The sequence below is a fragment of the Chiloscyllium punctatum genome, chromosome 12, assembly GCF_047496795.1.
Source record: "Chiloscyllium punctatum isolate Juve2018m chromosome 12, sChiPun1.3, whole genome shotgun sequence".
NCBI lineage: Eukaryota > Metazoa > Chordata > Chondrichthyes > Orectolobiformes > Hemiscylliidae > Chiloscyllium > Chiloscyllium punctatum.
In genome coordinates, this window is record NC_092750.1 from 5,656,182 (window position 1) to 5,800,360 (window position 144,179).

The window sequence follows — 144,179 nt, forward strand, 5'->3', positions numbered from 1 at the left end:
CCTTACCCCTCTCACTCTAACAGGCACTGTGCTCCGTACCCACCCCCACCCTAAATGGGACTGTGCTCGGAAACCCCCACCCTAACAGGCACAGTGCTCCATACACCCCCAACCCTTACAGGCACAGTGCTCCATTCCCCCCACCCTAACAGGCACTGTGCTCCGTGCCCCCCGCCCTAACAGGCACTGTGCTCCCTACCCCCCACCCTAATAGACACTGTGCTCCGTACCCCCACCCTAACAGGCACAGTGCTCCATACCCCACCCCCCCAAAATCTAACAGACACTGTGCTCTATACCCCCCCACCCTATCAGGCACTGTGCTCCATATCTCCCACACTAACAGGCACAATGCTCCATACCCACCCACCCTAACAGGCACTGTTCTCCGTATCCGCACCCTAACAGGCACTGTGCTCCATACACCCCACCCTAACAGGCACTGTGCTCCATATCCCCACCCTAACAGGCACTGTGCTCCATATCCCCACCCTAACAGGCACTGTGCTCCATAACCCCCACCCTAACAGGCACTGTGCTCCATATCCCCACCCTAACAGGCACTGTGCTCCATATCCCCACCCTAACAGGCACTGTGCTCCATAACCCCCACCCTAACAGGCACTGTGCTCCATATCCCCACCCTAACAGGCACTGTGCTCCATATCCGCACCCTAACAGGCACTGTTCTCCATATCCGCACCCTAACAGGCACTGTGCTCCATACACCCCACCCTAACTGGCACTGTGCTCCATATCTCCCACACTAACAGACACTGTTCTCCATATCCGCACCCTAACAGGCACTGTGCTCCATAACCCCCACCCTAACACGCACTGTGCTCCATATCCCCACCCTAACAGGCACTGTGCTCCATAACCCCCACCCTAACACGCACTGTGCTCCATATCCCCACCCTAACAGGCACTGTTCTCCATATCCCCACCCTAACAGGCACTGTGCTCCGTAACCACTACCCCAACAGGCAATGTTCTCCGCACTCCCCCACTATCACAGGCACTGTGCTCCATACCCCTCTACCCTAACAGGCACTGTGCTCCGTAGCCCCCCACTCGAACAGGCACTGTGCCTCGTACCCCCCTCACCCTAACAGGCACTGTGCTCCGTACGACTCCACTCTAACAGGCACTGTGCTCCCTACACACCCACCCTAACAGGCACTGTGCTCGATAGCCCCCCCAACAGGCATTGTGCTCAGTATCCCCCCCCACCCTAACATGGACTGTGCTTCATACCCCCCACCCCACCCTAACAGGCACTGTGCTCTGTACCCCCCAACCTAACAGGCAGTGTGCTCCACGCCCCACCCACCCTAACAGGCACTGTGCTCCATATCCCCCCCCACCCTAACAAGCACTGTGCTCTGAAACCCCCGCCCAAACAGGGACTGTGCTCCGTACCCCCCCCCCCATCCTAACAGGCACTGTGCTCCGTACCCCAGCTTCACAGGAACTGTGCTCTGTACCCCCCAACCTAACAGGCACTGTGTTACATACTCCCACACCAAAATAGGCACTGTGCCCCGTAGCCCGCCACCCGAGAAGACACTGTGTTCAATACCCCCCCACTCTAACAGGCACTGTGCTCCGTTCCCCCATCCTAACAGGCACTGTGCTCCATACCCCCCCAACAGGCACTGTGCTTACTACCCCCCCCACCCTAACAGGGACTGTGCTTCATACTCCCCACCCCACCTTAACAGGCACTGTGCTGTGTACCCCCAGCCAAACAGGCACTGTTCTCCATGCCCCCCCCCACCCTAACAGGCACTGTGCTCCATACCCACCACCCTCACAGGGACTGTGCTCTGTACCCCCCACCCTAACAGGCACAGTGCTCTGTACCCCCCACCCTAACAGGCACTGTGCTCCGTACCCCCACCCTCACAGGGACTGTGCTCCGTACCCCCACCCTAACAGGCACAGTGCTCCTTAACTCCCCCCCACCCGAACAGGCGCTGTGGTCCATACACCCCCTCCCTAACAGGCACTGTGCTCCATAACTGCCCCACCCTAACTAGCACTGTGCTCGGAAACCCCCACCCTAACAGGGACTGTGCTCCCAACTCACCCCCGCCCCCCCCACCCCCATAGGCACTGTGCTCCGTACCCCCCATTCTAACAGACACTGTGCTCCGTACCCCCCAACCCTAACAGGCACTGTGCTCCGTACCTCCCCAACCCTAACAGGCACACTGTTCCGTACCCCCACCCTAAATGACCCTGTGCTCCATACACCCCACACCCTAACAGACATTGTGCTCCGCACCCACCCCCACCCTAACAGGCACTGTGCTCAATACCCCCCTCACCCTGACAGGCACAGTGCTCCTTAACTCCCCCCCACCCTAACAGGCACTGTGCTCTGTACCCCCCCCACCCTAACAGGCACTGTGCTACATACTCCCACACCCAAATAAGCACTGTGCCCTGTAGCACCTCACCTGAACAGACACAGTGCTCAATACCCCCCACCGTAACAGGCACTATGCTCCATAGCTCCCCACCCTAACAGGCACTATGCTCCATAGCTCCCCACCCTAACAGGCACTGTGCTCCATATCCCCCACCCTAACAGGGACTGTGCTCCGTACCCCCCACCCTAACAGACATTGTGCTCCGCACCCCCCCACCCTAACAGGCACTGTGCTCTGAAACCCCCACCCTAACACAGACTGTGCTCCGTACCCCCCCAACCCTAACATGCACAGTGCTCCATACACCCCCACCCTAACAGGCACTGTTCTCCATAACCCCCCCCCCACCCCATCCTAACAGGGACTGTGCTCCATACCTCCCACCCTATCAAGCACTGTGCTCCGTAGCCCCCAACCCTAACAGGCACTGTGATCCTTACCCCTCTCACTCTAACAGGCACTGTGCTCCGTACCCACCCCCACCCTAAATGGGACTGTGCTCGGAAACCCCCACCCTAACAGGCACAGTGCTCCATACACCCCCAACCCTTACAGGCACAGTGCTCCATTCCCCCCACCCTAACAGGCACTGTGCTCCGTGCCCCCCGCCCTAACAGGCACTGTGCTCCCTACCCCCCACCCTAATAGACACTGTGCTCCGTACTCCCACACTAACAGGCACTGTGCCCCGTAACACCCTACCCTAAATAGCACTGTGCTCCATACCCCCACCCTAACAGGCACTGTGCTCGGAAACCCCCACCCTAACAGACACTGTGCTCCCTACACCCCCCCCCGACCCTAACAGGCACTGTGCTCCGTAGCCCCTCATGCTAACAGGCACTGTGCTTTGTAGCCCCCACCCCACCCTAACAGACACTGTGCTCCATACCCCCACCCTAACAGGCACTGTGCCCCGTACCCCACCACCACCCTAACAGGCACTGTGCTTAGTAGCCACCCCCCCAACCCTAACAGGCACAGTGCTCCGTTACACCCCCAACCCTAACAGGCACTGTGCTTGGAAACCCCCACCCTAACAGGGACTGTGCTCCATACCCCCCCCAACCCTAACAGGCACTGTGCTCCGTACTCCTCCCCTCTCTAACAGGCACTGTGCTCTGTACCCCCACCACCCTAACAGGCACAGTGCTCCGTAACCCCCACCCTAACAGGCACTGTGCTCCGTACCCCCCCATCCTAACAGGCACCGTGCTCCATACCCCACCCCCCCAAAACCTAACAGACACTGTGCTCCATACCCCCACCCTAACAGGCACAGTGCTCCATACCCCACCCCCCCAAAATCTAACAGACACTGTGCTCTATACCCCCCCACCCTATCAGGCACTGTGCTCCATATCTCCCACACTAACAGGCACAATGCTCCATACCCACCCACCCTAACAGGCACTGTTCTCCGTATCCGCACCCTAACAGGCACTGTGCTCCATACACCCCACCCTAACAGGCACTGTGCTCCATATCCCCACCCTAACAGGCACTGTGCTCCATATCCCCACCCTAACAGGCACTGTGCTCCATAACCCCCACCCTAACAGGCACTGTGCTCCATATCCCCACCCTAACAGGCACTGTGCTCCATATCCCCACCCTAACAGGCACTGTGCTCCATAACCCCCACCCTAACAGGCACTGTGCTCCATATCCCCACCCTAACAGGCACTGTGCTCCATATCTGCACCCTAACAGGCACTGTTCTCCATATCCGCACCCTAACAGGCACTGTGCTCCATACACCCCACCCTAACTGGCACTGTGCTCCATATCTCCCACACTAACAGACACTGTTCTCCATATCCGCACCCTAACAGGCACTGTGCTCCATAACCCCCACCCTAACACGCACTGTGCTCCATATCCCCACCCTAACAGGCACTGTGCTCCATAACCCCCACCCTAACACGCACTGTGCTCCATATCCCCACCCTAACAGGCACTGTTCTCCATATCCCCACCCTAACAGGCACTGTGCTCCGTAACCACTACCCCAACAGGCAATGTTCTCCGCACTCCCCCACTATCACAGGCACTGTGCTCCATACCCCTCTACCCTAACAGGCACTGTGCTACATATTCCCACATCCAAATAGGCACTGTGCTCCGTAGCCCCCCACTCGAACAGGCACTGTGCCTCGTACCCCCCTCACCCTAACAGGCACTGTGCTCCGTACGACTCCACTCTAACAGGCACTGTGCTCCCTACACACCCACCCTAACAGGCACTGTGCTCCGTGCCCCCCAACCTAACAGGCACTGTGCTCGATAGCCCCCCCAACAGGCATTGTGCTCAGTATCCCCCCCCACCCTAACATGGACTGTGCTTCATACCCCCCACCCCACCCTAACAGGCACTGTGCTCTGTACCCCCCAACCTAACAGGCAGTGTGCTCCACGCCCCACCCACCCTAACAGGCACTGTGCTCCATATCCCCCCCCACCCTAACAAGCACTGTGCTCTGAAACCCCCGCCCAAACAGGGACTGTGCTCCGTACCCCCCCCCCCATCCTAACAGGCACTGTGCTCCGTACCCCAGCTTCACAGGAACTGTGCTCTGTACCCCCCAACCTAACAGGCACTGTGTTACATACTCCCACACCAAAATAGGCACTGTGCCCCGTAGCCCGCCACCCGAGAAGACACTGTGTTCAATACCCCCCCACTCTAACAGGCACTGTGCTCCGTTCCCCCATCCTAACAGGCACTGTGCTCCATACCCCCCCAACAGGCACTGTGCTTACTACCCCCCCCACCCTAACAGGGACTGTGCTTCATACTCCCCACCCCACCTTAACAGGCACTGTGCTGTGTACCCCCAGCCAAACAGGCACTGTTCTCCATGCCCCCCCCCACCCTAACAGGCACTGTGCTCCATACCCACCACCCTCACAGGGACTGTGCTCTGTACCCCCCACCCTAACAGGCACAGTGCTCTGTACCCCCCACCCTAACAGGCACTGTGCTCCGTACCCCCACCCTCACAGGGACTGTGCTCCGTACCCCCACCCTAACAGGCACAGTGCTCCTTAACTCCCCCCCACCCGAACAGGCGCTGTGGTCCATACACCCCCTCCCTAACAGGCACTGTGCTCCATAACTGCCCCACCCTAACTAGCACTGTGCTCGGAAACCCCCACCCTAACAGGGACTGTGCTCCGTACCCCCACCCTAACAGGCACAGTGCTCCTTAACTCCCCCCCACCCGAACAGGCGCTGTGGTCCATACACCCCCTCCCTAACAGGCACTGTGCTCCATAACTGCCCCACCCTAACTAGCACTGTGCTCGGAAACCCCCACCCTAACAGGGACTGTGCTCCCAACTCACCCCCGCCCCCCCCACCCCCATAGGCACTGTGCTCCGTACCCCCCATTCTAACAGACACTGTGCTCCGTACCCCCCATTCTAACAGACACTGTGCTCCGTACCCCCCATTCTAACAGACACTGTGCTCCGTACCCCCCATTCTAACAGACACTGTGCTCCGTACCCCCACCCTAACAGGCAGTGTGCTCCGTGCCCCCCTCCCTAACAGGCACTGTGCTCCGTACTCCCCCCTCTCTAACAGGCACTGTGCTCCGTACTCCCCCCTCCCTAACAGGCACAGTGCTCCGTACTCCCCCCAAACTAACAGGCACTGTGCCCCGTAACCGCCCTCCCATCCTAACAGGCACTGTGCTCTGTACCCCCCCCCACCCTAAAAGACACTGTGCTTCATACCCACCAACCCTAAAAGACACTGTGCTACATACTCCCCCACCCTAACAGGCATTGTTCTTCGTACCCCTCCACCCTAACTAGCACTGTGCTCAGTACCCCCACCCTAACAGGCACTGTGCTCCATACCCACCAACCCTAACAGGCACTGTGCTCCGTACCCCCCACCTAACAGGCACTGTGCTCCATACCCACCCACCCTAACAGGCACTGTTCTCCCCCCCCCCCCAACAGGCACAGTGCTCCGTAACCCACACCCTAACAGGCACTGTGCTCCGTACTCCCCATCCTAACAGGCACCGTGCTCCCTACCCCCCACCCTAACAGGCACTGTGCTCCATACCCCCACCCTAAAAGGGACTGTGCTCCATACCCCTCAACCCTAACAGGCACAGTGCTCCGTGGCCCCCCCCACCCTTATAGACACTGTGCTCCTTACCCCCATCCTAACAGGCACTGTGCTCCGTAACCTCCCCCCACCCTAACAGGCACAGTGCTCCATACCCCACCCCCCCAAAATCTAACAGACACTGTGCTCTATACCCCCCCACCCTATCAGGCACTGTGCTCCGTATCCCCACCCTAACAGGGACTGTGCTTCATACCCTCTACCCCACCTTAATAGGCACTGTGCTGTGTACCCCCAGCCAAACAGGCACTGTGCTCCGTAGCCCCCCACTTGAACAGGCACTGTGTCTCGTACCCCCCTCACCCTAACAGGCACTGTGCTCCGTACGACTCCACTCTAACAGGCACTGTGCTCTGTACCCACCTCACCCTAACAGGCACTATGCTCCGTACCCCCCTCACCCTAACAGGCACTGTGCTCCGTACCCCCCTCACCCTAACAGGCACTGTGCTCCGTACCCCCCTCACCCTAACAGGCACTGTGCTCCGTACCCCCCTCACCCTAACAGGCACTGTGCTCCGTAGACCCCCAACGTAACAGGCACTGTGCTCGATACCCCCCCCAACAGGCACTGTGCTCAGTACCCCACCCTAATAGACACTGTGCTCCGTACTCCCACACCAACAGGCACTGTGCCCCGTAACTGCCCCCCCCCACCCTAACAGGCACTGTGCTCCGTGCCCCCCACCCTAACAAGCACTGTGCTCCATACCCCCCTCCTTAACATGCACTGTGCTCCATATACACCCACCCTAACAGGGACTGTGCTCCATACCCCCACCCTAAAAGGGACTGTGCTCCATACCCCTCAACCCTAACTGGCACAGTGCTCCGTGGCCCCCCACACCCTAATAGACACTGTGCTCCGTACCCCCATCCTAACAGGCACTGTGCCCCATAACCCCCCCCCACCCTATCAGGCACTGTGCTACATACTCCCACACCCAAATAGGCACTGTGCCCCATAGCCCCCCACCTGAGCAGACACTGTGCTCAATACACCCTCCCCCACCCGAACAGGCACTGTGCTCCGTACCCCCCTCACCCTAGCAGGCACTTTTCTCTGTGCCCCCCATCCTAACAGGCACTGTGCTACATATTCCCACACCCAAACAGAGACTGTGCTCCGTGCCCCCCTCCCTAACAGGCACTCTGCAACATACTCCCCTACCCAAACAGGTACTGTGCCACGTATCCCCCCACCACCCTAACAGGTGCTGTGCTCAGTAGCCCCCCCAACCCTAACAGGCGCAGTGCTCCATACACCCCCAGCCCTAACAGGCACAGTGCTCCGTACTCCCCCCACCCTAACAGGCACTGAGCTCTGTACCCCCACCCTAACCGGCACTGTGCTCCATACCCCCCTCCTTAACATGCACTGTGCTCCATACCTCCCACACTAACAGGCACAATGCTCCATACCCACCCACCCTAACAGGCACTGTTCTCCGTACCCCCAACCCTAACAGGCACTGTGCTCCGTACCCCCCACCATAACAGACACTGTGAATCCATCATTAAGGATGAGGTTTCTAAATTCTTAGAAGAGCAGAGTCTGATTAGAACAAGTCAACATGGATTTAGTAAGGGGAGGTCATGCCTGACAAACCTGTTGGTATTCTTTAAAGAGGTGACAAGCAGGTTAGACCAGGGAAACCCAGTGGATGTGGTCTATCTAGATTTCCAAAAGGCCTTTGATAAGGTGCCACACGGGAGGCTGCTGAGCAAGGTGAGGCCCCATGGTGTTCGAGGTGAGCTACTGGCATGGATTGAGGATTGGCTGTCTGACAGAAGGCAGAGAGTTGGGAGAAAAGGTTCTTTTTCGGAATGGCAGCCGGTGACGAGCGGTGTCCCGCAGGGTTCAGTGTTGGGGCCGCAGCTGTTCGCATTATATATTAATGATCTGGATGAAGGGACTGGGGGCATTCTAGCGAAGTTTGCAGATGATACGAAGTTAGGTGGACAGGCAGGTAGTACTGAGGAAGTGGGAAGGATCTAGACAGTTTGGGAGAGTGGCCCAGGAAATGGCTGATGGAATTCAACGTGAACAAATGCGAGGTCTTGCACTTTGGAAAAAGGAATAAAAGCATGGACTACTTTCTAAACGGTGAGAAAATTCGAAAAGCCAAAGTACAAAGGGATCTGGGAGTGCTCGTCGAGGATTCTCTGAAGGTCAACATGCAGGTTCAGTCCGTGATTAAGAAAGCGAATGCAATGTTGTCACTTATCTCAAGAGGGTTGGAATATAAAAACACCATTGTGCTACTGAGACTTTATAAAGCTCTGGTTAGGCCCCATTTGGAGTACTGTGTCCAGTTTTGGTCCCCACACCTCAGGAGGAACATACTGGCACTGAAACGTGTCCAGCGGAGATTCACACGAATGATCCCTGGAATGGTGGGCCTAACATATGAGGAACGGCTGAGGATCTTGGGATTATATTCATTGGAGTTTAGAAGATTAAGGGGAGACTTAATAGAGACGTACAAGATAATACATGGCTTGGAAAGGGTGGATGCTAGGAAATTGTTTCCGTTAGGTGAGGAGACTAGGACCCGTGGACACAGCCTTAGAATTAGAGGGGGTCAATTCAGAACAAAAATGCAGAAACATTTCTTCAGCCAGAGAGTGGTGGGCCTGTGGAATTCATTGCCGCAGAGTGCAGTGGAGGCCGGGACGCTAAATGTCTTCAAGGCAGAGATTGATAGAATCTTGTTGTCTCGGGGAATTAAGGGCTACGGGGAGAGTGCGGGTAAGTGGAGTTGAAGTGCCCAGCAGCCATGATTGAATGGTGAAGTGGACTCGATGGGCCGAATGGCCTTACTTCTACTCCTATGTCTTATGGTCTTATGGTCTTAGGCACTGTGCTCTGTACCCCCCACCATAACAGGCACTTTGCTCTGTACCCCCCACCCTAACCGGCCCTGTGCTCCATTCCCCCGTCCTTAACATGCACTGTGTCCCAAGCCCCCCAACAGGCACTGTGCTCCGTACCCCCCATCCTAACAGGCACCGTGCTCCATACCCCTCTACCCTACTCCTCCCCTCCCTAACAGGCAGTGTGCTCCCTGCCCACCACCCTAACAGGCACTGTGATCCATACCCCCACCCTAACAGGCACTATGCCCCGTAATACCCCCCCAGCCCTAACAGACAGAGTGTTCCATACCCCCCACACTAACAGGCACTGTGCCCCGTAACCAGCCCCCCCCCATCCGAACAGGCACTGTGCTCCGTAACCCCCCACCCTAAAGGACACTGTGCTTCATATCCACCAACCCTAACAGGCACTGTGCTACATACTCCCCCACCCTAACAGGCACTGTGCTACATACTCCCCCACCCTAACAGGCACTGTGCTACATACTCCCCCACACTAACAGGCACAATGCTCCATACCCCCACCCTAACAGGCACTGTTCTCCGTACCCCTCAACCCTAACAGGCATTGTTCTCCGTAGCCCCCCCATCCTAATAGACACTGTGCTCCATACCCCCATCCTAACAGGCACTGTGCCCCATAACCCCCCCACCCACCCTAACAGACACTGTGCTCCATACTCCCACACCCAAATAGGCACTGTGCCCCATAGCCCCCCACCTGAGCAGACACTGTGCTCAATACCCCCCCACCCTATCAGGCCCTGTGCTCCATACCTCCCACACTAACAGGCACAATGCTCCATACCCCCCCACCCTAACAGGCACTGTTCTCCGTATCCCCCCCCCCCCTAACAGGCACTGTGCTCCGTACCCCACCCCCACCCTAACCGGCACGGTGCTCCGTACCCACCCCCCCCCACCCCCCCCCACCCTAACAGGCATGGTGCTATGTACCTCCAACTCTAACAGGCACTGTGCTCCGTAAACCCTACCCTAGCAGGCACTGTCCTCTGTACCCTCCACCTGAACAGGCACTGTACTCCATACACCCCAACTCTAACAGGCACTTTGCACTGCACACGAGCTGTGGGAACCATCAAAACTTCCCTTGATGTCCCAAGCCCTTTTGTCAATCTCCCTGAATCAGTCATTGGAAGCAATGTCTCTACTTAATCCATCTACATCCAAAACCATACTGGGAAGCTAGGGAGGAAATAGCAGAGCCTTTGGCATTGATATTTGAGTCATCATTGTCTACAGGTTTAGTACCAGAGGACTGGAGGATTGCAAATGTTGTGCCCTTGTTCAAGAAGGGCAGTAGCAATGACCCAGGTAATTATAGACCAGTGAGCCTATTCTGGATTAGTGGTGCTGGAAGAGCACAAGTAGCTTTGAAATCGACGTTTCAGGCAAAAGCCCTTCATCAGGAATAAAGGCAGTGAGCCTGAAGCGTGGAGAGATAAGCTAGAGGAGGGTGGGGGTGGGGAGAAAGTAGCATAGAGTACAATGGGTGAGTGGGGGAGGGGATGCAGGTGATAGTCAAGGAGGAGAGGGTGGAGTGGATAGGTGGAAAAGAAGATAGGCAGGTAGGACAAGTCCGGACAAGTTATGGGGACAGTGCTGAGCTGGAAGTTTAGAACTAGGATGAGGTGGGGGAAGGGGAAATGAGGAAGCTGTTGAAGTCCACATTGATGCCCTGGGGTTGAAGTGTTCCGAGGCGGAAGATGAGGCGTTCTTCCTCCAGGCATCTGGTGGTGAGGGAGCGGCGGTGAAGGAGGCCCACGACCTCCATGTCCTTGGCAGAGTGGGAGGGGGAGTTGAAATGTTGGGCCATGGGGCGGTTTGGTTGATTGGTGCGGGTGTCCCGGAGATGTTCCCTAAAGCGCTCTGCTAGGAGGCGCCCTGTCTCCCCAATGTAGAGGAGACCGCATCTGGAGCAACGGATACAATAAATGATATTAGTGGATGTGCAAGTAAAACTTTGATGGATGTGGAAGGCTCCTTTAGGGCCTTGGATAGAGGTGAGGGAGGAGGTGTGGGCACAGGTTTTACAGTTCCTGCGGTGGCAGGGGAAAGTGCCAGGATTGGAGGGTGGGTCATAGGGGGGTGTGGACCTGACCAGGTAGTCGCGGAGGGAACGGTCTTTGCGGAAGGCGGAAAGGGGTGGGGAGGGAAATATATCCCTGGTGGTGGGGTCTGTTTGGAGGTGGCGGAAATGTCGGCGGATGATTTGGTTGATGCGAAGGTTTGTAGGGTGGAAGGTGAGCACCAGGGGCGTTCTGTCCTTGTTACGGTTGAAGGGGTGGGGTCTGAGGGCGGAGGTGCGGGATGTGGATGAGATGCGTTGGAGGGCATCTTTAACCACGTGGGAAGGGAAATTGCGGTCTCTAAAGAAGGAGGCCATCTGGTGTGTTCTGTGGTGGAACTGGTCCTCCTGGGAGCAGATACGGCGGAGGCGGAGGAATTGGGAATACGGGATGGCATTTTTGCAAGAGATAGGGTGGGAAGAGGTGTAATCCAGGTAGCTGTGGGAGTCGGTGGGTTTGTAAAAAATGTCAGTGTCAAGTCGGTCATCATTAATGGAGATGGAGAGGTCCAGGAAGGGGAGGGAGGTGTCAGAGATGGTCCAGGTAAATTTAAGGTCAGGGTGGAATGTGTTGGTGAAGTTGATGAATTGCTCAACCTCCTCGCGGGAGCACAAGGTGCCGCCAATGCAGTCATCAATGTAGCGGAGGAAGAGGTGGGGAGTGGTGCCAGTGTAATTACGGAAGATCAACTGTTCTACATAGCCAACAAAGAGACAGGCATAGCTGGGGCCCATACGTGTGCCCATGGCTACCCCTTTGGTTTGGAGGAAGTGGGAGGATCCCATGGCTACCCCTTTTACCTCAGTGAGCCCTATGTCTGTTGTAGGAAATGTTTTGGAAAGGATTATAAGAGATAGGATTTATAATCATCTAGCAGACAGCAATTTGATTTCAGATAGTCAACAAGGATTCATCATGTCTCTCAAACCTCATTGAGTTTTTTGAGAAGGTGACCAAGCATGTAGATGAGGGTAGGGCAGTTGATGTGGTATACATGGACTTCAGTAAAGCCTTTGATAAGGTTCCACATGGTAGGCTGTTGGAGGAAATGCAGAGGAATGGGATTGAGGGTGATTGAGCAGTTTGGATTAGAAACTGGATTTCTGAAAGTGGTGGTTGATGGATAATATTCAGCCTGGAGCCCGGTTACTAGTGGTATGCCACAAGGATCTGTTTTGGGACCACTGCTGTTTGTCATTTTTATAAATGACTTAGACGCAGGTATAGGTGGATGGATTAGTAAATTTGCAGATGACACTAAAGTCGGTGGAGTAGTGGACAATTTGGAAGAATGTTACAGGTTGCAGGGGGACTTGGATAAACTGCAGAGGTGGCAAATGGAGTTCAATGCAGCTAAATGTGAGGTGATGCACTTTGGGAAGAATAACAGGAAGGCAGAGTACTGGGTCAATGGAAAGATTTTTGGTAATGTGGATGTGCAGAGGGATCTTGGACTCCATGTACATAGATCCCTGAAAGTTGCCCCAGGTGGATAGTGCTGTTAAGAATGCATACGGTGTATTAGGTTTCATTGGGAGAGGGATTGATTTCCGGAGCCGCAATATCATGCTGCAACTATACAAAACGCTGGTGCGGCCACACTTGCAATATTGTGTACAGTTCTGGTCACCCCATTACAGGAAGGATGTGGAAGCATTGCAAAAGGTGCAGAGGAGATTTACCAGGGTGTTGCCTGGTCTGGAGGGAAGGTCTTATGAGGAAAGGCTGAGAGACTTGGGTCTGTTCTCCTTGGAGAGAAGAAGGCTAAGGGGGGATTTTGACAGAGACATACAAGGTGATCAGATGATTAGATAGGGTAGACAGTGAAAGACTTTTTCCTAGGATGATGACAACAGCTTGTACGAGGGGGCATAACTACAAATTGAGGGGTGATGGATTTAAGACAGATGTCAGAGGCAGGTTCTTTAACTCAGAGAGTGGTAAGGGTGTGGAATGCCCTACCTGCTAATGCAGTTAACTTAACCACATTAGGGAGATTTAACAATCCTTAGATAAGCACATGGATGATTTTGGGATAGTGTAGGGGGAACGAGCTGAGAATAGCTCACAGGTTGGCGCAACTTCGAGGGCTGTAGGGCCTGTTCTGTGATGCATTGTTCTATGTTCTATGTTCTAAATTGGAGTAGGCATAGACTACTCAGTCCATTGAGCATGCTGGCCTTTTGGAGTGGATCAGATTACTCCTTACACCTGTCTGACCCTCAATACCTGACCCCCAATAATCTTTCGCCTCCTCGCTGATTAAGAGTCGACCTTCCTTTGCCTTAAAAAATATTCAAAGACTCCGTTTCCAACACCTTTTAAGGATGGGAATTCCAAAGGCTCACATAGAAACCTTGAAAATACGGTCAGGAGTAGGCCATTCAGCCCTTCTTGCGTGATCCACCTTCAACATGATCATGGCTGATTATTCAACCCAGTCCACTATTCCCGCTTTCTCCCCCATACCCTTTGATCCCTTTAGCCCTAAGAATGACATGGCCCTCTTGGAGAGAAAAACAATTGCCTGATCTATGTCTTAAATAGACTGATAGAGGTATAAAGCAGAGAAACAGACCTCACAGCACTACTACCTCACAGTGCCAGGAACCTGGGTTCGATTTCACTCTCAGTCTGTGTGCAGTTTGCATGTTCTCCCAATATCTGTGTCGGTTTCCTCTGGGTGCCCTAGTTTCGTCCCACAATTCAAAGATGTGAAGTTTCGGTGGATTGGCCATGGGAAATTGTCTGTAGTGTCCAGGGATGTGCAGACTAGGTGGGTAACATAGAACATAGAACAGTACAGCACAGAACAGGCCCTTCAGCCCACGATGTTGTGCCGATCTTTGATCCTCATGTAAGGTAAACCTAATGTACGAACCCTCAAATTTCTGTGACCATATGCCATGGTAAGCCATGGAAAATGCAGGGTTACAGTGGTAGGGTAGGGAGTGGGTCTGGGTGGGATGCTCTTTGGAAGGTCAGTGTGGACTTGATGGGCTGAATGGCTTGTTTCCACACTGTAAGGATTCTATGATTTCAATTCATTTGTGCTGACTAGACGTCTCAATCTGACCTAGATCCATTTGCCAGCACTTGGCCCATATCCCTCCAAACCCTTCCTATTCATATACCCATCCAGATACCTGTTCAATGTTGTAATTGTACCAGCCTCCACCACTTCCTCTGGCAGCCCATTCCATACACGTACCACCCTCTGTGTGAAAAAGTTGCCTCTCAGGCCCCTTTAAAATCTTTCCCCTCTCACCTTAAACCTATGCCCTCTTGTTTTGACTCCCCCACTCCAGGGAAAAGACTTTGTCTATTTACCTTATCCAAGCACCTCATGATTTTATGAACTTCTACAGGGTCACCCCTCAGCCTCTGACACTCCAGGGAAAACATCTCAATTTAAATAGGCAATACCTGATTTTTAACCGATGATCCTAATTCGAGACTGTCCCAAAGATGGGAAATTCCTCATCGTTTTAAATAGCTTGGTCAAATCTCTGGCACTGTCTGCTGTAAGGAGAGGAGCTGGTTAGCTCTGTTGCTTGGGAGCTGGTTTCGATACAATGGAATGCCACCAGTACAAGTTCACTTCCTGAGGTCAGCACTAGGGGATGTGATGGCCTAGTGATATTATTAGGTAAAAATAAGGACTGCAGATGCTAGAAACCAGAGTCTAGATCAGAGTGGTGCTGGAAAAGCACAGCAGGTCAGGCAGCATCCGAGGAGCAGGAAAATCAACGTTTCGGGCAAAAGCCCTTCATCAGGAATTTCCTGCTCCTCGGATGCTGCCTGACCTGCTGTGCTTTTCCAGCACCACACTAATCTAGACTGGTGATATTATTACTCTGCTCTTTATCCCAAGAGCCAGTGAATGTTCTGGGGACTTGAGTTTGAATCCCACCATGGCAGAATTTGAATTTTATAAAACAAATCTGGGTCTAATGATGATTGCCAATTGTAGGAGAAATCCATCTGGGTCCTTTCGGAAAGGAAACTGCCATCTTTAACTGGTCTGGCCTACACGTGACTCCAGACCCACAGCAAATGAGGTCAACTCTCAACTGCCCTCTGGACATTTGGGGATGGGCAATAAATACTGACCTAGCTGGAAACACCCTCATCCTGTGAATGAATTTTAACAAAAGACCCTGCCTTTTCAATCTCATTCCTCTCCCCTCGGGTTAAACTCCTCTGTCTTATTGAGTTCATGGCCCCCTTGGACTATGATGACTTTCACTTCACTCTGAGGGCAGCAACAATCCTGGCTTCTGTCGGCTCTAATTAAAATCCAATTTCTGCAAAAGATGTAAAGTGGGATACAAGCAAGAGTGGGTCCCTCAGCCTTGGAGTTGAGAAGTGTGACGCTGGAAAAATACAGCAGGTCAGGCAGGAGCAGGGAAGTTGCTGTTTCAGGCATAAGCCGTTCATCAGAAACATCGATTCTCCTGCTCCTCGGATTATGCCTGACCTGCTGTGCTTTTTCGGCCCCACACTTTTCGACTCTGACTCTTCAGCTTCTGTTAGTCCTCACTTTCACTCCCTCAGCCTCGGAGCCTGTTGCACTGTTCAATAAGGTCATGGCTAATCTAATTTACACCTTACCTCTAAATTCCTGCGTATCCCTGAATAATCTTTCATCCCTTTGGTCATCAAGAACCTGTCTCCCTCTGCTTAAAAATATTTAAATATTCTGCACCCTCTGCCTTTTGAGGAAGGGAATTCTAAAAACGTGCAACCCTCTGAGAGAGAAAAATATTTCCTTGTCTCAGATTTTAATGGGTGCCTCCCCCTGATATATCAACTATGACCCCTAGTTCTGGATTCTTCCACAGGCAGGTTAATCCTTCCCAGATCAACCTGGTTAAGACTTCTCAGGATCTTAAACTCCAGAGGATTCAGGCCTAGTTTATACAGTCTTTCTTATTGGATTGATTAGATTAGATTAGATTACTTACAGTGTGGAAACAGGCCCTTCGGCCCAACAAGTCCACACCGCCCTGCCGAAGTGCAACCCACCCATACCCCTACATCTACCCCTTACCTAACACTACGGGCAATTTAGCACGGCCAAGCCACCTGACCTGCACATCTTTGGAGTGTGGGAGGAAACCGGAGCACCCGGAGGAAACCCACGCAGACACGGGGAGAATGTGCAAACTCCACACAGAGAGTCGCCTGAGGCGGGAATTGAACCCGGGTCTCTGGCGCTGTGAAGCAGCAGTGCTAACCACTGTGCCACCGTGCCACCCACATTCGCCTTGGTAAGGAGCCAAGGCGAATGTTTTGGATCGAGATGAGAATAGGGTTTTCAGAAACAGAACGCTTTTAGATTTAAGGTCTCAATCTAACCAGGCCAAACAATGGCGAGAATAGGCTTTCTTAATCTGCGTTGACCTAGATGGTGGTAGAGGCAGTTCCTGTTAACCCATTATGAGCCACAGTTATTTTTCAGTCACCTTTCAGGGGGCAAGGATATCAAACATGATACTGTTTGTTAGCACTTTCCTTGAATAAGGAACTTTGCAGAAAATGAACATATTTTAATTGATATTTCAAAAGCCCTTTCATCTTTCTAAATAAAAAAATGGCTTTATTTGAATGGCCAGAGACAAAATAAACTACAGATGCTGGAATCCAGCAGGAAGCTGGAAGAACACAGCAATCAGGGGGTGGAGAAGTTGACATTTCGGGTGTTACCCATCTTCAGGACGGGGGGGGTGGGTGTAGGGAGTCTGCAGATAAAGGGAGTGGGGTGCAGGGAGAAGAAGTGGGGATAGGTGAAGACAGGTAGAGGGTGCGATCTGGTTGGTCAATGGGAGGAATGAATCCGATTTTAGATTAGATTACTTACAGTGCGGAAACAGGCCCCTCAGCCCAACGAGTCCACACCGACCCTCCGAAGAGCAACCCACCCAGACCCCTTGCCCTACATTTATACTGTCTCCTAACCCTATGGGGCAATTTAGCATGGCCAATTCACTTAACCTGCACATTTTTGGACTGTGGGAGGAAACCGGAGCACCCGGAGGAAACCCACGCAGACACGGGGAGAATGTACAAACTCCACACAGACAGTCGCCCGAGGTGGGAATTGAACCTGGGTCCTTGGCACTGTGAGGCAGCAGTGCTAACCACCGTGCCGTGCACGGTTGGTGGCAGGGATCAGTGGAAGGGAGAGGGAAGGGCTGGGAAAGGAGTCAGGGGATGGGGAGGATGGTTATTTGAAATTGGAGAACTCAATGCTGAGTCCTCTGGGCTGGAGGCTGCCCATGTGGAAGGTGAGGTGTTGTTCCTCCAATTTGCAGCTTGGTTCGTTGTGGCGATGGAGGAGGCCGAGGATGGTCCTGTCGGAGAGGGAGTGGGAAGGGGAATTGAAATGGGCGGTGACTGGGAGGTCCGGTCGGCCCCTGTGGGCCCGGCTGAGATGCTCGGTGAACTGTTCCCTAAGTTTACGTTCGGTCTTCCCGATGTAGAGAAGACCACATGGGGAGCACCTGATGCAGTAAACTCGGTTTATGTGGGAATCTGGCCTATATTGACGTTGTGGTTGTTTATTTGTTATTTTTGAGAGCTGTACAGGGACTGAGAAAGTAAATGCCATCAGGAGTAGAGATTCAGGCACAGCTTTGCAGAAGATTTACACAACATGACAATTGCGTCAATTCAAAGTTCCTCACTTGTGCTGTCCATCAAGAGAGCAGTAGTGGCTCGACAGGTAGCCTCCAGGCTGGAGGGGGTGAGTTCTCAGATTCAGATTTATTTAATATTGTCATCTGGACTGAAGTAGAGTGAAAAATGAATAATGTCGCCACGTTCAGGCTCCATCTCGGATTACACAATAAATTATTGAATATATTGTATTCAATATCGTATTGTATAAATGGTAAAATGCTGAATAAATTAATATTAAATTGATGTTACTAAAACTAAAACAGCTTTAAAAGTTCATCCTTCCCTCTCTGTAGCCTTCACCCTCTCTGCTCTTCCAGTCACCATCATTTGACATTGCTCCTTTCCTGTTACTTCCAAATCCGCTGCATCCAGGCTGGAGACAGTCATGCTGAAACGGTCCCACTGCCTCCTCCAACGCCAGACATCAACTGACAAGCCCTGGCTCTGAGACATCTGTTGGGGTCCTGACTCCGAAATGACCAAAGGGGTCCTGGCTCTGAGATGACCAATGGAGTCCTGGCTCTGAGTCGTCTGTTGGGGTCCTGACTCCGAAATGACCAAAGGGGTCCTGGCTCTGAGATGACCAAAGGAGTCCTGGCTCTGAGTCGTCTGTTGGGGTCCTGACTCCGAAATGACCAAAGGGGTCCTGGCTCTGAGACATCTGTTGGGGTCCTGACTCTGAGATGACCAATGGAGTCCTGGCCCTGAGTCGTCTGTTGGGGTCCTGACTCCGAGTTGACTCATGGGGTCCTGACTCTGAGTTGATCAACAGAGTCCTGAATCTGAGTCGTCTGTTGGGGTCCTGACTCCAAGTTGACCAATAGGTTCCTGACTCCAAGCTGACCAACGGGGTCCTGACTCTGAGTGGTCTGATGGGGTCCTGACTCCGAGCTGACTGACGAGGTCCTGATTCGTCTTCCGATGTCACCATCTGAGAGGGAGTGGGGATGGAGTTACATGGGGTCCTGCCCTCCAGCGGAGGGTGGTCCGAGAGCAACAAAACCAGACAAAAATTATCGAGCTGCAAAGACATCAATGGAGCTGTGTGGAACAGCCGAGCCCTGAGCTCAGGAGGTGAACTTTCTCGATCCCATCGCTGCCGCCTTGCAAGGTAGATGTCTCACTCCGGCTACTGGAGGGTGTAGTGCAGGCTGACTGACATAGTACAGTACTGAGGGAGCACTGCACTGTCAAAGGGTACTGTCCCTCATCGGAATTAGATGCAGGGACCAGCCTGTCCCACCATTCCGCAAGCTCACGGCAGATTTAATCAATCAACAATCCTTCAGCCAACCTTTCACCCCCTTTCTCAACAAGAATCTATCTGCCTCTGACTTTAAAAATATTCAAAGACTCTGCTCCCACTTCCTTTTGAGGTTGACCCTGAATGGAAAGTTTCCTCATCTCGGTTTTAAATGAATAAGGCCTTCCTTTTAAATGATGTTTCCTAGCTCAAGAATAACCTTCAAGAGGAATCATCCTCTCCATATCCACCCAGTTAGGATCCCTCAGGATCGAATATGTTTCAACCCAGTTGTCTCTTAACGCTTGTAAATTCCAGCGGATTCAATCCCAGACTCCAACTATTCCTCATAAATCAACCTGTCCCGTATGTGTCCACTAAAACATTTCTGAATTATTTCCAATATGTTTACATCTTTCCTTAATTAAGGAGACCAATACGGTACTCTGGATGTGCTCTCACTAGCGCCTTATATAACTGAAACATACCCTCCCATTTTCACAATCCCCCCCAAAAAACCTACATTGTCTCTGCCTGATTAACTGGAATTTATTTAAATACCCTGTTATAATATCTTTAATAATGACTTTTAACAGTTTCTGTGGACAGATATTAAAATAATTGGCCCATAGTTTCCTGGTTTCTGTCTCCCTCCTATTTTTTAATAAGTAAATTACATTGGTTAATGTTGAATCTAATGTAAACTTCCCCAAATCTACATAATTTTAGACTAGACTGATTAGATTAGATTCCCTACAGTGTGGAAACAGGCCCTTCGGCCCAACAAGTCCACACCGACCTTCCGAAGAGTAACCCACCCAGACCTTCTGACTGATGCATCTAACACTATGGGCATTTAGCATGGCCAATTCACCTGACCTGGAAATTTAAAAACTGTGCTTCACCAATCTCATGAGTCACACCTTTTCAGAATAAGGGATGTCTCAGGTGTCTGTGGAGGATCCCATACTGTTTTGGAACAGAGCAGGAAGTTCCTCCAGGTGTCCAGTACATTATTTATCCATGAAGCAATGTGTTAATTATCACATTGTTGCTTGCAGGAGTGAATTGGCTGCTACATATCCTACATTAGAACTGCAAGCATATAATTGGCTGTAAAATATGTGACGTTCTGTGATCGGTGCTATAGAAATGCAAGTCTTTCTTTCTCCCCTTTTCTATTCAGTCTATGTCTTCCACTTTAATCCTTATATGAGCACTCTCTCTATGTTTCAGACTGACCTGGAACAGGTGTATTTGAATCAGAAGGAACCATTGAGGAGTCATTCTCTGATTCACTGGTCAGGAATCGGGGTGGGATGTGAATGTTTCGCGATGGGGTTCATTACTCCTCTAACTTCCCATCCAAAGTTAGCACACGTTAAAATGGGCAGATTTAAACAGGTAGCTCATCCTCAGGAGGAAGCAAGGCCTGCAGATGCTGGAGATCAGAATCAAAGAGTGTGGTGCTGGAAAAGCTCAGCAGGTCAGGCAGCATCCGAGGAGCAGGAGAATCGATGTTTCAGGCATAAGCCCTTCATCAAGAATGAGGCTTGTGGCCCAAGGGGGCTGAGAGATAAATGGAAGAGGAGAGGGGGGTGGAGCTGGGGGGGAAGGTTGCTGAGATTGCAATAGGTGGATGAAGGTGGGGGTGCAGGTGATAGGTTGGGGAGGAGGGTGGAGTGGACAGGTGGGAAGGAAGATGAACAGGTAGGGCAGTTCAACAGAGTGGTGCAGAGTTGGAGGGTTGGATCTGGGATAAGGTGGGGGGAGATCAAATGAGGAAACTGGTGAAATCAGAAGGAACCATTGAGGAGTCATTCTCTGATTCACTGGTCAGGAATCGGGGTGGGATGTGAATGTTTCGCGATGGGGTTCATTACTCCTCTAACTTCCCATCCAAAGTTAGCACACGTTAAAATGGGCAGATTTAAACAGGTAGCTCATCCTCAGGAGGAAGCAAGGCCTGCAGATGCTGGAGATCAGAATCAAAGAGTGTGGTGCTGGAAAAGCTCAGCAGGTCAGGCAGCATCCGAGGAGCAGGAGAATCGATGTTTCAGGCATAAGCCCTTCATCAAGAATGAGGCTTGTGGCCCAAGGGGGCTGAGAGATAAATGGAAGAGGAGAGGGGGGTGGAGCTGGGGGGGAAGGTTGCTGAGATTGCAATAGGTGGATGAAGGTGGGGGTGCAGGTGATAGGTTGGAGAGGAGGGTGGAGTGGACAGGTGGGAAGGAAGATGAACAGGTAGGGCAGTTCAACAGAGTGGTGCAGAGTTGGAGGGTTGGATCTGGGATAAGGTGGGGGGAGATCAAATGAGGAAACTGGTGAAATCAGAAGGAACCATTGAGGAGTCATTCTCTGATTCACTGGTCAGGAATCGAGTGGTGGCACGGGAAGGTGCCAGGAGGGGAGGGTGGGCTGGTGAGGTGGGCATGCCATTTCCTCCATGACTCCTTTGGTAGGTCCATGCCCCCAACCAACCCACCCTCCCCTCCCGGCACCTTTCCCTGCCACTGCACGAAGTGCAAAACCTGCGCCCACACCTCCCCCCTCACCTCCATCCAAGGCCCCAAAGGATCCTTCCACATCCGACAGATTTACCTGCACCTCCACACACGTCATCTACTGTACCCGTTGCTCCTGATGCTGTCTCCTCTACATTGGGGAGACAGGGCGCCTTCTCGCAGAGCACTTTGGAGAATATCACTGGGACACCTGCACCAATCAACCCCACCGCCCCGTGGCCGAATGTTTCAACTCCCCCCCAACTCAACCGAGGACATGCAGGTCCTGGGCCTCCTCCACCGCTACTCCCTCACCACCCGACGCCTGGAGGAAGGACGTCACATCTTCCGCCTCGGGACCCTCCAACCCCACGGCATCAATGTGGATTTCACCAGTTTCCTCATCCCCCCCCCCACTTTATCCCAGTTCCAACCTTCCAACTCAGCACTGTCCTCATGAACTGCCCTACCTGTCCATCTTACTTCCCACCTATCCGCTCCCCCCCTCCTCTCCTCCTTCTCCCCCACCTTCATCTACCTATCAGATCCCCAGGTACCTTCCCCTCAGCCCCACCTCCCTCCCACTTATCTCTCAGCCCCCTTGGGCCACAAGCCTCATTCCTGATGAAGGGTTCATGCCCCAAACGTCAATTCTCCTGCTCCTCGGACGCTGCCTGACTGGCTGTGCTTTTCCAGCACCACACTCTTCCCCAGGTTCTGGTTAATGTAATCAATGTGAATGTCTTGTTTTTTTTTGCTTTTGGCTGTTAATTTTGTTTTATTTTTGCAAATAAAAGCCTTATGTTAATGCCCACCTCAAAGTTGCATACTTACTTTGAGGAGGGAGAGACAGGTCGGCACAGAGAGAGAGAGAGAGAGAGAGAGAGAGAGAGAAAGGAAGGACATGCAAAGAGGGAATGAGAGATAGGAGAGGGCAGAGAGAATACAACGAAGCGAGATAGATGGAGAGAGAAAGAGAATGAGTTTGGGAGAGGGAGAAAAGGGAATGAGAGAATTAGAGATATTGAGAGAGACTGTCAGAGGGAGAGAAATAAGAGTGACAGAAAAAAAGATAGAGATTGAAAGTTTCAGAAATAAAAACAATTCTCAGGAAGAAAAGATAAGATCAGTGCAAGAAAGAGAAAGGGATAGGGAAATAAGGGAGAAATTGTTGGTATTCCCTTCCTTTGTGGATTTCAGTGGTTACTGATATTGCTCCTCTGTTGAAGTGAACATAATGTGGGGCTGGTGTGTTCCCAAAAGGTCAACTGGGAATATGCAAATGAAACGTTCAGATTAAAATCTGCCTTCAGCAGATAACAGGCTTATCTTCAGAACACAAGGGAAGCTGCTCTCTGGGTTTATTTTAATGAATTTATCCGATTTAGCCTTTTTTATGAGTTAGCTTCAGAAGCTGAGAGAGAAAGACGCAAAGAAAGGCAACAAGAGGAGGAGAGGAAATTGGAGGTGGAGGAAGGAAAGGGAAGAGGGAAGGACAGCAAGATAGAAGGAAAGGGAGAAAGATGGAGAGAAGGTGGTTTGGGAGAGAAAGTGAGAGAGGGCACGAGGTTGCAAGAAACTTCAAAACAAATAACTCCATGAGAAAGACAAAGGGAGAGACAGAATGGTAAAGTGAAAAAAAGAGAAATAAGTAGTGAGAAAAACAGGGAGAGAGAGAGACAGAATGGTAAAGTGAAAAAAGAGAAATAGGTAGTGAGAAAAACAGAGGGAGAGAGAGAGACAGAATGGTAAAGTGGAAAAAGAGAAATAGGTAGTGAGAAAAACAGGGGGAGAGAGAGAGAGAGACAGAATGGTAAAGTGAAAAAAGAGAAATAGGTAGTGAGGAAAACAGAGGGAGAGAGAGAGAGACAGAATGGTAAAGTGAAAAAAGAGAAATAGGTAGTGAGGAAAACAGAGGGGGAGAGAGAGAGACAGAATGGTAAAGTGGAAAAAGAGAAATAAAAGGACAGAGAGAAAGAAAGAGGGAGGGAGAAATGGACTGGTAAAGTGGAAAAAGGAGAAATAAAAAGATAGAGAGACAAAGACAGAGGGAGGGAGAGACGGAATGTTAAAGTGAAAAAAGAGACAGAGAAAGACAAGGTTGGGGGGAGAGACAGAATGTTAAAGTGAAAAAAAAGAGAGAAATAAAAAGTGAGAGAGAAAGACAGAGAGGGGTGAAGGAGTGAGGGGGAGAAAGAGAGAAATGGGTCGAGGGCTAGGAGGCAGAGGGGAGTAGAAAAGTGAACAGCGAAAGGTCAGATTAATTCTCAGCTGCAGCTGAAGTGAGTGCTGGAGAGGGTCAGAGAAAAACCAAAGGCCAGAGTTGTTACTGGCCCAGCTGCAGTTCACAACAAGCGAGGCATGAGGGGGTGGTGGGGGTTGGTGTTGAGGACGGGGAAAGCTAAAAAAAAAGAGAGATTTAAACAGGAGTCAGCTTCATCCGAGCTGCACGTGCCCACTGATTTCAGCGGATCAGCCTGCTCGCAATGGAAGAATAGAGAAGAATTAGCCTGGAAACAAAGGTGGGTTCAGGCATCAAAAAGCCGTCACCCACACCTACCCTGCCACCCCCTCCTTCCCCAGACCAGAAAGAATGAGCAAACAAGGGGTGACTGCATTTCAAAATGCAATGACAGGTTGCAGATGTTTGATTTTACTGGGAGATTCACTGACCTGCACATACAGCAGGAACAATGTTGAGAACCGAGTGCCCATTCCCCATAACCCTGCTTGCTCCAAAAATAATGTTTTTAAAGAGACAACTGCAAGTTCCTCATAGGAAAACCCCTTTCCTTCTTTGCTTTGGATTTCTGTCAGGATTACAACTCTGTCAGCAGCTTCAGTCTATGAAGACACATTTTTAAAATATCTGTTCCTGGAATGTGACTGTCACTGACTTAGATCAAAATTTGCTGCCCATTTCTAATCATAGAGTCATACAGCACGGAAACAGACCCTTCGGTCCAACCAATCCATGCCGACCATAATCCCAAACTAAAGTAGTCCCACCTGCCTGAGCTTGGCTCATTTCTTATTCATGAACTTATCCAACTGTTTGTCAAATGTAACTTTACCAACATCCACCACTTGCTCTGGAAGTTCATTCCACATGCACCACTCTCCATGGATGGCACGGTGGCTCAGTGTCTAGCACTGCTGCCTCACAGCGCCAGAGACCTGGGTTCAATTCCTGCCTCAGGCAACTATCTGTGTGGAGTTTGCACGTTCTCCCAGTGTCTGCCTGGGTTTGCTCTGGTTTCCTCCCACAATCCAAAAATTTGCAGGTTAGGTGAATTGGCTATGCTAAATTGCCCGTAGAGTTAGGTGTAGGGGAATGGATCTGGGTGGAGGGTTGGTGTGGATTTGTTGGGCCAAAGGGCCTGTTTCCACACTGTAATCTAAAACAATTGCCCCTCATTGTCTTTTTAAAACCTTTCTCCTCTCACCTTAAAAATATGCCCCCTAGCCTTGAAATCCCCCACCCTAGGGAAAACACAACTACCATTCATCTTATCTATATCCCTCATGATTTTATAAACCTCCATAAGGTCACCTCTCAACCTCCTATGCTCCAGAGTAAAAAGTCCTAGTCTATCCAGCTTCTCCTTATAACCCAAGCCTTACATACCTGGCAACATCTTGGTAAATCTTTTCTGAACCCTCTCCAGTTTAATATTATCCTTCCTATAACAGGGAAATCAGAACTGGACACAGTACCCGAGAATAGGCCTCATTAATGTCTTGTACAACCCACATCAAAGGCCTTCTGGAAATAAAGGAGAGGAAGCGAGAAGATAATTTAGAAATTTTCAGGATCAGTTGACCCAGACGCTGGTTTGGAACAATACTTAGTACATTAGATCCAGTCAAGCCCATTTCCAATCAACTAAAATTCAAAGACACCATCTCTCCTGAGAGATCATTATAGGATCCAGGTAACTTTTTCCATCCCTGTACACATTCAGGGTCCCAACTCCTAAACCCAAAGGTCTGAGCAATGAAGTAAAAAGGTAAAAACAATGACTGCAGATGCTGGAAACCAGATTCTGGATTAGTGGTGCTGGAAGAGCACAGCAGTTCAGGCAGCATCCAAGGAGCTTCGAAATCGACGTTTCGGGCAAAAGCCCTTCATCAGGAATAAAGACAAGCGTGCTAAATGCCTTCTTAACCATCCTGTCTATATGCGATGCAAACTTCAAAGAATTATCTACGTGAACCCTAAGGTCTTACTTATAGTTGTATAAGTCCTGCCTTTGTCTGGTTTACGAAAATGCAATATCTCACAATTATCCATATTCAACTCTATCTGCCTGTCTTTGACCCATTGACCCAATTGATTGAGATCTCTTTGTAACCTTCTTCACTGGACACTATACCATCAATCTTGGTGTCGTGTGCAAACTTACTCACCATACCTTTTATTTACTCAATCAAATTGTTTATGTAAATGACAAAAAAAAAGTGGACTCAGCACTGATCCCTGTGGAACACCGCTGGTCACAGGCCTCCAGCCTGAAAAGCCACCCTCTGTCACCGCCCTCCATCTTCTACCATCAAACCAATTTTATAACCAATTGACAAGCTCACCCTGAATGTGTACAGGGATGGAAAAAGTTACCTGGATCCTATAATGATCCTCAGGAGAGATGGTGTCTTTGAGTTTTAGTTGATTGGGCTTGACTGGATCTAATGTACTAAGCATTCTTCCAAACCAACATCTGGGTCAACTGATCCTGAAAATTTCTAAATTATCTTCTCTCTTCCTCTCCTTTATTTCCAGAAGGCCTTTGACAAGGCGCCACACTGGAGGCCACTAAATAACGTAACAGCCCATGGTGTTAGGGGCAAGGTACTGACATAGATACAGGATTGGGTGACTGGCAAAAAGCAGAGAGAAAGGGAGCTTTTTCAGAATGGCAGCCAGTAACTAGTGAGTTCCGCAAGGGCCAGTGTTGAGACCACAACTATTCACATTATACATTAACACTCTGGATGACGGAACTGAGGGTATTGTTGCTAAATTTGCGAATGACACAAAGATAGGTGGAGGGTCAGGTAGTGTTGAGGGAGCAGGGGAGGCTTCATACTGACCTGTACAGGCTGGGAGAATGGGCAAAGAAGCTGCTTCTGATGTTGATGTACTATTGGAAGAAGAGTGAAATATACTGTAAATGGAAGAACATTGGGAAAAGTTGATGAGCAGAGAGATCTGGGAGTTCAGGTCCATTGTACGCTGAAGGTTGCTGCACAGGTGGATAGAGTGGTCAAGAAGGCATATTGTATGCTTGTCTTCATCGGGCGGGGTATTGAGTATAAGAGCTGGCAGGTCATGTTAAAATTGTACAAGACTTTGGTTCAGCCGCATTTAGAATACTGTGTACAGTTCTGGTTGCCACATTACCAAAAGGATGTGGATGGTTTGGAGAGGGTGCAGACAAGGTTCACAAGGTTACTGCCTGGTGCAGAAGGCGCTAGCTATGAAGAGAGGTTGAGTAGGTTAGGTTTGTTTTCATTAGAAAAAAGAAGATTGAGGGGGGACCTGATTGAGGTCTACAAAATCATGAAGGGTATAGGCAGGGTAAATAGAGATAAGCTTTTTCCCAGGGTGAAAGATTCAATAACAATAGGTCACGCATTCAAGGTGAGAGGAGAAAAGTTTAAGGGGGATACACGCGGTAAGTACCTCACACAGAGGGTGGTGGGCGTTTGGGATGCGTTGCCAGCAGAGGTGGTAGAGGCAGGCACGGTAGATTCATTTAAGGTGCATCAGGACAAATGCATGAGTAGGTGGGGAGCAGAGGGATACAGATGCTTAGGAATTGGGTGATGGGTTTAGACATTGGATTTGGATTGGTTCAGGCTTGGAGGGCCAAAGGGCCTGTTCCTGGGCTGTAAATTTTCTTTGTTCTTTGTTCTAAGAGATCCTGGATCTCACAACATTCTTTGTTGCAAACAGCAATGCTGCTCCTGAAGGCTCTGCTATCTGTTTTGAGGAGAAGCAAATAAGGACGTGAATGTTATTCCAAGGTGATTGCTTATTCCACCCAATTTCGTCCCAGGTTAGGTGCATCTTTGAAGTAATGGCTGCAGATTTCTTTATATCCATCTGAGAGCACTGTCTAGCCTTCAGTACAACTGGGAGGATTATACCATCCAGTGGTGCAAAAGTGAGACACCATGACAGAGCTGCTAAGATGGAGATGGTTACACATGTAAAGATGCCAATATGGTAAAGCAATCTCCTTTAGAAATGCTAACTGATGTGCATTCAGAGGGGAAATTAATGATCCCAATTGTAGTGATTGTAACGAGGTCAGCCAGGTGGACCTCATAGAGTGTGAGTTCCCTGATTGGGGCTGTTAATCAGGGAGCCCGGACTGACAGATATCAACAGGAGTGTCAGAGGTTCTGTTCACTCTGAGACTTTGCTCTGAGGGAGCTGGGTCAGTGTCAAGGACTCCCCAAGTATAAGTAAAGGGTGACTTGGTGATGGGATACCGGCCCCTGGGGAATTATTTCACGAACAATTTGAGATTTGCATAACTCATTATATCAATAATCTTTGCATTGGTTTTAAATTCGACACAACAGTGAGTATTACTGTCCCATTAGACTCGATATCATCTCCAGAGATGGGACTCTGTTTGGAATAATGGTTGAGAGTGCAGTTATGCTATAGGTTATGCTGCAAACTAAGAAAGGGATTTGAAAATGTTTATGTTGTGCACTGTCAACACACCTCAGTTTTGCGTTTGCACACATTTCTTAACCTTAACTTCCCAAGAAGAGTAGGAGGAGATTGACCATCAACTAGAGGAACACTGGCCCAGAAACACACCATTGTTGACCAAGAGGCAAGCAGTGGAAGGTTTTATTGGGTCCTTGACTCACAATGGAACCTGAAAGAAAGAGAGAATTGGTTTAGGTTTATGATCATGGCAGGAAAGAAGTGCTTCATAGGGACCGAGAAAAGAACAGTGTCCAGAGAGTCTTTCAGAGATGCTCAGCCAAATTCGAAAAGAACAAATGAGTGACCAAGACAATGCTTTCAATTTGCCAGGCATATACTGAAGGATGAGCAGACCAAAAATATAGTGAGGTTACTGAGAACACAAACTCGAAAGGATTCAGAGAAGATTGAAAAGGATGTTGCCAGGGTTGAAGGGTTTGAGCGACAGAGAGGCCGAATAGGCTGGGGCTGTTTTCCCTGGAGTGTTGGAGGCTGAGGGGTGACCTTATAGAGGTTTACAAAATCATGAGGAGCATGGATAGGGTAAATAGACAAAGTCTTTTCCCTGGGGTGGGGGGAGTCCAGAACTAGAGGGGCATAGGTTTAGGGTGAGAGGGGAAAGATATAAAAGGGACCTAAGGGGCAACTTTTTCACACAGAGGGTGGTACGTGTATGGAATAAGCTGCCAGAGGATGTGGTGGAGGCTGGTACAATTACAGCATTTAAAAGGCATCTAGATGGATACATGAATAGGAAGGGTTTAGAAGGATATGGGCCAAATGCTGGCAATTGGGGCTATTTTAGTTTAGGACATCTGGTCAGCATGGACGAGTTGGACCAAAAGATCTGTTTCTATGCTGTACATCTCTATGACTGTATGATATTCTCTGAGAACCGACTGCAGTTCATAGTCTCAGCTGACTTACTATGACAAAAGGCTATTATCCCCCAGAAGATGTATTGGAAATGATATACCTGGGACATTGGGCATTATTCAATGTATATCCAGGATTTAGTCAGCAGTGTGGAGTCTAGATAATTCAAAACAGATCAAAGATCTAATGACTCAACCTGTGATTGAACTGGTTTGGAGAAGACTCCTGTATCACTGAAGACAGATCAAAAGTTAAAACTCAGTAGAGGGCAAGAGAAGAGGCAAATAACGTTAGGAATATGCTTCATGCTAAAGAATTGTTGCAGATTGAATTTTCAATGTTTTGGACAGGCTTGATTTTTTTTAAAAGGTGGTTGAAGGACACAGTGGAAATTCTTCTTAACGCAGTACAGAGGAAACTTGATTATTCAGCATTCATTTATCCGAATATCGGATTATCCGGCAAGATTGCAAGATTCCAAGATTCCAATGTTAGGCTAAACTAAGTTATCCCGAATTTGATTAACTGAACAAAATACTTCCTGCTCGTGTCCTTTGGATTTCTCAGAGAAATTACTGGACATAGTTTCTTGAGCTGACCTCAAGGAAAGCACTCGACTGCTCAGGGAGGATTTTCTGATTGTTGTGTTTGAGCTCAATCCTGATGAAGGGCGTTTCCCCGAAACATCGATTCACCTGCTCCTCGGATGCTGCCTGACCTGCTGTGCTTTTCTAGCACCACTATAATCTTGACTCTAATCTCCAGCACCTGCAGTCCTCCCTTTTGCCTGGTTGTTGTATTCGAACAGTGCTTGCAGGATGTGTTTGGATTGACCTGTTAAAGAAAGTCAGTTACATGACAAGCTGCTCAGATTGCATCCTGTGTTTCTGAAACCTTGGTTACAAGGTCACGTGAGAATTGATTGTTCTTTTGGAAGAGTGGTTGAAAGAACATCTCAATATTACACTACCTGAGCCAACTGTCTCTGTCAAGAGGTCAGGGACAACAGTGCATGATCAATAACGTGAACAGTCCTGCAAGAACACCAGGCTGACAGACTTCAGAACATCCTACAGATTGTCGTTTTTTTTTTGCCTACATGATTAACCAGCCTGGGCAAAAAACTGAAAGAACTGCAGATGCTGGAAATCTGAAACAAAACCAGATATTGCTGGTAAACCTTAACAGGTCTGGCAGCACCTGTGAGATAGATTAGAGTTAACGTTTCAGGTCAAGTTACCCCTTCTTCAGAACTTATGTGTTTTTTTTAAAACCAACCTGGCTTTTTGTAAAAGTTAATCTCTTAGAAAAGAAAGAGAGAATTTAAAAGGATTTGTATTTTCTATTGTAAAATAGCGTGTGTGCTAACAACTTCTGCATCCTTATTTAATAGAGATGTACAGCACAGAAACAGACCCTTTGGTCCAACTCATCCATGCTGGCCAGATATCCTAAATTAATCTAGTCCCATTTGCTGGCACTTTTTTTTGAGAATCATAGAATCTCTACCGCATGGAGGGTCTCATTCCCCTCCATTCCCCTCCATTTCATTCCCCTACTATCCTATATTTACCCCTGACTAATGCACTTAACTTACACATCCCTGAACACTATGGGCAATTTACTATGGTCAATTCACCTAACCTGCACCTCTTTGGATTATGGGAGGAAACAGGAGCACTCAGAGCAAGCCCACGCAGACATGGGGAGAATGCGCAAACTCCACACAGACAGTTGCCAGAAGCTGGAATCGAACCCGGGTACCTGGCACTGTGAGGCATCAGTGCTAACCACTGAGCCACCGTGCCAATGCCAGATGAACATCCTGCATCTTACCTCCTCAAAGAATTCCAGGAAATTTGTTAGTAATGATTTCCCCTTCATGAAACCATGCTGACCCTATATATTTTAAAATATTTTAAAGATCTTATTACATCTTTTATTATAAATTCTAACATTTCCCCTTAATCTCCTTTCCTTTTCAAATAAGACCATTACAGTCACAGTTTTCCAATCCTCTGGAAATTGTCCGATCATCTCTGCCATGTCAGCCTCCTCCAGTGGACCCCTGCATCACAGATGCCAGTCTTCAGCCAATTCCATTGACTCCACCTGATATCAAGAAAAGGTTGGAGGCATTGGGGGGTTGATGGTGATAGGTCAGAGGGGAGGGTAGAGCAGATAGGTGGGAAGGAAGATGACATGTAAGACAATTCAAGAGGGCGGTGCCGAGTTGGAGGGTTGGCTCTGAGATTAGGTGAGGGGAGGGGAGTGGAGCTGAGGAAACTGGTGAAGTTGACATTGATGCCATGTGGTTGGAGGGTCCCAAAGTGGAAGATGAGGTGTTCTTTCTCCAGGTGTCAAGTGGCTTGGATTTGTCAGTGGAGGAGGCCCAGGACTTCCATGTCCTTGGGGGAATGGCAGAGGGAGTTGAAGTAGTTGGCGGTGGGGTTGGTTGGTGCATGTTCCCTGAAATGTTCCACGAGTTGGCGTCCTGTCTCCCTGATGTAGAGGAGACCACATTGAGAGTAATGGACACAGTAGATGGTGTGTGTTGAGGTGCAGGACAATCTCTGTTGGATGTGAAAGGATCCTTTGGATGGCGATAGGTAGATGCAGGTGGGGCTTTGATGGAGGTGAGGGAGGAGGTTTGGGCGCAGATTTTACATGTCTTGTGGTGGCAGGGGATGGGGCTGGGAGCGGAGGGTGGGTTGGTGGGGGCGTGGACCTAACAAGCAACCCTCCAACTTGGCACCGCCCTCTTGACCTGGTCCATCTTCCTTCCCACCTATCAGCTGCATCTTCCCCTCTGAACACTCACCATCTCCCCTCACCTGCATCTATCTATTGCCTTCCCAGCTACCTTCCTCCCAACCCCACCCCTACCCCCTATTTACCTCTCAGCCCCCTTCCCCCTTCACAATCCTGATGAAGGGCTTATCCCCGAAACGTCGACTCTCCTGCTCCTCGGATGCTGCCTGACCTGCTGTGCTTTTCCAGCATCACACTTTTCGACTTTAATAGAGAGAAAGCAGATAATTGACCATAATGGGTCTTGGATAAAACATTTTATAATGGACTAGAGTGACTAGAACAACAGTACACTCCTCCCATGTTGGTTATAGCAATACGAAGAATAACAATGTTAAAAATCACCCAACACCAGGCCATAGTCCAACAGGTTTATTTGGAAACACTAGCTTTCAGGGCGCTACTCCTTCATCAGGTAACTAGTGGGGCAGGATCATAGGACATAGAATTTACTAGCTACCTGATGAAGGACCGGGCCTCCGAAAGCTTGTACTTCCAAATAAACCCGTTGGACTATAACCTGGTGTCGTGTGATTTCTAACATTGTCCACCCCAGTCCAACACCGGCTCCTCCACATCGAGAATAACAAAGAGCAGTGCAACCCATTCGGCCATCTGTAACTGATGGCGTCTGGCAAACACCACACAGACAGTCACCCGAGGCTGGAATCAAACCCAGGTCCCTGCTGCTGTGAGGCAGCAGTGCTAACCACGGAGGCACCATTCCACCCAAGGAACAGCAAGGCTCTTCTGAGAAAGAGATGACCTCTTTCAATGCAAAAGACTCTGGCCTAGTCCAGATACCACGACACTCCAAGGAAGAACAGGGCAGCTGCTTTCCATGATAGATAATCATAAGTTTAAATTTTCCCCAGATGATCTTTTGGGGCTCCTCCCCAAGGAACATTCTGGAAATTAAAGATCTTCTGGATAAGGAAATGAATTGATGATAATGGCTACAAGGAACAATGTCCTGCAGAAACTTGGGGAAGTATGGTGTTTCTCAAGTCCTGCTACTCACAGAAGTTAATGATTTGAAGTATGCAGAGTCCCTGATTTACCTGTCTGATGGGATCAGGTTAACAACAAACACTGACCAACTTCCTGTATATAACAAGAATCACTATTAATGAACAATAAATAAAACTCTAATCACAAGTAAACAGTTATGAGCTATTGACATATATTTGTTGAGTTAAAACTTGTTACCACCTTAAAATTCCCTATGCACAGATAGACACAAATAGATAAAAAATAGTTTTGTTTGAGTTTGATTCATTGTTGTCTCATGTACTGAGGTACAGTGAAAAGTGTTGTTTTGCCTGCTCTACAGGCAGATTGTTCCATACAAAGTGCATCAGGGTGGCAGAACAGAGTGCAGAATACAGTGTTACAGTCACAGAGAAGGTCTGTTATAGAGAAAGCAGAGAGAGAGAGAGAGAGAGATGGAGAGAGAGAGATCAGGTACAAAACATCAGGGAAGCAGAGTTCAATAGCACCAGATCACAAGCTTCAATGAGGTGTTTGTCTCCCTTCCCAAGATTTTCTGTTCTCTGAAGTCTTTCCTTCCAGTGAAATAAGACAAAGAGTTGCAGATGCTGGAAATACGAAACAAAAACAGAAATTGCTGGAGAAACTCAGCAAGTCTGACAACATCAGCAGAGAGAAAGTGGAAATACCTTCCCAGTCCCGTGATTCTGAAGAAGGGTCACTAGTCCCCAAATCTTACCTCTGCTTCCCTCCACAGAGGCTGTCAGACCTGCTGAGTCTCTCCAGCACTCCCTGCTTTTCTTTCAGATTTCCACGTTATTTCAGTTCTTTGCTGAAGACACAGGGGGCTGACACGTGAATTGTTCAGATTCACAATCACTGGTTCGAGGCAAAACGTGCAACAAATAAAGGCAGGCAGTGACTGATTGTCCCCAGATTTGAGTTAATCACTGCAGAGAAATAGAGAGACAGACATTTGCCTCTGTGTTGCTCACATACACAAACTGCTCAGCTGCCCAGGACCCAATCAGAGAGTTGTTGTCAGGGTGATGAGTTTTGGCATTCACACTGGTTGCTGCCCGGAACTTAGCACTATCCAAAATGATGATGTCAAACAACATTTGAGTGCATTGACATGTGTTCTACAAGGCAGGCATCCTTGCAAGAGGATTCGCAGTAGGGTTAAAATCAAGGAGGTAAAAACAATGACTGCAGATGCTGGAAACCAGATTCTGGATTAGTGGTGCTGGAAGAGCACAGCAGTTCAGGCAGCATCCAACGAGCAGCGAAATCGACATTTCGGGCAAAAGCCATTCCTGATGAAGGGCTTTTGCCCGAAACATCGATTTCGCTGCTCGTTGGATGCTGCCTGAACTGCTGTGCTCTTCCAGCACCACTAATCCAGAATGTGTTCTACACTAACCATTATCAAGGTCAGATGTATTCTGCACAGCTCCCAAGAGTTCTAGTAATATTGCCTAACCAACAATGTTCATGCTCACTGTAACCACACAATAAACCATCTTGTTAACCAAAACAAGGACCTCTTGAATTTGGGACACGGTGGTGGTTTATCCTCTGTCACTGATAATTGGACAGGCCCAAGGCACAGGATAGACAAATGGTAAGCAGCAAACTGCCTCAAACAACCATTCTTACCATGTACCACATACTGTTCGAGTTGGTGGATACCACGGGATTAAGGTTTAGACAGTACATTTGGATCGGCTCAGGCTTGGAGGGCTGAAGGGCCTGTTCCTGGGCTGTAAATTGTCTTTGTTCTTTGTTCTTTGAAAGGTGCTAAGGGTAGAACTATGGTACTTTCTTCAGCTCATCGTTGCTTGACTTTAACTGTCTAGTTGCTACAGTCTGAAATTCCCTTCCTCAACCTCTCCACCTTTCACAGGACTATCATTATGGAATCCCTACAGTGTGAAAGCAGGCCATTTGGCCCATCATGTCCACACCACCCCTCTGAAGAGCAACCCAACCAGACATACCACCCTACCTTATCCCTGTAAGTCTGCATTTCCCATGGCTAACCCACCTAGCCCACACATCCCTGGACTTTATGGGCTATTTAGCATGACCAATCCACCTAGCCTGCACATCTTTGGACTGTAGGAGGAAACCCACACAGACACGGGGAGAATGTGCAAACTCCACTCGGACTTTGGAATTGAACCTGGATACCTGGCACAGTGAGGCAGCAGTGCCAACCACTGACCCTAAAATATTTTGTTTGATAATTGTTCCTGGGAAGCACATTGAGATGTTTTGCTGCATTAAAGGAAACCCACAAATGCAAGTTTTCATTCAGGGTCACCTTTCCACCCGGATTCCTTGCAATCCCTTCAGCAACATTACAATGTAATTTTTGTGAATCCCGGTGTGTAGCGTTGCCAATACTCCTGGAATTATCCATTAATCTACAGGGCAATGACTGTCAGCAAATAAAACAAACACTGGGGAGAAAAGACACGGTGGCATTCAATATTGTTTTATTTAAAATAAATTGAGCAAGTTGGTGTATATAGCATATTGCATATGCAACAACTGAATCAGCCAATCAGACGGATAAAATTCCTTTGGCATTCCAATTGGTCGTGGGAAGATGATGCATTGTGAGGATAGGCTGGTGGTTGACCAATGGCAGGACAGTAGGTGGGGCTGGTGGCTGGTAGGAGGTCATGTGACATCCAACTCAAGTGGGCCACTTGGAATGTGCCGTGTTTGATCGCTCATTTTGGGGATCTTTGGGTTTAATCACCTGCGAGTGGGATTCAGGCTTCGATTGATCATGTAGTTCACATTCCCCTCACTTTTGGTGTCGTTCCTTTCTCCTTCAAATCTGTCATTATTACCCCCTCCTCAAAAAAAAATCATTGATTCCTCCAACTTTGTATGCCACTGCCCCTCTCCAAACTTACTTTCCTCTCCAAAATTGTGGATCTTTTTCAAAAATATTTACCCAATGTGGTGTCTCTGGCATTTATTTCTAGATGGCATTTAAGAGTCACCCACATTGCTGTGGGTCTGGAGTCACATGTAGACCAGACCGGGTAAGGATGGCAGATTTCCCTCCCTAAAGAGCATTCGTGAATCCAGTGAAGGGTTTTAAAAATATTTTTGACAGAGGTAGAAGGCCAGTGCAAAAGACAAAGTGCTTGTTAATGCTGGAGAAATAGGAAAAGAAGGGTAAAAGGGCTATAAAGTGCAAAAGGGAGGTAATGGGTCCTTTATCTTAAAAGCAAAGTGAATGAGACACAAACAAGACAAGGCTATGAGGGGGAAGGAAGGGACAAAATCAGAAATTGCTGGAAGAGCTCATCAGGTCGGGCAGCATCTGTGGAGAGAAAGCAGAGTTAGTGTGAACTCCACAGATGCTGCCCGACCTGCTGAACTTTCCCCGTCACTCCTGAGTTTGTTTCCGATTCCCAGCAGCTTTGGTTTTTAGTTGAGGGGAAGAAAGGGGTGTGGGTTGGGGCGAATGTAAGAAAACTGGAGAACAGACAAAACGTGGTCTGTTTCTGAAGTTACTGAATGCAATACCTGGCCTCTGCCTCAGTGAAAAAAGCATGAGAAAAAAAAATGTTCCAATGCCTTTCAGTTCTGAGGGAGAGGACATTTTGGATTTGAAACAGTAACTTCTTTTCTCTCTCTCCACGGATGCTGCCAGACCTGCTGAATTTCACCAACATTCTCTGTGTTGACAGTAAAACCTTTTGTATTACACGGAGAATGAGCCCAGCCTCTCTAATCTCCTCAGTTTCCTGCATCCGGCCCCTAATCTGTCCCCCATCGTCATGGGAACCTGGACCAGCAAAAAGGTTCCAGTCCACCTCCGTTAGTCACCCTCCATTTGGTTCCTCAGTGGCCAGCAGCCACGAGAGAGCAGTAGATCTGCCTTTCCCCCCCACCCCTGATGCTTTAACCCAGGGGTGGGACAGAGACTGGGAACTGGCATGCAAATCGAACACATGATTGGTCCCTTCTCATCCCCAATGATGGCAGGTAATGGCTTAGTGGTATTATCATTGGGCTGCTAATCCAGAGACACAGCTAATGTTCTGGGGACCTGGGTTTGTGTCCCACCACAGCAGATGGTAGAGTTTGAATTCAATAAAATGTCTGGAATGAAGAGTCTAATGATGACCATGACTCCACTGTTAATTTTCAATAAAATCCCATCTGGTTCACTAATGTCCTTCACTGCAATCCTCCCCTGATTTGGCTTACATGTGATCCACAGCAATGTGGTTGATCCTGGGGTAATTAGGGATGGGAAATAATTGCCTGCCAGTGATGATCTCATCTTGTGAATTAATGCAACAAAAGCAGAAATCCAGCCCCACATCCCTCATTTTTCTTCGTAGAAACATAAAGAATAGGAACAGGAGTATGCCATTCGGCCCTTCAAGTCTGCTTGGCCATTCAATACAATCATGGCTGATCATCCAACTCAATCCCCCTGCTCCTGCTTTCACCCCCATATCCTTTGATCCTTTTACCTCTGAGAACTATATCTAATTCCTTGAAAACATTTAATGTTTTGGCCTCAAGTGCTTTCTGTGGCAGAGAATTCCACACTCTGGGTGAAACATTTTCTCACAGGAACGACCAACACTAAGAACAGAAATGGAAGCTGGTTTGGTGAAATGGGTGACCCTTGTGTTTCAGGACAATTTAATTTCCTCTCAGTTTAAGCTCAGACTGACCTATGGTTGCCTTTTCCCAAAGAAATGTACTTAATTCATAAAATTTGTAAGCGTACATTTTTGACTTGAAGATCTACAGGAATGGCAGTAAAATTTAAGCCATGATGTGGAGGAGCCAGTGTTGGGCAGGTTTATTTGGAAGCACTAGCTTTCAGAGCGCCACTCGTACACCTGATAAAAGCTAGTGCTTCCAAATACTCTAAAACCTGTTGGACGATAACCTGGTGTTGTGTGATTTTTAACTTACTGAATTTAGATTAGATTACTTACAGTGTGGAAACAGGCCCTTCGGCCCAACAAGTCCACACCACCCCGCCGAAGCGCAACCCACCCATACCCCTACATCTACCCCTTACCTAACGCTACAGGCAATTTAGCATGGCCAATTCACCTGACCTGCACATCTTTGGACTGTGGGAGGAAACCGGAGCACCCGGAGGAAACCCACGCAGACACGGGGAGAATGTGCAAACTCCACACAGTCAGTCGCCTGAGGGGGGAATTGAACCCGGGTCTCTGGCGCTGTGAGGCAGCAGTGCTAACCACAGCCTCACAGCGCCAGAGACCCGGGTTCAATACCCGCCCCAGGCGACTGTCTGTGTGGAGTTTGCACGTTCTCCCCGTGTCTGCGTGGGTTTCCTCCGGGTGCTCCGGTTTCCTCCCACAGTCCAAAGATGTGCAGGTCAGGGTGAATTGGCCATGCTAAATTGCCCGTAGTGTTAGGTAAGGGGTAAGTGTAGGGGTATGGGTGGGTTGCACTTCGGTGGGTCGATGTGGACTTGTTGGGCCGAAGGGCCTGTTTCCACACTGTAAAGTAATCTAAAAAAAAATTTAACTTCTCCTTCAGATGTCAGAATGGTCTGCTCTTATGCACCTGGACACAATTATAATAGTCTTAGTGTTTACAATATTCATTCCACATCAGGTATATGGCCTGAGGGCAAAACATTTCAATGTGAAACGTACAGAAAGTGCAATAAAAAATATTTTCTCCGTGCAACACATTCCACTTTGAGGTGCCTCGATCCAATTTCAATATCCATCACGTTCACAATCTATACTCTGTGTCAGGGACACAGTCTGTGCAGAAGCTTGTCAGGCCATGTAGAAACTATTCTGCACAGCCTCCTGCCCTTCAACTGGCCAAAAGGTCTTATGCAGCACCTTGAGGTGTTTGCTGATCACCATGACTTTCTAAACCTCACAGTGAAATAACAAGTTCCACGTCAGAACTAGGTACAGAAGGAGGCCATTCAGCCCCTCGCGCCTGCTCCGCCATTCAGGACAATCATGGGCTGATCTCATCACTTTCCTGACCCACTCTCCACAACCCTTCATCCAGTTACTCAATAAAAAGCTGCTCCTTAAGTTTATTCAAAGTTCCAGCATTCACCGCACTTGAATTACACAGACTTGTGACACTTTGAGAGAAGTAGTTCCTCCCTCTCTCTGTTTTAAATCTGTCCCTTATCTTAAAATTATGACCTTTAACTCTGGATTGCCCCACATGAGATAACATCTTCTCTATGTCTACTTTATCAATCCTCTTTAGCATCTTATAGACTTCAATTAGATCTTCTCATTCTCCTAATCCCCAGAGAATATCGGCCTAAATTGCTCAACCTCTCTTCATAAGACAAAGCCCTTATCTCTAGATTCAATCTCTGAACTGCCTCTCATACTGCTACATCCCTTCTCAAGTAAGGGGACTAGGACTGTACGTAATATTCCAGGTACACCTTATATAGTATGTCCCCTTAAGTAAATAAAATCATAGGATTGCTGATACTGGAAATCTGAAACAAATACAAAACGTGCTGGAGAAACCCGTCCGCATCAGAAACAGGGTTAAAACTGCAAGTCCAAAATGATGCTTCTTCAGAACAAATCTGTTCTAAAGATCATCACAATTAATGAGTAAAGCAGCAGCACAATCTCAAAAGAGCTCTACTCAGATCAAAAACACTTTCAACTTAACTCACACAGCAGCTGAACGTTTGTTGCAATTATTTAACAGAATCTAACAATGCAGAATAGTACCATTCAGCCCAGCTTTCAGTGCCAGCTCTGTGAAATAACTTTCCAATTAATACCACTTCCTTACTCTTTCTCCAAGCCCCTGCAAACGTTCCTCTTTTTTGCAGTTTCTAGCTAATTCCCTTTTGAAGTTATTAATGAATTTTCTTCCAATGTCCTTTCAAGCAGCACGTTCCAAATTGTAATAATTGAGTGTTTATTTTTCTGTTTGTTGGGGCCCATGAATTCCTGGTGAATGATAGATTTTGAAAAAATAAATCCCAACAATGATAAAATCCTGTGGAGCCAATGGTGTTGCAGAAATCCTCTGCTCCCAGCATCCGGTTCAGAATGTCAGCTGACTTTACCCAGTTGCCAGTGATGTGAAACACCAGTACTATTAGCAAGCCTTGGCACCAATACAGAGTCATAATGGAGCCCTATGGCTCCAGGCTAGTGCCTTTGGTTAATGGCTAAGTACTCTAATCCCTAACTCTGCTGTTTGTGTGTTCAAATCCCCCTCTAGTGATCTGAACACATCATACAGATGGCAGTTCCCTGAACAGCAGTGTTGGAGGAGCTAATCACTGATAAATGTTGCACTGATTCCTCCAGCCGCCATTTAAAGAACAAGGAACTTCCTCTCCCCAACTTGGCCAATATCTATTCCTCAACCAAACTACTGATGATCAAATCATTGCTGTTTGTTGGGAGCTTGCTATTCACAGATTTCCTCCATTAGAACAGTGACTCAGAAGTGCCTCACTACAAATTTGTGAAGTGCTGTAGAGGATTGTGACAGGTGTTATGTAAATGCAAGCTCTTTCCTCTCCAAGAAACTCAGTCTTGGAAGGTGTGAACAGTACGACGTGTGTGGGGACAGATGACCCAGAGAAATAGGTAGTGAGGTGAGGGTGGGGTGGGGTGGGGTGTGGGGGTGTGAGGGGTGGGGGAAAGCTGCCTTTCCTACACTGCAGAGATCTTGATTAATAATGCAACAAACTGGAAGAGGGAGGGAGGGAGGGAGGAGAAGGGGAAAATAAATTATCAGAGCAGCAACACACCCCCTCCCCTCATTGGGGATCTCTGGCAAGCCCCACTTCATGATATGGGCCCATTGTTTAACCTGCTGGGGGATGGTTAACAGCTACAGTGATGTTTCTGTCAATTCACTGGGAACTCAGTGCCTGCAGGAGAGCTCTCCAAATGATGCAGCTGACCACTGCCCTCTGTTGGTTTCCATGAAAACAGCAGGAGCTGCAACAGGAGCCCACATCAGGATTAATCCAGTAGCACTCTCCCACCTGGCAAGCTTTGCATTAGATTAGCTCTTTACATTTGGTCAACAAGGCAGTGAACATTTTTAATTTGAAATCTGACATCGAGGGTTCTGTTTCTCAAATATAACTTGCAACTTCCCCACCCTCACCCTGCATTATCGTTGTCTATGCAACATAGAGGAATAATTTATAAACGGGTTAATTCATCAACAAGAAGTTCATAATTGCAGCCGTTATTTCTTGGTCACGGCTGCAATGTGGGACACAGGGCAGCCAGCATGGGCACAGCAAGATCCCACAGACAGGAGTATGGCAACGATCTCGCTATTTGTTTCAGTGACATTGTTTGTGGGACAAATATCGACCAGGACACGAGGCGAACTCCTCCTGTCTTCTCAACATTAATGGCTGCAGGATCTTTTCTGCCCATCTCAGATGTTGTGGTTTAAAACTGCATCCGAAAGATGGTGCCTCCAACATTGCAGCAGTCCGTCAGTACTGCACTGAGGAGATTTTGTGTTTCAGTCCACAGGCTGGGATTGAACTGCGACAATCTGTCTCAGAAGCAAGGGTCCCAGCCAATAGGCACAGAGGGCTGTGTCCTTCTTCGCTGTTTCATATCTGTTTCCGAAATGGGCGAACAAGAACCAATGATCCCAAATGGAAACAGAAGTTGCTGGACAAGCTCAGCAGGTCTGGCAGCACCTGTGGGGACCAAACGTGAACTCTGATTTCTCCCCACAGATGCGGCCAGACCTGCTGAGTTTGTCCAGCAATTTCTGTTTTTGTTTCTGATTTACAGCATCCGCAGTTCTTTCGGTTTTTAATAAATCCCAGCTGGCAGACAGTGAAGTATGGTTTTGAGAGATAATGCAGTATGTTCGCAGCTTCCTTTGCATTATGTATAGTTCCCACATGTATAGGTCCTGAAATCAGGCAGGATAAAATGACACAATTGGACCTTAATTGTGTTGAATGGTGGACGGCCTGAATTACCTACGCCAGTTCCTGGATTTTATCCTAGGATCCCTACAGTGTGGAAACAGTCCACACTGACTCTTTAAAGAGTAACCCAGCCAGACTCATTCCTCTAATCTGTTACTTTACATTTCCCCTGACTCATGCACCTAACCTGCACATCCCTGAACACTATGGGGAAATTTAGCATGGCCGATTAACCTAACCTGCACATCTTTGGACTGTGGGAGGGAACCAGAGCACCCGGAGAAAATCCACGCAGACAAAGAGAACGAGGCTAAAATCGAACCCAGGTCCCCGGTGCTGTGAGGGTCTCTCTCTCATTCTCATTCTCATTCTCACTCTCACTCTCTCACTCTCTGTCTCTCTCTCTCTCTGCCCCTCTCCCTCTCTCTCTCTGTTGCTTTCTCTTGCTGTCCACCACTTTTGACTAAAGGGATGTACAGGCTAGCTGGATTAGCCATGGGAAATGGAAGGTTATAGGGATTGGGACAGACGTGTTAGAGAAGATTGGTGTGGACTTGATGGACCTGCTTCCACACTGTGGTGAGTCTACGAACTGACAAAGGAGAGGAAATTCAGGCCTGAGCTGTGGCTGATAGTTAGTCTCATCTCCCATTCAGAAAGCTGTGAGTTCACCTCCAGAAAGTTGCGTGTCTTATGTTTGCTGTCACTGACAATGCAGCCTGACTTTGTAATGGGGACTACGTTTGCAAAAGCACTTCATTGTGCTATAAAGTGTCAAGACTTCCAATTCTGAGGGTGCCATCTTTCAGGAACTTATTTTTTAAAGCCGAGACCTTGCTAACTTTACTCAGGTGGAGACGGAAACATGCACAGCACAATTTTGTGTAGGGACCTGTTGAATCCAAAACCAAGATTAAGCAAAGGAGATTTGGTTAAAAATTTGTTGGCACTAATTCTCGTGTGGGAGAGATGGTTTGTGATCTGACTAATCGATTGGAGGCAAGCAATGAGGAAACATGATGTGATTTCCTTATTACAGTTACAGAGTGCTGCTCAGCACGGGCCTTACTGTCTGTAAGGCTGAGATATATTCAGTCTATCCTTCCTGAAAATGTGGTGCTGGAAAAGCGCAGCAGGTCAGGCAGCATCCAAGGAGCAGGAGAATCGACGTTTAGGGCATGAGCCCTTCTTCAGGAAACTGAAGAAACTTCAGGAAACTGAACATTCCTGAAGAAGGGCTCATGCCCAAAACGTCGATTCTCCTGCTCCTTGGATGCTGCCTGACCTGCTGCGCTTTTCCAGCAACACATTTTTCAGCTCTGATCTCCAGCATCTGCAGTCCTCACTTTCTCCTCAGCCTATCTTTCCATTTGGATATGGCTGAAACAAGAGTCTTTGCGTTGAAACTTCTCATCTTGCACTCATTGGGATAGTTTTGTTTCACGGTCACTATTTCTGAGACTGGCTTCAATTCCAGATATATTCATTGAATTTAAATATCGCCAGCAGATGTGGTGTGATTTGGGCCCACGATCCCAGACCATTCCCCTGGATCGGTGTATTATGGGTCCATCATAGTGAGGTTACATCACACTAAGACATTAAAACTAATTGCCTCTCAGCAGGACTTAAACAGCCAACACTCTTTTAAATAATTGCTCAAGGAATTCTCTGTCGTGTCCTTTATCAATAACAACGTTTATCCTGGATCAAGCACGTGTGATCCATGCCTCCTTCTGGGATCTTGCTGTGCATATTTCCTACTCTGAAACAGAGTCTGCACTTTCAAAAGTATTCCACTGGTTGCAGAGGGTCTTGGGAGATTCCAACGCAGTTGGCATGTCTCCATGAATAAAGATGGACAAGTTCAGAATATGTAGTTCCAAACCAGAAACTAGCAAAGTGTTTCCTTGATGTTAACTTCAACTAACCGTGCTTCCTGAACCAGAAACTTGACCAGTCAGAGTCTGCCTACCTGGACTGACAACTATTCTTATTACTCGTTGTTGCTGCATCTCCATCCTGATGTAAGGTGCGTGAGACACATATTTTAATATCATTCATTTTAGTGTTTGGACTTTGAACTAGTGGCATGTTGATTTTGGTCTTTTTGCGCAAGGGATTTAGCAATTAACTGGTGAGTATATCTGGAGCCTTTGGGGGTGATCATGGAGATTGGTTTGCATTGGGAGAGTTTTATAAGCAAACAGAGTCAACATTGAGGAGTATTAGTTTCATTGCTGCCTGCAAAGATTGGGAATTTTGTTTTTTGCTGAGGAGAAAATTCCGGAACTTGGAAAAGCTGTGTTCTTTAGTATGTAGAGCTCCTGGTGGAGGTAAGATGTGTGAAACAGTTGCTCCTGAGAAAGGGAGACAGTTTAGAGAAGTTAGAAATTAGTCTACCTCAGTGAGAGGGTTTGAGCTGAAAGCTTCAGATTTGAAGTGTTTACTTAGAAGCCTGAAGGAGTTATTTAAAGTTGAGTAAGTTTCAGCTCAGTTATGTGACTTGTGAAGTAAGAAGCTACCAAACTTTCAAGATTGGGAAGTGAGGCAATGTGGGCAGAGCTCAGAAATAGGAAGGGCGCGGTGACAATGTTGGGGCTGAACTCCAGGCCTCCCAATAGTGAGCGTGAGATAGAGGTACAAATATGTGAACAGGTCATGGAATGATGTAGGAGCAACAAGATGTTGGTGATGGGAGATTTTAATTTTCCCAACATTGACTGGGATTCACTTAGTGTTAGAGGTCTAGATGGAGTGGAATTTGTAAGGAGCATCCAGGAGGGTTTTCTAGAGCAGTATGTGAATAGTCCAACTGGGGAAGGGGTCATACTGGAGAATGGGAAATGAGCCTGGCCAGATGGTTGAAGTTTCAGTTGGAGATTATTTTGGGAATAGTGATCACAATTCTATAAGTTTTACAAAACTCATGGACAAAGACGAGAGTGATCCTAAAGGAAGAATGCTAAACTGGGGAAGGCCAAATAAGCAAAATTCGGCAGGAGCTGGGGAATGTGGATTGGGAGCAGCTATTTGGAGGTAATATGTGGGAAACTTTTAAAGAGAGGTTGATTCGAGTGCAGGAGAGATATGTCCCTGTGAAAATGAGGGATAGAAATGGCAAGATTAGGGAACCATGGATGACAGGTGAAATTGTGAGATTAACTAAGAGGAAAAAGGAAACGTACATAAGGTCTAGGAGACTGAAGTCAGACGAAGCTTTGGAAGAATACCGGGAATGTAGGACCAATCTGAAACAAGGAATTAAAAGGGATCATGAGATATCCTTACTGAACAGGGTTAAAGAAAATCCCAAAGCCTTTTATTCGTATTTAAGGAGCAAGAGGGTAACTAGAGAAAGGGTTAGCCCACTCAAGGACAAAGGAGGAAATTCATGCGTGGAGTCAGAGAAAATGGGTGAGATTCTTAATGATGTACAAAGGGATCTGAGTGTTCAAGTCCATTGTTCCCTGAAATAGCAATGCAGGTCAGTAGAGTGGTCAAGAAGGCATATGGCATGCCTTCCTTCATCAGACAGGGTATCGAGTAAAAGAGTTGGTAGGTCAGGTTACAGTTGTATAAGACTTTGATTCGGCCGCATTTGGAATACTGCGTACAGTTCTCGTCGCCACATTGCCAAAAGAATGTGGATGCTTTGGAGACAGTGCAGAGGAGTTACACCAGGATGTTGCCTGGTATGGAGGGTGCTAGTTATGAAGAGAGGTTGAGTAGATTAGGATTATTTTCATTAGAAAGACAGAGGTTGATGGGGGTCCTGATTGAGGTCTACAAAATCATGAGAGGTATAGACAGGGTGGATAGAAAGATGCTTTTTCCCCAGAGTGGGGGACTCAATTACTCGGGGTCATGAGTTCAAGGTGAGAGAGGCAAGGTTCAGGAGAGATATGTGTGGAAAGTTCTTTACGCAGAGGGTGGTGGGTGCCTGGAACGCTTTGCCAGCAGAGGTGGTAGAGGCAGGAATGATGGCATCATTTAAGATGTATCTGGACAGATACATGAATGGGCAGGGAGCAGAGGGATACAGACCCTTGGAAAGTAGGAGAAAGATTTAGGTAGAGGATCTGGATTGGCATAGGCTTGGAGGGCTGAAGGGCCTGTTCCTGTGCTGTAATTTTCTTTGTTCTTCTTTAGAACCAAAAGAAGCCTATAAATATGATCGAAAGGTGAACTCTGTCTGGTGTTTGATTACTGTAAAACTCCTGCTGTTGGGATAGATGGGATTGTTGTTTTACTGTCTTTTTCAAAATCTTTCAAATAGTCTTCTCTGTAAATAGCTTCATTTTATTTTACATTGTTTTGTGTAATAACCTACTGTAGTATTGTTAAAATCAAGTCTGCAGCATGTGTGTCTGTGTGTTCAGTGAAAGACCACCTCATTTAATTAAAAAAAAACACAAATATAACCAATCAATCCAGATTTGAGGCTGGACTCAGACTTGTCCAGTAATAACACTGGGATCATAATGCCATGTTAACATTGGTGTGGTGGCTCAGTGGTTAGCACTGCTGCCTCAGAGTACCAGGGACCCTGGTTTGATTCCAGCCTCGGGTGACTGTGTGGAATTTGCGCATTCTCCCAGTGTCTGTGTGGGTTTCCTCCCAAAAATGTGCAGATTACGTGGATTGGCCGTGCTAAATTGCTGGTAGTGTGCAGGCTAGGTGGGTAAGCCATGGGGTATGCAGAAATTGGATAGGGGCATGGCTCTGCGTGGGATGCTCTTTCAAAAAGCCAATTTGGATTTGGTGGGTTGAATGGCCTGTTTCCAAGCTGTAGGGATTTGATGATCATGGTCAAACCAGCCTTCTCATTTGCAGGGATATCGGGAAAAGGCCGGAAACTGGCATTAAGCCAAAATGCTCAGACAGCCTGTGCAAACTTGAACAGCCTCCTTCTGCATTGTGACAACTCTGTGACTCATGTTATATAAATTGCTGTCTTTTATTTCAAGTCTATTTCTTGCACTCTGGCCCCGATGAGTGCAGATAAATAGCTTTGATGTTGGTTTCCTTTTAACGATGTTGAAAAAACATAATCTGTAGCCACAGTGCAATCCAAGTGTTCTGGGTTCTCAGGCAGTGTGACATCATTGGGTCTCCCATTTCCTTGGAATTGAAACCAGTGAGGGCTGGTGTCGGTTCCCTTCAGTGCTGTCCCCTCAGTCAATTTTCATGGCTCTGAAACTTCATGACGAATAAATTACAGAGGTGGTCTTCATTGGAGCCTAAAAATAACGTTATTGGGCTTGTAACACGTGCAGGAAAGCCAATTTGGCAGGAATAGCCGCAGCGTTTATGTGGCTGGTCTTGTTCAGTTTCTGGACAGTAGCCCCCAGATGTTCATAATTGTTCTTGGACTGAGGTATCCCAGTTGGAGCTTGAAAGAGATTTAATCCACCTCTTTTATACAGTTTTTTTAAAAAACTTGAATATATTCAAGAACAAGACAATGGAGAGTGAGAGTAAACCCTAATGGTTTTCTGCATGAACTTGTACTTGGGCACTGCAGCAGCCCTCAGCATAGACGTATATTTAGGGAGATGCTTGACAAGCATATGATGGGGAAAGATTAGAAGGTTAGGTGACTGGTGGAGGAAGGATGAGAGGGTGTTTATTTGTAGCATAGTAACAAACACTGACCAGATGTGCCAAATGGCCTTTTCCATGCTGCACTGGAGTGCCGGGGTCGGGGTCAGGAGCAGGAGGTTTCGAGGGGATGTGAGGGAAATATTTTTTACCGAGAGGATGGTGGGAATCTAGAACTCATTGCCTGGCAGGCAGGGAGAGACAGAAATCTTCGGAACATTTAGGAAGTATTTAGATGCGAACTTGTGATGCCAAAACAACAAAGCAATTGACCAAGTGCTGGCAGATGGGATTAGAATAGTTAGAAGGCTGTTTTTGATTGGTGCAAACTCAATGGACTATACAGGTCATTCTACTATAACGCACATTTTGTTAACACAAATTCACTATAATGCAATTGATGAATTGGGGACACTGTTTCTATAGTATGAACTTTTACAGTGTGTATTGGTTATAATGCAATTCCAACCTCATTATTTTAAATGGTGTTGCTATTATGCAATTTTCTTATAACACAGGATAGGACGAAAACAGAACTATCACATTATAGCAGAACTACCTCTATTATTCTGTGATTCTATTCAGTTTAGAGGGCTGTGATAAAGACTGGACAGTTTATAGTTATTTTAAATATTATTTATCTTACGTTTAAGTTCGCAACACATGGGTTTTCTGCACATCTGCAGTTTATATAGAACTTGCGTGTATTTCTGTAGTCATGATGATTTATTATAAAACAGTTTATGAGAGCTACTTTGGCAGCAGTAACAGGGTTTTGTTGACCTTCGGATGTTTTATGACTGAAATAATGGCACAGAGGCCAGTACCCCATCACCAAGTCAACCTTCATTTACATGTGCACAGTATACTGGCTGTGGCCATCCAGCTCAGAGTCAGTACCTGAAGTCAGGAGACTTTCTGACTTCCTGGTTTATTTTTTTTTCTTTCTCAGCAGTGGAGGTGGGCCTCAGGCAACAGCAGCAGCAGTGGTGATGGAGGTCCTGGGGAGGTGCACCAAGGCAAGTCCCAGGCAGCAGCAGGGAGAGTCCTTGCACGTGTGCACGCACAGTCACACACGGATCCAATCCCCAAAAGGGGGAGAACACCCGAGTGGTCAGTGACAAGCACTGCCCTTCGCATCAAAGGGCAACGCTGTGTGATCAGACACTTGTTCTTTTGTTTTTCTTTTTTCCCCACACTACCGCCTAACTGCGGTCATGCTTACTTTTCCCCAGCACCCATGGTGTGTGTGCAGGTGTGAGACACAGTGAAAGACACATAGTGCATGAATCTTTATTCAATTTCCACCACCAGGAAGATAGGAAAACACCTGAGTGGCCAGTGACAAGCACTGCCCTTCAAACCACAGGGCAATGCTGTGTGATCAAAACAGTGAAGGGGAGGGTAGGGACTAAATCAAAATAGAGTTGGAACTTCCTGGTTTATATCTGTCAGCCAGGGCTCTCTGGTTGGGCCAGGTTAACAGCCCCAATCAAGGATCTCATAATCAATAAAGTCCTACCTGGTTCCACTCACTACAATGACTTAGCAAGGTAAGCCATCATGCTTTAAGGTCTGTTAGAAATGTTTAGATTGATGGATATTTTGCGTTTAAGGGAATACTGATAGCCCAGAAGGAGACAACTTTCCTTTTAGCTTTACTTTGTTTTGAACAGTTTTGTGAAGACCTTGGATGGAGCCGGAAGTATACAGCAGTGCATCTGGGAAGGGGAGAATATAATAAAACTAGATTACTTGTGAGCAGGGAACTTGTGATGGTCCCAAACCAGAAGTGTTTGGATAAAGCCCTGAAGAGGTCACTTGAAGCTGGGTATGTTTTAGCTCAGGCATATAATAGTTCCAGGAAGAATCTAGCAATTTTCCAGTCTGGGAGTTAAAGATACAGTTACTTTAAGCTTCTTGAGATGTTGTGGTTCTGTTCACCGAGTTGTTCGCCGCCAATATACCAGCCACAGCAGCGGACAGCTGGAACTGACAACCGGAAGCAGCAGATTCAAACCACTATAAATGCCGGAGGAAACATCACAGAAGCACTTCACAGGAGGCTCCCAAGCCCTGAGGATGTCACCTAGACAGGGGACGAAACGTCTGCAACACAAATTCCCAGCTCGGCGAACCACAACAACGAGCACCCGAGCTACAAATCTTCTCACAAACTTTGAGCTTCTTGAGATGTTAGAAAAAGATTTTTTTCTCTGGTATGATTACAATACAAAGGATGTTGTTGTTTTTGGAATTTCTAAAGGAGTGTTTCAGATTTAACATATAAAATTCCCTGAATTTATCATATAAGTAAATAGCAAGGTTTATTATATTATACTTTCATTTACTTTGAGTAATAAGTTTTTACTTTTATTGTTATAACAAAATCTGCAGTGTTGTGTGCTTATGTTTCAGTAAGTTATCTTTTTGTTACAATCTAAACAAAACCGAATATGATCTATCAAACCAGGGACCTGATGTGTCCAGTAATAACATCAGCTGGGATTGGTTGGTTTGTGTTGTATTATCTATGCTCAATTCTGTGAAGGTGAATCATTTTAACGAAGGTCAGAAAGTCATTTTGGAGCAGTGAACTAAAGGTAGCACTTGCAAGAGCAGGGCAGATGGTTTAATGCCTCCCCTAAAAGATGACAGCACTGACAATGCAGCAATCCCACTATATTGCACTGGAACGTCAGCCTAGTTTAACAGCCCAATGTGTCTGAAGTGGGATTAAACCTGCAAACATCTCACTTGGAAGCAAGTGTGGTACCAACTGAGATACGACTAACAATTTGTCCCAACAGCAATGTCCTGAATGGCCTGCCGATCCTGTTCTTTGGATGAGAAATGCCTATTGGCCAGGAAAGGTAGGAGAAACCCCTGTTCTACTTCCAGAACATTCTAACCAGAAACACTTGTTACCATTGACTGATCCAACACAAATAATTAAACAGCAATTTTCTTTGCAGTTTCCAAATCACTTAAATTTCAAGAAAGCAGAATTACATCAAAAACCACAGTGTTGATGGAAACACAATTGTGAAACATCAATGTATTTGTCAAGTAATTAAGTATTTTTAACAAAAAACAAAATAATGCTGATGTCAGAAACTGGATAAAGAAATCACTAGCAGGGAAGTTTTGGATATATTCAGCAGGCCAGGCAATATCTGCCGAGACAGATACACTGTTAAGTTTTAAAATTGATAGCCTTTCATTGGAACTAGAATAAGTTGCAGACATAACAGACGGCGATGAGAGGTGATTTTGCAGGATTTTGCCTGGGCTGGAGAGTTTCAGTTTTGAAGCGAGATTGGACAGACTGTGGCTGGTTCCCTCAGAGCAGAGCTGATTGAGAGGGACAGGGACTTAGATGATGTTCTGGAGACCTGGGTTCGAATCCTGCTATGGCAGATGGTGGAATTTGGACTTAATGTTTTAAAAAATCTCTGAAATTAAGACTCTAATGATGATCCCATCTGGTTCACAAAGACTCTTTAAACATAGAACAGTGCAGCACAGGAACAGGTCCTTTGGCCCACCAAGTCTGCACTGATCATGATGCCATTCTAAACTATTCCCATTGACCTGAGCTTGGTCCATATCCCTCTATTGAGGTAAAAACAATGACTGCAGATGCTGGAAACTAGATTCTGGATTTGTGGTGCTGGAAGAGCACAGCAGTTCAGGCAGCATCCAAGGAGCTTCAAAATCGACGTTTCGGGCAAAAGCCCTTCATCAGGAATAAAGGCAGTGAGCCTGAAGCGTGGAGACCCTGCCTGTTCATGTGACTGACTAAATGACCCTTAAACTTTGTGCTTGTATCTGTTTCTACCACCTCCCCGTCAGTGTATTCCAAATACATATCACCCTCTGTTTCACAAGACATAGCGGCCCTTTTTAAATTATATTGATGCTGATTTATCAGCAATATTAATTAGGGCCATGGTGTAGCCATGGGAATCAGTCTGGGTACCTGTGGAGTCCAGCGAGAAGGAGACTGGGGGAAAATGAATACGGGTACTGTAGATGGTGCTCCCAGGGGTGGGAGCCTCAGTGGAAGTGTGATGAGTGAGATAGAATAAAGTAGTGAGATATTATTTAATTTATTTGAATTTATTTTAAGTTAGTATTTATAGATATGTTTGTTCTGGTAGAATAGTAGGCCGTTTATTAACAATGGTACTGTGTTATGGCTTTTTGTACTGCCTTTTTCCGTTTTGATGGTGTTATTCTTTTTATATATAAATGTTTTGTAAAAAGGTTTTAGAAGGTTTTCAATAAAAATATTTATAAAAAGGCACCTGCCCACTTTCACCTTCAAACAATGCCCCTAGTATTTGACATTTCCAGGCTGGGTAAAGGAATTGGACACCCCACCCTACCTATGCCTCTCCTAATTTTATGAACTATCAGGTCACGCCTCAGTGTTTGACGCTTTAGAGAAAACAATCCCAGTTAGTCCAGCCTCTCCTTATAGCTGATACACTCCAATCCAGGCAACATCCTGGTAAAACTATTCTGCACTCTCTCCAAAACATACACATCCCACAGTGCATCATCTGGAACTAATCCAAATGTGGCTGAACTAAAGACTTATATAGCTGCAACATGACTTGCTAACCTTTATATTTAATGCTCTGACCAGTGAAGGTAAGCTTTTTGTATCCCTTTATTACCTTATCCATTTGTTTTACTACTTTCAGGGAGTTATGGACTTGAATGTCAAGATCCCTCTCTATATCAGTGTTCCCAAGAGTCCTGCTAATAACTGTGTACTTTCCTCTTGCATTTGATCACCCAAAATACATCACCTTATACTTGTCTGGATTAAACTTCATCTGCCATTTTTCTGGCCAACTTTTCAGGTATACCCTTGATAACTTCCCTCAAAGGTGGCACGGTGGTTCAGTGGGTAGTACTAGTGCCACATAGCACTAGGGACCTGGGTTCAATTCCTGCCTTGGGCGACTGGCTGTGTGGAGTTTGCATGTTCCTCCCACAGTCCAAAGATATGCAGATTAGATGAATTGGCCTTGCTAAATTGCCCATAGTGTTTGGTGTGTTAGGGGTAATTATAGGGTAAAGGACTGGGTCACTCTTTAGAGGGTCAGTATGGACTTGTTGGGCCAAAGGGTCTGTTTCCATACTGTAAGTAACCTAATCTATTCACAACTCCATGTTCATGTCATCTGCAACCTTCATGACACCACCTATATTTTCATCCGAAGGGTTTACGTTTATTACAACAACAGAGGTCCCAGCACTGATTCTTGTGGAGCTACCATTGGTTACAGACCTCCTGTCAGAAAAACATCTCCACAACTGCCCTCTTTTTTCATGACCATTCCAGTTTTGTATCTAACTTGCCACCTCACCACGTGATTTGATCTTCTGGATCAGTCTACCATAAGGGATATTTTCAAATGCTTGAGGGGAGTCTATGCTTGAGACAACATCCAAAGCCTTAACCTCAACAATCATCTTCATCACTTTGCCAAAAAAACTCAATCAAGTTTGTGAGACAAGACTTCCCCCACACTAAGGCCATGCTGACTATCCTCCTGAGATCCCAGCAGGTCATGTAGATGTATAGAGTCATAGAGATGTACGGCATGGAAACAGGCCCTTCGGTCCAACCCGTCCATGCTGACCAGATATCCCAACCCAATCTAGTTCCACCTGCCAGCATCCGGCCCATATCCCTCCAAACCCTTCCTATTCATATACCCATCCAGATGCCTTTTAAATGTTGCAGTTGTACCAACCTCCACCACATCCTCTGGCAGCTCATTTCACACATGCACCACCCTTTTCATGAAAACGTTGCTCCTTAGGTCCCTTTCATATCTTTCCCCTGTCACCCTGAACCTATTCCCTGTAGTTCTGGACTCACCCACACCAGGGAAGAGACTTTGCCTATTTACCCTATCCATGCCCCTCATGATTTTGTAAACCTCTATAAGGTCACCCCTCAGCCTCCGACGCTCCAGGGAAAACAGCCCCAGCCTATCAACCTCTCCCTGTAGCTCAAACCCTCCAACCCTGGTAACATCCTTGTAAATCTTTTCTGAACCCTTTCAAGTTTCACACCATCCTTCCGATAGGAAGGAGACCAGAATTGCACGCAATATTCTAAAAATGGCCTTACCAATGTCCTGTACAGCTGCAACATGACCTCCCAACTCCTGTACTCAATACTCTGACCAATAAAAGAAAGCATACCAAACACCTTCTTCAGGGAGGCACGGTGGTTCAGTGGTTAGCGCTGCTGCCTCACAACTCCAGGGACCCGGGTTCAATTCCTGCCTCAGGCGACTGTCTGTGTGGAGTTTGCACGTTCTCCCTGTGTCTGAGTGGGTTTCCTCTGGCTGGTCTGGTTTCCTCCCACAGTCCAAAGATGTGCAGGTCAGGTGAATTGGCCATGTTAAATTGCCCGTAGTGTTAGATGCATTAGTTAGGGGAATGGGTCTGGGTGGGTTGCTCTTTGGAGGGTCGGTGTGGACTTGTTGGGCCGAAGGGTCTGTTTCCACACTGTAGTGAATCTAATCTAATCACTATCCTATCTACCTGTGACTCCACTTTCAAGGAGCTATGAACCTGTACTCCAAGGTCTCTTTGTTCAGCAACACTCCCTAGGACCTTACCATTAAGTATATAGGTCCTGCTCCATAATGTTTTTCAAAGATACCCAACATCTCCAACTTCTTAACATTGAAATACCCTGGAATATCAATATACCCCTCCCTGATTTTACTATCATCAAGAAACTCCCTGGATGTACCTAATAAACTTGGTTCATCAAGGAGAAGTGATGGCCTAGTGGTCAGATTGTAAAAGCTTGGCTTCAAATCCTGGCGTGGTAGAATTTTGTTCCAGAGATGAGAGCTTTGCTTCATGAAGAACAAATAAGCAGTTTAGGCTGATACTCACTGGAGTTTAAAAAATAAGAAGAGACCTAATTGAGGTCTATAAGATGCTAAAGGGGATTGACACAGTAGAGGGGCAGAGGAAGTTTCCCCTTGTGAGATAATCTAGAACGAGTGATTATAGTTTTAGGATAAGGGACAGCAGGTTTAAACCAGAGACAATGGGGAATTACTTCTCTCAATGGGACACAAATCTGTGAAATTCACTATCCTAGAGTGCGGTGGGTGCTGGGAAATTGAGTAAATGTAAGGAGGAGATAGACAGAGGCTTTAATCAGTAACGGGGTGAAGGGATAGGGAGAGCAGGCCGGAGAGTAGAGTTGAGGCCATGATGAGGCCAGCCATGATGGTATTGAAAGGCAGAGCAGACTCGAGGGGCTGAGTGGCCTCCTCCTGCTCCTACTTCTGTTGTTGGTATGGTTTATAAGGCCTTGAGTGAGAATTGAACTAATGGCCTTAATTAGCCCAACGGGCAGTTTACTGCAGGGGCCCAACGATAGGGGCAGCACTCCGAAAGCTTGTGATTTCAAATTAATCTGTTGGACTATTACCTGGTGTATTGTGACATCTGACATTCTGACCTCTGACCTCGTCAATGCTGGCACTTCCAGAACATACTGAAGGGACCGTTGTGCTGGGAAAGGTGCTGTAACTCAGAGGGAATCAGCACAGAAAGAGTATGTTTCCTGTTGACTGTGTGCAGACAGCAACACTCAGCATACAATGGCACCATTGTCTGGAGCGCACGGATTTGAATGGATTTGCATGTTCCGGTTCCATGGATTCGACACTCTCAGACATGGCGAGTGTGCCAGTTTTGAATAAAGGAATTCCAATGCCTAGCAGTCTTCTCAATTTGACTTGGAAGCAACTAAATATTGTTGTAACAAAGTCCCCATTTGGTGTAAATGTGAGGAAAAATCAAATAAAGAAATAATGCAGTTGTTAGGGTGACAGAAGAAGTTCCTAAACTAATAAATGCACAAGTGTGCCATTGAAATTTACAGCAGGGACGAAGGCCAGTCAGCCCATCATACTGGCGACTGCTGATAATATCCAAGCAATTCGCCCTCAAATGCAAGGGGATTGGAATTCCATAAATATAGAAGCAGAATTAGACTAGAGTCTACTTACATCCCAAAAACTCTGGGGTGTAGTCCATCTGGTCCAGGTCATTTATCCACCTTCAGACCTTTCAGCTTTTCCAGCACCTTCCCCTTAGCAATGGCCACCACGGTCACCACTGTCCCCTGACCCTCTTGATGTTCTGCCATGTCACTGGTGAAGACTAATGCAAAGTACCTCTTCAGTTCCACCTCTGTGTTCCCCATTCCCACTTCTCCAGCCTCATTTCCAGCAGTCCAACATTCCGTCTCATTACAAGAGTAAGGAGGTCTTGCTGCAGTTGTATAAAAGTGTTGATGAGGCCAAATCTGGTGTACTGTGATCACTATATTTAAGGAAGGATTTATTTCCACTGGGGGTAGTACAACGAAGATTCAATCAATTGGTTCCTTGGAGGAGCGGGTGAGTGAGAGACCAAGACAATTAGATCTGCATTCTCTCTGAAGTTTCAATAAACAGGAGGTAATCTCATTGAAACATTCCTGATTATTAAGGGCTTGAAAGGATAGATTCTGAGTGTGGTCACCAACTTTGGGATTTAATCCTTGAGCTTCCTCCTACCAACCAGTCAAATAGCATAAACTCTTATCTCCAATGTTTTTATGTTTAACAAATTAAAGCATTCTGAACAAAAGCTTAAAAATGCCATTTAGGTTACTCTCCCTGTGATGTTAGGCCTGGCCAACATTTTAAAATATCAGGAGATTTGGAATGTGTAGCTATTGTTTTTCCAAAGATCAATCAATTTGGATTAGCATTTAGTTTATAAAGCTTATTTTCAGATTGTTTAATCTCTATCAGGTCACAGAGCTCATAACTAAAGCTGGCTCACTGCAACTGAAAACACTTTGCAAAATGATCGAAAAATCCAACCCGTTATTTCAGCAAACTAAAGTTTGCACTCTCTCCATCAGATTTGAATGATACAGTGTGGAAGCAGGACATTCAGCCCTCTGTACCTTGCAAGCCCTTTCACAAAACTATCCAATAGATGCATTCCCCTGCTCTTTTCTGTCACATTTTAAGCCTTTTCCCTTCATTGATTCCAATTCCATTCTTCATAACCTCACCAACCCCACCATTTTTCAGAGGTAACACATCTTATCCAAGTAGCCCTTCAGTTAGCTATTCAGCCTTGAGAGGCATCAGCAATTAGCACAATCTTGTTTCACCCAATGTTAACACATACAGGCACACACACACGTACAAACATACATTCACAGACACACACACAGACACAGACACAGACACAGATATACTCACACAGACACAGACACAGACACACACACACACAGACACACACACAAATACTGACACACACACACATTTTGATCCATGCCGAGGAAGGGTCACTGGACCTAAAATGTTAATTCTGATTCCTCTCCACAGATGCTGACAGACCTGCTGAGCTCAACTTATTACAGACCATGTTTGAGGACAGACCAGCTGTTGCCATGGCAATGTGCTTCAAAAAGTAATTCTCTGCGCAGCACTTTGGAACTTTGTGAGTTTGTGAAAGGTGCTATATTAATGCAGACTTCTTCTCTAAAAGCCCACTGATAATCATCAGCTGTGTCACCTCAGTAGGTTTTACAGCATGAACCTGGCCCGAGGTCAATGCTGTGCTATTGCAAGCTGACGGTCGCTGCTGCTCTGTGTCAGCTCAGTGAGGCAGCCTGTGGTTGGGTCACTTTGAATTTAAGAAGTGACAACTGAGATAGCTCAGAGCCTTGTCACTCCCTGTAACTGTTCAACTTAATTTATTGTCAAAGACATTGAAAACACGTCTGACTCTCGTGTTCTGACGATATTAGTTAATGGCGGAAGTAGAGTTTCATATATTATCTCGCACTGTGTCACTTAGCCTGAGCTAAGTCAAGGCAGTGGAGTGATCTGAGTCACCGACAGGAGTCCCCACTGTGGGGATCTTGGTCTATTATTGTGAAATGGAGGTGAATGTTCAAAGTGATAGACATCTCTGAGTTTGAAGGGGCTTGAGGTAAATTTGGAAGTCAGCACCAAAATGACCACTTTGCCCTGAGATTATGAAATCGAAGCCATGAGGAAGAGTTGGACTGCAGGCAGTCAGTCTGTGTGACATTTTACAAATTCCAATTTTGTAAATAGAACCGATCTGACTCAAGCTTGGAATACAGACAGACTGTAACCTCACACCACTAATGCATTGTCTGAGCTGAGATGTCACCTTTTTTTTAACAAAGCCTTAAGCAATCTCAGGAATGTGACTTGAAAGAAGTTCTGAGATTCACACATTAATGAAGCGAAACCTGCAACCCACTCTGAAAGACGAAAGATTTAACAGCAATCTAGGTTTGTTCAATATCTCATCTCTGTATATGACACAAATGATGTTGTGCTATAAATTCTGTGACTTATGATCTTCCCCCACTAGCTACCTGACACCGGAGCAGCACTCTGAAAGCTAGTCCAAATAAACCTGTTGGACTATAACCTGGTGTTGCGTGATTTTTATTAATGAAATTGAAGACATTTTACTGTCCAAGCAGATTAAGATTCAGAGCTTAAAAATGTGTTGCTGGAAAAGCGCAGCAGGTCAGGCGGCATCAAAGGAACAGGAGAATGGACATAAGCCCTTCTTCAGGAATGCGGAGGGTGTGCCAAGCAGGCTAAGATAAAAGGTAGGGAGGAGGGAGTTGGGGGAGGGGCGTTGAGAATACGATAGGTGGAAGGAGGTTAAGGTGAGGGTGATGGGCCGGAGAGGGGGTGGGGCGGAGAGGTCAGGAAGAAGATTGCAGATCAAGAAAGCGGTGCTGAGTCCGAGGGTTGGGAATGAGAAAAGGTGGGGGAGGGGAAATGAGGAAGCTGGAGAAATCTACATTCATCCCTTGTGGTTGGATGGTTCCTAGGCAGAAGATGAGGTGCTCTTCCTCAAGGCGTCGTGTTGCTATGGTCTGGTGATGGAGGAGTCCAAGGACCTGCATGTCCTTGGTGGAGTGGGAGGGGGAGTTGAAGTGTTGAGCCACGGGGTGGTTGGGTTGGTTGGTCCGGGTGTCCCAGAGGTATTCTCTGAAACGTTCTGCAAGTAGGCGGCCTGTCTCCCCAGAGGAGGCCACATTGGGTGTGGCGCATGCAATCTTCTTCCTGACCTCTCCACCCCCATCCCCTCTCCAGCCTATCACCCTCACCTTAACCTCCTTCCACCTATCTCATTCCCAACGCCCCTCCCCCAAATCCCTCCTCCCTACCTTTTATCTTCGCCTGCTTGGCACACCCTCCTCATTCCTGAAGAAGGGCTTATGCCCAAAACATCGATTCTCATGCTCCTTTGATGCTGCCTGACCTGCTGCGCTTTTCCAGCAACACATTGTTAAGCTCTGATCTCCAGTATCTGCAGTCCTCACTTTCTCCTAGATTAAGATTCAGGACAGGAAATTGAAATTGTGATCGATATGATGGTCTGATCGAACTGAATGAATGAACACACCCGATGGGCCACATATCCCACTTCTGCTCATTTTTCTCATGTCCTTGCATCAACAGTGACCACGATCCACAACACGCTTCGTTATCACTATCCAACAACAATCTATACGAGAGGATCTTAGATGCGCTGCAGAAATAATTGAAGATCCTTAGACAGGAGGGAGTACTGCACTATCAGAGGGTCAGTGCTGAGGGAGTGCCGCACTGTCAGAGGGTCAGTGCTGAGGCGATGCTGCACTATCAGAGGGTCAGTGCTGAGGGAGTTCCACACTGTTGGAGGGTCAGTGCTGAGAGACTGCAGCACTTTTGGAGGGTCATTGCTAAGAGAGTCAGGCACTATCGAAGGGTCAGAACTTGGGGAGTGCTGAACTGTCTGATAGTCAGTATTGAGGGAATGCGACACTGTCAGTGGGTCAGCGCTGAGGGAGTGCCGCACTGTCAGAGTTTCAGTGCTGAGGGAGTGCCGCACTGTCAGAGGGTCAGTGCTGACGGAATGCGACACTGTCAGTGGGTCAGCGCTGAGGGAGTGCCGCACTGTCAGAGTTTCAGTGCTGAGGGAGTGCCACACTGTTGGAGGGTCAGTGTTGAGGGAGTGCCACACAGTTGGAGGGTCAGTACTGAGTGAGTGCCACACTGTCAGAAAGTCAGTGTTGAGGGAGCTGGGCACTGTTGGACGCTCAGTACTGCGGGAGTGTTGCACTGTCAGAGTGTCAGTGCTGAAGAAGTGACACACTGTTGGAGGGTCAGTGCCGAGGGAGCGCCGCACTGTCGGAGGGTAAGTGCTGAGAGTGTGCTGCACTATCAGACAGTCAGTGCTGAGTGAGTTGGCACTATCGGAGGGTCAATACTGCAGGAGTGCCGCACTGCTGGAGGGTCAGTGCCGAGGGAGTGCCGCACTGTCAGAGGATCAGTGTTGAGGCAGTGCCACACTTTTGGAGGGTCAATGCTGAGGGAGTGCTGCATTGTGAGAGGGTTAGTGCTGAGGGAGTGCCGCATTGTTAGAAGGTCAGTGCTGAGGGAGTGCCGCACTGTTGGAGCGTCAGTGCTGAGGGAGTGCCGCACTGTCAGAGGATCAGTGTTGAGGCAGTGCCACACTTTTGGAGGATCAGTGCAGAGGGAGTGTTGCACTGTCAGAGTTTCAGTGCTGAGGGAGTGCCACACAGTTAAGAGGTTCAGTGCTGAGGGAGTGCAGCACTGTTGGAGGGTCAGTACTGACGGATTGCAGCACTGTCGGAGAGTCAGTGCTGAGGAGTGCACCAATATCGGAGGATCAATACTGTGGGAGAGCTGCGCTATAGGAGTGTCAGAACTGGGGAGTACCATACCATAGGAGGGTCACTACTGCGGGTGTGCCGAACTGTCAGAGAGTCACTACTGTGGGAGTGCTGCACTGTCGGAGGGTCAGTGCTGAGGGAGTGCCGCACTGTCGGAGGGTCAGTGCTGAGGGAGTGCTGCACTGTCGGAGGGTCAGTGCTGAGGGAGCGCTGCACTGTTGGAGGGTCAGTCCTGAGGGAGTGCCGCACTGTCAGAGGGTCAGTGCTGAGGGAGCACCGCACAGTCAGAGAATCAGTACCGAGGGTGTGCCACACTGTCAGAGGGTCAGTGCTGAGGGAGTTCTGCACTGTTGGAGGATTAGTGCCGAGGGAGCACCGCACTGTCAGAGGGTCAGTGTTGAGGGAGTGCTGCATGGTTGGAGGATCAGTACTGAGGGAGAGTTGCAGTGTTAAAGAGTCAGTACTGAGGGAGAGCCGCACTGTCGGAGGGTTAATACTGATAGAGTTCCACAGTGTCGGAGGGTCATTGCTGAGGGAGTGCCACACTGTCAGAGGGTCAGTACTGAGAGAGTGCCGAACTATTGGAGGGTCAAAACAAAGGGAGTTGTGCGCTGTCAGAGGGCCAGCGCTGAGGGAGTGCCACACTGTCAGAGGGTTGGTGTTGAGGGAGTGCTGCACTGTCAGAGGATCAGTGCTGATGGAGAGCTGCACTGTCGGAGGGTCAGTGCTGAGGGAGCGCCACACTGTCGGAGGGTCAGTGCTGAGGGAGCGCCACACTGTCGGAGGGTCAGTGCTGAGGGAGTGCCGCACTCTCAGCGGTTCAATGCTGAGGGAGTACCGCACAGTTGGCAGGTCAGTACTGAGAGGGTGCTGTACTGTCTGAGGGAGCGCCGTACAGTCAGAGGGTTAGTAATGAGGGAATGCTGCACTATCACAGGGTCAGTGTTGAGGGATTGCTGCACAATCTGAGGGTCAGTGCTGAAGGAGTGCAGTGCTGTTGGAGTGTCAATACTGAGGGAGTGCCGCAAAGTGAGACCAAACACTTTCTCATCCTGAGAATCCTCGTAACAATGCCTGTTGTATCAGTGTAACCTGTAACCAGTTGCTTCTATTCAGTAAACCAGGTCCTATAACTAACCAGAGTCTCTCCTGGTTAGACTCAGAGGTCTGTTTCCTCTCCTATACCTGATCCCCGATTCCCACTTGGTGAATGAGGTTGGGGAAGATGGTAAGGTTGGAGTGTTCTCCCACTGAATGTGACAATTCTGGCTGGATGACAATCCTGAATACAGGGTCAGAGCTCCCAGAAATTCTGGCTGAAAATTTCTATCAAGTTGGGAAGTGAAATGAGGTTTGGAAACACCCAAACAGAAGTAATTGTTTGACCTCTTGCACTCAGGAAACCTCATCCCCAAATTTCTTTCAATTAGAAATGTATAGACAGACCACTCTGTGCAAACAAAAAAAAAATCTTATTCCTTTTTTCTGAATTTCCTAGGAGCTTGGGGAGACCAGAGTTCCATTTATTTTCTCCATGACAACACTTTGACCAATCAAGATAAAGTTGCCAATCAGCACCACTTTTTCCTATACTATAAATTGTTTGAAATTTTCCGTTCCTGTGTTTGTCCTGATGTGAACAGGGCCTTGGTGAGGGCACACCTGGAGTATTGTGTGCAGTTTTGGTCTCTATCTGAGGAAGGATGTTCTGGCAATGGAGAGTGTGCAGCAAAGCTTTACTAGACTGATTCCTGATGAGATAAAGCTCTCTTTAGAGTCATAGAGTCATAGAGATGTACAGCATGGAAACAGACCCTTCGGTCCAACCCGTCCATAAGAACCAGATATCCCAACCCAATCTAGTCCCACCTGCCAGCACCCGGCCCATATCCCTCTAAATCCTTCCTATTCACATACCCAACCCGATGCCTTTTAAATGCTGTAATTGTACCAGCTTCCACCACTTCCTCTGGCAGCTCATTCCATACACGTACCACCCTCTGTGTGAAAAAGTTGCCCCTTAGGTCTCTTTTATATCTTTCCCTCTCACCGTAAATCTATGCCCTCTAATCCTGGACTCCCTGACCCCAGGGAAAACACTCTGTCTATTTATCCTATCCATGCCACTTGTGATTTTATAAACATGTATAAAGTCACCCCTCAGCCTCCAATGCTCCAGAGAAAACAGCCCCAGCCTATTCAACTCTCCCTATAGCTCAAATACTCCAACCTTGGCAGCTAGGAAGTGCTGGATGTCTTAAAACATATGAAAGTGGATAAATCCATAGGTATACCCTAGGTCAGGTATACCCTAGAACTCTGTGAGAAGCTAGGAAAGTGATTGCTGGCCACCTTGCTAAGATATTTGTACCACCGATAGTCACAGGTGAGGTGCCAGAAAACTGGAACTTGGCTAACATGGTACCACTGTTTAAGAAGATTGGTAAGGACAAGCCAGGGAACTATAGACCAGTGAGCCTGACGTCATTTGTACGTAGGTTGTTGGAGGGAATCCTGAGGGAAGGGATGTACATGTATTTGGAAAGGCAAGGACTGATTAGGGATAGTCAACACAGTTTTGTGCGTGGGAAATCATGTCTCACATACTTGATTGAGTTTTTTGAAGAAGTAACAAAGAAGATTGATGAGGGCAGAGCAGTAGATGTGATCTATATGGACTTCAGTAAGGCATTCAACAAGGTTCCCCATGGGAGATTGGTTAGCAAGGTTAGATCTCATGGAATACAGGGACTACTCGCCATTTGGATACAGAACTGGCTCAAAGGTAGAAGACAGAGGGTGGTGGTGGAGGGTTGTTTTTCAGACTGGAGGCCTGTGACCAGTGGAGTGCCACAAGGATCGGTGCTGGGTCCACTGCTTTTCGTCATTTATATAAATGATTTGGATGCGAGCATAAGAGGTACAGTTAGTAAGTTTGAAGATGTCACCAAAATTGGAGATGTAGTGCACAGCGAAGAGGGTTACCTCAGATTACAACAGGATCTGGACCAGATGGACCAATGGGCTGAGAAGTGGCAGATGGAGTTTAATTCAGATAAATGTGAGGTGCTGCATTTTGGGAAAGCAAATCTTAGCAGGACTTATACACTTAATGGTAAGGTCCTAGGGAGTGTTGCTGAACAAAGAGATCTTGGAGTGCAGGTTCATAGGTCCTTGAAAGTGGAGTCGCAGGTAGATAGGATAGTGAAGAAGGCGTTTGGTATGCTTTCCTTTATTGGTCAGAGTGTTGAGTACACGAGTTGTGAGGTCATGTTGCAACTGTACAGGACATTGGTTAGGCCACTGTTGGAATATTGCATGCAGTTCTGGTCTTCTTCCTACCGGAAGGATATTGTGAAACTTGAAAGGGTTCAGAAAAGATTTACAAGGATGTGCCAGGGTTGGAGGATTTGAGCTACAGGGAGAAGCTGGACAGGCTGGGGCTGTTTTCCCTGGAGCGTCGGAGGCTGAGGGGTGACCGTATAGAGGTTTATAAGATCATGAGGAGCATGGATAGGATAAATAGACAAAGTTTTTTCCCTAGGGTCAGGGAGTCCAGAACTAGAGGGCATAGGTTTAAGGTGAGAGGGGGAAAGATATAAAAGAGACCTGAGGGGCAACATTTTCACACAGAAGGTGGTACGTGTATGGAATGAGCTGCCAGAGGATGTGGTGGAGGCTGGTACAATTGCAACATTTAAGAGGCATTTGGATGGGTATATGAACAGGAAGGGTTTGGAGGGATATGGGCCGGGTGCTGGCAGGTGGGACTAGATTGGATTGGATATCTGGTCGGCATGGATGGGTTGGACCGAAGGGTCTGTTTCCATGCTGTACATCTCTATGACTCTATGGATGATGGTTCGAATTGATTGGCCGCAGTCACAAACTGAGCTGTCCCTCATGTTGTGCCTGTGGATCCATAGAGCATAGAACATAGAACATCACAGTACAATCCAGGCCCTTCGTCCCTCGATGTTGTGCTGACCTGTGAAACCAATCTGAAGCCCATCTATCCTACACTATTCCATTCTCATCCATATGCCTATCCTATGACCATTTAAATGCCCTTAAAGTTGGTGAGTCCACTCTCCGTACGAGATCAATCTCGTACCCACCAATCTCCGTACGAGATTCACTCTCGTCCTGATCTCAGCTCCAGTATCCTGGAGGCATTGCCAGGAAATCAGCATACAGTTAAGAGAGTTGCCAAACTACTTTGTTGTGGGGTCAGGAGTGAGTGTCGGCCGGAGAGGTAGAGGTGACCTTCTTTCCTGGCCTTTCAGGTTGAAAAAACAGCCTTGGCACTGGTTGGCGGAAGTCTCCTTTTCCTGAAGGCAGTTTTCCAGAGAAAGTGGATCTTCTGCGAGTGTATCTCAAAAGTCATGTACAAAATTCAGGAGCCAGTTTTTAGATTTAAAGGTCCTGTAACCAACCTCCTCCGTGTCTATGATCACTCAAACCTCACTCCAATCAGCTTCTAACTACCAGCTAGAAACTCAGTGCCAAAAACATACTGAAAACTTCCGAAGGGAAACTGAGGTTTTCAGTTTGGGTCAATTTCTCACCGCTGGCCTTTGTCAAAAAGGGATTGAGTTATAAGATTAAGAAATCTTATTGCCGTAACCTTGGTCTTCCTTCAATCTCGATACCAACTCCGTCATACCCATGTCTTATTTGGGTCTTGGTTTTAGTTCTTGGGACTTTGATATTGTGGCCATTTCAGACACATGGGTAGAGCAGGGATAGGAATGGCTATGGCAGCTTCTAGGATTTAGATGTTTCAGTAAGAACAGAGAAAATGGTAAAAGTGGGGCTGGTTTGGCACTGTTAGTCAAGGACAGTATTATAGTTGCTGAAAGGACATTTGAGGACTCCTCTACTGAGGTAATGTGGGCTGAAATTAGCAACTGGAAAGGAGAGGTCACCCTGTTGGGAGTTTTCTCTCGGCCTCCAAATAGTTCCAGAGATGTTGAGGAAAGGATAGTAAAGATGATTCTGGATAGGAGCGAGAGGGTAGTTGTTATGGGGCCTTTAACTTTCCAAATATTAACTGGGAATATTATAGTTCAATTACTTTAGATGGGTCAGTTCTTGTCCAATGTGTGCAGGAGGGTTTCCTGACACAGTGTGTAGACATTGGATTTGGTACTTGGGAATGAACCCAGCCAGGTGTTAGATTTGGAAGTAGGTGAGCACTTTGGTGATAGTAACCACAATTCAGTTATGTTTACTTCAGTGATGGAAAGGGATAAGGCAAGTGTTATAGCTGGGGGAAAAGCACCTACGATGAGATTAGACAAGATTTAGGATGCATAGGATGGGGAAGGAAACTGCAGAGGATGGGCACAATAGAAATGTGGAACTTTTTAAGGAACAGCTACTGCGGGTCCTTGATAAGTATGTACTGATCAGGCTGGGAGGAAGTTAAAGAGTTTTGAGATGACTTGTAGCTCAAAGTGAGGTTCTGGATGTAAGTTTGCTCGCTGAGCTGGAAGGTTCGTTTTGTCAGCATACTAAGTAACATCATCAGTGAGCCTCCAGATGAAAAACTGGTATTGCCTGCTTTCTATTTATGTGTTTAGGTTTCCTTGGGTTGGTGATCTCATTTCCTGTGGTGACATCATTTCCTGTTCTTTTTCTCAGGGGGTGGTAAATGGGATCTAAGACCATGTGTTTGTTGATTGAATTCCGGTTGGAATGCCATGCTTCTAGGAATTCTCGTGCGTGTCTCTGTTTGGCTTGTCCTCTGATAGATGTGGTGTCCTTCCTCATCTGTCCTATCCTTTTGTGGCTAGTTGATTTTCATGTATCCTGGTGGCTAGTTTTCTGCCTGTTTGTCCAATGTAGTGTTTGTTAAGGTTCTTGCACGGTATTTTGCAAATGATGTGAGTTTGCTTGTTGTCTGTAAAGGGTCTTTCAAATTCATTAGCTGATGTTTTAGTGTGTTGGCAGGTTTGTGGGTTACCATGATGCCAAGGGGTCTGAGTAGTCTAGCAGTCATTTCTGAATTGTCTTTGATGTAGGGGAGAGTGGTTCTTAGCAGAGGTAGTAATGCAGAGAGTCTCTGAGGAAGATGGTTCAAGTCCTACTCCATGATGTCAGCATAAAAATTGAGCCAGCGTAGTGCTGATGGAGTGCTGAGATTATCAGAGGTGTTGCCTTTTGGATGAAGATATTAAACGAAGGCTTTGTCTACTCTCTCCAATGGTTCCCGTGGTGCTACTTCAGAGATGAGGAAGGATCTTGTCTGTGGTGAGATTGGTCACTTTAATCTCTTGACCACATTACAAACATATCTGAGTCAGAAGATCTGGTCATTATCATTTTAAAAATTCATTTCCAGGATAAGGACATCCCTAGCTAGGCCAGCATTTACTATCCATCCCTAATTACCCAGAGGGCAGATAAGAGTCACCCACATTGCTGTGGGTCTGGAGTCACATGTAGGCCAGACCAGGTAAGGGTGGCAGTTTCCTTCCCTAAAGGGCATAAGTGAGCCAGGTGGGTTTTTCCCAACAATCAACAATGGATTTATGGTCATCATTAGACTCTTAATTCCAGGTTTTAAAATAAAATTGATTTAAAATTCCACCACCGGTCATGGCAGGATTGAAACCTGGGTCCCCAAGGCAGTACCTTGGTCTCGGGATTAACAGACCAGTAATAACACCATTAAGCCATTACCTCCCTGATATTGCTATGCATGGGAGCTTGCTGTGCAGAATTTGGAGCAGAAACAATACTGCCTGCATTGTACAGGTGTACTTGGGCCATCCTGTGACTGCAGAGTACTTAATACATGCAAATATTTTTAGTAATGAAGTTTCCTGTGGTACTTAAATAAGAGCCGGTTGAATTGATGTAGCTTATTAAATCTTTGAGCTGACAGACAAATCCTTCAGTAATTAATGCTGCTATCTCAGTCAACCTTATTTTGCATATCTTTGCTTTTCATTCCTCTTACCCCAATTTTGCCCTGTCACAGTGCCAAGAAACACATTGCTCCAAAAACCTGATCAGTCAAATATCAATAAGAGAAAACAATTATTTACATTTTATCGTGTCTTTCACAACTTCATATCGGCTGACTCTGTAGCCATCGAAATCGTTTTGAAGAATTGTCTCTATTGTCACATGAGAAACATGGTGAACAAACTCCCATAAACATAAAAGATGCAGGAGTAGCCAAATAGTTCTTGGTGAGACCTCTTCTGGAGTACAGGTCTTTCTGCTATAACACACGTTTTGTTAACATGAAATCACTATAATGTGATTGACGATTTAGGGGCACTGTTTCTAAAGTGGAAGTTTTAAAACATATATGGGTTATAATGTGATTCCGGCCCCATTAGTTTAAATGGTGCTGCTAATACACAACATTTCTTATAACATGGGATTGCATGAGAATGGAATGACCATGTTATAGCAGAACTGACTGTACTGAGTCCATTTCTGGTCTTCCCATTACAGGAAGGATATTATGAAGCTGAAGAGGGTTCAGAACAGATTTATCAAGATGTTGCAGGGAACGGAGTGTGTGAGTTATAAGGAGAGGCTGGATAAACTGGGACTTGTTTGACTGGAGCATAGGAGGTTGAGAGGTGACGTTATAGAGACTTATAAGATTATGAGGAGTATAGGGAATGTGAATCACGAGTGTCTTTTCCCTAGGCTGGGGGATTTCAAGATTAGGGGGACAGATCTTAAAGTGAGAGGAGAGGGATTTAAAAAAGACAGGATGGGCAATTTGTTTAAACAGAGAGTGGTTCATGAGTGGAATGAACTTCCAGAGGATGTGAGGGATGTGGGTACAGTTACAACATTTAAAAGACATTTGGATAGGTACATGAATAGGAAAGATTTGGAGGGATATGGGCCAGGAGCAGGCAGGTGGGACTAGTTTAGTTTGGGATTACAGTCGGCATAGACTGGTTGGACTGAAGGGTCTGTTTCTGTACAGTATGACTCTATTACTAAATCTACAGGCCGTTCATTAAGATCCTTGCTATCCTTAATCTCCAATCCAGTTTCTTGTCAAATCTGCATATTCTTTGCTTTGCTCACAATTCAATAATCTGCAAAGATCTGTGGTAAATAACTCAAAAGACTCAAACCTAAAGAAATGACTGTTCCTTATCCTGAGGTAATGATGCCTAGATCTAGTCTCTTCACATGTAAGCCTCAAGAAACCTCCTGAGGGAGAGTGTGGATCCATACCACTCCATTTCCCCTCTTAGGGAAAGAAACCCCACAAACCAATCTACTGCACCTCTGCTGCTCCCTTTGTAAAATATATCCTTCTTTGGTATAAAAAAAGTTGTGAGGAGACACTGGATAGACTGGCTTTGTTTTTCCGTGGAGCAAGAGGAGGCTGAGAGGGGTTCTGATTTAGGTAGACAAAACAATGAGAGGTAAGGGCAGAGTAGATCATGAGAATCCCTTCCCCATGGCTGACATATCTAAGCCCAGAGGGTATAAATTTAAACTGAGGAGTAAGTGGCTTAGAGGATATCTGGCAAAAGATGTTTCTCACCCAGAGGGTGGTAGAAATATAGAATGAGCTGCCTGAGAGGGTGGTGGGGCAGGTACTGTAACAACATTGCAAAAGCATCTGGATGAGCACTTACAATGCCAGGGCATAATAGGCTATGGACCAAGTGGAGGGAAATGGGATTGGTGTAGTTTAGTGTTTGGGGCTTGGCACAGACATGGTGGGCCGAAGGGCTGAAGTTTCTAAACTATATGACTCTATGACCCTATGAGAGAGCAAAACTGTAGAGAACTCCAAGGGCAGTCTTACCCACTAGATTTCCTTTGTATTCCAACTATCTTGCAGGAGGAATAAGATATTATTTCCTTAAACTAAAACAAAGAACTGTGGATGCCGAAGATCTGGAACGAAATTAGTGAAAAAACTCAGCAGGTCCAGCAGCATCTATAAGCAGAAAGCAGAGTTAGTGTTTTGAGTCCAGTAACCCTTCTTCAGAAACCTTCTTCCTTTCTTATTGTTATATCTGTATTTCATGCAAGTTACCAAAACAACTCTAAACCTCAATATCTAATAGTTCCATACCATTTGAAAATTCGATTAAAAGCAGTTTTTATTTTATTTGATTTGATTCATTATTATTGCATGCATCTTGATGCAGTGAAAGTTTTCGAGGAGAAAGTGAGGACTGCAGATGCTGGAGATCAGAGCTGAAAATGTGTTGCTGGAAAAGCGCAGCAGGTCAGGCAGCATCCAAGGAGCAGGAGAATCGACGTTTCGGGCATCAGCTCTTCTTCAGGAAGCGCAACTGAATAACCTTACATTCCCCCCGCCAATATTGTAATCTACGGTCTGCTTTGTACCCCTCATTTAACCTGTGTATATCCCTGTACGGGCTTTGTGTTCCCCACACAACTTACTGCTGCTGAGTTTTGGACTCTTAGCTACATCATGCTTGGTCTGTTTATTTTTTATTAAGCCATTCATTTAGATTGTAGATAATTGAGCTTCCAGCATGGATCTGTATGTCATTCCAATAGCTGGAGCCTGCAATTCCAAAAAAAGCCCCTCATATTCCTACTCTCTACTTTTAGCCTTTTAAATAATCCCCTATCCGTACTGATATAAAACCAACAACAGACTAAGACCCATCTTGTGTAATAGACTTGTGGTGCTTTGTCAAATACCTTTAGAAATTCCAAATATAACCACCAGTTCCCTGCATCTAAGCTGCTAGTTACACCCATGAAAAATCTCTAATAGGTTTATACAACACAACTTCCCTGTCATAAAACCATGTTGGCTCTGCCTAATTATATTACAATTTTTTTTGCAGTTTTGTTATCGTTTCCTCCATAATAAATTTCTCCATTTTCCCGATGACAGATGGCCTGTAGTTTTCAATTTCCCTCCTTTCTGTCGTCACAATGTTACATTTATTAATTTACAGTCCCCAGAGGCTGTTCCAGAATTTAGGAAGTTTTGGAAAGTCATAGTCGGTGCTCTCATGAACTCTGAAACTACCTCTCCTTTATTACTGGGATGTAGCCTATCAGGTCCAAGGAATTTGTTTGGTTTCAATTCCATTCCTTTCTCCGGTTGTTCCTTCTTTGCTAATATCAATTCCTTTAAGTTCCTTGCTGTCATTAGGTTGACTCTTGGTTCCTCATTATTTCTGGAACATGTTTTGTATCTTGCACTGTGAAGACAGATGCTTGTTTTCACTGTGATTTGGTAACGACAACTTATAAATTCCTTTAAATCTCTTACAGGGTTAGACAAGGTAAATACAGGTAGGATATTCCTGAAGACCAGAATGAGGGGTCGCGGTCTAAGGATACGGGGTTGGCCATTTCGGACTGAGATGAGGAGCCTGTGGAATTCTCTGCCACAGTGAGTGTTTTTTTCAACTCATTCATGAGATGAAGGCATCACTGTTTGGGCCAGCATTTATTACCCATCCCAAATTAACCAGAGGGCAGTGAAGTGTTGACCACACTGCTGTGGGTCTGGAGTCACACGTAGGCCAGACCAGGTAAGGATGGCAGTTTCCTTCCCTGAAGGACATTAATGAACCAGGTGGAATTTTCCTGACAATGGATTCATGATCATCATTAGATTCTTAATTCCAGACTTTTAAAAATTGAATATAAATTCCATGGGTGGTATGGTGGCTCAGTGGTTAGTACTACTGCCTCACAGCACCAGGGACCCGGGTTCAATTCCAGCCTCAGGTGACTGTCTGTGTGGAGTTTGCACATTCTCCCCGTGTCTGTGTGGGTTTCCTCCGGGTGCTCTGGTTTCCTCCCACAGTCCAAAGATGTGCAGGTTGGGGTGGATTGGCCATGCTAAATTGCCCATGGTGTTCAGGCATGTGTAGGTTTGGGGATTAGTCAGGGATAAATATAGGATAGTAGGGGAATGGGTCTGGGTGGGTAACTCTTCAGAGGGTCAGTGTGAACTTGTTGGGCCAAAGGGCCTGTTTCCACACTGTAGGGATTCTATGATTCTATCTGCCAGGGCAGGGTTTAAACCTGAAACCCCAAATCATTAACTGCATCTCTGGATTAATAGCCCAAGAATGATACTACCAGGCCATTGCCTCCCTGAATTGGTTGAGGGTAAAACATTGAATGTTTTCAAGAAGGAGTCATTAGGGCTGAAGGGATCAGCAGAAACAGAGGACTGAGTTGGGTGATCAGCCATGATCATGTTGAATAGCAGAGTGGGCTAGAAGGGCTGAATGGCCTGTGCGTGCTCCTAGTTTCTATGACAAGCTTATCTGTGATCAATGTTCTGGTGAAGATACAACATCAGAGTTGAAGTGTGTGGTGCTGGAAAAGCACAGCTGGTCAGGCAGCATCCAAGGAGCAGGAGAATCGACATTCCGAGCATAAGCCTTTCATCAGGCACTTTTTCTGCAGTCCTCACTTTCTCTAAGATACAATATCAGCTCAGGAAAAAGCTTTGAGCTAGATTACCCTAAAAATACTTGAATTGAAATGCTCTGACACATTTCAAGTCCTTGGTGGGACTTGAACCTGTGCCTTTTGGTCCAGAGACAGTACCATTGTACCAAATAGTCCCAGGGTGACATATACACTTGGTCAGAGACAAGGGTATTGTTTCTCAATCACCAATTTCCAAACTGAATTGGTGAATGGCTCTTACACTATTGGCCTTTACTTAGTTGAGGGTAAGTCCTAGGATCAGGTCTTAGAGTTTAACATCAGGACTGGGGTTAGAGTCTAGTGTTAAGGTTTCCTGTATGCTATTCATGTTCAGCATGCATGGCTGGTTGTTCAGGACTTCTGGTTAGATATGAATGGTTTGTGGTTAGGGTAAAGAATTGGTGGTTAGGGGGTTAGTGGTTACTAGTTAAGGGTTTAGTGGTTCATGATTAGAATCTGATAAAGCACAAGTGATGCCAAGAGTGAAACCTGCTGTTGATGATGTCAACATTGTCTTTTCTGAAGAGAGGAGCTTTAAAGCACCTACCTGCCCTGAGCAAAGTTACATCAGAGAAGTTAAATAAATCCACACAAAAACAAATACTAGATGCACTGAAATCTGGGGCTTATTAAGGATTTGGTTCCTTTGGACCCACTTCAAGAGCTTCCTTGGCTGTCTCTCATGTATGGTTCTCTTAGTTACATAAATAAAAATAAACCAAATTGCCTCTAATTTATAGCAATATAAACAATTTCACACCCTTGACCAGCAGCGTGTGGCACCGCAGTGGATTCCTGCATTGAATAGAAGTTTATCACCGAAGATTCCAATGAATGAAAGTCTGTATCTTAAAACCTAAGTGTTAGCAGATGACAGTGTGAGGGCTCCTAATAGTTAACAGCTGACAGCATTGCTATTGTACTCTGCACAAGTCCAGCTCTGACTTTGAGATACATTCCAATAGTGTTAAAGATTTAATCTATTATGGTTATTTCAAAGAGGATTCAGAGACCCTATAAAGCTTATTGAGAGATAATTCTCTGTTTGAAGCAAGTCCAACTCCAGCTCAGAAAGCATTGCCCACCTCCTGGATTTCATAGCCAAGAGAAATCACTCAGAAATTAAAATAAACAATGTATTTCATCCGACTTATATTGGCGATATTAAAACCACCTTGCAGCCAATAGATTGAGCTATTGCAGAGATTGCGTTGCTGTTTGGTTTTCTTCCATCATAAAGGGCTTATCTTTACTTGACTGTGTACCTGGGGGTGAACACCCTCTGTACCCCATACTGTTACAGTAAAGCTGAGAAAGATCAGTTCTCATCTCTGTAGCATTCAGATAATGCCTGCAATATACTTTTTAAGGTGTCATTGCCATAATAGTGCAGGAAATGGAACAATTAATTTGCAGACACTAAGGTCAAGCAATAGGATCAATCATAGATTGAGTGACTGGAGCGCTCTGCTCTTACAGCCACAAAGTCCTTTTGGCCCATTCAGTCCATGCTGGCTCTCTGTAGAACAATCCAATCAGTACTGTTCTTCTTTGGAATAATACCCTGTAATCTTTCATCTTTCCACCATTTCCACATTCTTCAATTATACCTTCCCTTTTTTCTCTTATGTATTGTGTATAGGTCACATTGGGGCTGAACAGGACATTGAGTTTGGCCACTTTGGGAATACTGCACTCAGTTCTGGTCGCCCTCCTAGGGAAAGGATGTTGTGAAACTTGAAAGGGTTCAAGAAGTGATGTTACCGGGTTTGAAGGATTTGAGCTTTAGGGAGAGGTTGAACAGGCTGGGACTGTTTCCCTGGAGTGTTGGAGGCTGAGGGGTGACCTTATAGAGGTTTACAAAATCAAGAAGGATATGGTTAGGGTGAATAGACAAGGTCTTTTCCTTGGGGTGGGGGAGTCCAAAACCAGAGGGCAAAGGTTTAAGCTGAGAGGGTAAAGATTCAAAAGGAACCTAAGTGGCAACTTTTTCACGTAGAGGGTGGTACGTGTATGGAATGAACTGCCAGAGGAAGTGGTGGAGGCTGGTACAATTACAACATTTAAAAGGCATCTGGATGGGTATATGAATAGGAAGGGATTAGAGGGATATGGGCCAAGTGCTGGCAAATGGGACTAGACTAATTTTGGATATCTGGATGGCATGGAATTGGGCTGAAGGGTTTGTGTCTGTGCTGTACATCTCTATGACTCTATTACTCTCTTTAATGGGCCCACATTTACTTATGAAATCACACAGCTGATTTATCTTCTTTCACACATATTGATAATAATGTTCACAATTCATTTTTATGTCTCTTGCTAGTTCACTGCCCCTGGTATGTTCTCACTCTTGATCAATTCCTCTATCCTCCTCTGTTAAATTCTAAACACGATCGAATTCCAGGTTTATTATTCTTTTTGGACCTATTACAAGCCTTTAACTCCTCCTGTTAGTCACTGCTGGAGAATGTTTCACGTGTGGCTATTTTACCTTAAGGGAATGTAGACTTGATGCGAATTAATCCTTTAAATGTTTGCCATGTTAAATTCTTTGCCAATGTGCATTATTAGTGGGGCACAGAGGAAACGGAGGAAGGGAAAAGCAAGCACTTAAAAGAACAAAATCGGAGATTGTTGGAAAATCTCAGTAGGTCTGGCAGCATCTGTGAAGGGAGAGAAAGTAGAGTTAACATTTGGGGTTCCTTCTTCAGAACATGCTGCCAAACCCTGCTGAGTTTTTCCAGCAATTTCTGATCTTGTTTCAGATTTCCAGCATTGGCGATGTTTTGCTTTTAGTCCATATAATCCAGTCTGACACACCGACATCGCATTGACTGAGTGAGACATTAAACTGAGGCCCTAGATGCGCACACGGGATTACAGAACTATAGATGTGTAGCCTGAGGCCATTCAGCCCATCATGGCAGATTTGAGTTCTCTCAGGTGGACATAAAAGATGCCAAGGCACCGTTTTGATCAAGAACATGGAAGTTCTCCCCAGTGTCCTGAGGCATTACTTATCCATGAGCACAGAGGGCACTCAGTAGCTGTAAAATGATTGTGGGAATGTTCTTGTTGCTGGGCTGACCATGGCTTCCTCCCCAGACTGTAGTGAGATGGACCCCTTGACCCAGACTTCCCCAGACCATGCCCCTAGATGGATGGCGGATGCTGCTCTCGATTGACTGCACTAGGACCCCGACCCCAAAAGAAAATCAGCTCCCATTGACAGAGGACAACTCCCCATAGGCACTGAGAAATGGCCATTTGGTTGAAGTATTGGCCGTGTGTGTTCACCAGGTACACTGTTGGCACATAACACAGTGTCGTACAGCAGCACACCAACTCCCTCGATCGAAGGCTGCTGGCAAGCTGCCCATGTTAAACACTCCGGCAATAGTGTTGAAGACTTGTGCTCCAGAACTTGCCGCCCCCCTAGCCAAGCTGCTCCAGTACAGTTACAACACTGCATCTACCCGACAATATGGAACATTACCCAGGTATGTCCTATACACATAAAGCAGGACAAATCCAACCCAGCCAATTACCACCCTATCAGTCTACTCTTGATCATCAGTAAAGTGACGGAAGGTGTCACCAACAGTGCTATCAAGCAACACCTGCTCAGCAATAAGCTGCTCAGTGACGCCCAGTTTGGGTTCCGCCAGGGTCACTCAGCTCCTGAGACAGTTAAATTCTTATGAAGCAATGGTACTAACGGCTGAAGACAGGTCTCTGAAACTAAGCCCAGATTAGCCATTATCTCATCGAATAACAGACACAAGGGGCTGAATAGCTTACTCTGGCTTCCATGCTCGGAATTCTCAGTATCTCGTTTCTGTCAGTGTGAGGTAGAATGAGAGAGAGCATACTAATGAGGAGAGAGTGACAATGAGAGTGATACCAAGCAATAATCTCCATGAATAGGCTCCTTGCCACTCATGATTGGGAATCTCATCATACAGTTTTATTGGGACTTTATTGGAAATATGACTTTTTGCTCCTGACATCAAGCTGGACCTTGGTCGATTTTGCGTACAGTTCTGACAACTTTCTCAACATGATCCCTGTCATTCAGGCTCTGTCATTCTACCCAATATCACTAGACTCATAATCCAGAGGCCCAGAGTGATATCCTGGGGACATGGGTTCAAATCCTCCCACAGCAACTGGTAGAATTTAAGATTGAATAATTAATTGATTTGAAAAACTAATCTCAGTAATGATCACCTTCAAACCTGTATTGATTCTCATTTTAAAAAAAAAACAATTTGGCTGTTTAATACCCTTTAGGGAGAGAAATCTGCTGTCTTTACATGTGACTCCAGACCCATTGCGATGTGGGTTGACGCTAAGCTCCCAACTGAAATTGTCCTTACAGGCCACTCAGTTCAAGAACAGTGAGGGATGATCACAAATGCAGATCCTTCAGAGGCACTTACTTCCCATAAATGATTCAATACAATTTGGATAGTGCTGTCACTTAGTACCCAATGAGATTGTCCCATTCTGTAAAGATAGCATACTTTACAGTTCTCTCAAGGCTTTGAATGCATAATTCTCTCATTGCTACAGACCAAAATCCCGGTATTTTTAGATTCAGACAGGAAGAAATATTCATGTGGCACTTGGATAGAGCAGTGAGTTTACAGACTGGAAAATTCAACCAAAAGAAAAATAGTTTGGAGTGTAGCAATTTAACTAATTTGTGGGTGAGGTCGGTGAAGGTGGATTTTTACAGACGTAGGTTCTTGTGCCTCAGGGTTTGGCTCACATCTCAGGGAGACAGTCTCGGGGAGCACCTTCCTTTGAAACATGACGGACAGGGAGTTGGAACAGTCACCACCTCAGTACCTTGGGTGACCCTTCGGAAAGGTCAGCCTGGATACTGAGAGGGAAGGACCAAGAAAGAGAAGGCAGAAAAGGCCAGTCAAGCAAAGGAGGAACAAGAACAGAAACTGACAAACAGTTCTGAAGAAGGGTCAGTGCACCCAAAACATTAGCACTGTTTCTCTCTCTCTCCACAGATGCTGACAGGCCTGTTGAGTTTCTCCAGCATTTTTCTGTTTGCATTCCAGGAGACAGCATCTTGATGCTCAGTGGTTAGCACTACTGCCTCACAGTGCCAGGGACCCAGGTTCAATTCCAGCCTCGGGCGTAGAGTGGAGTTTGCACATTCTCTGTAGGGTTTGCTCCAGTTTCCTCCCACAGTCCAAAGATGGTCTGGAATACTATACGCAGTTATGGGAAAGATATTATTTAGCTGGAAAGGGTTCCAAAGAGATTTGCCAGGATATAGAAGGTTTGAGTTACCTTTTTTCACTGGAGCGTAGGAGGTTGAGAGGTGACCTGATAGAAGTTTATAAAACAATGAGGTATAGGTAGAGTTGATGGTAATTGTCTTTTCCCTCAGATGGGGGATTTGAAGACTGGGGGCACATTTTTAAGGTGTTGGGGAGAGATTTAAAAAAGGCATAAGAAATGATATTTTTACGCAGAGGGTGGTTCACGCGTGAATGAACTTCCTGAGGAAGTGGTGGATGTGGGTACAGTTGCAGTGTTTAAAAGACATTTGGGGAAGGACACGAATGGGAAACATTTAGAGGGATATGGACCAGGAGCAGGCAGGTGGAACTAGTTTAATTTGGAATAATGTTCGGCACAGACTGGTTGGACTGAAAGTTCTGTTTCTGTGCTGTATGACTATGACTCTATGTGCAGGTTAGGGTGGATTGGCCATGCTAAATTGCCCAGTAGTGTCCAGGAATGTGCTAACTGATCCAAATACCATTTGGATAGTGCTGTCACTTAGTTAGTCATGGGAAATGTAGGGTTACAAGGATAGGGGTGGGTTTGTGTAGGATGCTCTTCGGAGGGTCAGAGTGGACTCGATAGCCTGAATGGTTTGCTTCCACACTGCAGGGACTCGATGAATCTAGATCTATAATTTTTTCTTGCAATTTCCCTTTTTGTTTCTGATTTCCAGCATCCGCAGTTCTTTCAGTTTTTTTTTATTTACATTAAAAAGAGCGTTTGTTTTCAGAAGTCTAGAGTGTGGACCATACAAACAGGATATTGGGTGTGTTAAACTTTCTCGTGGCCTCTGTACTGAGATATAATGGTAATGTCACTGTAACTGTCACCCCTTGTGCCTTGGAGTGGAGAGGGGGCAGGGGGGAGGGGTGAAGGGAAAGGTTCAAAATCTCTCCCTTAACAGGTGGCTCAAACTGGAATTCAACAAAGTCTGAAATTAAAAGCAAGCCAAATGATGTGATAAGCTTTGTCAAATCGTTTTTTGAATGATACCCCTTGGCTCTCTAATGCCATTTCTAAGGGAAATTTGCCATCATTACTCAGTCTGGCCCACATGTGATCCCAGACCCAGAGCAATGTGATTTTTAGATTAGATTTAGATTTTAGATTTGTGGGCGGCACGGTGGCACAGTGGTTGTGGGCGGCACGGTGGCACAGTGGTTAGCACTGCTGCCTCGCAGCGCCGGAGACCCGGGTTCAATTCCCGCCTCAGGCGACTGACTGTGTGGAGTTTGCACGTTCTCCCCGTGTCTGCGTGGGTTTCCTCCGGGTGCTCCGGTTTCCTCCCACAGTCCAAAGATGTGCAGGTCAGGTGAATTGGCCATGCTAAATTGCCCATAGTGTTAGGTAAGGGGTAGATGTAGATGTAGGGGTATGGGTGGGTTACGCTTCGGCGGGGCGGTGTGGACTTGTTGGGCCGAAGGGCCTGTTTCCACATTGTAAGTAATCTAATCTAATCAATGTGATTGTGTTTGAAATACCTTAACAAGCCCCTTCAGTTCGAGGGCAATTAGAGATGGACAATAAATCCTGGCCTTGCTTATGATGCTAAGATCCTAAATATAGACAGTAATATTATGGCCAGTCCTGGACATCAGACTTTAAAAATGATGTTAAGACCTTAGAGGATCTGAAATGATTTTAGACTGGATACAGAATGCTGGTTCGCTGGATTTATTCTCCTGAGGTTAAGCAAAAGCAAATAGCACAGCAATTGGGGCAGCAGTCATTCAAGAAAGTCCTGGGTCTGGAGTCCCATGTAGGCCAGACCAGGTGAGGATGGCAGTTTCCTTCCCTAAAAGACATTGGTGAATCAGATGGGGTTTTCCAGACCATCAGCAATGGTGTCATGGTCATCTTTAAGCTGCTTATTCCAGATTTTCTTTGAATTCAATTTCGCCATCTGCTGTAGCGGGACTCGAACCTCGATCCCCAGGTGTTTTCCAGGATTGTTGGGTTAATAGGCTAGTGTTAATACTATTGAGCCATCAACTCCACATCCCCCAAAATAAGTCTATTGAATTTTTAAAATCAATGACAATTTCTTTAAAAATATAGAGAACGTTTTCTTATTTCCTCTCAATGTGTGGCCTGGACTCTGCCACGTGGGTACTGGGTAAGACCATCGGACCATAAGACATAGGAGTAGAAATAGGCCGCTCTGCCCAGGTGGCATGGTGGCACACTGGTTAGCACTGCTGTCTCACAGCACCAGAGTCCCGGGTTCAATTCCACCCTCGGGCGAGTGTCTGTATGGAGTTTGCACATTTTCCCCGTGTCTGCGTGGGTTTCCTCTGGGTGCTCCAGTTTCCTCCCACAGTCACAAAGATGTGCAGGTCAGGTGAATTGGCCATGCTAAATTGCCCGTAGTGTTAGGTGCATTAGTCAGAGGGAGGTGGGTCTGGGTGGGTTGCTCTCCGGAGGGTTGGTGTGGGCTTTTTGGGCTGAAGGGCCTGTTTCCACATTGTAGGGAACCTAATCTACCTAAGTCTGCTCTGCCATTCAATCATGGCTGATAGGTTTCTGAAGGAGAAAGTGAGGACTGCAGATGCTGGAGATCAGAACTGAAAATGTGTTGCTGGAAAAGCGCAGCAGGTCAGGCAGCATCCAAGGAGCAGGAGAAGCTGAAAATGTGTTGCTGGAAAAGCGCAGCAGGTCAGGCAGCATCCAAGGAGCAGGAGAAGAAGGGCTCATGCCCAAAACGTTGATTTACAAGGAAGGAAGGGGGCTATGGGATGAGTGGACAGCATGAATTGGAATGGGATGGGATGGCAGAGACGCAGCATGGGAAGTGTGTGGAGGGACGAAGTAAGGAAGGGTTTAAGAGCCCCCAATAAAAGTGAGGGGGTACTGAGATTAGTCTTTCTCCAGAGCTGTCTGCTCACCCAAAATCCCTCCATATTTGTCTCGCAACTTGCTCTGGGGTGGATTTGGACTTCAAAGCTCCTTGGATGCTGCCTGAACTGCTGTGCTCTTCCAGCACCACTAATCCAGAACCTGGTTCCCAGCATCTGCAGTCATTGTTTTTAACCTCCTGCCAGCACCCACCCATCTGGAATAGAAATCTGACATTCCCTGGCACTTCCCCCCAAGTTGGGTTTGTGGAGCTGGTGACTTTTCCCAACTCCTCACCCACAGCCTGGGAGTGAAAATTCAGGCCGGAAGCCATCAATCTCAAGCCTGGACATGGTCAACAGTTGGACATCGAACGTCCACTCATCCAGAGAATTCCAAAGAAGAACCTACTCAATCCTGAGTGACCAGCCCGTTACCCTGAGACTGGACAGTGGACTGTCCAGCCAAGGCCAACAGTCACTCTGAATCCATGCTCGAAGAGTCCTCAATGTGGGACCACCCCATTATGTTAAACTGCAGACATTGACAGTCTGTTCTACCCAATCCCTCCACCCAGGCAGGCCTCACCTCCCAGAGATTTATTGCAACCTGTCTAAAACATGTAAATCATTCTCCAGGGGAATTAATGATGGGATGGATTATCCAGCCCATGACGGAGTATAAAAAGGAACCCTTCCTTCGGAAAGGAGGCTAAAGATCAATAATGCTCTCCTGGTGGAGTTGCAGAAAAGTCCGGAAAGGCAGAACTCTGTCTCTTTCTATTCAAAACAATGGTCCTCTGCTTTCTCCACTTCACACCAACATGTGCATTGCAGCAAACAAGTGACCAGAGCACAGTGTACAGCCGATCCTTCAACTGGGGAATATTTGTGATTCTAACCTTGAGTGGAGCTTCAATTCCAGTTCCCTCAACCTTTTGCCTTTGGCCCACACTGCAGGGAGCTTCCCTCTTGATCGGACCACATGGCTGATGGACTAATCTTTCCAGGAAGCAGGGGTCTTGCTGCCATGGGCTGTCCCTTCAGTGCCCAATTTCCAGATCCCCTCACTGGAAGGTAGATGGTGATCAGAAATTCTGGCTTGTTCTCGCCGTTTTCCTAGCCCAGGGAGGTGAGATCGATGGTAATGCTCTGGTCTCTGTCCACAGCTCAGATCGGATCACGTCTCACAGTCTCCGTGACAACTTGGAGACACCCTCGAGGTGAATGGCTCATGGAGTTGGAATATCTTGACTTGGAAATACATTGCTGTCCCTTCACTGTCATTGGGTTCAAATCCAGGAATTCCATCCCTAACAGCATTGTGGGTCAACCCACAGCGCACGAACTACAGCGGTTCACGAAGGCAGCTCACCTTCTCAAGGAACAGCTAGGGACGGGCAATAAATGCTGGCCCAGTCCACATTGTGTGTGTGAATTGAATCTAAAAATATATTTCCGTGTCAGGGTGGTAAGCGGTTTGGAGGGGGTGGTGTTCCTTTGTATCTGCTGCCCGTGTTCTTCCAGATGGAAGAGATCATTAGTTTGGAAGGTGCTGTCTAAGGAGCCTGGGCTTGAATCCATAACCTTCGGAATGAAGAGCAATGAAAGGTCCTGGGCTGACAATGACCACCTTCCCCTAACAATTTCTCATGGAGTAAGTTCCATTTACCTGACAGGTCCCATGACCCACACACTGTCACAGGGTCTTGTCCACTGTCAGTAAACAAAGGTTTGGCCATTTGCCAACTGGAAGCACACTCACCCTTTGAGTGTACTCAGTACCAGATAAGACAGGTGCAGGAAGCACGGGAAACCACACTTAGAATTAACATCCATCTTTTCGGAGGGTTTTCTGTCACTAAGTCACTTATCTGTGTAATTCCAGGGGGCTTTCTCAGTTGTAGGAAATGGCGGTGTCTGAGGTCACAGTAATGACACTCAGCTGCAGATGTACAGAAGAACATCTGAAATAGGAGCAGAAGTAGACCATTCAGCCCCTCGAATCTCGTCTGCCATGTGATAACATCATGGTCGATCTGTTGTGTTTCGAACTCTATGTTCCCATCTGTACCTAATATCCTACCATCCCTTGCCCATCATGAATCTAACAACTTTTTGCCTTAAAGATATTCAACGGACACAGCTTCATCATCACTGAAGGCAGAGCTTCAAAGTTGCATAATCCATTGAGAGAAAATAAAATCTCATTTCTGCCTTAATTTTAACTCAGTGCTCCTTAGTTCCAGACTCACCTGCAAAGATTCCTTTCCGCCTCCACCTTGTTAAGACCATTTGGGATCTTATACTCTTCAATCGAGTCACTCCTCACTCTTTTGAACTCCAGTGGAAACAAGGCGAAAGTGCAGCTCAGAGTCAAGATTAGAATGGTGCTGGAAAAGCACAGCAGGTCAGGCAGCATTCTTGAAAAGGTAGAATCCTTACAATACAGAAAGGGTTGAGTCTGCACCAACCCTCTGAAGATCATCCACCCAGACCCAACCCCTCTCCCTGCAACCCTACATTTCCCATGGCTAATATCCCTGGACACTATGGGCAATTTAGGATGACCAATCCAATTAACTTGCACATCTTTGGACTGTGGGAAGAATTCAGAGCACCCAGAGGAAACCCACACCAGACACAGGGAGAGCATGCAAATGCCACACATGTAATCACCTGAGAGCTGGGATTGAACCTAGGTCCCTGGTGCTGTGAGGCAGCAGTACTAACTACTGAGCCACCATGCCAACCTTAATCGTTAGCTTTTGTCATTCCACCATTACCCAGGCCACACCTTCAGTTGTTTGGGTAAGGACTGGAATTTCATTCCCAAATTTTTTCCAGCCCTGATCTCTCTTTCCACTCCCGATTTATTTCGTTTTACCATTGACCTCTCCCTTTCTCGCTCCCCTTCTCCCTCTCTCTCTCCACCCCAATCTCTTGTTCTCTTACTCCATCCCCGATCTCTCTCCCTCCTCTCTTCAAATCCTCCTTAAAACTGAACCATTTGACCAAATCTTTGGTCAGCTGACCTCAAATCATCACTTGTGGTTTCAGGGGAGGTGATGCATTGATAGTTATGTCTCTGAGTAAGGATTCCAGGACCCAGGCTCCTATCCTGGCTTTATGAAATTGAATCTCACAATGTCAGATGGTGACATTTGAATTGGTTTTAAAAGAAATGGATTAGGATGAACCAATCAAATGGCAACTGCATAACCACGGTGAATTGATGTAAAAACCCATCGAGTTCACTCATGCTCTTTAGGGAGAGCAATCTGCCATCCTTACCAGGTCTGGCCTACATGTCACTCCAATCACTAACAATGTGGTTTACTCTTAATTGTCTCTCTGGGCAATTTGGGATGGGCAATTAATGCTGGCATAGCCAGCAATGCCCAATACCATGTACAAAATTTTTAAAATATCATATTTTATTTAAGACATTCCTGTGAAGTGCTTTGAGAGGATTTATAACATTATATAAGACCGTAAGATAAGATATAGGAGCAGGATTAGGTCCTCTCTACTATTCAATCAAGGCTGATATGTTTCTCAACCTCATTCTCCTGCCTTCTCCCTGTAACCTTTGATCCCCTTATCAATCATGAACCTATCTGTCTCTGTCTTAAATACACTCAATGACTTGGCCTACACAGCCCTCTGCAGCAATGAGTTCCACAGATTCCCCACCCATTGGCTGAAGAAATTCCTCCTCATCTCAGTTCTAAAGGATTACCCTTCACTCTGAGGCTGTGCCCTCGAGTACTAATCTCTCCTACAGTGGAAACATCTTCTCCATGTCCACTCTATCCAGGTGTCTTGGTGTTCAGTAAGTTTCAAACAGACTCCCCCATCTTTCTGAACTCCACTGAGTACAGGCCCAGAGTCCTCGACTACTCCTCATATGACAACCCTTCATTCCCCAGATCATTCTTATGCCAGCACATCTTCCTTACATACGGGGCCAAAACTGCTCACAATATTCCAATTGTGGTCTGACCAGTATGTTCTTGTTCTTGTACTCTGGCTCTCCTGAAATGAATGCATTTGCCTTCATAGCTCCCAACTGTGTGTTAACTTCCAGAGAATCCTGAACTATGATTCCTAAGTGCCTAAGATTCCTAAGATTACTGAAGCTTTTCCCCATTTAGAAAATAGTTCATGCCTCTATTCTTCTGACCAAACTGCATTACCTCACATTTTCCCACATTGTGTTCCATCTGCCACTCCTTTGCCCACTCTCCTGTCTAAGTCCTTCTGCAGTCTCCCCAGTTCCTCCACACTGGCGGTCCCTCTGCCTGTTCTTGTGTCAACAGCAAACTTTGCAACAATGCCCTCAATTCCTTCGTCCAGATCATTAATGTATAATGTGAGTAGCTGTGGTCCCAACACTGACCCCTGTGGAACTCCACTCATCACCGGCTGCCATTCTGAAATGACCCCTTTATCCCCACTCTCTGCCTGCTGCCAGTCAGCCAATCCTCTATCCAGGTAAAAACAATGACTGCAGATGTTGGAAACCAGATTCTGGATTGGTGGTGCTGGAAGAGCACAGCAGTTCAGGCAGCATCCAAGGAGCAGCAAAATCGACGTTTCAGGCAAAAAGCCCTTCATCAGCCTGAACTGCTGTGCTCTTCCGGCACCACTAATCCACAATCCTCTATCCATGCCAGTACCTTGCCCCTAACACCAAGGGCTCCTGTGCAGTACCTTGTCTTGAAATCCAAATAGATCATGTCCACTGTCTCTCTTTTGTCTAACTTGGTCATTACCTCCTCAATGAATTCTACCAGATTTGTCATGCGTGCCCTCCCTTGACAAAGCCGTGCTGACTCAGCCCCATTTTACCTTGCACTTCGAACTACTCTGCAATCCCATCCTCATTAACGGGCTCCAGAACCTCACCAATAACCAAGGTCCGACCAGCTGGTCTATGGTTTCCTGTCTTCTGCCTCCCTCCCTTCTTAAACGGGGGGGGGGTTTACATTAGCCATTTCCCAGTCTTCCGGGATCCTCCCTGACTCCAGAGATTCCTGAAAGATCACCACCAATACCTCCACAATCTCCTTCAGAACTCTGGGATGTAGTCCATCTGGTCTGGGTGATGTATCCATCTTCAGATCTTTCAGCTTCCCCAGCACCTTCTCCTTAGTAATGACCACTGCACTCACCTCTGTCCCCTTACTCTCTCGAAGTTCTAGAGCTGCTGGTGTCTTCCACTGTTGCAAAGTACTGATTCAGTTCCTCCACCATTTCCTTGTTCCCCATTGCCACTTCTTTAGCCTCATTGTTGAATGGTCCAATGTCTACTTTCGCCCCGCCCTTATCTTTTATACATCCAGCTAATATCCTTGTGGGCTCAAGGGTGAGGTGTTTGTTGCCTCTTTTCTTGGTCCCATGGCCACACTGGGTTTCACACAAAGGTCTAATTCCCTTCCATTTTCTCATTTCACCAGGATGTGGAGGTGCCAGCGTTGAACTGAGGTGGACAAGTTCAGAAGTCACAGGACACCCCCAGGTTCTAGTCCAACAGGTTAATTTGAAATCACAAACTTTCGGAGCACTGCTCCTTTGTCAGTGAAGTGAGAGGGAAGCACACAGGCACAGAATTTACAGGCAGGGAGATCAAGGGCAGAGAGATCAAAAGATCATACAGATGGTGTGAGTGGAGTCGGATAATAAATCTCTGTGGGTGACCAAGAGTGTCAGACAGTGTGAGTGAAGTGTTAACAGCTGAATAACAAGTGGACGGATGGCCCAAAATCTGCTTAAATAAGGCGGAGAGATAATTATAAAAAATTAAATTTTGTCTCCAGCACCACCTTGTTTTTAATCTGTGGGCTTCTCTCTCAATTCACCTGATAAATGAGCAGCGCTATGAAAGCTTGTGATTTCAAATTAACCTGTTGAACTATAGTCGAGAGTGTAGTGCTGGAAAAGCACAGCAGGTCAGGCAGCATCCGAGGAGCAGGAGAATCGACATTTCGGGCAGAGCTGCTGTGCTTTTCCAATACCACATTCTCGACTCTGATCTCCAGCATCTGCAGTCCTCACTTTCTCCCTGTTGAACTATAACCTGACTTCTGACCTCATTTCACCAAAATTCACCAGCATTTTCCAAATCCATGAATACTTCCACCTCGACAGACAAGGGCAGCAGATATTTGTCCACACCACCCCTCTAAGTTCCCCTCTAAGCCAAAGATGTGCAGGTTCGGTGGATTGGCCATGGGAAATGCAGGGTTATGGTTATAGGGTAGGGAGGTGGCTTTGAGAGGGATTCCCTTCAGAGGATCGGGGTGGAGTTGATAGGCCACACTATACGGATTATGTGATTCTAAGCCCCTCACCATCCTGACTTGGAAATATGTCACCATTCCTCCAGTGTTGCTGGGTCAAAATCCTGGAAATCTTCTCCTAATGGCAGTGTGGGCCAACCCACAGCACATGGACAGTAATGGTTCAAATGGCACCCCCAAAGTCTCAAGAGGCAACCAGGGACAGGCAATAAATGTTGGCCCAGCCAACGACACTCATTCCCCCAATGTCCCTCTCTGGCCTATCCATTCAGGTCCTCCAACCCTTTTGCCCTCCTTTATAAGACTGTCCCAATCTGGCTCAGGTATTTCCCTCAGTGCTGCCCCCAGCTTCTGCTTCCAGCATCGTTCAGGTTCCTGCAAATTCTGCTGCAATACCAGAAGTCCCCAGCACTCCCAATGGTGCTGTTTCTACTGGAGAGCTGCCTGCTCCTGACTGGCTTGCGGCCTCCTGAAGTGAACATCAAGCTTCGTGACAATTAACAGCCAATCGCCAGGCAGCGGAGCAATCGCCTGGAGCCAGAGAGAACTATCTCCACTACGACATCCCCCCAAAACAACTCCCCCGTTATGGCTCACCTTGAGGGAATACTGCATTGTCAGAGGTGCCATCTATCAGATGGTATGTTAAACTGAGATCCTGTCTGCCCACTTGCAGAGTGCTCCACAGCCACTATTTTTAAGCAGAGCGATGGATTCTCCTTGGTGTCTTGGCCAACACTAATCCATCAGTTGCCGTCCCAGATGCAGTTTGATTCAATCATTATCACCTTGCAGTTTGGGAGAGCTTTGCTGTATATGCATTGGTGGCTGAATGTCATGCATGATCATGGGACAACATTTCAAAAAGACTTCATTGGCGGTAAAGAGCTTTGAGATGTCTGTAGATCAATTCACCAAGGCTCCTCTGACAGCACCTTCCAAACCTGCAACCTCTCTATCTAGAAGGATGAGGGCAGCAGAAACATGGAACACTATCCCTTGCAAGTTTCCCTCCAAGCCACCCACTATCCTGACATTTTATTCATTCATGGGACATGGGTGTCACTGGCTGGGCCAGCATTTATTGCTGGTTCCTAATTTCCTTTGAGAGGGTGGTGGTGAACTGCCAAGATCCATAAGTTCTTGGCAATAGATTGCAAATATATTCTCTCAGTGTTGTTAGGCTATTGTGGGTCTACCTACTGTAGTGGTTCAAGAAGACAGCTCACCTGCACCTTCTCAAGGGACAATCTTTCATGAACAGCGATGCAGCATCTAGTGAGCAACTTAAAATAAAGATCAGGAAAATGTGGAATTGGAATGTAAGTCTTTCTTTCTCTGGTCTCCTGGAGTTTAATGTAGAGATGGTGGGATTTTCTTGGGGTCTATCCTGCCATTGTTTCTCTGAGTGTTTTATCTTTTAGCCTTAAACCTCCCCCATACCCCCTCAAGTGATTGGCAAGGAAGGTGCCTATTGAACTGGGCAAAGACTTGATAGGCAAGAGCCCCTTTGCTCCACCCCACCCTCAGCCATTTCTTGGCAAAGTGAGCAAATCCCTGGTGTGCCTCTTGGCGTGGTCCCATGCCAATACGCTTCTTTGTTTGTTGGAGTCTCTGTTTCATAAAATAACAAATCCTTCATTAAATCTGAATGTTTGTATAATTGGTTAATTTTTTGTACAAACATGACTGCCTCGTTTCCTTTCTGTGAACTGTAGGCAGTTTGGGACTGTCGTTAGTAAGGCGAGACTCTGCATTACAGTTCGGTGCCAGTGGGCGAGAGTCTGGATGGGAGTTACCCAGAACATTAGTCGTCTTGGCATCCTGCCTCTTTCATCTAATTGTTGTTATTGGATCCTAACCTCTGTTATTCTTGAAAGCATTTGCACTAACAATTAGAACAAACTGCCCTGTAAAATGTAAACCACAGATGGATTAAACTGAAGTCCATTTTTAGCATGAGTCCTATGTGCTGGGGCTTGTGAGGAGCAGGGTTAACTAACCCTACTCAACTGGGATGCCAGACCAATCAACCATCAGCCCTCTACAATCAAGATTCATAATATATTCGTGTTCATTGAGGCGTTGGGCACTACAATGGAGGAAAAATCGATTTGCGAGTTCAATTTCTTGAACATCGAAATTTTTTGTTTTCAAGTGAAAAAGTCATTTTTCACACTGATTTCAAAGCAGACGGGTGGGAGAAGTTTTAAGAAGCTTAGAGACTCCAGACGTGGAAGGCGGTGGGGGTATCAGAGAGGAAGCTGTTCTACAAAGCTGTGGAAGCCATGAATGTAGGGAACCCATGTTAAGTAAGAGTGAGCTGAGTTAGCAGTGTGTTTAAGCGACCTGGGAGAAATATTAACTGGATAAACTGATGAAGGCACATCAATTTGCTGATGTGAAACTGATTACATCTGTGTCAGCTGAGTAGGAGAGAGAGGGTGCGACTCTTCACTTAGAGTCATAGAGTCATAGGGATGTACAGCATGGAAACAGTCCCTTCGGTCCAACTTGTCCATGCCGACCAGATATCCGAAACCAATCTAGTCCCATTTGCCAGCATTTGTCCCTCCAAACCCTTCTTGTTCATATACCCATTCAGATACCTTTTAAAGGTTGTGATTGTACCAGCCTCCACCACTTCCTCTGGCAGCTCATTCCATACACACACCACCCTCTACACTCTGTGTGAACATGTTGCCTATTAGCTCCCTTTTAAAGCTTTCCCCTCTCACCTTAAACCTATGCCCTTTAGTTCCAGGCTTCCCCATCCCAAGGAAACCTTGGCTATTTGCCTGATATTCTCTTGGGTATTTCTGAGCTGCCAGTGATGTAAATTATTCCTCCTGATGTTGGCAATGAGAAGACTCCATTCATTCTCATACAGGCTAGCATGGTTTGTGTCTTGTCTTTAGTGTAATAAGCTTTTAGATTGCTTTGATGAAGGTACATTGCAGCCTCTTGTGAATATATTCAGTGACGGACTCTCTACAGAAAACAAAATGACAAATAGAGCTTCTTTATTTCACAGAATTGTTATGCTGGTGAGGATCCCATTTGGTGCATCGTGTAGGTACTAAACCCAGATCCCTTGAGTCTAGGCTTCTGGATGATCAGTCCAGTGAGTTAACTGCTGCATCCTCCAAATAGTTGATAGGATGTGGTCATTGCTGGTAGTCATTACCTGTTCCCTGAAGTGACTGATAATTAAGAGTCATATTAATGTAGGTCTGGAGTGACATGTTGGCCAGTCCATGCCAAGGACGACAGATTTCTCTTCCCCCAGTCAATCACACTATTTCAATAACATTGCATATATGTTATTGAATTCAAATTTCACCATCTGTCATGGTGGGATTCACACACCCATATCCTCAGACCATTAGCCTGGAGTTCTAGATTACTGACTTAGTGACAAATAGGGAGGCAATGGCCTAGTGGTGTTATTGTGAGATTATTCACCCAGAAACTCAATTAATATTCTTGGGACCTGGTTTCAAACCCTGCCATGGCAGATGAATTCTGGAATTAAGAGTCTAATGATGACCATGAATCCATCGTTGGAAAAACCCATCTGCTTCAGTAATGTCCTTTAGGGAAGGAAACTGCCATCCTTACCTGGTCTGGCCTACACGTGACTCCAGACCCACAGCAATGAGGTTGACTCTTAACTTCCCTCTGGGGCAATTAGCGATGGACAATAAATGGCCCAGACACAGATGTTCTTTGTCCCATAAGGGACTAAGGGAAAGAGTGACCATGACTCCTCCTCCTTACAGTCCATCACAGTCTAGTGTTCCCATCAGCTGTGATTGTAACACCTCCCAAACTGGATTTAAACAATTTCATGACCACTATTTCGAAACAAAAGAGCAAGGGAGTTCTCCCTAGTGTCTGTCGGAAAGTCTATTCCTCAACCAACATCAATTAAAACCAGAAAACTCAGCAGATCTTGGTATCTGGAGGGTGGAGAATAATGTTTCAAATGATGTTTTTAAGCACTGAAGTGAGACAACTCAGAGTCATATCTGACTTGTCATGTTAATTCTGCTTTACCCCTGCAGAAGCTGCCAGACCTGCTGAGCTTCTCTAGCACTTTTTGTTTCAATTTCAGATTTCCAGAATCCTCCTTATTTTATTGTCATTGGCAGCAAAAGCAGATTATCTGGTCATTATCTTATTGCTATCTGAGGGAGCTTGCTGTGCCCAAATTTGCTGCCATGTTTCCTGTATTACAGGAGTGACTATACTTTGGAAACATCGATAGGCTGGAAAGGTAGCAGGGAAGGGTGCTATTTAAATACAAGTCTCTCCAAAGCAAACTGACACCCTGTTTGGACATTTCAGTATTTTCACTAAGTAAGTTAAATTCCTAAAATTTGGAATTAAAAAGCTGATCTCCGGATGGTGACCATCATTATTCAGAGTGGCATGGTGGCTCAGTGGTTAGCACTGTTGCCTCACAGCGCCAGGGTCTTGGGTTTGATTCCCACCTGTCTGTGTGGAGTTTGCACATTCTCCCCGCGTCTGCGTGGGTTTCCACTGGGTGCTCCGGTTTCCTCCCACAATTCAAAAGATGTGCAGGTCAGGTGAATTGGCCATGCTAAATTGCCCACAGTGCTAGGTGTATTAGTCAGGGGTAAGTATAGGGTAGAGGAATGGGTTTGACTGGGTTTCTCTTCGGAGGGGCTGTGTGGACTTGTTGGGCTGAAGGGCCTGTTTCCACACTGTAGAGAATCTAATCTAATTATTGCACTAAAACCTCATCTGATTCACTAATGCCCCTTGAGGGAAGGCATGCAGTTGTACTTAACTGGTCTGACCTATGTGTGACTCCAGGCCTCACAATAACATGATGGGATCTTCAACGCCATCTGAAATGGTCCTCTGAGCAAGACACTGAGTTCAGGGACAATTGAGGGTCAGCAACAAATGCTGGCCCTTTCAAGGCAATTCCTATCCAACTGGGATATAGGGACAGGAGAAGGCCATTTGGCCCCTCAAACCAAGACTGGCATTTAATCAGTTTGTGGCTGCTCTCAATATTAGCTCCATTTGGTCACCTTTGATCTACCTCCCTTGATGGCCTTCACCAAAAATAACAATCAGTTGCCCTGCGTTGGATTGATGCCTAGCATCCAACGTTTTCTTGGGGAGACAGTACTAGATTTTTAATTATCCTTTGTGGAAAATTATGCTCCCTGACTTTAAGACTGAGTTTCCTTTTCCTGATACCCCCAGCGGAGGAGGTCATGAGTAGAGACCCTCCTAACTCTAAACCTCGTACAAACCAGACATGGTGGTGTCCATATTTGACCACACCACCCCAAACCTACTGTGTCCTGAGGTCCTGTTTACTGCCTCAGCCATGTGTTCTCTTCCAATCCTGCGCAACCTTCACCCATTGCTCATTACCATATCTCTCTCATTCCTCCCACCATCTTTCTTCATGTTGCCAGGCGACAGGTTCTCTGGCCTTTTGCCTTACAATTGTTGATGGCCATCAACTCTGCCTCAGTTGGCTCCAAACTCACCTTTGGGTCAGAAACTCAAGGATTTGGAGCCCGGATCCCAGTTAGCAGCATTTTCGCAACAGCAATGTTGGGCAACTCAATGACACCCACATCATGTGGAAAGACTGAAAATGTGCTCAGGCCCTGAACCAATCCAAAAGCTGCTAAAAGATAATCCAAAAATCCAAACCTGGTGAGGGAATGTTATTGACTTTATGTCCTGAAAACATTCTGTCCTGAACCAATAATCCGGAACAGATAATTTAATAATTCACCCTTTTGCTGCTTTCTTGATCTTGTTGTGTAGAAAGATGGCCTTTCAGTTTAACAACAGTCTCTGCAATTCATTGTGTGTGAAATACTTCCATTTATTTTTTTAATGACAATCAGCCTTATGTGGCAATTTCCCTAAATGCACTTCCCCTTAAAATTCTATCGCCCACAATTAAAACAGTGAACTAGTTTAGTTGTAAGAGAATAATTAAGTAACTTAGTGTGAAATGAAAATGCCAAGTCAGGGGACATCCCTGGCTCAATGAGACTCACTATTTTGTATGGGAGGCAGCACTCGGTATACCTACACATCAGCTGTTAACCTGGTAACGATATAACACAACATTACTAAACTATGAGCTGGCAGAATACCTTCCCACAACCAATGGATCACATCTGGCTTTTATTGGTAGAGGAATTGAGTTCCGGAGTCCTGAGGTCATGCTGCAGTTGTCTGGTGCGGCCGCATCTGGAATATTGTGTGCAGTTTTGGTCGCCATACTATAGGAAGGATGTGGAGGCACTGGAACGGGTGCAGAGGAAGTTTACCAGGATGTTGCCTGGTATGGTAGGAAGATCCTATGAGGAAAGGCTGAGGCACTTGGGGTTGTTTTCTTTGGAGAAAAGAAGGTTTAGGGGTGATTTGATAGAGGTGTACAAGATGATTAGGGGGTTAGATAGGGTTGACAGTGAGAACCTTTTTCCACGTATGGAGTCAGCTATTACAAGGGGGCATAGCTTTAAATTAAGGGGGGGTAGATATAGGACTGATGTTAGGGGTAGGTTCTTCACTCAGCGAGTCGTAAGATCATGGAATGCCCTGCCAGTAGCAGTAGTGGACTCTCCCTCTTTATGGGTATTTAAGCGGGCATTGGATAGGTATATGGAGGATAGTGGGTTAGTGTAGGTTAGGTGGGCTTTGATCGGCGCAACATCGAGGGCCGAAGGGCCTGTACTGCGCTGTATTGTTCTATGTTCTATGTTCTATCTAAGCTCTGCAGTCCTGCCCCATCCAGTTGTGAATGGTGGTGGACAATTAAACCATTCACTGGAGGAGGAAGCTCAACAAATACCTGCATCCTCATTGATGGAGGAGGCCAGAGTATCTGTTTAAACATTTGTAGCGATTTTTAGCCAGGAGTGTCGAGTGGATGATCTGCCTTGGCTTCCTCCTGAGGTCCGCAGCAACACATCAGCCAATTCCATTCACTCTGTGTGAGAGAAATGGCTGAGGTTACTGGATACTGAAAAAGGCTGTGGGGCCTGATAATATCCCATGTAGAGCTGAAAATGTGTTGCTGGAAAAGCACAGCAGGTCAGGCAGCATCCAAGGAGGAGGAGAATCGACATTTCGGGCATGAGCCCTTCTTCAGGAATGCCCGAAACGTCGATTCTCCTGCTCCTTGGATGCTGCCTGACCTGCTGCGCTTTTCCAGCAACACATTTTCAGCTCTGATCTCCAGCATCTGCAGTCCTCACTTTCTCCTAATATCCCATGTAGATTTTTACTCCAGAACGGGCTGTCCCCATGACCACGCTGTTCCACGATAACCACTACACGGGCATCTGACAACATGCAATGTCGCCCAGGACACATCCAGCCCAGGCCCTTCTCGCTCCTTATATTTCTAACTCTGTCCATTGTTCATCTTTGTTCTTTCCCACCTTGGTCATTTGCTCATTGTTTATTGTTTTCATTTCCCTCTGCCATTGAAGAAGAATATCCTGCGTATCTCTCTTTTCGAATTAACCTGCTTAGAGATATAGAGGTTTCCAAAATTATGAGGGGCGTGGATAGGGTAAATAGGCAAAGCGTTTTCCCTGGGGTCGGGGAGTCCAGAACTAGAGGGCATAGGTTTAGGGTGAGAGGGGAAAGATATAAAAGAGACCCAAGAGGCAACTTTTTCACGCAGAGGTTGGTACGTGTATGGAATGAGCTGCCAGAGGAAGTGGTGGAGGCTGGTACAATTGCAACATTTAAGAGGCATTTGGATGGGTATATGAATAGGAAGGGTTTGGAAGGATATGGGCCGGGTGCTGGCAAGTGGGACTAGATTGGGTCGGGATATCTGGGTCAGCATAGACAGGTTGGACCGAAGGGTCTGTTTCCATGCTGTACATCTCTATGACTCTACGACCTCTGGAGCAGATAGAACTTGAACTCAGGCCTCCTCGTCTAGAGATCAGGACAGTCCCACTGTACCACAAGAGCCTTCCAGAATAATTAGACAGTTGATCATTGTGCAAGATTGCTTATAGTTAGCTTCTGAGCAGAATTTGTGTCTTTTTTATATCTTTCCCCTCTCACCCTAAACCTATGCCCTCTAGTTCTGGACTCTCCGACCCCAGAGAAAAGACTTTGCCTACTTACCCTATCCATGCCCCTCATAATTTTGTAAACCTGTATTCCTCTAAGCAGGTTAACTCGAAAAGAGAGATACACAGGACATTCTTTTTCAATGGCAGGGGGAAATCCTTTCCCCGTCAGAGGTGATCAAAATGCAGCAATGCAATGTCAAAACCTTGCTTTGTCACTTGATACTTTTCCTAATCATAGATCGGAAAGATCTTGTCATATTTTCTGCTGGAGTGTGGGTAGTGAGATAATGATGTGAGCTGGGTTTACTTCTGGAGTCTGCCTGAACTATGGAACCTTGTTTCTGGCCAATGAGTGCTCAGTCTCCCTTTGTGCCACATGCTTTACAGATATATTTTTTGAAAAAGCTGAAGAGCTTTTATGAATGTCTGACAAACCATGTCTGTGACAGACCTTGTTAGTTTTGTGCACTTCACTGACCACAACTGAAGTGATGGCCACATGTAACACATGTCCTGGGGACCTGGGTTCAAATCCCATCATGGCAGTTGGTGGAATTTGAGTTCAATTAAAAATGAAATCTGGAAGTAAAAGTCTACCGATGACCATGAATCTATTGTTGATTGTCAGAAAAACCCATCTGATTCACTAACACTTTTTAGGGAAGGGAACTGCTATCCTTACCTGGTCGGGCCTACATGTGACTCCAAACCTACAGCAATATGGTTGACACTTCATGCCTTCTGAGTAACTGGTGGTGGTCAATAAATGCTGGTCCAGCCAGTAACGCCCTTATTCAATGAATGAATAAAGATAGGGTCATTATTGTTGGCCTGACATTGTGGTTTCATATTTGCATCCCTCCTTCAGTGAGATTTCTTTTCTTTTTACCTGAAAGAGTCTTGTTTGGTGTGAAGGTGATGACTAGCTCAATGAGCCACTCTGATTGGTTCTTTTTGCAAAAGTCACACCCATACTCATTGTTGTGGCATCTTCTGACAAACTGGTCAACAGGTACTTGGGGTCACTGTCTGTATGACGTAAGCTTGAATCTGTTAATCATAGAGTCATAGAGTCATAGAGATGTACAGCACAGAAACAGACCCTTCGGGCCAACCCGTCCATGCCAACCAGATATCCCAACCCAATCTAGTCCCACCTGCCAGCACCCAGCCCATATCCCTCCAAACCCTTCCTATTCATATACCCATCCAGATGCCTTTTAAATGTTGCAATTGTACCAGCCTCCACCACTTCCTCTGGCAGTTCATTCCATACACATACCACCCTCTGCGTGAAAAAGTTGCCCCTTTAGGTCTCTTTTATATCTTTCCCCTCTCACCCTAAACCTATGCCCTCTAGTTCTGGACTCCTTGACCCCAGAGAAAAGACCTGGTCTATTTATCCTATCCATGCCCCTTATGATTTTATAAACCTCTATAAGGTCACCCCTCAGCCTCTGATGCTCCAGGGAAAACAGCCCCAGCCTATTCAACCTCTCTCTACAGCTCAAATCCTCCAACCCTGGCAACATCCTTGTAGATCTTTTCTGAACCCTTTCAAGTTTCACAGCATCTTTCCGATAGGAAGGAGTCCAGAATTGCACACAATATTCCAACTGTGGCCTAACCAATGTCCTGTCCAGCCGCAACATGACCTCCCAACTCCTGTACTCAATACTCTGACCAATAAAGGAAAGCATACTAAACACCTTCTTCACTATCCTACCTACCTGCGACTCCACTTTCAAGGAGCTATGAATCTGCACTCCAAGGTCTCTTTGTTCAGCAACACTCCCTAGGACCTTACCATTAAGTGTATAAGTCCTGCTAAGATTTGCTTTCCCAAAAATGCAGCACCTTGCATTTATCTGAATTAAACTCCATTTGCCATTACTCAGCCCAATTGTCCCATCTGATCAAGATCCTGACATTAATCCTTCCCTTGAGCTGGTCTTCCAGAACTTATGGACTGGAACTGCAGATAGTTTCTTCCTGGAGCTGTTATACACCTGAGCTTAAAGGTGCTCAGCTTTAAGTAACCTCTCCAGGGTTTTATCCTAGCAGTTCTGGTTTGGAACCTACAATAACTGTTTATTCTGAGCTAGCCTAGTTTCACTATATCCTTTCCTTCTCAGGAGTATGCAGTTATCTTTCTCCAAGGACTTTCAAGGATTGTTCAAAACTCAAAGCAAAACTAACATATAAATATCTATCCCTCAAAACTATTGGTGTATCCCCTAAGCTTCAAAAAAGCTCTCTTGGCCTTTTAAACTGGAGCTTGTTTGTTTGTTCACTTGGTTGTAAAACCCTATCATTATACACAAAAGGAAACTGGAGTTGGGGATAATCAGAACAGTCATGATCCCATTAAATAGCAGAGCAGACTCAATGGGCAGAATGACCTGCATCTGCATTTAGGTCTTATGTTCTTATGGTGTAAGTGTAAAGCTAATCTTCAAAAACTGTTGTAAAAGAAATCACCATGGCTACAAAAAAAAGTTTAATTATAGAACATAGAACAGTACAGCACAGTACAGGCCCTTCAGCCCACGATGGTGTGCCAAGCATTTATCTTAATCTAAGATCAATCTAACCCCTCAATTTACTGCCATCCATGTGTTAGTCCAGCAGTCGCTTAAATGTCCCTATGTATCTGACTCTACTACGACCACTGGCAATGCATTCCACACATCCACTACTCTCTGTGTAAAGAACCTACCTCTGACATCTCCCTTAAATCTTCCTCCAATCACCTTAAAATCATGACCCCTCATGACAGACATTTCTGCCCTGGGGAAAAGTCTCTGGCTATCTACTCTATCTATGCCTCTCATTATCTTGTATACAATTATTAACTTCATTCACACTAACCCAGAATCCAAGCTCTCAAACGTTGAGTCACAGAGTCATAGAGTCATACAGCCCTTTGGCCCAATTCATCCTCACCGGCCAGGGTTCCTAAACTGAACTAGTCCTGTTTCCCTGTGTTTGGCCCATATCCCTCTAAACCCTTCTTATTTCTGTACCTGAGTAAAAGTCTTTTAAACACTCTGATTACCCTTGCCTCTATCACTTCCTCTGGTAGCTTATCCCATATATAGACCACTCTCTGCCCCTCAGGTATCTTTTAAATCTTTCCCCTGTCACCTTCAACTGATGCCTGCTAGTTTTGGACTCCCCTACCTTGGGAAAAGACCTTGGCTTTTCATCTTAACTTGCAATGAATAATATTAAAAATATAGCACGTTGTTTACATCACAAACTGGCGAAATGCATTTTTTTGAAAACATTTACATTCTCATCAAAAATAAAGTATCTCTGTTTTCTTGATGAGTGGTTAAGGCTCACTCTACAGAACTGTAGAACTATGGTACTGTCATAGTTTGTTCAGCAACACTCCCTAGGACCTTACCATTAAGTGTATAAGTCCTGCTAAGATTTGCTTTCCTAAAATGCAGCACCTTGCATTTATCTGAATTAAACTCCATCTGCCAGGACTCAGCCCAATTGACCCATCTGATCAAGATCCTGACATTTATCCTTCCCTTGAGCTGGTCTTCCAGAACTTATGGACTGGAACTGCAGATAGTTTATTGAGGCTGAGGAACTTTCTGTTTTTCTGAATTCTCTGTTGTCTAATGCTGCTGTCTGGCTTGTCTTCAAATAGCCTTTCAACAATTTGTATTGGAATCTTTTGCAGTCGACCACTGGGGATACCATGGGGATTTAACCTAATGCAGCAATGTTTATGTTATCCCCTGAAACACAAGAAGCTGACCATGGTCCTGTGGTATTGAAGAATCTGGCAGACATTTATGTCAACTAACAGATAGCTACAATCATTAAATCTCAGATACATCAATGTATGAGCTAATGTTGATTCATTAGGTTATAGAGGAGAATACTTATAGTAGAGTTTCATGTTTCAAGTGATCCTAGGGTAAGAAGGAATATAAGACCTTATTCACCAAAGATCATTAGACAGCACAAGGACAGCAGATACATGGGAACACCACCCCCTGCAAATTCCCCTCCTAGCCACTCACCACCCTGATTTGGAAATGTGTCACCAGTCCTTCATTGTTGCTGGGACAAAATCCAGGAATTCCCTTCACAGGGGACACTGTGGGTCTACTTATAGCACATGGACTGCAGATGTTCAAGAAGGCAGCTCACCACCCCCTTCTCAAGGAGGGTAATAATTGTCTTTGAAACAAGTGCAATAAATACTGGCCCAGCCAGAAAAATTCCAAATTCCGTGAGTGAATTAAAAAAAAGACTCAGATGTTTTGTCGTAGAAGGCCAGGTGCAATTATTTCTTTATGGGCTGAGTGCGTCTCTGGCTAGGCCAGCATTTATTACCCATCCCTAAATGCCCAGAGGCAGTTAAGAGTCAACCACATTGTTGTAGGCCTGGAGTCACCTGTAGGCCAGACCAGGTAAGGATGGCAGTTTCTTACCTGAAGGACATTAATGAACCAGATGGGTTTTTCCAACAATGGATTCATGGTCACATTAGACCCTTAACTCTAGATTTTTGTTGAATTCGTATTCCACCATCTGCTGTGGTGAGATTCAAACTCAGGTCCCCTGAACATTACCTGGGTGTCTGGTTTAAAAATCCAGTGACAACACCACGAGGCCATCGCCTACAATTCTGCTGCACCAATGGACTGCAATGTTCCACCAAGTGATGCCATCACCAATCAATGCAACAAGAGAAAGAAAGTAACTCAAGTTTTGAGAATTTTATCTTAACATTGCCTCAGAATTTCTCAGAAAGTCCACACATAAAAAAAAAACCTGCAGGAGCAATAACAGGAAGAGGTTGATATTTTGAGAATCTATCTGATCTTGGTCTGTTGCAGATAAGATCATGGATTACAGACTCATTTGGAGCTGTACCTCTTCGGGAATGACAGGAAGAGTAGATGAACACCCAAAGGACATGTGACATATATAAACAGTTCATTAGACTTCACATCCAGACCCGCTTGCACTTCTTTTTCTCTGTCCTTATCAGAACCCCTCTATGATTCATTGTCTTCACATAAAGAGTCATTGGTGTTGAGGATTCGCACTCCAGAGGCTGGCCGCAATATTCTGGGGACATGGGCTCAAATCCTATCATTGCAGCTAGATGGAATTTCAATTTAAAAATTCTGAAATTGAAAGCTTCTCTCGTTAAGGGTAATCGTAAATCTACCATTGGTTCTTGTAAAATCCCATTTGGTTCACTAATATTCTTGAGCGAGGGAAGTTTGCTGTCTTTAACTGGTCAGGCCTAAATGTGACTCCAGACGCACAGCTCATTGCATCAAGAGGAGTGGGAGAATAAGCTTGTGAGGAGAGAGATGGGAAGGAGGGTAATGTCCTGGGGAGTGTTGCTGAACAAAGAGACCTTGGAGTGCAGGTTCATAGCTCCTTAAAAGTGGAGTCCCAGATAGTTAGGATAGTGAACAATGAATATGGTATGCCTTCCTTTATTGGTCAATTCATTGAGTATAGGATTTTGGAGGTCATGTTGTGGCCGTACAGGACATTGGGTTAGGCCACTTTTGGAATATTGTGTGTAGTTCTGGGCTCCTTCCTATCAGAAGGGTGTTATAGAGTCATGGAGATGTACAACATGGAAACAGACCCTTCGGTCCAACCCATCCATGCCAACCAGATATCCCAACCCAATCTAGTCCCACTTGCCAGCACCTGGCCCATATCCCTCCAAACCGTGTTGCGAAACTTGAAAGAGTTCAGAAAAGATTTACAAGGATGTTGCCAGGATTGGAGGATTTGAGCTACAGGGAGAGGCTGAACAGGCTGGGGCTGTTTTCCCTGGAGCGTCGGAGGCTGAGGGGTGACTGCATAGAGGTTTATAAAATCATGGGGGACATGAATAGGGTGAATAGACAAGGTCTTTTCCCTGGGGTTGGGGAGTCCAGAACTAGAGGGCATTGGTTTAATTTGAGAGGGGAAAGAGAAAAAGAGAGGTAAGGGGCAATTTGTTTACGCAGAGGGTGGTGCATGTATGGAATGAGCTGCCAGAGGAAGTGATGGAGGCTGGTACAATTACAGCATTTAAAAGGCATCTGGATGGGTGAATGAATAGGAAGGGTTTAGAGGGATATGGGTCAAAATTAGAGTTGTGCTGGAAAAGCACAGCAGGTCAGGGAGCATCCAAGGACCAGGAAAATCGAGGAAGAGCAGTGTCCCTCTTTACCCTACCAGTGTAAATGTCACCATCTGATACCTCACCCTCCCTCTATCTCTGTCCATGTATCCACCAGGCTCCTGCTCTACCACACTCATTACCTGGTACATCCGCCCCCACTCACTCAAACCCACCCCAAGCCCCAGCACCACTGACCCCGTGTGCCCTTTGTGCTGCCCACTCAGAGACCATACCCCCATACCAACAGAGACAGCTGTGCCTCCCACTTCCATCTCCCTCAATACCCGCCTGTCTCTCATTCCAGGAGGAAAACACCACCCCAATGGTGGAGAGGATCCTGACTCCGCCTGCCCGGAATGACTAATTGACTGTGTCCAAGCCTCTGGACTAGGATCAGAGGCTCCCTTGACTCACTGTACCTGGAGCCAAGGCTTCCCTCTCCCCCCACACATGACTGAGGCATCATTGGCACCAATGACACGTTTCCGGCCTTGATGTCAGGGCGAAAAAACTCTCCGTGAGACAGAAGTGACATGAGTCTGGTATCTCAAAGGGAGGGGGCGCAGGAAGGTAAGATAGGGCAGAGCAGGGATGCTGTGAGCTCAGAGTGACTGAAGATCACAGAGACACAGCCTGGGGCAGTCCCTCAAAACCTCACCTTGATGCCCAGAGCTCAGAGAATCCCGACAGGGCAGAAAGAGGCCATTCAGCCCATTGAGTCTGCACTGAGCCTCTGAAGACCATCCCACCCAGACCTAGCACTCCCCTACCCTGCATTTCCCATGACTAACCCACACATTCCTGAACACTAGGGGTAACCCAATTAACATGCACATCTTTGGACAGTGGGAAGAGACCAGAGCACCTAGCAGAAGCAAGGAAAGTATGCAAATGCCACACAGAGAGTTGCCTGAGGCTGGAATCGAACCCAGGTTCTCAGAGCTGTGAGATAGCAGTGCTAACTACTGAGCCACCATGCTGACAAGGTTTGACATTGTTAACTTGAGTTAAACCATACATCAACTTGCTTCCAACTTCAAAATAGGCCCCATGGAATTTCTCGCATGGTTCTCCCACTGTGGGCTACATCATTCAGGAGTAGACCATTCAGTCTATCAAATCAACTCGCTCACTCAACTAATTCTCTATCTTACATCATACTCCCACTCTCTTCCCATCCCCCTTGATACTTTTAACCTCTAGAAATCTACTTCTTTCTTAGAAGTATTCAGTAACTTCATCTCCACAGCCTCCTGTGGTGGAGAATTCCTGAGGTTCATTGTCCCCTGAGTGAAGATGTTGACTCTGAAATGGCCCAACCCACACCCAGAGATTGAGACCTCTTGTTCTGGACCCTAGTCAGGGAAAACATCATCCCCACATTCAGCATGAACAGCACTGTCAGAGGTTTCAGTGTTTCAGTGAGATCCCTCTCATTCTACTATATCCAGTGAAAACAGGCTCAATCGACGGAACTTCTCCCTCATTGGTCAGCGACAACACTGAGGCACATTTATCGCCACGGTGAGAGATTGCAGAGCTCTGAGATGCAGAGGGATCTGGATGTCCTCGTGAATGATTCAGAAAAGGTTATTCTGCAGCACCCCAGGTGATAATTAGGAAAACAAACAGAATGTTATCATTTATCATGAGAGAATTGAAGAGAAAAGTAGGGAGGTTTTAGTGAATTGGGTTTATTGTCACATACACACATGAGTACAGTCAGTAGTTTATAAGTCACCACTTCCTGTACCATCTTAGGTACAAAGTACCTAGGTACAGAATCTCATTACAAAACAGAAAATAAGGAAAACAAAACCAAACATTACATTTTGGTAACCATTACATTTCTTCTTACTAAAACGTGAATAAACAGTTCGACACCAGAGTCCATAGCACCTGGCCAGGCTGGGCTCAAACTCGTCTGCTTGGCCTGGCCCCCAACACTGGCCGTCCCTTGGGCTGCCTGTTCCTGCTCTCATCCCCAGCCGCCCTTTGAGCTGCCTGCTCTCACTACACCAGTTCTAGAGTGTTCTGGTATAACCACATTTGGAGTAACGTGCACACTATTGGTCATATTTCAAATGACAGATGTAAATGTATTGGAGGCAACTCAGAGATGGATTTACTGGACTGATATCTGGAATGAGGATGTTGTGTTGTGAGGAAAGGTTGGACAGGCTCGGCTTGTGACCACAGGGTTTAGAAGGAAAAAAAGGATCAAGACAAAAGGTGGAAAATTATAGGCCAATTAGCCTAACCTCGGTTGTAGGTGGGGAGGCTGCAGAAAGGTTTAGACAGTTTAGGGGAGTGGTCCAAGAAATGGTTGATGAAATTCAATGTGAGCAAGTGTTAGGTCTTGCACTTTGGAAAAAGGAATACAGGCATGGAGTATTTTCTAAACGGTGAGAAAACTCATAAAGCCAAAGTACAAAGGGATCTGGGAGTGCGAGTCCAGGATTCTCTAAAGGTTGATTTGCAGGTTGAGTCCGTGATTAAGAAAGCAAATGTAATGTTGTCATTTATCTCAAGAGGTTTGGAATATTAAAGCAGAGATGTGTTTCTGAGACTTTATAAAGATCTAGTTATGCCCCATTTAGAATATTATGTCTAGTTTTGGTCCCCACACCTCAGGAAGGACAGACTGGCACTGGAGCATGTCCAGTGGAGATTCACACGGATGATCCCTGGAATGGTAGGTCTAACACACGATGAACAGCTGAGGATCTTGGGATTGTATTCATTAGAGTTTAGAAGGTTGAGGGGAGATCTAATAGAAACATACAAGATAATGCATGGCTTAGAAAGGGTGGACGCAGGAAAGTTGTTTCCGTTAGGTGGAGAGACTAGGACCCGTGGGCACAGCCTTAAAATTAGAGGGGGTCAATTTAGAACATAAGTAAGGAGACATTTCTTCCGCGAGAGAGTGGTGGGCCAGTGCAATTCACTGCCACAGAGCACAGTGGAGGCCAGGACATTAAATGTCTTCAAGGCAGAGATTAATAAATTCTTGATCTCGCAAGGAATTAAGGGCTACAGGGAGAGTGCGGGCAAGTGGAATTGAAACACCTATCAGCCATGGCTAAATGGTGGAGTGGACTTGATGGGCCAAATGGCCTTGCTTCCACTCCTATGTCTTATGGTTTTAAGAAGTGATTTGATTGACATGGAGGTGCCAGAGTTGAGCTGGGGTGAGCAAAGTTATTAACGTTGATTTGGTTGAAACATAGAAGATCCTAACGGGTCTTCACAGCATACATGGGAAGAATGCTTCCTCTTTGGGAGAATCAATGTTTCATAATCTAGAGCCAGCCATTTAAAACAGTTGGTCAATAGTTTTTTTCTCTCAAATGGCTGTGAGTCCTTTGAAAGTTGGTGGGTGCGGAGTGCTTGAATATTTTGAAGGTAGAGGTGGATAGATTCTGGATCAGTGGTGCTGGAAGAGCACAGCAGTTCAGGCAGCATCCAAGGAGCAGCAAAATTGACATTTCAGGCAAAAGCCTTTCATCGGGAGATAGATTCTGGTTAAGGTAAGAGGTGAAAAGTTATGAAAGGAATGCGGGGTGAAGTAGATTGATTGAGGTGTCAATATGAGCAGCCAAGATGTTTATTAAACTGAAGCAGACTCCAGGAGCTGCTGGATTACTCTGGGTGTATGTTAGCTGATTGGGTCTGTGGTTAGGGAAAGGAGGAAGGGACATCTGAGTGAGATAGGTAAGAGGCCCTGAGGGGGGCAAAAGTGCTGGGGTCTCAGACATTCCAATTCCCCAACAGATACAGATGAGAGCGAGGGCTGTATGCGGATAAGCAAACTGACCATGGCACTGTGGCATGTGGAGCACCATGGAGTGGCACAGTGGGTTAACACTGCTGTTTCATAGCACAAGGGACCTGCATTTGATTCCAGCCTGAGGTGACTGTGTGTGTGTGGAGCTTGCACGTTTTGTGTCTGTGCGGGCTTCCTCTGGGTGCTTCCACCCAAATGTGCAGGCTAGGTGGCTTACCCATGGGAAATGCAAGGTTTTAGAGCTAGGCTCGGATGCTCTTCAGGTGGTCAGTGTCGACTCAATGGGCCAAATGGTCTTTTTCTGCACTCTACAGATTCTGTTCAATGATTTTATCAATTTATAAGACCATCGACTGTCTCCTATCAGCTAAGGTGGAAGTCCATGAAATTGAGGACAAATTATTGACATAGATGGAAAATTGGTTGGAAACAGAGAGTTGGAATAATGGGTAAGTACTCAAGTTGGCAGGACATGACGAGTGGTGTCCCTTGGTGATCTGAGTTGGGGCCTCAATTATTCACAATATTCATTAATGACTTGGATAATGGCATAAAAGGAGAAAGTGAGGACTGCAGATGCTGGAGATCCGAAACGTCGATTCTCCTGCTCCTTGGATGCTGCCTGACCTGCTGCACTTTTCCAGCAACACATTTTCAGCCAATAGCATAAAAGGTCAAATATCCAAATTTGCCGACAACACAAAATTGGGCAGAATTAGAGACAGTGTTGATGACGGTGTAAAATGACCACAGGATGTTGATAAGATTAGGTGAATGGGCAAAGCTGTGGCAGGGGGGTTTTAATATCAGCAATGTCAGGTTACCCAAGTGGGCTGCACGGTGGCACAGTGGTTAGCACTGCTGCCTCACAGCGCTGAGAGACCCGGGTTCAATTCCCACCTCAGGCGACTGACTGTGTGGAGTTTGTACATTCTCCCCGTGTCTGCGTGGGTTTCCTCCGGGTGCTCCGGTTTCCTCCCACAGTCCAAAAATGTGCAGGTCAGGTGAATTGGCCATGCTAAATTGCCTGTAGTGTTAGGTAAGGGGTAGATGTAGGGGTATGGGTGGGTTGCGCTTCGGCGGGGTGGTGTGGACTTGTTGGGCCGAAGGGCCTGTTTCCACACTGTAAGTAATTATTTCGGATCGAGAAGGATAGATCACGGTATTATTTGTAAGACACAACACTAAGTACAGTGGGTGTCCAGTGAGATTTGAGGTTCAGGTGCATAGCTCTTTAAAATGTCACACACAGGTGCAGGTTAATGGAATGCTGGTCTTTATATCACAAGCATAAGGATGGCGGAGTTATGCAGCAGTTCTACAAAACCCTAGTTTGACTCCCACTTTGAGCAAATCTGAGTATCACACCTTAGGAAGGATTGACCCTGGAGGGAGTTCACTGCAGATTTACAATGATGATACCTAGTCTTCAGGATTAAATTATGAGGAAAGATTAAACAAATTATTCTCTAGAATATAGAAGTTCAAGGGTGATCTAATTGAGATTTTCAGGATATTGATGGGGAAAAGACAGGGTAGATAGTGATGTAATATTTCCACTGTTCAAGAATTAGGCGCACAGTCTGAGAGTTCAGGCCAGACCGTTTTGGAGAGATCTTAGGAAGCAGTTCCATACACATAACGTAATGGAGTTTTGGACTTCTCTTCCTCAAATGGCAGTTGATGCTCTTTAGATTGTTAAATTTAAATGTGAAATTGACACATTTTTATTAAGCAAAGACATTAAGGGATATGGGCCCAAGATAGATATATGGTGCTGGCATAGATCAGCCAAAATCTGATTGAATGGTGGAGCAGGTTTGAGGGGCTGAATGGCCTCCTTCTGCTTGTAGGGTCCTTTGTTAAGGTGCTGGAGCAGATGTAGCCCATCAAGTCTGGCACATCATTCAATGAGATCATGGATGACATGATAATTGTCAAAACCACCTTCTTGCCTTTTCTCCAAAACACTCAATTCCCTGACTGATTAAACATCTGTCTCTCTCAGCCTTGAAAATACTTAATGACCCAACCACAACAACCCTCAGAGGTAAAGAATTCGCTCCCTCCTGAGAGAAGAAATTCCTCCTCATCTCTGTCTTAAATGGGCAACTCCTTATACTGAAATGATTCCCTCTAGTCCCAGACTCTCCCACACTAGGAACAATCTCTCCACATTTACCCCTCTCAAGACCCTGAAGAGTCTTCGTTGTTTCAATAAGGTCACCTCTCATTCATCTAAACGTCAATGAGTATGGGCCGAATCCAAACTGGAATCATCCGAGTGAACCTTTTCTGGACTCCTTCCAATGCCAGGCTAACTTCCCTGAGGTAAAAGACCCCAGACTGTTCAGCATATGTCAGCTGTGGTCCGACCAGTGCCTTGTATAATTTTATCAAGGCCTGTCTAGATTAGATTCCCTACAGTGTGGAAACAGGCCTGTTAGCCCAACCCGACCCTCCAAAGAGTAACCCACCCAGACCCTTTTCCCTCTGACCAATGCACTTTGCACTATGGCTAATTCACTTAACCTGCGCACCTTTGGACTGCGGGAGGAAAACCCACACAGACACAGGGAGAATGTGCAAACTCCACACAGACAGTCACCCAAGGCTGGAATCGAACCTGATCTCTCTGCCCATCAACTCTTCCCAAGGCTCTTCCGTTCATTGTAAATGCATCACCTCACATTTGTCTGGATTGAAATCTATCTGCCACTTTTCCACCCAACTTTTCAGTCTATCTATATCCTCCTGTATTCTCGGATAGTCCCTGATGCTCTCTGCTACTCCACCTATTCTGACAACCCTATTGACCCTGCAAGTCTCTCCAGTCTGCCTGCACATTTTTTCCTCTAATTCCCATTGACTGTTTGGGGGCCTATAGTACAACCCCAATAATGTCACCATCCCCTTTGTATTTCTTAGCTCTGCTGTAGCTGAGCTATTTCTTAGCTGCCTACTTTGGAGCTAATCCAGTGTGGGAGCAAAACGTCAAGTAGTGGTGTCAGGGGGCAGCATAGTGGAGGGGATTGAAACTGTGCAGTAACAGTTTAGATGCTCAGTGTCAGGGTTCAGGACATCTGCTCAGAACTGGACAGGACCTTGGAGTAAGAGGGGAAGGATCCAATTGTCACTGTCCAAGGCAGTTTCAATAAACAAAGTAGGATAAGGCAATGGCTCTGCTTAGCTCATGTGAGGACATTTGTATAGGTACCTAGAAAGGAAATGATTAAGTGATGAGGTGTTCCTCTGGAGAATGGGTTAATAGTAAACAATAAGGAAATGGAGGAGGAAATGGATAAATATTTTGCTTTTGTCTTCAGTACTGAGAGTCATAGATCATAGAGGTGTACAGCATGGAACCAGACCCTTCGGTCCATCCCGTCCATGCTGACCAGATATCCCAACCCAATCTAGTCCCACCTGCCAGCACCCGGTCCATATCCCTCCAAACCCTTCCTATTCATATACCCATCTAAGTGCCTTTTAAAAGTTGCAATTGTACCAGCCTCCACCACTTCCTCTGGCAGCTCATTCCATACACGTACCACCCTCTGTGTGAAAAAGTTGCCCCTTAGGTCTCTTCTATATCTTTCCCCTCTTAACCTAAACCTATGCCCTCTAGTTCTGGACTCCCCCACTCTAGGGAAGAGACTTTGTCTATTTACCTTATCCATGCCCCTAATGATTTTATAAACCTCTATAAGGTCACCCCTCAGCCTCCAACGCTCCAGGGAAAACAGCCCCACCCTATCCAGCCTCTCCCTGTAGCTCAGATCCTCCAACCCTGGCAACAGGGTTGTAAATCTTTTCTGAACCCTTTCAAGTTTCACAACATCCTTTCAATGAGAAGGAGACCAGAATTGCATGCAATATTCCAACAGTGGCCTAACCAATGTCCTGTATAACTGCAACATGACCTTTCAACTCCTGTACTCAATACTCTGAACAATAAAGGAAGGCATACCAAATGCTGCCTTCACTATCCTGAATAGAAAATAGAATAGAAAAACAATCCAGTAAATCAGGAGATGGAAGAGAAAGAACTTTGTGACATTGCAATCACCAGGGAATTGGTACTTCAGCAAATTCACGGATAGTAAAAGAGGTGGCTAATGGGGTGATAGATGTATTGGTGCTGATTTTCTATAATTCACCAGATTTGGGAAAGGTTCCATCAGTCTGCAAAGTAGCAGATATAACCCTCTATGGATGTAGGTTTGCTCGCTGAGCTGGAAGGCTCATTTCCAGATGTTTCGTCATCCTACTAGGTAACATCTTCAGTGGGGTAAAAACAAGGACTGCAGATGCTGGAAACCAAATTCTGGATTAGTGGTGCTGGAAGAGCACAGCAGTTCAGGCAGCATCCAAGTAGCTTCGAAATCGACGTTTCGGGCAAAAGCCCTTCCTCAGGAGGGCTTTTGCCCGAAATGTCAATTTCGAAGCTACTTGGATGCTGCCTGAACTGCTGTGCTCTTCCAGCACCACTAATCCAGAACATCTTCAGTGGGCCTCCAGGCAAAGCACTGCTGATCATTCCTGCTTTCTATTTATCTATTCAATAAATAGAAAGCAGGAATTATCAGCAGTGCTTCGCCTGGAGGCCCACTGAAGATGTTGCCTAGTAGGGTGATGAATCGTTTGGAAATGAAACTTCCAGCTCAGCGAGCAAACCTATATCCAGAACCTCAACCTGAGCTACAAATCTTCTCAAAACTTGCTATAACCCTCTATTCAAGAAGGGAGAATGTCAGGAAGTAGAAAAATATAACTGTGGGCCAGTTGGAACAGAATAGAGTCTCTACAGTGTGGGGACAGGCCATTCAGCCCACCAAGTCCACACCGACCCTCCAAAGAGCACCCCAGCCCCCCATAACCCTTGCAATTCTCATGGCGAACCCATCTAGCCTACACACTGTGGATAACTTAGCACAGCCAATCGACCTAACCTGCACATCTTTGGACTGTGGAAGGAAACCAGAGCACCCGGAGGAAACCCACGCAGACACGGGGAGAATGTGCAAACTCCACACAGACTGTCGCCCAAGGGTGGAATCAAACCTGGGTCCCTGACACTGTGAGGCAGTAGTGCTAACCACTGAGCCACCATGTTACCCCAAGCTTGGCATCTATCTTGTGGAAGCTGTTAGATTGCTCAGGAGGTTATTGCAGTTCGAAAAACTCAAGATTATCTCGAAGAAAGAGCATTATTTCATTAAAGGGAAACCATTTTTCATCAATTTATTGGGTTCTTTGAATGAGTAATATGTGATGTATTACACCTAGATTAACAGAATCAGAAATCACACGCCACCAGGTTATAGTCCCATAGAGTTATTTGAAATCACAAGCTTTTGGAGCATTGACCCTTTGTCCACCTGACAGAGTCCCCGCCCGTGCACTCAGATCCTGTGCAGACCAGCTGGTGGGAGGTATTCACTGACACCTTCAACCTCTCGCTTCAACAAACCAAAATCCCCACCATCATCCCACGACCTAAGAAAGCACATGCGATGTGCCTTAATGAATACCACCCAGTGGCTCTGACCTCTATAATCATTAAGAGCTTTGAAAGGCTGGTCATGGCCCACATCAATTCAAATCTTCTATTCTGCCTCAATCCCCAAGGAATACAGGGAGAACTAGTCATTTGGATACAGAACTGGCTCAAAGGTAGAAGACAGAGGGTGGTGGTGGAGGGTTGTTTTTCAGACTGGAGGCCTGTGACCAGTGGAGTGCCACAAGGATCGGTGCTGGGCCCTCTACTTTTTGTCATTTACATAAATGATTTGGATGCGAGCATAAGAGGTACAGTTAGTAAGTTTGAAGATGACACCAAAATTGGAGGTGTAGTGGACAGCGAAGAGGGTTACCTCAGATTACAACAGGATCTGGACCAGATGGGCCACTGGGCTGAGAAGTGGCAGATGGAGTTTAATTCAGATAAATGTGCGGTGCTGCATTTTGGGAAAGCAAATCTTAGCAGGACTTATACACTTAATGGTAAGGTCCTAGGGAGTTTTGCTGAACAAAGAGACCTTGGAGTGCAGGTTCATAGCTCCTTGAAAGTGGAGTCGCAGGTAGATAGGATAGTGAAGAAAGCGTTTGGTATGCTTTCCTTTATTGGTCAGAGTATTGAGTACAAGAGTTGGGAGGTCATGTTGCGGCTGTACAGGGCATTGGTTAGGCCACTGTTGGAATATTGCGTGCAATTCTGGTCTCCTTCCTATCGGAAAAATATTGTGAAACTTGAAAGGGTTTAGAAAAGATTTACAAGGATGTTGCCAGGATTGAAGGTTCTGAGCTACAGGGAGAGGCTGAACAGGCTGGGGCTGTTTTCCCAGGAGCGTCAGAGGCTGAGGGGTGACCTTATAGAGGTTTACAAAATTATGAGAGGCATGGATAGGGTAAATAGGCAAAGTCTTTTCCCTGGGGTCGGAGAGTCCAGAACTAGAGGGCATAGGTTTAGGGTGAGAGGGGAAAGATATAAAAGAGACCTAAGGGGTAACTTTTTCACACAGAGGGTGGTACGTGTATGGAATGAACTGCCAGAGGATGTGGTGGAGGCTGGTACAATTGCAACATTGAAGAGGCATTTGGATGAGTTTATGAATAGGAAGGGTTAGGAGGGATATGGGCTGGGTGCTGGCAGGTGGGACTAGATTGGGTTGGGATATCTGGTCGGCATGGACTGGTTGGACCATGTTTCCATGCTGTACATCTCCATGACTCTATGACTCTAAATTGTCTATTGATGTAACAGGTCCACAGCAGACACCATTTCCCTAGCCCTGCACTTAGCCCTAAAACATCTGGACAACAAGGACACCTACCTCAGACTTCTACTCATCGACTGCAGCTCTGCCTTCAACATCTTTATCCACTCCAGACTGATCTCCAAACTCTGAGACCAAGGTCTCAGCTCCGTCCTCTACAACTGGATCCTCAGCTTTCTGACCCACAGACCGCCATCAGTGAAGATAGGTAACTGTACCTCCCCCACGATAATCCTTAATACTGCAGCCCCCCCCCCCCCCCTCCCCCCAAGGATGCGTTCCCAGCTCCCTACTGTACTCCCTGTACCACCCACCATTGTGTGGCCAAATTCCAGACAGGGGCCATTTACAAGTTTCAAGCAACACCACCGTGGTCAGATGGATATCAAACTACGATGGGTCTGAACCAGAGTCAGAAAGGAGACAGATGGTGCATTGAGCACAACCTCTGCCTCAGCGTTGGCAAAACTAAAGAACTGATCATTGACTTTAGAAAGAAAGGGGAACACGCTCCCCCCCCCCCCCCCTCCCCAATCTACACCAATGGAGCAGACGTTGAGAGGGTGGAGAGTTCAGGTTCCTCGGAGTGATGATAACCAACAACCTGTCCTGGCCTTCCCATGTGGATTCAGTGGTAAAGAAGGCACAACAACACCTCTTCTTCCTTCTTCCTTAGTCGGCTCAAGAAATTCAGCATGGCCACAAGGACCCTCTCCAATGTCTACAGATACACCATTGAGAGCACACTGTTCAGGTCCTTAACGGCCTGGTACAGCATCTGCTCTGCCCAGGACCATAAGAAACTACAGAAGGTTGTGTGCACAGCCTAGACCATCACAGAACCAACCTCCCATCCATGGGCTCCATTTACACTTCTCGTTGCTATGGAAAGACTGTCAACATCATCAAAGACCCCTCCCACCCCAGTAATGCTCTCCTACAACCTCTTCCATCAGGCAGAAGGTACAGAAGCTTGAACACATGCACCAACAGGTTCAAGAACAGCTTCTTCCCTGCTGTTATTAGACTGATGAATGGACATCTTTAACTTCAAATAACATTGATCATGCTTTGTGCCCCTCCGGTGCAGCTGTAACCCTTTTTTGCCTCGCTCTGTCTCAGCACCCTTTGATCTCTATGTCCTTGTTTGCTATGATCTGCCTGTACTGCTCACAAAACAAAACCTTTCACTGTACTTGTGTACATTTAACTACAATAAATCAAATCAACCTACACTGGCAGAGTAAAGAAGGACATTGATCTTCCTTCTACAGCACTGGGCATTCCTCCAGACGTTGAGACTGCACTGACCCGGGGGTGCCCTCGATTAGGCCGAGCAGGGTCTCATGCTATAATCTTCCACTGCTGGCTTGGGCGTGGGATGTCTCACTTCTGCACCACCTCATTCAGCAGGACCCCCAGGTCCCTGCACCAAACTTCCCCCCAGTCTGCTGTATCTGGGGCAAATATCAAGAACCATGCAGGGGGAAACCCCAGGTCTGTCAGTGATTGTCTAGGCACACAATGGGCTTTCCAAGATGGATTGGGCATAAGGGATTCCAGGGCATGCTGTCAGTAACGAATTGTTACAAATTTGGCTCATGGGAAAATGGGGCTGAAATTGGAGAGAACAGACACTATAGGGGTTGGGCATGTAGTTAATTATAGAATCATACAGTATGGAATCAGGCCATTCAGCCCATTGAGACATCCTATCCAGATCCAACCCCTTACCCGATCCCTGTAACCCTGCATTTCCCATGACTAACTCAAACCACCTTGCACACTATGGTCAACTTAACATGGCCCATCCAAAGAAGCTGCACATCTTTGGACTGTGGGAGGAAACCGGAGCACCCGGAGGAAACCCACACAGACACGGGGAGAATGTGCAAACTCCACTCAGACAGTGACCCAAGGCTGGAATCAAAACCCGGGTCCCTGATGCTGTGAGTATGACGCAGATTAGATCTGGTAAGAGATCTCACTAGACCTTGTGGTGAAAAACAGTTTTAAAGAATTCAACACAACTCAGACTTAAGTAAAGTCAAGTAAACAAGATTGAGCCCAGTGTTTGGAGTCTACAGCAATGCTTCACGTCTCTACTTGCTCAGAAGGTGAAAGAAATTCGACGTGTCCACAGTGACTCTTATCAGTATTTATGGATGCATCACAGAAAGTATCCTATCCAGATACACCACAGCTTGGTATGGCAACTGCTCTGTCCAACACCACAGGAAATTGCAGTGAGCTGTGAACACGACCCACTCCATCACACAAACCAGCCTTCCTTCCACTGACTTTATTTATAGCCTTCATTAATTTATGAACTTCTATAAGGTCACCTCTCACCTCCAGCGAAAAAATGTCCCAGCCCATCCAGCCTTTCTTCATAACTCAAACCTTCCATACCCAGCAACGTCTTGGTAAATCTCTTCCGAACCGTCTCCAGCTTAATAATATCCCTCCTATAACTGGGAGACCAGAACTGGGCAGTCTTCCAGAAGTGGCCTCACCAATGTCCCGCACAACCTCAACATGACTTCCCAACTCCAATAACACCCTGCTGGAAGTGATTAGTGAATTCTGCTCCTTCAGGACCACAGATGGACAGACAGACAGGCCGATAGGCAGGCAGGCAGACAGGCAGGTAGACAGAGAGACAGACAGGCAGCCAAACAGGCAGACAGTCAGACAGACAAACTGGCAGACAAGCAGACCGACAGACAGGCAGACAAAGAGACAGGCAGACAGAGAGATAGACAGACAGGCAGGCAGACAGGCAGACAGAGAGATAGACAGCCTGTAGTTTGCTGCAGAACATGATCTACACACAGCGAACACAGCATCCACTATTGACTGATGCAGAGAATGTGTAGGGATTAACATCACATCAACCCCTCAAACAGTTTGATTTGAATTATTTCATGGGGAGTTGGTCATCACTGGGAAGGTCAGCATTTGTTGCCTCTTATTGCCCTTGGATTGAGTGGCTTTGTAAGGCAACTTCAGAGGGCAGCTAAAAGTTAACCCCAGCATTGTGGGTCTGAAGTCACGTGTAGGCCAGACCAGGTAAGGATGGCAGATTACCCTCTATAAAGGACGTTAATGACCCAGGTGGGATTTTTACAACAACTGATGAGCATTAAATAGCCACCATTGTGGGTACTACTCCAGACTAATTATTTAATTCAAATTCCAGGAGGTTCAGTGGTAAGGTTTGAACTCCTGCCATCAAAGCCTGGGCCTACTAGATGATAAACCTGCTGACTTCACATCCCCAGTGCCTCTTTGGTGCTCACCGCACTATGCTGGGGGGCTCTGGAATATAGGAATAATTTACACTATTCAGGGAAAGAAGCTTGATCACTCCCGTCCTCACCATACATGACAGATATATCTGGGCAGTCCCCTCAGTGAAGGAGTATTTGTGCTGCCAGCCCTCAATAGCCAATGGTATACCTCATGGTATTATCACTGGTACATTAATCCCAAGACCCAGGTAATGTCCTGGGGACCCGGGTTCAAATCCTGCCATGGCAGATGGTGGAACTTGAATTCAATAAGAATCTGGAATTAAGAATCTAATGATGACCATGAATCCATTGTTGGAAAAACCCATCTGGGTCACGAATGTCCTTCAGGGAAGGAAACTGCCATCCTTACCTGGTCAGGCCTACATATGACTCCAGACCCACAGCGATGTGGTTGACTCTTAACTGCCCTCTGGGGAAATCAGGGATGGGTAATAAATGCTGGGCCTAGCCAGCAACATCCTCATCCCATGAATGAATAAAGGAAAAAAAAAGGGAGGTGGTTTCATTGGCCGGTTTACAGGACTGGGGCAGTCACACTCCAGAAGTGTGGTAGTGGGAGCAGGGTGAGCAACGGGGCATGTGCACAGCTCCACCCACACGCCATGACATGAAGGCCCTGGGCATTGGTTTGGGAGCCTGGGGCGCCCCTTTGTGGCAATCGAGGGAAATGATGACACCGCTCCTGGGCTGGCAATGGCCAAGCACTAGAGCAGCTTAGCATCAGGCACCACACAAGGCAGCAACAATGTCAGGAAGCAGGAATGGCTTCAGCAATTGACTTCTTCAGGTGCAATGTAGGAAGGTCTGTGCCTCGTTAGATGTGGACAGTTTGCTACCATTTCGAGGTGGGAGGATGCCGACCATCGCTGTTACTTGGTCAAAATGAGGGATGGTTCGCTCAGTTGGCTGCACACCTGCCTTATAACACAGAGAGATGCAAACAGTGTGGGCTGCGTTCCTACCCTGCCTGAGGTTACCAGGAAAGAATCTCTTTCTCAATCTCTTCCCTTACCTGGGGTTTGGTGACCCTCAGGTTAAGCCACCACCTGTTACCTCTCTCTAGTTCAGCTCTAAGGTCTGGCAAGACCATGGTAACTTTCCCTTTGCTGGGTCAATACCCTGAAACTCCCTCTGAACGGTCCCTACATCCCCAGACCAAGAAGGCAGCTTATCTCCACCTTCTCAAGGGGCAGTTAGGGACAGGCAATAAATGCTGGGCCCAGCCAGCGATGACTACATTCTATAAGCAAATAAAAAGGCTGTCTGTGGGTCAGAGCGATAACTAGTCATTTAGCTTTCAGATGATGCCCTCAGAGTTGGTGTTAGGAAGAGAGGGCTAAAGGATGGGTGAAGGGTGGCAGGATATCCAACACTGACAAACCCTAGCTCCTCTCACAAATCTGTTAATGGACCTTCCTCTCAGATCTCAGTCTCCCGATAACAACCCAGCATTATAGATGTGAAGCTGGAGGAGCCCAGCAGGACAGACAGCATCCGAGGAGCAGGAAAGTCGATGCTTTGGGCTGAAACCCTTTGTCAGGAAAAGTTGACTCTCCTGCCCCTCGAATGCTGTCTGACCTGCTGGGCTCCTCCAGCTTCACATCTATTGACTCTGACATCCAGCAGCTGCCGTCCTCACTGTCTACGGGCCCAGATGGTTCAGTGCACGTTGTGAGTGTTCTATCAAAAGGACTGCTTCCAGGAGCATAGAAATAGAGGCCATTTGGCCCATCATGTCTGCGCTGGCTCTCCAATAATGAGTCTGTGACATTCTCCTGCCTTTTCCCAAAACCGTGAGTGTCTCTTCCGTCCAAATGACCATCCGATGCCCCGCAGTGAATCTCAGATGAGTCTGCCTCCACCGTGTCTCACAGCTCTGCACTCCCGTTTTTGCTTTACATTGCTGGGCTTTCTGTAATATGGCAGGTTTGATCATTTTCTCTTTCTGTGGCATTTTTCACCCAAGGAAAAAAAACACATACAAAAAGACACCCTTATCAACACATGACAAACTGAGAAGCAACAGAAGACTGCAACGGATATTGGCAAACAGCGAGATTGCACTAATCAGAATGAATCAGCTCTCTGCCATGCATCCGGTTGGGTTGGATCCCTTTTCCACAATCTGATTAGCTTCATTCCATTTCTATTTCGAGGATTTTGCAAAATTTCCGTTACCTTTCAACAGGAAGGAGCGGTTAACTTGTGCAACGGGACTATTATATAATTAATAGTCCTGCACTATCAGAATTGAGCTATGGGGGAAGAGAACAGCACTCTGTCATGATCAGACACTCTTACCCCTTTTAAATGGACCTCCCATTGCTGAGTGAAATGTGGAATGAGTCCTCGCTAAAAATCCAAAAGATAAAGATGCAAATTTAAACACCCTCTACTCTTTTCAAAGTCTGTCTGGTTTCGCAATCTCATCAAGGGTCCAGGATGATTAAATTGTGAGGACAGGTCGTGTAGTTGTGTAGAGTTATGTAGAATTTAAATTCCAGAAATGGTGAGCTTGAGACAACTTGGATGCAAAACAAATTTTAAACTCAAACACAATCCAGCCGTAGAGGCTGTGCTATTAAATATATTTAAGGCTGAGAAAAGCAGCGATTTAATCAGAAAGGGAATTGAGAGTTCTTGGAGAACAGGCAGGCAGGGTTTGAGGGTTATCAGATCAGCCATGGTCTCAGTGAACAGTGGAATAGACTCGATGGGCTGAATGGCCTACTTCTGCTCCTACATTTGCAAACTGCCATTATTGATTGAAACAAAGGTGGGACAGGAGGTGGTGCTGAAAAATGTGTTGCTGGAAAAGCGCAGCAGGTCAGGCAGCATCCAAGGAGCAGGAGAATTGACGTTTCGGGCATAAGCCCTTCTTCTGGAATCTTATGACCGAAACGCCGATTCTCCTGCTCCTTGGATGCTGCCTGACCTGTTGCGCTTTTCCAGCAATACATCTTTCAGCTCTGATCCCCAGCATCTGCAGTCCTCACTTTCTCTTCGACAGGAGGCGGTGTTTGACTTTCCCCTCAGAGAAAGGTAACTCATTTCGATTGTTTAATGAGGCTTCAATCCTTAGGGGTTTTTTTTTCTGAAATCTTTGTTTCATCGTTAACACTGGCCAATCAGAGTTCCAGAAAACTGTTGGCCAATGGGAGGCGAGGGTTGCTGCTGCTGTCAACGAGTTGCACCTTTCCAGCATCTCCTGTGGGGCCTGAAGGACCAAGAGGGCAGCCCTTGCCAGTCTCCTGTCAAACTTCACGGTGGCTCAGTGGTTGGCACTGCTGCCTCACGATACAAGGGACCTGGGTTTGATTCCACCCTCGGGAGACTGTCAGTGTGACGTTTTCACATTGTCTGCGTGGGCTTCCTCCCACACTCCAAAGGTATGCAGGTTAAGGTGGATTGGTCATGCTAAATTACCCATTGTGTCCATGAATGTGTAGGTTGGGCTCATTAGACATGGGGTTTCAGGGATGGGGTGGGTCTGGGTGGGATGCCTTTTGGAGGGTTGGTGTTGGACCAAATGGCCTGTCCCCACACTGTAGGGATTCTACAACTAATAGGACCCCAATCCCCCTTGCTATGATCCAGTGACCTCCCAGTATCAAGACAACAGGCATTTGAGTAATATCTGTAACTCCAGACCTTGCAGAGAGGGCACTTGGCGAAATTACAATCTCGCGCAGCTGATACTGAGCAAACTGATGGAGGTGCAGGTTGTGACATCTCTAGGTTTTCGTAGGGGCTTAAAAGATAGAGTCAGTGAGATATTAGACACATTGGTGTTCATTTTCCAAGATTCTGGAAAAGTTCCATTTGATTGGAGGGTAGCAAATATAACCCCTGTATTCTAGAATGGAGGGAAAACACACAGAAAACTATGGGCCATTTAAGTTGATGCCTGTTGAGGCTTTTATGTTGCTCACATGCAGCAATCCTCATCTCTCTTTGGCTACTGGATTTCCAAAGTCAAGGAAATCTGATTGTCTCGTCATACAGCCATACAGTGTGGAAACAGACCCTCCAGCCCAACTCATCCACACCAATCAGACATACTAAACTGAGCTGCATTTAGCCCTTATCCCTGTAAACCTTGCCTATTCATGTAACTGTCCAAGTGCCTTTTAAATGTTGTAATTGTATCAGCTTCCACCACTTCCTCTGGCAGCTCATTCCATACACGTACCATCCTCTGTGTTGCCCCTCAGTTCTCTCTTAAATGTTTCCCCTCCCACCCTAAACCCACGTCTCTCCGGTTTTGGACTCCTCTACCCTGGGAAAAAGACCTTGACCCCATCCATGACTTTCATGCCTCTATAAGGTCACCCCTCAGCCTCTTACGCTTCAGGGAAAAAAGTCCCAGCCTAACCAGCCTCTCCTTATAACTCAAACCCTCCAGTCTTAGTAACTTCCATGTAAATGCTTTATGCACCCTTTCCAGTTTAATAACATCCTTCTTATAGCAGGGCGACCAGAATTGTACACAGTACTCCAAATGTGGCCTCACCAATGTCTTGTACAGCCACAACATGATGTCCCAATTCATGTAAACGATGTTCTGACCAATGAAGGCAAGCTTACCAAATGCTGCCTTCAGCAACCTGTCTACCTGTGACAGTGCTTTCAAGGAGTTTTATATCTACACCCATTAGCTCTCTCTGTTAGACAACCCTGCCCAGGGTCCAACCCTTAACTGTGTACGTCCTGCCCCTGGTTTGTCAAACTGCAACACCTCACATTTATCTAACTTAAATTCCATGGGCCATGCCTTGTCCCACTGGCCTACTTAATGAAGATCCCTTAGTCTCATCTCATTGGCAGTCTCTCACAGATGAGGATAACTCTCTTCCACTCTCAGGGTGAGTCCGTAGGTGGCTGATGGGGCTACCGCAGGCTGTGGGACAGGTGGTGGGTGGTGGCCATGGGAAGGGGGTGGCTGAGGCGTTGGTGTGGCAACCCGCTCCTTGCGCTATTTTCCTTTGTAAGATCGAAGGTGGCCACGCATGCGCGGAGGCTCTGTTCTCCTGCATTCCCCCGTGTCGCGCGGTGAAAATCATATCCGTTGTGTCTGTCCGTGACTACACGCCACTCTGCGATTCCGAGAGGAGATCCTCAGCCACAGAGAGGAGACAGTTGAGGAGGATCTTGATGATGATGGTTGACAGGAGCCTCCCCTGTAGTTACCCCCTCATCACCAACTTGCTGTTCCCCAAAAGGGACAAACACAAGGCATTGTGGGAGCTCCAAACACTCGCACCTCCTTGACTACTTCATCGTCAGAGCAAGGGATTGGAAAGACATTAAAATCCCCCATGCTATGACAGGAGCCAATGACTGCTGGTCAGTCCATTGCCTGATCCAAGCCAGGGCCAATATAAATATTGCCCACTGCAGCAGAGACAATTGAAGCAGCTTACTCTTAGCTAACCTTCTTCGCTGTCCACTCTATCACCAATTTTGGTGTTATCCACAAACTTACGAACAATGCCTCTAAATTCTCATTCAAATTGTTCAGATAAATGGCAAACAACAGTGGATCCAGCACCAATCCTTGCAGCAGACCGCTGGTCGCAGGCCTCCAGTCTGAACCACAATCCTCTCCCACCACTCTCTGTCTCCTACTGTCAAGCCAATTTTATATCCAAATGGCGAGCTCACCCTGGAGCACAAGTGATCTAACCTTAGTGATCAGTCTACCATACAGAACCTTGCTGCAGGCCTTGCTAAAGTCGATGTAAACAAAACATACCTTTTTAGAACATAGAACATAGAACAGTACAGCACAGAGCAGGCCCTTCAGCCCACGATGTTGTGCCGACCACTGATCCTCATGTATGCACCCTCAAATTTCTGTGACCATATGCATGTCCAGGAGTCTCTTAAATGTCCCCAATGACCCTGCCTCTACAACTGCTGCTGGCAACGCATTCCATGCTCTCACAACTCTCTGTGTAAAGAACCCGCCTCTGACATCCCCTCTATACTTTCCTCCAACCAGCTTAAAACTATGACCCCTCGTGTTAGTCATTTCTGCCCTGGGAAATAGTCTCTGGCTATCAACTCTATCTATGCCTCTCATTATCTTGTATACCTCAATTAGGTCCCCTCTCCTCCTCCTTTTCTCCAATGAAAAAAGTCCGAGCTCAGTCAACCTCTCTTCATAAGATAAGCCCTCCAGTCCAGGCAGCATCCTGGTAAACCTCCTCTGAACCATCTCCAAAGCATCCACATCTTTCCTATAATAGGGTGACCAGAACTGGATGCAGTATTCCAAGTGCGGTCTAACCAAAGTTTTATAGAGCTGCAACAAGATCTCACGACTCTTAAACTCAATCCCCCTTTTACTTTCAACTATTTTCTTAGTCACCTCTTCAAAACACTCAGTCAAATATTTGAGACACAGTTTCTCATGGACAAAGTCAGGCTGACTATCCCTAATCAGTCCTTGTGTTTCAAAATGCCTGTAGATCCCATCCCTCAGAATCTCCAACAACTTATGTCAGGCTCACCAATCTGTACTTCCTTGCCTTTTTCTTGCGGCCTTCTTAAATAAGTGCACAACATTAGCCACCGTCCAGTCTTCCATCACCTCACCCGTGGCTGTTGATGACACAAATAGTTCTGCTAAGAGCCCTGCAATTTCTTCCCTAATTTCCCACAACGTCCTGGGATACACTTGATTAGGTCCTGGGGATTTATCTCCCTTTATGTGTTTTAAGATCTCCAGAACCTCCCCTTCTGTAATTAGGGCTCTTTTCATGACATCACTATATATTTCCCCTAGTTCCCTGGCTTCCATGCCTTTCTCTACAGTAAATACCGACTAGAGTTTCTCATTTAGGATCACATCCATCTTCTATGGTTCCACACATAGACGACACCTTAGATCTTTGAGGTGCCCTATTCTCTCCCGAGTTACTCTCTTGCCCTTAATATACTTATAGAATCTCTTTGGATTCTTTTTAACACCATCAGCCTAATCTATCTCATGTCCCCTTTTTGCCCTCCTGATTTCCCTGTTAAGTATACTCCCACAACTTCTATACTCCTCAAGGGATTCATTTGATCCTGTCTGTCTATACCTGACATGTACCTCCTTCATTTTCTTGACCAGAGCCTCAATCTCTCTAGTCAGTCAGTGTTCCATGCACCTGCCAGCCTTGCCCTTCTCACTAACAGGAACACGCTGTCCCTGAACTCTCATTATCTCACGTTTGAAAGCCTCCCACATACCAGATGTCCCTTTACCTGTGAAAATCCTCCTCCAATCAACTTTTGAAAGTTCCTGTCTAATACCATCAAAATTGAACTTTAAAGTGTGGACCAGACAAATCCTTTTCCATATTTATTTTAAAACTAATAGAACTTTCCTCACTGGTCCCAAACTGCACCCCCACTAACACCTCAGTCACTTGCCCTGCCTTGTTTGAAGTGGTCAGGTTTTGTCCCTTCTCTACGAGGGCCATGTACATATTGATTGAAAAGGTTTTTTTGAACACACTGAACAAATTCCTCCTCATCCAGCCCCTTAACACTATGGCAGTCTTAGCCTATACTTGGAAAGTTAAAATCCTGTCCCATTACAACCTTATTGTTCTTGCAGCTATCTCCCTACACATTCACTCCTCAATTTCCTGGTTGGGGGATTATATTACAATCTCATCAAAATGATCACCGCTTATTATTCCGCAGTTCCACTCAGTTCATGTCAATGGACAATCCCTCAGGAATATCCTCCCTAGGTATTGCAGGGATGTTTTCCCTCATCAAAAATGCCACTTCCCCTCCTCACTTGCCTCCTCTTCCATGCTTCCTATAGCATCTGTATCCTGGAATATTGAGGTGCTAGTCCTATCCCTCAGCCATGCTTCTATTGTCAAGAGCATTGGCTAATTAGTTATGACCCTGCTCCAAAGCTATCTAATGAAGGAGTAGCGTTCCAAAAGCAAGTACTTCCAAATAAACCTATTAGACTGTAATCTGGTGTTGTGCGAGTTTTAATTATTTGAGGTCAGAGAGGATAAGTGGTTGGTGGGGAATGGATGCAGTTTCAGGGTGACAATCTGTAATACATTGTCAGAGGCATCAGTGCTGGGCTGCAATTAATTACAATTTATATTCATGATTTAGCTGAGGAAAGTGAACACATTGTGGCCACATTTGTCAGTGACACAAGAACAGGTGGGAAGGCAAGAGGTGGGGATGGATCAACGAGTCTGTCGAGGGATACAGAAAGGTTAAACAAATGGGAAAAAAAACATGGTGGATGGAAAAATGTGCAAATGTGAACTTTGGAGAGAGAATGAAGGAGCTGAATATATATAGAGAAAGACTGCAGCAAGCGATAGCACAGAAGGATTTGCAAATCCTGTGCATCAATCACAAAAGGCTGGCCCCCATTGACTCCAACATTTCATCCCGTTACCACAGAAAGGCTGCCAACATCATTAAAGACCCCGCCCACCCAGTCATGCTCTCTTCCAACGTCTTCCTTCAGAGGAACGTGAACACACACATAAACAGATTCAGGAACAGCTTCTTCCCCACTGTTATTGGACTGATGAATGAACATCTCTAATTTTAAATTTAATGTTGATCTTGTTCTATGTGCACCTTCTCTGCAGCAGTAATGCTGTATTCCTGGCTCTGTTCAATCACTCTGTGCACAGGAAAGGTGTACAGTGAACACAGGGCACACACACAGGAAGGGTGTACAGTGTACACAGGGCACAAAGACAGGAAAGGTGTACAGTGTACCCAGGGCACACACACAGGAAAGGTGTACAGTGTACACAGGGCACACACACAGGAAAGGTGTACAGTGTACACAGGGTACACACACAGGAAAGGTGTACAGTGTACATAGGGTACACACACAGGAAAGGTGTACAGTGTACACAGGGTACAAAGACAGGAAAGGTGTACAGTGTACACAGGGCACACACACAGGAAAGGTGTACAGTGTAGACAGGGCACACACACAGGAAGGGTGTACAGTGTACACAGGGCACAAAGACAGGAAAGGTGTACAGTGTACCCAGGGCACACACACAGGAAAGGTGTACAGTGTACACAGGGCACACACACAGGAAAGGTGTACAGTGTAGACAGGGCACACACACAGGAAAGGTGTACAGTGTACACAGGGTACACACACAGGAAAGGTGTACAGTGTACACAGGGTACACACACAGGAAAGGTGTACAGTGTACACAGGGTACACACACAGGAAAGGTGTACAGTGTACACAGGGTACACACACAGGAAAGGTGTACAGTGTACACAGGGTACAAAGACAGGAAAGGTGTACAGTGTACACAGGGCACACACACAGGAAAGGTGTACAGTGTACACAGGGTACACACAAAAATGGTGTACAGAGTACACAGGGCACACACACAGGAATGATGTACAGTGTAGACAGGACCCACACACAGGAAAGGTGTACTCAAAGCACACACACAGGAACAGTGTACAGTCTACACAGGGTACATAGAGAGGAAAGGTGTACAGAGTACACAGGGCACAAAGACAGGAAAGGTGTACAGTGTACACAGGGTACACACACAGGAAAGGTGTACAGTGTACACAGGGCACACACACACAGGAAAGGTGTGAAGTGTACACAGGGTACACAGAGAAGAAAGGTGTACAGTGTACACAGGGAAAAAAGAGAGTAAAGGTGTACAGTGTACACAGGGCACACAGACAGGAAAGAGATACAGTGTATACAGGGTACACAGCCAGGAAAGATGTAAGGTGTACAAAAGGCATACAACAGGAAAGGTGTATATAGGACACACAGACAGGAAAGGTGTACAGTGTACATAGGACATGCAGACAGGAAAGGTGTACAGTGTACACAAGGTACATAGACAGGAAAGGTTTACAGTGTACAGATGGCACACACACAGGAAAGGTGTACAATGTACATAGGGCACACACACAGGAAAAGTGTACAGTGTATACAGGGCACACAGACAGGAAAGAGATACACTGTATACAGGGTACACAGCCGGTAAAGGTGTACAATGTACACAGGTCACACAACAGGAAAGGTGTACATAGGACACGCAGACAGGAAAGGTTTACAGTGTACAGATGGCACACACACAGGAAAGGTGTACAATGTACATAGGGCACACACACAGGAAAAGTGTACAGTGTATACAGGGCACACAGACAGGAAAGGTGTACAGTGTACACAGGTCACACACACTGTAACGGTGTACAATGTACACAGGGCCCACAGTCAGCAAAGATGTTTACAGGGCAGACAGACAGGAAAGGTGTACAGTGTACACAGGGTATGCACACAGGTAAGATGTACAGTGTATAAAGGGCACACATTCAGGAAAGGTGTACAGTGTACACAGGGCACTCAGACAGGAAAGGTGTACAGTATACACAGGGCATGCACACAGGAAAGGTGTATAGTGTATATAGGGCACTCACACAGGAAATGTGTACAGTGTATACAGGGCACAGACAGGAAAGGTGTACCGTGTACACAGGGCACACACACAGGAAAGGTGTACAGTGTACACAGGAAACTCACACAGGAACTGTGTACAGTGAACATAGGGCACACAGACAGGTAAGGTGTACAGTGTACACAGGACACACACACAGTAAAGATGTACACTGTACACAGGGCACACACACACACAGGAAAGGTGTACAGTGTACACAGGGTACACACAGAAAAGGTGTACAGCGTACACAGGGTACACAAGCAGAAAAGGTGTACAATGTACACAGGGCACAGACACAGGAAAGGTGTACAGTGTAGACAGGGCGCACACACACGAAAGGTGTACTCAGTGCACACACACACACAGGAACAGTGTACAGTCAACACAGGGTACATAGAGAGGAAAGTGTACAGTGTACACAGGGCACACGCACAGGAAAGGTGTAAGTGTACACAGGGCACATACACAGAAAAGGTGTACAGTGTTCACAGGGCACACTCACAGGAAAGTTGTACAATGTATACAGGGCACTCACACAGGAAGGTTGTACAGTGTACACAGGGCACACAGACAGGAAAGGTGTACAGTGTATACAGGCTACACAGACAGAAAGGTGTACAGTGTACACAGGGCAAACAACAGGAAAGGTGTACACAGGGCACACAGACAGGAAAGGTGTACAGCGTAGACAGGGTACATAGACAGGAAAGGTTTACAGTGTACACAGGGCACACACAGGAAAGTTGTACAATGTACACAGGGCACACACACAGGAAAGGTGTACAATGTACACAGAGCACACAAACAGGAAAGGTGTACAATGTACACAGGGCACACACACAAGAAACGTGTACAGTGTACACAGGGTACACAGAGAGGAAAGGCGTGCAGTGTACGCTGGGTACACAAACAGGAAAGGTGTAGAGTGTACACAGGGCACACACACAGGAAAGGTGTGCAGTGTATACAGGGCACACACACTGGAAAGGTGTACAGTGTACACAGGGTACACACACAGGAAAGGTGTACAGTGTACACAGGGCACACACATTGGAAAGGTGTGCAGTGTATACAGGATAAACAGACAGGAAAGGTGTACAGTGTACATAGGGCACACACACAGGGAATGTGTACAGTGTATACAGGGCACAGAGGGGAAAGGTGTACAGCGTACACAGGGCACACACACAGGAGAGGTGTACAGTGTACACAGGGTACACACACAGGAAAGGTGTACAGTGTACACAGGGCACACACATTGGAAAGGTGTGCAGTGTATACAGGATAAACAGACAGGAAAGGTGTACAGTGTACATAGGGCACACACACAGGAGAGGTGTACAGTGTATACAGGGCAAACAGACATGAAAGGTGTACAGTGTACATAGGGTACACACACAACAAAGGTGCACAGTGCACACAGAGCAAACAGATAGGAAAGGTATACAGTGTACACAGGATACACACACAAGAAAGGTGTACAATGTAAACAGGGCACACAGACAGAAACGGTGTACAGTGTACACAGAGCACACAGACAGGAAAGGTGTACAGTGTACACATGGCATACACACAGGAGAGGTGTACAGTGTATACAGGGCAAACAGACATGAAAGGTGTACAGTGTACATAGGGTACACACACAACAAAGGTGCACAGTGCACACAGAGCAAACAGATAGGAAAGGTATACAGTGTACACAGGATACACACACAAGAAAGGTGTAAAATGTACACAGGGCACTCACACAGAAACGGTGTACAGTGTACACAGAGCACACAGACAGGAAAGGTGTACAGTGTACACATGGCATACACACAGGAAAGATGCACAGTCTACATAGGGCACACACAGAGGAAAAGAGTACAGTGTATACAGGGCATACACACAGGAAGGTTGTACAATGTATACAGGGCACACAGTCAGGAATGGTGTATACATGTCGTACAGACAGGAAAGGTGTATACAGGGCACACAGACAGGAAAGGCGTACAGTGTAGACAGGGCACACACACACATGAAAGGTGTACTCAGTGCACACACACAGGAACAGTGTACAGTCTACACAGGGTACATAGGGAGGTATGTGTACAGTGTACACAGGGCACACAGACAGGAAAGGTGTACAATGTACACAGGGCACACACACAAGAAACGTGTACAGTGTACACAGGGTACACAGAGAGGAAAGGCGTGCAGTGTACGCTGGGTACACAAACAGGAAAGGTGTAGAGTGTACACAGGGCACACACACAGGAAAGGTGTGCAGTGTATACAGGGCACACACACTGGAAAGGTGTACAGTGTACACAGGGTACACACACAGGAAAGGTGTACAGTGTACACAGGGCACACACATTGGAAAGGTGTGCAGTGTATACAGGATAAACAGACAGGAAAGGTGTACAGTGTACATAGGGCACACACACAGGGAATGTGTACAGTGTATACAGGGCACAGAGGGGAAAGGTGTACAGCGTACACAGGGCACACACACAGGAGAGGTGTACAGTGTATACAGGGCAAACAGACAGGAAAGGTGTACAGTGTACACAGGGTACAGACACACATGAAAGGTGTACTCAGTGCACACACACAGGAACAGTGTACAGTCTACACAGGGTACATAGGGAGGTATGTGTACAGTGTACACAGGGCACACAGACAGGAAAGGTGTACAGTTTAGACAGGGTACATAGACAGGAAAGGTGTAGAGTGTACACAGGGCACACACACAGGAAAGGTGTGCTGTGTACACAAGGCACACAAACAGGAAAGTTGTACAGTGTACACACGGCACACACACTCGAAAGGTGTACAATGTATACAGGTTACACACACAGGAAAGATGGACAGTGTACACAGGGCACACAGAAAAGAAAGGTGTGTTGTGTACACAGGGCACACACACAGGAAAGGTGTACATTGTACAGAGGGCACACAGAAAAAGTATACAGTGTATACAGGGTACACAGGCAGAAAAGGTATACAGTTTACACAGGGGACAGACACATGAAAGGTGTACAAAGTACACAGTGCACACAGACAGGAAAGGTGTGCTGTGTATACAGGGCACACAAACAGGAAAGGTGTACATTGTATACAGGTTCCACACACAGGAATGGTGTACAGTGTACACAGGGCACACAGACAGGAAAGGTGTAAAGTGTACACGGGGTGCACAGACAGGAAAAGAGTACAGTGTTCACAGGGCACACTCACAGGAAAGTTGTACAATGTATACAGGGCACTCACACAGGAAAGTTGTACAGCGTACACAGGGCACACAGACAGGAAAGGTGTACAGAGTACACAGGGCACAGGCACAGGCAAGGTGTACAGTGTCGACAGGCCACACACACACAAAAGGTGTACTCAGTGCACACACACAGGAACAGTGTACAGTCTACACAGGGTACATAGACAAGAAAGGTGTACAGTGTACACAGGGTACACACAGAAAAGGTGTACAATGTTCACAGGGCACACAGTCAGGAATGGTGTTTACATGTCATACAGACAGGAAAGGTGTATACAGGGCACACAGACAGGAAAGGTGTACAGTGTACACAGGGTACATAGGCAGGAAAGGTTTACAGTGTGCACAGGGCACACACAGGAAAGTTGTACAATGTACACTGGGCACACACACAGGAAAGGTGTGCAGTGTATACAGGACAAACAGACAGGAAAGGTGTACAGTGTACACACGGCACACACTCAGAAACGGTGTACAGTGTATACAGGGCACAGAGAGGAAAGGTGTACAGCGTACACAGGGCACACACACAGGAGAGGTGTACAGTGTACACAAGGCAAACAGACATGAAAGGTGTACAGTGTACATAGGGTACACACACAATGAAGGTGTACAGTGTACACAGGGCAAACAGATAGGGAAGGTATATAGTGTACGCAGGATACACACACAAGAAAGGTGTACAATGTACACAGGACACTCACACAGAAACGGTGTACAGTGTACACAGAGCACACAGACAGGAAAGGTGTACAGTGTACAAGGGCACACACACAGGAAAGGTGCACAGTGTACATAGGGCACACACAGAGGAAAAGAGTACAGTGTATACAGGGAACACAGACAGGAAAGGTGTACAGTGTAAACAGGGCATACACACAGGAAAGGTGTACATTGTATACAGGGCACACAGTCAGGAATGGTGTATACATGTTGTACAGACAGGAACGGTGTATACAGGGCACACAGACAGGAAAGGTGTACAGTGTACACAGGGCACACACAGAAAAGGTGTACAGTGTACACAGGGTACACAGACAGAAAAGGTGTACAGTTTACACAGGGCACACACAGAAAAGGTGTACAGTGTACACAGGGTACACAGACAGAAAAGGTGTACAGTTTACACCGGGCACAGACATAGGAAAGGCGTACAGTGTACACAGGGCACACACACTGGAAAGGTGTGCAGTGTATACAGGATAAACAGACAGGAAAGGTGTACAGTGTACACAGGGCACACAGACAGGAAAGGTGTACAGTGTACACAAGGCAAACAGGTGTACACAGGGCACACAGACAGGAAAGGTGGAGAGCGTAGACAGGGTACATAGATTGGAAAGGTTTACAGTGTACACAGGGCACACACAGGAAAGAAGTATAATGTACACAGGACACACAAACAGGAAAGGTGTACAGTGTACACTGGGCACACAGACAGGAGAGGTGTATAGTGTACAAAGGGTACACAGACAGGAAAGGCGTGCAGTGTACACTGGATACACACACAGGAAAGGTGTAGAGTGTACACAGGGCACACACACAGGAAAGGTGTACAGTGTACACAGGGCACACACACAGGAGAGGTGTACAGTGTACACAAGGCAAACAGACATGAAAGGTGTACAGTGTACATAGGGTACACACACAATGAAGGTGTACAGTGTACACAGGGCAAACAGATAGGGAAGGTATATAGTGTACGCAGGATACACACACAAGAAAGGTGTACAATGTACACAGGACACTCACACAGAAACGGTGTACAGTGTACACAGAGCACACAGACAGGAAAGGTGTACAGTGTACAAGGGCACACACACAGGAAAGGTGCACAGTGTACATAGGGCACACACAGAGGAAAAGAGTACAGTGTATACAGGGAACACAGACAGGAAAGGTGTACAGTGTAAACAGGGCATACACACAGGAAAGGTGTACATTGTATACAGGGCACACAGTCAGGAATGGTGTATACATGTTGTACAGACAGGAACGGTGTATACAGGGCACACAGACAGGAAAGGTGTACAGTGTACACAGGGCACACACAGAAAAGGTGTACAGTGTACACAGGGTACACAGACAGAAAAGGTGTACAGTTTACACAGGGCACACACAGAAAAGGTGTACAGTGTACACAGGGTACACAGACAGAAAAGGTGTACAGTTTATACCGGGCACAGACATAGGAAAGGCGTACAGTGTACACAGGGCACACACACTGGAAAGGTGTGCAGTGTATACAGGATAAACATACAGGAAAGGTGTACAGTGTACACAGGGCACACAGACAGGAAAGGTGTACAGTGTACACAAGGCAAACAGGTGTACACAGGGCACACAGACAGGAAAGGTGGAGAGCGTAGACAGGGTACATAGATTGGAAAGGTTTACAGTGTACACAGGGCACACACAGGAAAGAAGTATAATGTACACAGGACACACAAACAGGAAAGGTGTACAGTGTACACTGGGCACACAGACAGGAGAGGTGTATAGTGTACAAAGGGTACACAGACAGGAAAGGCGTGCAGTGTACACTGGATACACCCACAGGAAAGGTGTAGAGTGTACACAGGGCACACACACAGGAAAGGTGTACAGTGTATACAGGGCAGTCACACAGAAACGGTGTACAATGTACACAGGGCACACACACAGGAAAGGTGTGCAGTGTATACAGGACAAACAGACAGGAAAGGTGTACAGTGTACACAGGGCACAGAGAGGAAAGGTGTACAGTGTAGACAGGGCACACACAGAGGAGAGGTGTACAGTGTACACAGGGCAAACAGACATGAAAGGTGTACAGTGTACATAGGGTACACACACAACAAATGTGCACAGTGCACACAGAGCAAACAGATAGGAAAGGTATACAGTGTACACAGGATACACACACAAGAAAGGTGTACAATGTACACAGGACACTCACACAGAAACGGTGTACAGTGTACACAGAGCACACAGACAGGAAAGGTGTACAGTGTACAAGGGCACACACACAGGAAAGGTGCACAGTGTACATAGGGCACACACAGAGGAAAAGAGTACAGTGTATACAGGGAACACAGACAGGAAAGGTGTACAGTGTAAACAGGGCATACACACAGGAAAGGTGTACATTGTATACAGGGCACACAGTCAGGAATGGTGTATACATGTTGTACAGACAGGAACGGTGTATACAGGGCACACAGACAGGAAAGGTGTACAGTGTACACAGGGCACACACAGAAAAGGTGTACAGTGTACACAGGGTACACAGACAGAAAAGGTGTACAGTTTACACAGGGCACACACAGAAAAGGTGTACAGTGTACACAGGGTACACAGACAGAAAAGGTGTACAGTTTACACCGGGCACAGACATAGGAAAGGCGTACAGTGTACACAGGGCACACACACTGGAAAGGTGTGCAGTGTATACAGGATAAACAGACAGGAAAGGTGTACAGTGTACACAGGGCACACAGACAGGAAAGGTGTACAGTGTACACAAGGCAAACAGGTGTACACAGGGCACACAGACAGGAAAGGTGGAGAGCGTAGACAGGGTACATAGATTGGAAAGGTTTACAGTGTACACAGGGCACACACAGGAAAGAAGTATAATGTACACAGGACACACAAACAGGAAAGGTGTACAGTGTACACTGGGCACACAGACAGGAGAGGTGTATAGTGTACAAAGGGTACACAGACAGGAAAGGCGTGCAGTGTACACTGGATACACACACAGGAAAGGTGTAGAGTGTACACAGGGTACACAGACAGAAAAGGTGTACAGTTTACACAGGGCACACACAGAAAAGGTGTACAGTGTACACAGGGTACACAGACAGAAAAGGTGTACAGTTTACACCGGGCACAGACATAGGAAAGGCGTACAGTGTACACAGGGCACACACACTGGAAAGGTGTGCAGTGTATACAGGATAAACAGACAGGAAAGGTGTACAGTGTACACAGGGCACACAGACAGGAAAGGTGTACAGTGTACACAAGGCAAACAGGTGTACACAGGGCACACAGACAGGAAAGGTGGAGAGCGTAGACAGGGTACATAGATTGGAAAGGTTTACAGTGTACACAGGGCACACACAGGAAAGAAGTATAATGTACACAGGACACACAAACAGGAAAGGTGTACAGTGTACACTGGGCACACAGACAGGAGAGGTGTATAGTGTACAAAGGGTACACAGACAGGAAAGGCGTGCAGTGTACACTGGATACACACACAGGAAAGGTGTACAGTGTACACAGGGCACACACACAGGAGAGGTGTACAGTGTACACAAGGCAAACAGACATGAAAGGTGTACAGTGTACATAGGGTACACACACAATGAAGGTGTACAGTGTACACAGGGCAAACAGATAGGGAAGGTATATAGTGTACGCAGGATACACACACAAGAAAGGTGTACAATGTACACAGGACACTCACACAGAAACGGTGTACAGTGTACACAGAGCACACAGACAGGAAAGGTGTACAGTGTACAAGGGCACACACACAGGAAAGGTGCACAGTGTACATAGGGCACACACAGAGGAAAAGAGTACAGTGTATACAGGGAACACAGACAGGAAAGGTGTACAGTGTAAACAGGGCATACACACAGGAAAGGTGTACATTGTATACAGGGCACACAGTCAGGAATGGTGTATACATGTTGTACAGACAGGAACGGTGTATACAGGGCACACAGACAGGAAAGGTGTACAGTGTACACAGGGCACACACAGAAAAGGTGTACAGTGTACACAGGGTACACAGACAGAAAAGGTGTACAGTTTACACAGGGCACACACAGAAAAGGTGTACAGTGTACACAGGGTACACAGACAGAAAAGGTGTACAGTTTACACCGGGCACAGACATAGGAAAGGCGTACAGTGTACACAGGGCACACACACTGGAAAGGTGTGCAGTGTATACAGGATAAACAGACAGGAAAGGTGTACAGTGTACACAGGGCACACAGACAGGAAAGGTGTACAGTGTACACAAGGCAAACAGGTGTACACAGGGCACACAGACAGGAAAGGTGGAGAGCGTAGACAGGGTACATAGATTGGAAAGGTTTACAGTGTACACAGGGCACACACAGGAAAGAAGTATAATGTACACAGGACACACAAACAGGAAAGGTGTACAGTGTACACTGGGCACACAGACAGGAGAGGTGTATAGTGTACAAAGGGTACACAGACAGGAAAGGCGTGCAGTGTACACTGGATACACACACAGGAAAGGTGTAGAGTGTACACAGGGCACACACACAGGAAAGGTGTACAGTGTATACAGGGCAGTCACACAGAAACGGTGTACAATGTACACAGGGCACACACACAGGAAAGGTGTGCAGTGTATACAGGACAAACAGACAGGAAAGGTGTACAGTGTACACAGGGCACAGAGAGGAAAGGTGTACAGTGTAGACAGGGCACACACAGAGGAGAGGTGTACAGTGTACACAGGGCAAACAGACATGAAAGGTGTACAGTGTACATAGGGTACACACACAACAAATGTGCACAGTGCACACAGAGCAAACAGATAGGAAAGGTATACAGTGTACACAGGATACACACACAAGAAAGGTCTACAATGTACACAGGGCACTCACACAGAAACGGTGTACAGTGTACACAGAGCACACAGACAGGAAAGGTGTACAGTGTACACAGGGCACACACACAGGAACTGTGTACAGTGTACACAGGGCATACACACAGGAAAGTTGTACAATGTATACAGGGCACACAGTCAGGAATGGTGTATACATGTCGTACAGACAGGAAAGGTGTATACAGGGCAAACAGTCAGTAAAAGTGTACAGTGTATACAGGATAAACAGACAGGCAATGTGTACAGTGCACACAGGGCACTCACACAGGAAGGGTGTACAGAGTGCACAGGGCACACAGGCAGGAAAGGCGTACAGTGTACACAGGGCACAAACACAGGAAAGGTGTACTCAGTGCACACACACAGGAACAGTGTACAGTCTACACAGGGTACATAGAGAGGAAAGTGTACCGTGTTCACAGGTCACACAGGCAGGAAAGGTGTACAGTGTATACAGGGTACACAGACAGAAAGGTGTACAGTGTACACAGGGCACACAGACAGGAAAGGTGTACAGCGTAGACTGGGTACATAGACAGGAAAGGTTTACAGTGTACACAGGGCACAAACACAGGAAAGGTGTACAGTGTAGACAGGGCACACACACACGAAAGGTGTACTCAGTGCACACACACAGGAACAGTGTACAGTCTACACAGGGTACATAGAGAGGAAAGTGTACAGTGTACACAGGTCACACAGGCAGGAATGGTGTACAGTGTATACAGGGTACACAGACAGAAAGTTGTACAATGTACACAGAGCACACAAACAGGAAAGGTGTACAGTGTATACAGGATAAACAGACAGGAAAGATGCACATTGTACACACGGCACACACACAGGAAAGGTGTACAGTTTATACAGGGCACACAGACAGGAAAGGTGCACAGTGCACACCAGGCACACAAACAGGAAGGTTGTACAGTGCACACAGGGTACACAGACAGGAAAGGTGGACACTGTACACACGGCACACACACAGGAAAGGTGTACAGTTTACACAGGGCACCGACACAGGAAAGGTGTACAATGTACACAGGGCACACAGACAGGAAAGGTGTACAGTGCATACAGGGCACACAAACAGATAAGGTGTACAGTGTACATAGGGCACACACACTGGAAAGGTGTACAGCGTACACAAGGCGCGCAGACAGGAAAGATGTACAGTGTACATAGGGCACTCACACATGAAAGGTGTACAGTGTACACAGGACACTCACACAGGAACAGTGTATGCTGTACTCAGTAACAGTGTACAGTGTACACAGGGCAAATGCACAGAGAAAGGTGTATAATGTACACAGGGCACTCACATAGGAAAGGTGTACTGTGTACACAGGGTACACAGACAGGAAAGGTGTACAGTGTACACAGGGTACACAGACAGGAAAGGTGTACAGTGTACACAGGGCACTCACACAGAAACAGTGTACATGCAAACAGGGCACACGCACAGGAAAGGTGTACATTGTACTCAGAAATGGTGTACAGTGTACACCGGGTAAATAGACAGGAAAGCTGTACAGTTTATACAGTGTACACAGGCAGGAAAGATGTACAGTTACACAAGGCACACAACAGGAAAAGTGTACAGTTACACAAGGCACGCAACAGGAAAGATGTACACAGGGCACACACACAGCAAAGGTGTACAGTGTACACAGGGTACATAGACAGGAAAGGTTTACAGTGTGCACAGGGCCCAAACACAGGAAAGGTGTACAGCGTACACAGGGCATACACACAGGAAACATGTACAGTGTACACAGGGTACACAGACAGGAAAGGTGTACAGTTTACACTGGGCACTGACACCAGAAAGGTGTAAAGTGTACACAGGGTACACAGACAGGTATGGTGTACAATGTACAAAGGGCACACACACAGGAAACGTGTACAGTGTACACAGGGCACAAAGACAGGAAAGGTGGACACTGTACACAGGGCACATGTACAGGAAAGGTGTACAGTGCACACAGGGTACACAGACAGGAAAGGTGGACACTGTACACAGGGCACACGCACAGGAAGGGTGTACAGTGCACACAGGGTACACAGACAGGAAAGGTGTACAGTGTACACACGGCACACACACAGGAAAGGTGTACAGTTTACACAGGGCACCGACACAGGAAAGGTGTACAATGTACACAGGGCACACAGACAGGAAAGGTGTACAGTGCATACAGGGCACACAAACAGATAAGGTGTACAGTGTACATAGGGCACACACACTGGAAAGGTGTACAGCGTACACAAGGCGCGCAGACAGGAAAGATGTACAGTGTACATAGGGCACTCACACATGAAAGGTGTACAGTGTACACAGGACACTCACACAGGAACGGTGTATGCTGTACTCAGTAACAGTGTACAGTGTACACAGGGCAAATGCACAGAGAAAGGTGTATAATGTACACAGGGCACTCACATAGGAAAGGTGTACTGTGTACACAGGGTACACAGACAGGAAAGGTGTACAGTGTACACAGGGTACACAGACAGGAAAGGTGTACAGTGTACACAGGGCACTCACACAGAAACAGTGTACATGCAAACAGGGCACACGCACAGGAAAGGTGTACATTGTACTCAGAAATGGTGTACAGTGTACACCGGGTAAACAGACAGGAAAGCTGTACAGTTTATACAGTGTACACAGGCAGGAAAGATGTACAGTTACACAAGGCACACAACAGGAAAAGTGTACAGTTACACAAGGCACGCAACAGGAAAGATGTACACAGGGCACACACACAGCAAAGGTGTACAGTGTACACAGGGTACATAGACAGGAAAGGTTTACAGTGTGCACAGGGCCCAAATACAGGAAAGGTGTACAGAGTACACAGGGCATACACACAGGAAACATGTACAGTGTACAGTGTACACAGGGTACACAGACAGGAAAGGTGTACAGTTTACACTGGGCACTGACACCAGAAAGGTGTAAAGTGTACACAGGGTACACAGACAGGTATGGTGTACAATGTACAAAGGGCACACACACAGGAAACGTGTACAGTGTACACAGGGCACAAAGACAGGAAAGGTGGACACTGTACACAGGGCACACGCACAGGAAAGGTGTACAGTGCACACAGGGTACACAGACAGGAAAGGTGGACACTGTACACAGGGCACACGCACAGGAAAGGTGTACAGTGCACACAGGGTACACAGACAGGAAAGGTGTACAGTGTACACACGGCACACACACAGGAAAGGTATACAGTTTACACAGGGCACCGACACAGGAAAGGTGTACAATGTACACAGGGCACACAGACAGGAAAGGTGTACAGTGTACACAGGGCACACAGACAGGAAAGGTGTACAGTGTACACAGGGCACATGAACAGGAAAGGTGTACAGAGTATACGGGGTACACACACAGGAAAGGTGTACAGTGTGCACAGGGCACATTCACAGGAAAGGTGTACAGTGTACACAGGAATGGTGTACAGTGTACACAGGGCACACACACAGGGTGGGTGTACAGTGTACACAGGGCACATGAACAGGAAAGGTGTACAGTGTATACGGGGTACACACACAGGAAAGCTGTACAGTGTATTCCGGGCACACACACAGGAAAGGTGTACAGTGTACACAGGGCACTCACACAGGAATGGTGTACATTGTACACAGGAAAGGTGTACAGTGTACACAGGGCACACACTCAGGAAAGGTGTAATGTGTACACAGGGTACACAGACAGTGCGGCACTCCCTCAGTACTGACCCTCTGACAGTGCGGCGCTCCCTCAGCACTGACCCACCGACCGTGCGGCACTCCCTCAGTACTGACCCTCCGACAGTGCAGCACTCCCTCAGCACTGACCCTCCGACAGTGTGGCACTCCCTCAGTACTGACCCTCCAACAGTGCGGCACTCCCTCAGCGTCCACCCTCCGACAGTGCGGCACTCCCTCAGCACTGACCCTCCGACAGTGTGGCACTCCCTCAGTACTGACCCTCAAACAGTGCAGCACTCCCTCAGCACTGACCCTCCGACAGTGCAGCACTCCCTCAGCACTGACCTTCTGACAGTGCAGCACTCCCTCAGCACTGACCCTCCGACAGTGCTGCACTCCCTCAGCACTGACCCTCCGACAGTGCAGCACTCCATCAGCACTGACCCTCCGACAGTGCAGCACTCCCTCAGCAATGACCCTCCGACAGTGCGGCACTCCCTCAGCAGTGACCCTCTGACAGTGCAGCACTCCCTCAGCACTGACCTTCTGACAGTGCAGCACTCCGTCAGCACTGACCCTCCAACAGTGCAGCACTCCCTCAGCACTGACCCTCCAACAGTGCGGCACTCCCTCAGTACTGACCCTTCGACAGTGCTGCACTCCCTCAGCACTGACCCTCCGACAGTGCAGCACTCCCTCAGCACTGACCCTCCGACAGCGCAGCTCTCCCTCAGTACTGACCCTCCGACAGTGCGGCACTCCCTCAGCACTGACCCTCCGACAGTGCAGCACTCCCTCAGCACTGACACTCCGACAGTGCGGCACTCCCTCAGTACTGACCCTTCGACAGTGCTGCACTCCCTCAGCACTGACCCTCCGACAGTGCAGCACTCCCTCAGCACTGACCCTCCGACAGCGCAGCTCTCCCTCAGCACTGACCCTCCGACAGTGCGGCACTCCCTCAGCACTGACACTCCGACAGTGTGGCACTCCCTCAGTACTGACCCTCCGACAGTGCCCATTCCCTCAGCTCTGACCCTCCGACAGTGCGGCGCTCCCTCAGCACTGACCCTCTGACAGTGCGGCGCTCCCTCAGCACTGACCCTCCGACAGTGTGGTGCTCCCTCAGCACTGACCCTCCGACAGTGCGGCACTCCCTCAGTACTGACCGTCCAACAGTGCGGCACTCCCTCAGCACTGACCCTCTGACAGTGCAGCACTCCCTCTGCACTGACCCGCCGACAGCACAGCTCTCCCTCAGCACTGACCCTCTGACAGTGCAGCACTCCCTCAGCACTGACCCGCCGACAGCACAGCTCTCCCTCAGCACTGACCCACAGACATTATGGCACTCCCTCAGTACTGACCCTCCAACAGTGCAGCACTCCCTCAGCACTGACCCTCCAACAGTGCAGCACTCCCTCAGCACTGACCCTCCAACAGTGCGGCACTCCCTCAGTACTGACCCTCCGACAGTGCTGCACTCCATCAGCACTGACCCTCCGACAGTGCAGCACTCCCTCAGCACTGATCCTCCGACAGCGCAGCTCTCCCTCAGTACTGACCCTCCGATAGTGCGGCGCTCCCTCAGCACTGACCCTCCGACAGTGCGGCACTCCCTCAGCACTGACCCTCCGACAGTGCTCATTCCCTCAGCTCTGACCCTCCGACAGTGCGGCGCTCCCTCAGCACTGACCTTCTGACAGTGCGGCGCTCCCTCAGCACTGACCCTCCGACAGTGTGGTGCTCCCTCAGCACTGACCCTCCAACAGTGCGGCTCTCCCTCAGCACTGACCCTCCGACAGTGCGGCACTCCCTCAGCACTGACCCTCTGACAGTGCAGCACTCCCTCAGCACTGACCCGCCGACAGCACAGCTCTCCCTCAGCACTGACCCTCCGACAGCGCGGCTCTCCCTCAGCACTGACCGTCCAACAGCGCTGCTCTCCCTCAGCACTGACCCTCCGACAGTGCGGCACTCCCTCAGTACTGACCGTCCAACAGTGCGGCACTCCCTCAGCACTGACCCTCTGACAGTGCAGCACTCCCTCAGCACTGACCATCCGACAGTGCGGCACTCCCTCAGCACTGACCCTCCAACAGCGCAGCGCTCCCTCAGCACTGACCCTCCGACAGTGCGGCACTCCCTCAGCACTGACCCTCCGACAGTGCGGCACTCCCTCAGCACTGACCCTCCGACAGCGCGGCTCTCCCTCAGCACTGACCGTCCAACAGCGCAGCTCTCCCTCAGCACTGACCGTCCAACAGCGCAGCTCTCTCTCAGCACTGACTCTCTGACAGTGCAGCACTCCCTCAGCACTGACCCTCCAACAGCGCAGCACTCCCTCAGCACTGACCATCCGACAGTGCGGCACTCCCTCAGCACTGACCCTCCAACAGCGCAGCACTCCCTCAGCACTGACCCGCCGACAGCACAGCTCTCCCTCAGCACTGACCCTCCGACAGCGCGGCTCTCCCTCAGCACTGACCGTCCAACAGCGCAGCTCTCCCTCAGCACTGACCCTCCGACAGTGCGGCACTCCCTCAGTACTGACCGTCCAACAGTGCGGCACTCCCTCAGCACTGACCCTCTGACAGTGCAGCACTCCCTCAGCACTGACCATCCGACAGTGCGGCACTCCCTCAGCACTGACCCTCCAACAGCGCAGCACTCCCTCAGCACTGACCCGCCGACAGCACAGCTCTCCCTCAGCACTGACCCTCCGACAGCGCGGCTCTCCCTCAGCACTGACCGTCCAACAGCGCAGCTCTCCCTCAGCACTGACCGTCCAACAGCGCAGCTCTCTCTCAGCACTGACTCTCTGACAGTGCAGCACTCCCTCAGCACTGACCTTCTGACAGTGCGGCACTCCCTCAGCACTGACCCTCTGACAGTGCAATACTCCCTCAGCACTGACCTTCTGACAGTGCGGCACTCCCTCAGCACTGACCCTCTGACAGTGCAGTACTCCCTCAGCACTGACCCTCTGACAGTGCAGCACTCCCTCAGCACTGTATTGGCGTGTTGCTTTATATTTGTGATCAAATCTTTGAAGGGGGAATTGATTCCTTAACTTTTTGATTCCGGGGAGTGAGTGTGACACCCTGACAGTTCTGGCGTTCAGTCCAACAGAACACTGTAATACATCATAATATTCAATGTGATGTTTTACTGTGTACCTGGCGTCACATTAAACCTGTTGTGAAATTTAGAAAGAACCTATACCTTGATGGAACCTAATCTTGGAGATACATAGCACAGATATAGACCCTCCAGTCCAACTCATCCAAATATCCGAAATTAATCTAGTCTCATTTAGAACATAGAACATAGAACAAGAATAATACAGCACAGCACAGGCCCTTCGGCCCTCGATGTTCTGCTGACCTTTTATCCTACTCTAAGATGAAACTAACATATACATCCTTCATTTTACTATCATCCACGTGTCTATCCAAGAGTCGCTTAACTGTCCCTAATGTATCTGACTCTACTACCACTGCCAGTAGTGCATTCCACACACCCACCACTCTCTGTGTAAATTTGCCAGCACTTGGCCCATATCCCTCTAAACCCTTCCGATTCATATCCAAACAGTTGCCTTTTAAATTGTACCAGCCTCCACACTTTCTCTGGCAGCTCAGGTAAACAGATTATGGAAAGGTACAGAGGCAACAGGGTGGTGGTGATGGGAGATTTTAATTTTCCCAACATTGACTGGGACACATTTAGCGTCAGAGGTCTGGAGGAGGTAGAATTTGTAAGAAACGTCCAAGGGAGCATTACGTCAATAGTCCAACGAGGGAAGGGGCCATATTGAACCTGGTACTGGGGAACGAACCAGGACAGGTGGGAGAAGTTGCGGTGGGGGATTTGTTTGGGAACAGTGACCATAATTCTGTAAGTTTTAGAATACTCGTAGATAAAGAAGAGAGTAGTCCTAAGGGAAGAGTACTAGACTGGGCCAAGGCCAATTATATCAAAACTAGGCAGGAGCTCAGAAATGTGAATTGGACGCAGCTATTTGAAGGGAAGTCCACATTTGAGATGTGGGAGGCTTTCAAAGATAGGTTAAAGATTGTGCAGGATAGGTATGTCCCTTGAAGGCAAAGGATAGGAAGGGCAAGATTCGTGAACCGTGGATGACAGGAGAAATTGTACAACTAGCCAAGAGGAAAAGGGAAGTGTACATAAGGTCTAGGCAGATAAGAACAGAACGGGCCCTGAAGCAATATCGGGAGAGTAGGACAAGTCTTAAATGAAGAATCAAACAGGCTAAAAGGGGTCATGAAATAGCTTTAGTGAGCAGAATTAAGGAGAATCCCAAAGCATTTTATTCTTATATAAGAAGCAAGCGGGTAACTAGAGAAAGGATTGGTCCACTAAAGGATAATGAAGGAAGGCTGTGTGTGGAACCTGAGAGAATGGGTGAGATTCTGAATTACTTTGCATCAGTGTTCACTGAGGAGAGGAACATGATGAATGTTGAGATTAGAGATAGAAGTTTGATTAGTCTGGATCACGTTGACGTAAGTAGGGAAGAGGTGTTGGGTACGCTAGAGGTTATTAAGGTGGACAAATCCCCAGGACTGGATGGGATCTATCCCAGGTTGCTGAGGGAGGCGAGAGAGGAAATAACTGGGGCCCTGACAGATTTTTTTTTGCATCCTTAAACACAGGTGAGGTGCCGGATGACTGGGAAGTTGCTCATGTTGTCTCCCTGTACAAGAAGGGTAATAGGGATATCCCGGGTAACTACAGACCAGTGAGCCTGACGTCAGTGGTGGGAATGTTGCTGGAGAAGGTACTGAGGGATAGGATCTATTTATATTTGGAAAAGAATGGGCTTATCAGTGATAGGCAACATGGTTTCGTGCAGGAGAGATCGTGCCTTACCAACTTAATAGAGTTCTTCGAGGAAGTGACCAAGTTGTTAGATGAAAGAAGGTCTGTTGATGTCATATACATGGACTTTAGTAAGGCGTTTGATAAGGTTCCCCATTGTAGACAAATAGAGAAAGAGAAGTCACATGGTGTGCAGGGTGTCCTAGTTAGGTGGATAAAGAACTGGTTGAGCAACAGGAGACAGAGGGAGTTGAAGGGAGTTTCTCGAAATTGAGAAAGGTGACCAGTGGTGTTCCACAGGGGTCAGTGTTGGGGCCACTGTTGTTTGTGATATACATAAATGATCTGGAAGAGGGCACTGTTGGTATGATCAGCATGTTTGCAGATGACATGAAGATCGGTGAAGTAGCAGAAAGCATAAGGGACTGTCAGAGAATACAGGAAGATATAGATAGACTGGAGAGTTGGGCGGAAAAATGGCAGATGTTTTCAATCCATAAAAAATGTCAGGTAATGCATTTAGGCAAGACTAATTCTAGAGTTAATTATACAGTGAACGGAAGAGCCTTGGGAAAAGCTGATGAGCAGAGAGATCTGGGAGTTCAGGTCCATTGTACCCTGAAGGTTGCTGCACAGGTGGATAGAGTGGTCAGGAAGGCCTATGGTATGCTTGTCTTCATCGGACGGGGTATTGAGTATAAGAGCTGGCAGGTCATGTTAAAATTGTACAAGACATTGGTTCGGCTGCATTTAGAATACGGTATAAGTTCTGGTCGCCACATTACCAAAAGGATAAAAGCAAATTACTGTGGATGCTGGAATCTGAAACCAAAAGAGAAGATGCTGGAAAATCTCAGCAGGTCTGGCAGCATCTGTAAGGAGAGAAAAGAGCTGACGTTTCGAGTCTAACTGACCCTTTGTCAAACCCTTTACCAAAAGGATGAGGACACTTCGGAGAGAGTGCAGAGAAGGTTTACGAGGATGTTGCCTGGTATGGAAGGTGCTAGCTCTGAAGATAGGTTGAGTAGGTTAGGCTTATTTTCATTAGAAAAAAGGAGATTGAGGGAGGATCTGATTGAGGTTTACAAAATCGTGAAGGGTATGGACAGAGTGGGTAGAGACAAGCTTTTTCCCAGGGTGAAGGATTCAATAATGAGAGGTCATGCTTTCAAGGTAAGAAGTGGAAATTTTAAGGGGGATACACGTGGCAAGTACTTCACACAGAGGGTGGTAGGTGCCTGGAACGCATTGCCAGCAGAGGTAGCAGAGGCAGGCACAGTAGATTCATTTAAGATGCATCTGGACAGATACATGAGCAGGTGGGGAACAGAGAGATACAGATGCTTAGGAATTGACCGATAGGTTTGGACAGTACATTTGGATCGGCTCAGGCTTGGAGGGCTGAAGGGCCTGTTCCTGGGCTGTAAACTTTCTTT